The sequence below is a fragment of the Hesperophylax consimilis genome, chromosome 25 (assembly GCF_061612785.1).
Source record: "Hesperophylax consimilis isolate HC1 chromosome 25, BYU_Hcon_1.0, whole genome shotgun sequence".
NCBI classification, from domain to species: domain Eukaryota; kingdom Metazoa; phylum Arthropoda; class Insecta; order Trichoptera; family Limnephilidae; genus Hesperophylax; species Hesperophylax consimilis.
In genome coordinates this window covers 4,839,888-4,984,066 of record NC_142860.1, presented here as the reverse complement: position 1 = coordinate 4,984,066, position 144,179 = coordinate 4,839,888, and the positions used below count along the sequence as shown (strand labels likewise).

The 144,179-nt window shown below is 35.5% G+C and overlaps 4 protein-coding genes and 1 pseudogene across 5 annotated transcripts; 2 read left to right on the top strand and 3 right to left on the bottom strand.

Moving 5' to 3' along the window:
• Window positions 1-17,962: 17,962 nt before the first annotated feature.
• On the bottom strand, window positions 17,963-19,204 carry LOC149411462 (uncharacterized; annotated as a pseudogene).
• A 1,964-nt stretch (window positions 19,205-21,168) lies between these two features.
• LOC149411461 (oxaloacetate tautomerase FAHD2A, mitochondrial) lies at window positions 21,169-39,748 on the top strand. Its single transcript, XM_089646994.1, has 6 exons — window positions 21,169-21,816; window positions 25,488-25,589; window positions 29,133-29,250; window positions 34,293-34,457; window positions 35,762-35,928; window positions 39,461-39,748. The coding sequence occupies exons 1-6, from the start codon at window positions 21,503-21,505 to the stop codon at window positions 39,630-39,632; spliced, it is 1,038 nt and encodes a 345-aa protein (XP_089503120.1). The 5' UTR covers window positions 21,169-21,502; the 3' UTR covers window positions 39,633-39,748.
• Window positions 39,749-47,263: 7,515 nt separating this feature from the next.
• LOC149411460 (ATP-binding cassette sub-family F member 2) lies at window positions 47,264-50,253 on the bottom strand. Its single transcript, XM_089646941.1, has 2 exons — window positions 50,095-50,253; window positions 47,264-49,474 (listed from the first exon to the last, which is right to left on the bottom strand). Exon 2 carries the CDS (start codon window positions 49,451-49,453, stop codon window positions 47,570-47,572), a length of 1,884 nt encoding a protein of 627 aa, XP_089503067.1. The 5' UTR covers window positions 49,454-49,474; window positions 50,095-50,253; the 3' UTR covers window positions 47,264-47,569.
• Window positions 50,254-52,123: 1,870 nt separating this feature from the next.
• On the top strand, window positions 52,124-58,648 carry sturkopf (lipid droplet associated hydrolase sturkopf). The gene is made up of 2 exons (XM_089646614.1): window positions 52,124-52,499; window positions 56,001-58,648. Exons 1-2 carry the CDS (start codon window positions 52,307-52,309, stop codon window positions 56,729-56,731), a joined length of 924 nt encoding a protein of 307 aa, XP_089502740.1. The 5' UTR covers window positions 52,124-52,306; the 3' UTR covers window positions 56,732-58,648.
• A 1,183-nt stretch (window positions 58,649-59,831) lies between these two features.
• On the bottom strand, window positions 59,832-125,127 carry LOC149411458 (aminopeptidase N-like). Of its 2 annotated transcripts, none has more exons than XM_089646959.1 (17): window positions 124,912-125,127; window positions 106,143-106,331; window positions 103,337-103,611; window positions 100,638-100,793; window positions 99,142-99,304; window positions 76,474-76,686; window positions 73,032-73,241; window positions 71,813-71,946; window positions 71,264-71,462; window positions 70,185-70,380; window positions 68,948-69,110; window positions 67,996-68,212; window positions 67,161-67,270; window positions 64,584-64,751; window positions 62,948-63,091; window positions 62,220-62,301; window positions 59,832-60,701 (listed from the first exon to the last, which is right to left on the bottom strand). In XM_089646959.1, the coding sequence occupies exons 2-17, from the start codon at window positions 106,311-106,313 to the stop codon at window positions 60,552-60,554; spliced, it is 2,751 nt and encodes a 916-aa protein (XP_089503085.1). In that variant the 5' UTR covers window positions 106,314-106,331; window positions 124,912-125,127; the 3' UTR covers window positions 59,832-60,551. The 2 variants fall into 2 exon arrangements, with proteins under 2 accessions (XP_089503085.1, XP_089503086.1); XM_089646960.1 differs by having other exon boundaries at window positions 106,143-106,326.
• Window positions 125,128-144,179: the final 19,052 nt, after the last annotated feature.

The window sequence follows — 144,179 nt, the reverse complement described above, 5'->3', positions numbered from 1 at the left end:
GACTTAATTTAAACTATAGATTTTTAATTTATTAATAAACTCTTCAAATTATTCTTTTTCCTGTTAAAAACGGGACTGCAGGCCGAATGAATTTACAGAGTTCCCAATAAACTATCAGTAAAACATGAATGCGTTATGGCGATGTCGGAACAAATGTTCATAAAAATTCCAATATTTTCGCATTTTGTCATTACATAATAACAGAATAAACGCAGCTGCATGAACACGTGTTCCGACATATTATGAAAGTACTTACAGTTTATTACGAAATGGCCTGCAATCTCCTTTTTAACAGGATTTTAATAAATCAGCAGTACTCATTTTTCTCCGTGTATCGCAACGTTGCGTGAAATGGCTTTATATGTGTTTTGTGACCCCCCCCCCAAACCCTAACATTGGGATTTCCACAGTTACACTGGCTGAGGGCGGTTGGGTCGCTTGTGCGGCGCTCACTTCAATACTGAGTCTGGTCAATTTAAGAGTACCTACTGAACACACTAGGAATAAGGTCCTATTTCAATGTGACTATTCCCAAACAAATTACATGGCAAACTCGTCAATTCCTTGCCTACATAGTATAAACATCCTTTTTCAATTTATGTCAAGATATTATACTAGTTTGAGTATATAATAATTATTTTAATATATGTTAAATCAATATAGTGTAATAAATTATTTTGTTCAACCATTCTTTTTAACACTTATGTACAAAATTGTAAACATTTCATTGTACCGAATGTAAACATTTAAGCTATATCACACAATCGTTTACTTTAGCATGCTTCCATTCTTTAATTATTTCTATAAGATATTTACTTTAAGTATTTTTTCTGTGACCACACAATAAAACCTTTAATCTTTTGATACACATCCATAAAGAGGATATACCGCCGCGAACAAGGAACTTAGGATCTATTCTATTTAAGTAGGTACTCAAAATATTGCTAAAAGTTCACATTGTAGTTATATCGGATTATTCTGCTTTGGTAGCCACACTGCAAATCCCAGGTTTAAACCAGAAAAGGAACCAAGGAATATATGAATAAAATTGCAGGTAAGCACTCAAAAGATAATTCCCAGAAGTGTGATCCAACCATAAAGCTTTTTTTAAAATTTCAATTTATATTTTTTATTTAATGATTTTAATATCACATTAAATTACTGTAATGACGTATTGACCATCTCACTATGTGTGAAATGCATGTATTGTTAATTAATAATTAATTGCTAGGTTTTTGTTTACACAATATAATGATAATACAATAAGAGGCTGACCATTTAACAATTCGGGAGGCGGGTATGGATACCGCCTCCCCGAGAACAATTTATTGGACAGCCTACGTTTGGTGACTTTGCAGGGGCGCTCGGATTCATAGGGTGAGGTTTGTCTAGGTCTTTCGAACTCTTCAGCCGGACTCTCTCGATCCATCGCCTTTCACCGCAGTGGGAGGAATAGATTCATACGTTAGTCACTCCTGGACACTTTGACCACCAGATTCCTACAAACCCTTCATATTTTCCTTTCTAGACCTTCGTCTCCATGTTCACTCCTTTCTCTCCTTAAAAAACTCTCCACCCAGCATCCCCAAAAATGACAGTGAACCTGAAGAAAATAATTTTCTTCATGGCCTCCTGTGTGCAGTTTATGACAAAAAAAACTATTTTAAATCGTCTAGACTCTAGAACTAGAAATAATCATTAAAATAAATATTACATTTTATTACATTTGCCGGATTTTAAACAAAAATCAGCGCTTATACATATGTACGAATAGCTTTTATATTAAAAAAAATAAAAATAAAAGATGATTAAAATAATGCACACTAAAATAACAGTTTTTTAATCTAGAAAACCTAAAACGTCTCTCATTATTTGTCATAATGTTCAGCCGTTTTAACATTTGCAGATCAATAGAAACGAAGAGCAATAAGAATCTGCTTCACAGTATTTCAAATCAATAGACGAGCAAATCAGGAAAGGGGAAAAAACCAATTTTCCAGGAGCGCGGGAGGCGGCTTTACCGTCACACTTACGGTATTTGTCAATAAATGAATCTGACAATATACATGCAACTCGCATTGTTATATCACCATTCGATCCTGGCAAATAAAATCTGCTTACGAATTACTAGTATTTTTAACAATGGCGCGCAAATTGCAGACTGCGTAAAAAAAACTGTAACTGGGTAAACAAAAGTTTGGGCTTATTTAAAAAACAGACTACACTGTTATACTATTTAAATAGGCGATTCTTTTAAGACCGTCGTCCCGCTGGCTCGGTAACAGTACGAAATCGAAAAAACCCGAGTCGATGGAACAATGGGCTAAGAACCAATGTACAAAAAAATTCCACGATGGACAGCGCATCAAATCTTTTGCCTCACTTTTGCAAAATTTACTTTTCTGCGCGTGGTCTGGCTATTTCATTGTGCGCTCTTCAGTAGTCAATATACGACTGATGTCGTTGTATATTCAAAGCATTCTAGAACCCTCCTGGAGTCAAAAATATGGTCACGTGGTTTGCCTCCAACTCCTCGAAATGATACCCCCATTTCATGTTAAGAGGAAGCTACAAGCCAAAAATGTGTATATTCATGGTATACCTTATATTGTAGGTAATAGGCATTGAAATCGCTTGACAAACAGAGTCTAGAAAGCTTCGATTTCAAGCACAAAACTAGTTTTTTTTAAATTTATTTTGTAAATAATTTTATAAGAAAGCAAAAAAGTTAATCAAGTGGAAACTATCACAGATAATTTTAGCTATAATACTGTATTTTTTTAAAGTTGTTTCATTTACGCGTTCATACATTTCTATTGACAAATACCTATATGTTTTTTAGTAGTTTACATTTATATTTTTTTATTGAGTAATTTATTATTTTATTTGTATTCTACTCAAGCGAAACGATAGGAAAACCTTCAATTTATCTAAATCATATTTTTTAGTATTCATAATGTTCAATAATTCGCTATAAAGATTAATCAAAACAGTAATTTAGCATTAAGCTTCGCCTTGGCAAGTCTATTAATTTGAATAACTATGATCTGTTTTTTCGACACCTTTACCAAAAGCCAACAATGTGTTATATATGTATATTATACTGTATTTATGATGTGAACACGGGACAACGGTGCCATCTGTTATCGCCACGCGAAGCTTCCGGACACGTGGTCGTAAATTTGCCGATTTTTCGGGCCGCGACGGGCAACATTATTATTGCTAAAAGGGGATCCCAGACCGGAAAACATAATTGGGATAACAAATGGGAAAGTCGCGTCAACAGACAAAAATGGATTTATTCATGGATTTATTATGAATTATCATTGTGATGATTTATCCGGTCACCGATAAATTTGTATGTTTACCATTGTATAAGTGACCGGTTATCAGGATGGGTAAGCGAAATTAACTTTGTATTGTTTTATATTTGTCTACATTCTACAATATATTCATGCGTCTAGGAGTCTAGGGTCTAAATTTTTATTTAACTTTTTTTTAAATACCATTTTTCTAAATATTAATAGATAAACATAAGAAACTGTTAACTGAGATTTAAAGCCAATGAATCCACATAGATTTCACCGCTTATCCCATAAAAATGTGGGATAAGCAGTGAAATCTAGGCGGATTCATTGGCTTTTAAAAATGAAACTGTTTACTGAGATTTAAAGCCAATGAATTCACATAGATTTCACCGCTTATCCCATAAAAAATATGTGATATGCGGTGAAATCTAGGAGGATTCATTGGCTTTAAATCTCAGTAGACAGATTCATATTTAAAAGCCAATGAATCCTCATAGATTTTATCCCTTATCCCATATAAGTATTTTGAAATTACATGAAATTTTACATTTTCGTTGGTATTTGTTACTGTAAATATCTGAAAGCCTTAGGGTTAAGAGCTCGGGCAGTTTTGAAAAAAGAAAAAAAGTTGGTATCGATTCATCAGATATGCTAAGAAAAGCCATGGATGATAATGCAATTAGCATCCATTCAAAAAATTACTAATAAATACGACCAACGAACATTCACTTACGTTGTATCTTCTTCAGCGTCCTTGTGGTGATTTTTCACGAAAACGGCGCTTTATATATTATTTATATTTTTAATTTTTAAAAAATGGTTAATAGATCATGATTTTTATATATTGATATTGTTTATAAATATATTGTTATCCATTTTTTATTTGGTACAATGTTTTTTACATTTCAAAATTTTCCAGTAATGTTGGCCTCACTGGGTGGCTTGCCCGTGCTGAGGCCTTCATTTTATAATATAAAAATATAATCTACATAAAAGAGAAAATAATACATTTAGAATATAATCTTGTGTGTTTGTGAGTGATGTGTGTTTATGTTGGTTTTGTGTGTTACGTATAGGTTTTTATTTTATTTTATGCTATGACATTTTGGTAATATTGTCTTTTTTGTTCTTTAATCCATTTTGTAATTTTGTGTGTGAATTAATTTTTATCGTCCTCAATTTTAATTTCAAGTTTTACACTGTTGAATGCTTTTATAGCATGGTATTGGTAGTGTCTTTGTCCAAAGCTTGAATATACTGTCGGAGTTTTTATGTTTTCTTTGTACGCTTGTCTAACTGGTCTGTTAGTGATATTTTGTGTATGGTCTGTTAGTGATATCATTGATTGTATGCATGTAATTGTACAAATATACCTGTAAGTGTACTTACGTATGTTGTTTTCCTTTGAGTTTGTGTATATATCTGTCTATGTATGTAATGCGTTTGTATTGTTGTCACTTGAAATGTTATTCTTCTTTATCTATTTTATATATTGTGGCTTCTCGTTATTCGTGTGATTTAGTGTTATAATTAATATTGTAACATTGTCCTGCTGACAAACTGTATTGGTAATGTAGCGGTGTCGATTTTTTCTTTGCCATCGTGTACATTTAAACATGCATAACGTTGCATTTTTGTCTATCCGAGTTACGAGATTACATTAAAATTAGTATCGCTTAGTACAAATATTATTTGAATAGATATCAGGTATATTATTTAACTCTGTGATGTCTGCGGTAATGGACGATGACACTCCTATTTTGTTATTATAACACTCGATTACGGTTCATGCCCAGGGGTGTAGTAAAAAAACATTTATAAGCCTGGTACGTACTTTTTTAACATTTTTACTCCCTACTGGAGGTACTGAGGGAAATAATAAACTCCCTCAGGGCCTATGACAGCTTTAGGGATGTAGTGTGGAGGGTCTTTAACGGCAAGTTTTATGGCAAGTTTGCAAAAACGTTTTGAGCTATCGCTTGCCGTGCAATACGTATATTATACGTGCGACATCTATTGACTTTATCTGCAAGTCTAGCAACGAATATTTGAAACAGAAAATCAAAAAAAGATACTGTCCCATCTAGGACTCGAACCCAGGGTACTTGCCTTGCCGGTTTACGTATTCGTTTAGGAATCGCTAATATTGTATTCAATAATATTACAATTTGAGGTTTTAAAAAAAATAAAATATTCATCCTAGACTTGCAGATAAAGTCAATAGATGTCGCACATTAAAATAAAATAAAATAAAACATATTTATCTAAGACACTGTCTTGATTGCATTTAGTTCGAGTTGAATCTTGCGATAATACATACCAGATAGCAGCCAATAAAATGTACGGTGAGAAAAATTAAGGCAATGTCGATAGTTCTTATTCGAAGTATGATTTAGTTAAATATTACCGAAGGAGATAGGGTCCCAAGGCAAGGCAAGGGTCCTAGATGTGACCGTTTCTTTCCCGAAAAATAAAGATAATTTTTTTTATATAAATACCGCACAAGAGTCTCAACTGCTCCCAATCGTCTGGAGCCAGTGAAACTATTACATCCCAAATTGGGGTGTTGTGAGGCTGAACGTAGTTGGGGAGGGGAGGAGATTGGGGAGAGGAGTGGTGGAGTACCTGGCTATTCAGATCTGATCACCATACACGGCTAAAGCCATTTCAGCGTTTAACGTTTCAATTCTGAATGGTGATCTTACACCAGGGCGATACTGAGAGTATCTTCCACTGTGGAACGTGCCGCAAGAATACTATATATTATTTTAATAATGAATTGTGAAATAACACAAATTTAAATAAAATTTACTTGCACACGCCGGAATTTGAACCCGCGACCATCGGTGTGAAAGTGACAAAAACTTTTATTATTGTTGTTTATACGATAAAAACAATAGTTACGCAACATTAGAAACTTTATCTTTGTTTTAAACATTTTAATATTTTTAATTGCAAACGTCGGATTGTAATACAAAAATATGAAAAATTCTTTCATTTGCTTTCAAGAACAGTATTTAATTTTGAAATACATTCAAAAACAACAATTTTTTGTGAAATCGAAAATAATGTTTATCTTTGAATTGAAAACTTTAATATTTTTAATTGCAAAATTTGATTTGTAATACAGTAATCAGAAAAATTCTTTCATCTGCTTTCAAGAACAGTATTTTATTTTTAATTTTAAATTTATCTGAAATCGAGTGTAATGTGAATATATTTTCGGCGCAATTTGAATTCTAACCGATAGCGCCGTTTTTGTAAAATATCTGCTAAAGGGCGCTGTACAATTTATTATGAGTTTTTAGGCTCTAATCTATGTTTATGATATACAAACAGATACAGAAAAAATACTTACCTGGTACGTCAATTCAGATGAAAAACTTTTATTAGAAAGTTTCAGCTTGGAGAAGATAAGACTTTGCAGACAGGAGACATTATATTAAAACACACAGGACATTACATGATTTAACATTTACTGTTTCTTTGATATCTATTACTACATCTCTGAACTGTGCGTCCCGGAAAACGCTGGTCTGAGGCAGTCAACTCTTAGATCAGCAACATCAGCAGCTGTAGGCAGACTGATAGAACCTAAGCGCAAGCCAAATACTAAGTTTGGTGATCCTCTTTCGGAGCATCTGGGCCGAAGGCTTGGAATAAACTCCCTCCGGAACTAAGATCCATAACAAGTCCAACAGAATTCTGGTCTAAACTAAAAACTTACCACACAAATGAAAAAATATCTTTGTTTTAAACCACTTTATTACATTTATAGACGTCGACCGGTTTCGGTTGAACTCAACCTTCATCAGGACAGTACAAATATAAACTGAGTTTATATTGAACTTACTTTTTAAACAAAAATACACCGGTTTTTGATATAATATTTTTCGCGTCCGAAATAGAATCTTGTAGCCACCCCCCCCCCCCCCCCCCCATGGAATTCTAAAAATTGTTGTGGGGAATCACATATGATGTTTTTGGGTGCGCGGAATTTTTTCTCAGCGAAGTTCCGTAACAACCCCCCCTCCCCATGGATTTCAAATATTTTGTGGGGAGCACTCATTTTGATTTTTTTTTGTGGGGAATTATGTTTTATAGAAATTCTCTAACAAGCCCCCCCCCCCCCCATGGAAATAGGAACTGTCAGGTATTCAGTGGCCCGCCAGTGATTCAAAATCGTTAATTTCGCCCAACTGTTAAAAAGGTTGGGCAGCCTTGATATAGAGCATACGGGTGCGCGTCGGCGTGGCACACGTAAGGTCTGTTTACGCAATTTTTTTTTTAATTCATATATTTTTAAAATTAAATAATTGATTTAAACGAAACAAACGGCAAACGCACGCAAGTGATAAATAAACATGGCAAATCCATGTAGTTGCGGATTCGTCATAAACGAAGTTCTGGCTTTCGTTCAACAAAAGGTTGAAGTGATGGATGACATTAGTCTAACCCAAGTGTGTGATATGTTTACGGAACAAGATATCGACTCCGCGAGAACTCTACTTACGAGTATTCTGGGCCAACCTCCAGGCCCCTCAACGAGGAGAATCGGTGAGGGAAAAAAGAAAAGGTCAATCACTGATTTGATTAAATACATGAGAAAAACTGACGGCAAACTTCTGCCAAAATTTGTTGTTTTAGACATCAATAAACTTCCACCAGTAACGTTTGATCATGTAGATGTAACTACTTTGTTAAAAGAAATAATAATGTTGAAGAACGACATGCGTAATCTAAAACTGAATGCATTGAACGATAACTTCGCAACTTGCGAAGATGTTTCAAAAATTCTACAAGAACTGCAAGATTTTAAAACAACATATTCATTGAAAATAAACAGAGATGATACAACGACATCTGTTGACGATGATACAAAGTTAAAGCCCACCTGTAGCAAACTAAATCATCAGGCGAACATCAAGCAAACGATGCCATCTACCGATAACGTCTCAAACAATGTTAAATCAAATGAGCCAACCCAAAAAAACAATGTGTGGAATAAATCTCACAGAGGGACAAGTACACTGGATAAAACCGATCCGATGACAACAAATAAGGCACTTTTAACAGAAAAAAATAATCTGAAGAGTTAATCAAACATCAGAAACCACGAATGATTGGAGAGAAATTACCTACAAAAAAAGAAAAAACTCACGTATTTTAATAAAAGGAAAAAACGAGACCTCCGGGTTAAAAGTACTTCCAAAACAGAGGTACATAGTTGCCTCCCGATTCGATCCGGAAACAACTACCGATGAAATAAATGGTTTATTGATCTCCCACAATTTACATTGTAAAATAGATAAATTTCTGGCAAAATCAGGCGAGTTTGCAACTTTTAAAATTGGAATAAACAGCGAAAAATTTTCAGAAATTATCAAGGAGGAAATTTGGCCACCAAGTATCATAGTCCGAAACTTTATTTTTTAAAAACCGATCTCCACGCTGAACAGAGAAGATAAAACTTCTAAAAATGGATCCACATAAAAATGTAAATTTTCTACGGATCGCATCTCAGTAACTGTAGGTCGATTCGACGGACAAAGCATTTTATACAAGATTTATGCGAAACTAATGATATAATACTACTCCAGGAAACATGGGTTCTACCAACAGAAACAAACATATTTTCAAAAATTCATCCCCAATTTTCAGAATATGGAACTTCAGCCGTAAATCTAGCTGATAGCCCTTTAATTGGACGACCTTATGGTGGGGTCGCAATCCTATGGCGGGATTCTCTTTCTGTCGACATAGTGGAATGCTCTGAGCCAAGACTGGCGGCAATACAAGTAACTGTAAACAGTGGCAAAATATTAATTTTTTCAGTTTATATGCCGACAAATAAACCCGAAAATCTCGAGGAATTCACAAATTGCATGAGTAAGGTAAACGCAATAATCAATGAAAGAAATTCGACGAGTGCGATTATTTTAGGCGATTTCAATGCAGATCCCAAAAGTTTGTTTGGCCGAGAACTAGAATTTTTTTGCAAAGAGTTTTGCTACGTCTGTGCCGATATCAAGTTGATGGACTGTAATACTTTTACATGTGTGAGTGATGCCCGTAGTACCACAAGCTGGCTAGATCACTGTGTCGTCACAAAAGCTCTGGAAAACGCTATAGCTAGCGTAGATGTCCAATATGATACAGTGTGGTCTGACCACTTGCCAATGTTAATAAATCTCAACCTTCAATTTCTACCAGCCTTTGTGGAATCGTGTAGTGATAATATGATTGATCCTTCCAGATGGAATCCAAAATCGAATGTTGAAATAACAAAATATACTGAAACTATTGACAGCAAACTTCTAAACATAATTCAAGATTTCGACCAATCAGACCTTGATATAAAATCAGCGGCACAATCACATGAAAATCAAATAAATTCCTTGTATAAAAATGTTTTAGATGCATTGCGAAGTGCTGCCTCTACCACATTTAATAACACGAGTCGAAAAAATAGAAACATTCCGGGATGGAATCATTTGGTTGCAGCCAAATATGCAGCATCGAGACGCGCTTTTCTTTCATGGCTCGAGGCCGGAAAACCACTCTCAGGGCCAGTTGCCGAAAACAGGAAGAAGTACCGAACGATTTTCAAAGTAGCTCTGAAAAAATGCCAACAAAGAGAAATCCAACAGCGAATGGATGGTATTGCCACCTCACTAATAAATAAAGATTTCTATAAATGTTGGCAAAAAACCTCTTCAGAATTGAAAACCAATATTAAAACTCCTCTTTGTGTGAATGGAGTAAGAGGAAAGGAAAATATCGCCAATGAATTTCGTAACTTCCTCTCCATGGCAGGTGAAGAAGTAGCGGAAAAATCTCTGAATGTAAATTTTACTTTGAAAACCGAAGGTAATATTACCACTAACAGCATTACCCCACATATGGTAGAAAGAGCTGTAAGAGAAATGGCTACAGGAAAAGCCACAGGATATGACTCAATAGCTCTTGAGCACATCAAGTATGCTGGGCCAGCGATTCATGTTATCCTAGCAAAACTATTTTCAAATATTATGCGTTATAGGTACATCCCGAACGAAATGACAAAAACGGTAATTATACCCATAATTAAATCAACAAAACTTGATCCATCCATTATCAATAACTACCGACCGATTTTACTCTCGACCGCCCTGGCAAGAATATTTGAAAAAATTTTATCGACGGTCGTAACAGACCATCTAACGACAGAGGATAACCAGTTCGGATTTAAATCTGCACTGTCAACATCTATGGCAATATATTCCTTAAAAGAAACCATTAGCTACTATAAACAAAGAAAAACGCCAATTTATACCTGCTTTCTAGATCTAAGCAAAGCGTTTGATCGTGTTTGTCACAATAAACTCTGGGAAAAACTCAGGACAAGAGCAGTTTTAGAAGATATAATAGCGATTCTTTCAATTTGGCACACGCAGCAAGAAAATGTGGTGAAATGGTCCGGCGAGTTTTCCAACCCATTTTATTTGAAAAGTGGCGTAAGGCAAGGAGGAAGCATGTCTCCAGCACTGTTTAATATATATACTGATGAACTAATTCCAAGACTTAATAACAGTAAGATAGGTTGCCATATTCAAGGAGTATGTGTAAACAATATTAACTACGCAGATGATATGGTTCTTCTAGCATCGTCACTTAGCGCACTGATGAAACTACTCCAAATATGTGAAGATTTTGCAAATAATCATAACCTTGTATATAATACGTCCAAATCAATAGTTATGGTTTTCAAATGCAAAAACGAAAACATGCTAACACCTTCAGTATGGCTAGATGGAAGGAAAATGGATGTTAGTCGTAGCGTCAAATATCTGGGACATATTATCACAGACGACCTGAAAGACATCGAGGATATGGAAAGGCAAAGAAGAGCGATATCCGTTAGAGCAGGTATGCTGTCAAGGCCTTTTTATCTCTGCAAAAAGATACTCTTCAATGCATTTTGCACTTCGCTGTATACGTCAGAGCTGTGGGTGGATTACACTTCATCCCAATGGCATAAGATAAAAGTTGCATACAATAATGCATATCGCCAACTATTCTGCCTACCGAGATACTGCAGCGCCACGGAAATGTTCCTGGAGGGACGAGTACACTCTTTCAGAGCGCTTCTCCGCCATCACATGGGAAGCTTATGGCGCAGACTACGCCAATCTAGTAACAAAATCATCGCTGCCATGGTTGCCTGGATAGAGTCCCCTCTGATGGCCCTCTGGAGACGGGAGATGTGCAAATATCCCCCATAAACGGCTGTTCACGCTCATTTTTGTGTTTATATTTTATCTTTTTTCACTTAAATTCCGCTTTTTTGTGCCTGTCGGAATCGCTATGTTATTACCAACCTTATTATTATTTTTATTACTTATTATGTATATTATTTCAAATATGGAATGTATTGCATTGCACTACCCCTGCATACATTCGGGAATAAATTATTATTATTATTATTATTAATATCAGTATGCCAATATCATTATGAGTATTTGTATGAACACGTGTTCTGCCGTCCGCATGAAACATTCGCTTTTGACTGATACTTTTGAACTCTTTCAATTCATTCATTGCAGTCCCATTTTCAACACAAAAAAGAAAATTAGTTGACCGAATTTTTAATAAATTAACAGTTTTATTTCAAATCAGACTTTCTGAAATGGTGAGTTTTAAGATAAGCATAATTAGGGTGATTAGTCTTTCCGTTAAGTTCTCATTTTTCAGCTCCCCTTTATAAGAGAGAAAGATACATTTGAGTGACAAAGAAAACTACCAAAAAACAGTGAACAGTGTGAAAAGAACTATCTTCCCTCAAAATAGTTGAAGTAATCATAATTTGAACAAAGCAATCCAACGGAGCACTCAAATTAACCAACTGAATTAAGTGGGAGGCGAACACGACACTCGACACGCGATACAACACCCACCCCCCCACGCCACCTACATACAATATAGACACTAGACCAGTGGTTCTTAACCTTTTCGGAGTCGGAGAACTTTTTACCATAAAACGACATAATATAGGGTTTTCCAATAAGAGGTGTTATTTTGATATTCAATCGTAAAAGATCAATGGTTTCGTTGCTTTTGTGGCACGTAGCGCCGTCTTGTTGTAAGTAAACGTTGTTCAGATTAATATCATCCAATTCCGGCCATAAAAACTCATTAATCATCTCTCGATAGCGCAATTCGTTCACCGTAACTGTTGCTCCAGCCTCATTTTCAAAAAAGTAAGATCCAATGACTCCGCCGGACCATAAACCGCACCAAACACGTTTAGGATAGAGAAGCTTTTCAACAATAACTCTTGGGTTTTCCAAAACCCAGATGCGACAATTTTGCTTGTTGACGAACCACCGATGTGGAAATGGTCCTCATCACTCAAAATGATTTGTATTTGATTCACTCAAGTGAATTTTAATAATTTCAATGCGTTGTTGAAGCGTGTATCGTTCCACTTTTATTAATTGTGTAGTTTCTACTTGTCAAATGTCAAAAATGACAGCTTCAAAAGTAGCATCTACTGAAATAGCGGGCTATTCAAAATAACACCTCTTATTGGAAAAACCTGTAGTATTAAAAAAATTGAATCAAAAAATTTATAATACACGAAAAAATTAACTAATTTATTAATAATCTCTTCAAATTATTTTTAATCCAGTATAAAACGGGATACCTAGTTACAATATACACTATATCAGTAGTTCTCAACCTTTTTGACGTCGGGAAGCACTTTTCACCATAAAGTGACATAATTACAAAAAATTTTAATCAAAAAAATATATAATACACGGAAAAAAACTAGCCAATTTATTGAGAATCTCTTAAAATTATTCGTAATCCGGTTAAAAACAGAATACTTAGATACAATATAGACACTAGATCAGTGGTTCTCAACCTTTTTGAAGTCGGGAAATCAAAAAACTTTAGTCAAAAAATATATAATACACGGAAAAAAATAGCTAATTTATTGAGAATCTCTTCGATTCGGTTAAAAAAGGGATCGCAAGCCCTTAACGAATGAAATGATGAAGGTTTTCTGATAAACCTTTAATAAAATAAGTATTATCACGAAGTCGGAAAACGTGTTTATAAAAATCCTGATATTTTTGCATTTCGTCTTTATAAATTACCAAGGCAGATGCAGGTGCATGAACACGTGTTCCGATATAAAATGAATTTATTGAAAGAGGGGGACTGCGGACGGGTGTTCTAAACTAGATTTCTTTTGAAACTGTCGATACTATCGGAGTGCACAAATAAGTTAAAATGTGTCCCTATAAAATGATTTTTTTTGATGGGTAATATTTAAATGTAAAATAAACGTTTGCATACCTATCTACAATAATATTTACGTTGACTTTAAGAAATCAACTGTACGAACAATTAATTAACAACAACAATTGAACCGAACAATGTGGGGTCTTTTAAATGCATTTATTTGAATTTCAATTTCGTTTTCACGATTGAATATAAATCTTGGAAGCAGATTATTTTTAGCATACAATTTTAAAGCTACATAGCTCACGATGGAAATGACGTAATCAATAGAAATAAGTGGAGGTTAGAAAAATCAGACGAAACCCCAGCGTTTGAAAACATAAATTTTTCCTGAATTTCTCTGATTTTTTTCTTTCCCTCTTTTATCTTTTAAATTTATTGCTTACCTTTTAGATACTAATTTCTTTTCCACACAATACATCTAATAACTTATCTAGAAACCTTATGGGGGTAAGCGGGTAAGTAGCTACTCAGAAAAAGGCATTGTAGTAACATTTTACTATGGGGCCGCGCCCATAGACAAAGTGACATAAATTGAGTGTTTTTTGTTCTTCCGACACTCAATTCGCTATTGTCACAGATTAACCATAGACACAGCCGGAGCGTAGACTGTTAAGTGTATTAACTTGACGCGAGTCACGCGATCTGACGTTTTACGACCGGCAATAGTTTAAGCGGCCGACGCTAGGTGCAGTCTTATATCCAATCATTATTTTATTTTTTTATTCAACTTTTAATGCCAATAAAATACAGTTATCTACTTCAATTAGGCTTTTTTCGTGTACATTCATTAATCTGGTTTAGACATCTACAATTTGACATAGTTAGGTACCAACTAACTAATTTACTAAAAGTTTATCAAGAAGAAATTTGGAGCGATTCTTAATAAATTAGCAATACTATTTTTTTTATGTATGCTTCAGATGATTGCCAGGTTAGGTTAGGTTAGGTCTCGAGGACACGTCTGTTTGGCGAAGAGTCCGTTGGTTAATTGTTTCAGTTAGTGCGTATTTATACTATGGATAACGTTAAGGGGGGGGGGCGTGATGTCACTTACACGCAACCTCCCCCCACACAACAGCGACACTGCAAACGGCAAATTCTACAGCAGTGTAGGAATACTATATTATTGGTGTGTGGAAAGTGCTGAGTCAGCTGCAACCGGCTGGCTGCCGCCTCAACGTCTCGAGAAGTATAAAAATACAAGACTTCTGTGTGTCGAAGATTGCACAGATAAATATGTAGATCTTTAGCGATTTTAAACAGAGTATAAAATAGATTTTTTTTTAGATTAACCCCACACTGGAGGCCTTGAGAAAAATATTTTCGTACGTCACCTTTTGGGATGCTGTGTGAAGGGTATTTTTTAAGGAAAGGAAGGAGAGGAACTTCTGGTAAAGTAAATGGCATGAGGGGTGTGTTGGTGGGGAATCTAGGGATCAGTATGTCACGAGTAACGGACATATGAACATATCCCTCTCACTGCGGCGCAAGGCAATAGGTCGAGAGATCAGTTGGAGATGTCAAAGGATCTCCCCAAACCAGCCTCTCCCGATCTGGCACGCCACGCAGCTGGTGGAGGGGCGCATCCTGAACACACCTCACCCGATGAACTATGGCAGAGGTGTTATCCAATAAATGGTTCCCAGGGCGGCGGTGCCCAAATTGAATTGAATACCTACTTACCTACTAAGATTAGATTTATCTGTCGACTTTCGTAATCAAGGCTTGGTTTTAACAAATCCAAATTTAATCACCATAACAAACGCCCGAATTAAATAATCATTTTCGTAATATTTTTAATTACCAGCCAATTAAAAAAATACCGGCTGCACCCCTGAACGACCGCTCTAAATAGTTCTGGTCACGCGAAACGCAAATAAACACAAGTCTTTTACACAAATTAAATTGAGTCCCAGTGATCCGCGACTACACCACTGTTCATTACTGAACTGTATGGAGAAATTAAATTTAATTAAACGTTAATTTGTATTATTGTACTTATAACAAGTAATCATTCCTACGTTTTTTAATTTATTGTTGAGAAAACTAATTAGATTACCGACATTTAATTGTGATCATTTTAATGAGTTATTTCGTTACTTATCTTTGTTCAATCACTTCTAATAGCGAATACCAAAAATCTTTTATAATATTTTCAATGATTTTTGCTTAACCTATTTTGTGTAAAATAAGATTAATACTCACACAAAACTTGTGTGTTTGTGAGGTAATAATCCCAAATGATAATTATATATATACACGGCGTCCGGAAAGTCGTAGTACAAGCGGGGAACTGATCTAAAGGTCTTCAGGTAAAATTTAATAAAAAATCAATCCGCAAAAAACAAGGTTTTTTTACTATATAATAAATTTTGCATTGTTTTTTTTGGCTTTATTTAATCATTTTTCTCCGTGCACCAACCAAAGATAGAATCGTGGTTCCCTGATGTACTAATGATTCCTTAATGATCCTCACTTCAGATAAGGTATACGTGATGATGCAGGGATCACTCTAGGACAGTACAATACTGTCTTATCTCAACTCCGGAACCATTGTCCTAGTGTGTCAGTAGTTTTGAGGACAAAACAATTAACCAAGACACTGTCCCATAAATAGACGGGCAAGCTATATCCGCAGGATTGTGTCTTACCCGGCTGCATTGTCTGCGTGTAAACGCGTTTGGACAAGATTGTAGGTAACACATTCGTGTTTACTTGTTTATTAGAAAACCTTCTGTACTGGACACCTACGCCAGTGACATCGACTGTAAAATGCCGGTTTCCTCTCGGGGGTACCTTGGGTAAAGATTTGCAATGAAACACAACTTCGCGAATGTCGTCGGACAACTGACTTGTTGGGCCAGTTGTTTGCGTATTTATTGGGTTAAAATACAGTTTCTACACGTGTTAATGGGGAGCAATTATTCTCATATCTAAACAGAACTATTATAAGGCGTCATAGCGCCGAGAATTAATTACTAAGGTCCCACAGTTTTGTCGTGCGAGTAATTCATCCTTGAACTGGCGATATGACACGTTTACGGTGATTTAAAATCTTATAAATTGATAAGCCTAAAAGGAGTCGGAATCGTAAAATGCGTGATATCAGAATATTAATTTTCTTAATTATTTAGGTTCATCTATCTGATGTCCAGTACACCTACCAATTCATTCGTTAAATGCCTACAATTCCATATTTAACCGAATAACGAATAATTTGAAGAGTTTCTTAATAAATTATCAATGTTTTATATGAGTAGTGAACCTCTGCTCAGCTCTCAACTAAAACAATAGCTGCATGAATCGAGTTCCACTGCAGCGTTTGGCAAATATGCAAACAGTCGTCTCCGTGCAGCTAACATCATACATTTAAATCATTCACCTCTTCATGGCAAATAAAGAAGAAATTTTAAAAAATGCATTTTGTAAAATAGGGTGAATGTCCCAAAGGTCAGCCTCTTAAGATTTTTACTTGATTTATTACACTTTAAAAAGTAGTAAATAGCGTTTAAGTTTCTAACAATTACACCTTATTATAGTTCAAAGAACAGACTATTCACTTATCATTATTGGAAATGCATTTGTTTCAATGAAAATGATTTAAAGGCCTTTCAAAAATTAAATGCCAAAATCACCCAAAGTCAGCCACCATGTGCCTATCTCCAGCCTTTCGAGTTCCTAAAGTCAGCCTAGTCGACGGCTGAGGGTTTTAAATTATTACATATGACGTGAAATTAAAAAAATAGGTATTCAATAGTAGCAATTTTATTTATATCTACATAGTAAGCAGACAAATATGGCAAGTAAATTGTTTAGAAGCAACTTCCGCATAAGGTATACCCCGTTTTTGGGTACACTTGAGGTGATACCATCTTGGACAGATGTCACAACCAACAGTTTTCAGATCATCGTCTTCTACATCACTGATTAATTCTTCTTCACATCCAGTGCATGAAATTTTAGATTTTTTCAGATCATCATCTACTACAGCACTGTGTAATTCTTCTTCACATCCAGTGCTTGAAATTTTAGATTGAGTAGATGTTACATTTAATTTCTTATTGGTTTTTCCAGTCTTTCGTCCTAGGTTCTTGTATTTGTCAGTGTTTGCTTTTCGTTTCATTTGTTCTTCCCTTCTTTTCGTTCGTTCTTCTATTTTTGTAGCCTGTTCTTCTTTTCTTTTTTTTATTGCTTCTTGCCTTTCAATCCTCTTTTTTACTAGTGCCTGTTTTATATCTTCTTTTTTGGCCATGTAATTCTTCCAAGCATCAGACGAAATTGTCATCGGCATCGGTTCTCCTGGTTTCAATTTTCTTTTTCCAAGACAAGACTGAATTATAATTTTCCGAATTCCCTTGCCATTATCTAATAGTTTTTCGCCATTCGACTTTAAGAGGCCGGAAAATGCTGACGTCAGCTGGTTGCATCAAGTGAGTCGTGTTTGGGGGTAATGAATAGAGAATTATTTGATTATCATTGCAGAATTTGCTCAGCTCAAGAGTAAGGTGGGATTTATGCCCATCTACTAACAAGATTACTGGTTTTGGAACAGAGTTTTTCTCCAACCAAGAATTCACTGCATTGGCTACGTATTCAAAGAATATTTCACTCCTCATCCAACCAGTCTCCGAACGACCAAGAAACCACTCATCGGGCATACTTTGTATTACATCTCGCGGTGGTCGAACATATGGAAAGACGACCATCGGTTGTAAGGTGTCACCTGCAGCTGTGAAAACTAACAATACCGTTATAGTTTCTTTTTCATTCCCGGCTTGAATTTCGTATACATTTTTCCAGCCTTTTGGTGCGATAACTTTTCCAGTTTTAGGGCAAATACTAAAACTGGTTTCATCGCCATTAAGTACTCTTCTCGGGTCTTCCAAAAGATCTATAGCATTGATGTCACTTAAATACTTTTTGAGATCATTAAACCATTTGCGTATGTACTCTTCAGTAACAACCGCTCTACCCTTACTTATACCTTCCGGGACACGCTCATTCAAGATTGGATGTCTCTTAATAAATAGGTCGTACCATTTTCTTCCCGGTCTATCATTTGTGAAGGGGTTTGGGCGTTTGTCATCCTTCATAATTTTTTGAACTGTGTTTAAAAGATCATCCTTCTTTCTTGAAAATCCACATTTGGCCAATTCGGATAACCATTGCACAAAGACTCTTCTTCCTCTTTAGTTAATGTGGTATCTCTACCCATATTTGTTTTATCAGGAACTCTGCCGTGGAGACGATCTTGTAGAGTTCCCCTGGGAACTCCATATTTTCTGCTGGCTTCTCTGATGCTAATTTGATCTCCCCTTATTGCTCGGAGAGCATCTTCAATTTTGCTTCGGTCGTATTGTAGAAGGGGTTTTTTATATCCCTTTGGTTTGACGATCTTCTCTTTCGGCATGTTGAATTTCGTTTTTATGAATACCTACCTAGAATTCAAATACAACATTAAATCATTCACCATGCCATAAAGTGTATTAGCACGTTGATGGCTGACATTTGGATCATTAAGTTCCTAAAGTCAGCCACGTCTACCCCAAAACAAAATGAGGCGGCTGACCTTTGGTGTTTTTATTTTAATGCATTTATTTGTGTATGTAAGATCATATTGTAAAGATAGAGAACACTACTGCACACTTAGATTCCATATTTTAAATAACCTACACATGGCCTAAGGACAGCCCCCCCGGCTGACTTTAGGATGCTCTAACAAAATTTGTTCCTAAAGTCAACCACCACAACATTGCAAAAATCAAACATCATAAACATAATTTGAATGCTTGAAAACAAGGCAAAATAATCACAGAAACATAAAATAACACTTAACTCAACAATATTAGTAAAATTCAGGGTTTTTAAACTTACTTTGAAACCGTGGTCAACTGCAAATTTATTATGGCGCGCGGGAGAATGTCTGACAGGTCTTCACTTGTTTGAAAGCAACGGTCGAATATAGGGACAGAAAATAAGTTAGAGCCGCCATTTTGAAACCATGTTTGGTTCATTAGTTACTAGTGCGTGAACATTCTCATAGATGGTGATAGAGTGCACATTTTTCTTATTATTTCACGAAATTATGAAAGAGGCTGACAATAGGCACAGGCTGACTATAGGAGCGTTCACCCTATTAGCATTTTTTAATATACATGTGTAAAACTTAACTCATATATATTATAATTCCGGTTATTAACTCTAATATATCGTACTACTTACGATGTAAGTTTACAGAGCATGATATAAAAATCGCGTATTATGTGATATACACTTATTTCTGATGTTAAATGAGATTATATAATTCATGTAAGCAATCAATCGTGAAAATAAAATTGTAAATGCTATTAATTTGAATTCCGTAAACAATGTGATAATGTTTTATGATTCCTACTGTAAAATCTCCCGAACATATTATATATAAAATAGAAAAATGAAATGTTTTTTTGTTTGCATCATACGCGTTCCTATACCATTTTTTTATTTTTTTTATTAGGTACAATATATTACAATTCAAGTTTTCCAGTAATGTAGGCCTCACTGGGTGGCTTGCCCGTGCGAGTGAGGCCTTGCCAGGAGTGTTAGTTAGTGGTTTGAATGGTATAAGAAGTCGGGGACGCTCTAGAAAGACTTAACACATTGTATCTGCACTGGAATGAGATACGAAGTCGAATTATAGTTGTAACAAATCAAATCCACAATAAATAAGACAAGGAGGGGCTCACGGGAAAAAGTGGAATGAAGGAACAGCCTACCTTGAATTCCCCAGAATCCCGGCAATAGGGCTGTCGATGAACTTGCAATGTTCACGGGGTGAAATTTCCTCCGAAACGAGATAATCTTTAATATGATTTTGATATTTAGCACAAACCATGTTAATAATACAACGAGGACACTACGATTGCACCTTCTTGCTACAACGAAGAAAGGAGTGTTATTTTCACGATGAAGTGAATCATAATACCTACAAAATGCATTTTTTTAATTATTTAAAATATTATTATTTCCACCATTATTACAACCAGTTTACTAGAATTCACAACCGCAAAACTTTACTCTAAACCATTAATACACCGAGCAACACCGGATTTACTTGAGCTATTTATATAAATGAGATTGTCTGTGGCAGATGGCGTTTTTTTATTTGAATGCAAATCAATAGTTTCATTCCGAGATTGATAAAACTTTGCACACTTGACCTTTAAAATAAGAGGAACATCACTGTCTAAGTCTGATTTTTTAAAACTCTGTGTAAAGCCCGAGCAACGCCGGGGAATGCGGGTAGTATTAAATAAATAATAAAAAAATCATAAATTGTTTATCTAGCGGCCAAACGCCAAAGCTTTTGGAGATGCTAGACTTCGATAGGAATGAACTTTTAAGATTTATTTATTTTATCAACAGATGGCAGTATAAATAAGGTAAACAAACTAACGAAAAGGCGTTTTATAATACTACGTGACCTACGTGTACGTACGTCGTACATGTAAAGCAAAAGTATATTTACCACTTCTTGTTGTTTATGAATAATAGTATTTTGTATGCACTACGCCTTACTAGAGTCAAAGCAACATAAGACGTACGAAGACAAAAGTTCGTATTTGCGGGAAATTCAAATCGGAAGTTAAAATATACCTGACAATATAAAACAAAATATATAATATAATTACAAAAGGATCAGCATAATACATTATTACAAAATTACAACGTCAATGTTTTATTTACTTTTACATAACAAGCGACAAGACAAATTAAAATTAAACTACATCTGACAGTTCTACTTTGGTGTTACGAGATTGTGGCAGTCATTTCAGTTGGATAACATAGGTTATCTCGCGTTAAATCGCTATAAAAACACATTTCGTGGTTCCAATCGGATCGAAAACAACACAATTATTACAATGCTTAAATCGGGTAGCCTATTATTTAATATCTGTAAAGCAGGCCACAAGAATAAATTATTATTGACTTGTGACGTTAGGCCGGCAGCGTTTCTCCCCACTTTTGTAAATTCTCCAGCAGTCAACATTAGACTTTTATCGACGACTCTTGTGTCAAATATGCGGCTCGTTCAATTTACAATTCCCGGGTTGGAAGGACAACATATTGGCCTTTTAAATAATGATCAAGTTATCAATTTAAACACCGCCGATCCTGAATTGCCAAGGACAATTTTGGAAGTCCTGCGGAAGGGATTGCTGAAAAAATGTCAGGAGTAAGTACTAGTTTAGCCTAAAATACATCTTTTTATTATTTTTAAATTCTTACGTAAACGGGTCAAATTTTATTATTTGCGGAATGATAAAAAATTGTGAATTTATCAAAAAATGTCAAGAGTTCTGTTATTATTATGCAATGTTTTTTTTTTGTTTTCAAACTTTGACATTGACTCCCATTGACCTTGATTTAGTCACTTTCTTTCATAAATTATTCTATTTTCGAAAACATTTTATGGTTTTGCCACTTCTAAGAGCTTCATTGTAATCTTTCTTCCTGCTACATTTATTGTTTATGTGAAAGAGGGAGAGATTACAATGAAGCTTAATTGTGGTCCTGCCATTGAGAGCTACATTATAACTACCTTTCTATTGCAAGTGATAGTTATGAAATAATGGTAAATATTTCCCTAACCGCTGCACTTTCAATAGGCACATATTGTGGAAATTGCACTTCGTTTTAACATAATTACCACAAGAAACAACACATTTCCACAAGGATAGATGGTAAAAGATCATTATAATTCCATTTTTATTCAATCAAAGTTCAAAATTCAAGTTTCTTTTCAATATAAATACCCATAAATTACTCAATCAACTCAAACTAACACCCTTATAACCTATTTTGTGCATGTAAATAGTTGCTTCTTGTAATAATTGTTGAAACAAAAGTGTAATTTCCATAACCTGTGTCAAAAAGTGCACCGGTTAGGGAAATATTTAGCGAAATGGTAAATTACACATATAGCTATTAAGTTCCGACACCGAGAGCTTCATTGTAATTTCTTCTGTTATATGCATTGTTTATCAGACAGATGGACCAGTTACAATGAAGCTATATTATGGTTCTGACTCTGTTAGCTCCGTTTGAATGTTTATTTCTGTTACACTATTTCTTTTGTTTCTACTTGAAAGGTTGAGACGTTACAATAGAGCATTATGGTTCTGACACCGAGAGCTCCTTTGTAACTTATCTTTGCATGGCATAGGCATTGTTTATCAAAAAAATGGGAGAGGTTACAATGAAGCTATCAACGATATACATTCCTATCACAACATTAATAATATTAGATTGTAAAGAGGGCCGGCCCTGATCCAAACGGTGCCCGCCTCTAGTAAAACCTCACTCATTACGTGTTGCAGACTGCTCCGATTGACTCTGATTATATTGATGCTATTATCAACGTAAAGTAATTAACCAACAAGTAAACTGGAAGTTAATCTATCTTCTATTTATAAAGAGAAAAGTTACTCAGCGGGCAGCGTGGTTTTGATTTTCATACAAATCTACAGTTTTATTCCGAGATTGATACAATTTTGCACACTTGAAATTCAAAACAAAAGGAAGGTCACCACTGTTTAAATGATATTTCGAAAAACCACCCCATCCTTAAAGAAGAATGTTTATACTTGATGAAATTTTGCACACCTGACATTCAAAATAAGAGGAAAATTGCTGTCTAGGTCTGATTTCGAAAACTCTTTTTTAAGCCTGGGCTACGCCGGGTACTTCAGCTAGTAACCAATGATATAACGATTGTTTTTCACTCAAAACAAACATTATATCTTTCCAAGATAAAGTATTTTTAACTTTTTTTGGTTTCTTATCTTCATTGTTATTTGCTATATCATAACATGTTAATATGGTTAAAACTTTTAATTTTTAATCTGCACCATTATCCTCAATTCCCTTTCAGGAATTTTAATATGTAGAATTTTTTTAAAGTTTTTATTCGAGTTTATTTATTTTATTTAACGCCCAGAGGGCTTTTACATGGTTGGTAGTATAATTTTAATTTGACAGATACTTTGAAACATAAAAAATAAGAATAAAATTAAATTTGATAAAAGCTATGCAACAAGTCATACAAACACAAGAAACAAAAACAGAAAATTACAGCTATTTGTTGGTTTACATGATGTGTTTAGGAGTATTGTTGAAATAAATGTTTTAAATGATCCACAAAACTTGCCAAGTTGGTATTGAATATGTCAACATCACCCAAGTAATGATTTCCCATGGTGTGAAGTCATTGTATCGGAGAGTGGGCAATGTAGTTACGCTTATGTGTGCTGCTGTAGAATATTGTATTTTGTCGTGTTGTTACTGTGGGTGTATGTATGTTTATAAGTTGCAGGAGTTCACAACAGTCGAATTTAGAGTTAAGTATTTTGAATAAGAACGTTAAATCGTTTATTTTACGTCTATCTTCCAATGTATGTATTTTTAGAGTATTTAATAAGAATTTTTTTTTGTATTCGCTCAATGTTGTTAATGTGAGTTAGTTTTTATATTTTTTATTTTATTTTATTTTATTTGGAAAACCAACAGTTATAATAATTACAAAGTATGGTGTATTAAGTGTTAATTATTTAACCAATAATAGGTTTTCACTTAAGTATTATATATATATATATTTATGTATTATATGTATTATCAAAGCTAGCAGTCCAAAGTTTTCAACAAGCAACCTAAAATTACAAGTAAAAAACCTTTTGTATGTACAGACTTTTTAAATCTCGTCAAAAAGTGTTATGTATTTGTTATAAGTGGGATATTGGGTTGTGTGCTGATGATGCGGTTCTGATTTCTAACAGAATGGAAGATCTACAGTCCCTCTTATCTAGGATGAACCAAGTATGTATGAAGAATGAGTTAATGATGAATGTAAGTCTTTTGGGAGCTGGGTATGGGTACCACCACTGCCCCGGGAACCATTTATTGGATAACCAACACCCTGCTTTACGTCACCCTAAGTGGTTTGCTATGTTTGATTACTTAGCACGGGTGTCTGTGTTCATGGGGTGAGGTTTGTCCAGATCAAGTGAACCATATACTTGAGTCGGGCGATGTTAAGAGTCAGAATAATAGAAAAGTATGTATAAATGTGAATGATGCAAGGAGGGTGTTCGAAGACTGAGTTGTTTTGCAGTCGTCCTCTCTACCTACCCCTACGGAACAGCATGATGGTTAGTTAGTTAGTTATATTGGGTATTGTAAAATTTTCTTAAGAAGGGTGTGTTTTAATCGACTATTAAAGTTTTCGAATCTGGTTCCAACCTCCGTCTAATGGCAGATCATTCGAAGAATCTGGACCAAGCATATTAAATGCTCTATCTCCAAACTTTGTTACAAAACCATTCATACGAGAGGGTTTAACCAATATGTTTGACGCTACAGACTTAAGCGTGAGTTGCCACTGAGTAAGATTGTCCCACACGCAGAGATTGGAGAAGATAAATAATTCCTGAAATTACTAATATTTAATTTGATGACTGCATATTAAATAGAAATACATTTTTACTTAATTAATAATATTCGTTTTAACCACTTCATCACCTCTTCGGGGCTTACTTAAAACTAAAGTACAAATATAGACATGACTCGACAACCAAAGGATTGAAATAAAATCGAGCCGGGTCTACTCTTCGACACATTTTAAAAGACATTAAAAACAGCCGAACCCCCTAACAACCGATTGTTTTTCAAATTCACTTAAAAATTGCAGTTTCCCACTTGTGTACGAGTTTACGGATGCCGTGTATATTATAATAGATTCTCCTTTACACGGTCTAAATCTAATATTTATGTTGTTGAATTTGGGTTTTTTATGATGTGTCCATTATCAAACAAATTGTCATTATTTCATATCTTGTATCAATTTTTTAGAGCTGGCGCCAAAAGTACCGTCTCACTGCCGCGGACCGGAGTAAAGTTACTGGCTCCTGTTACCGGCGGCGATAAAGTCATTGGAGTTGGACTCAACTACAGGTAATTTATTTTTTTACACACACCGGAGATCTGCTTCTTAGAGCCTGTGGCACTTAAAGAATGTTTTGAGTCTGAATGAAGTAGGTAAGGGATAGAATATAAGTTTCTGAATATTAGATTCAACCTCCAGTAAGAAAAGACAACTTTTTATTTATTTTTAATATGAATGCTACACAATTCTTACTATGTACTATGAGGCTAAATGAAATGGCAGGAGGTAATAGATGGGAAAGAGGAATGTTTGGAAAAGAGTGAATCTATCACTCTGAAATGTGCCGGAAATATATTTTTTTTATCGTAATATAAAAAATATGGGTTACGTTTATTTATATTTATTTATTGTCCTATTGGGCTTTTACAAATGAAATTGACAATTTACGTATGTAAGTGTAACATAATACATGGATAATAGCATAAATTTATACAAAAAAAAAATCAAATGCTTATACTAAGATTAACATCAAATCCAAATAATAACACCTGAAATTGTAAATAAAGCAAAGTTTCAAATATAAAGTAAGTATGTACATTGTACATTCGTATATGAATACAATTATTCATGTTTGTTGCAAACCAGTAAGACTGAAAACAGGAAAATAATTTACTCGTAAGGTATATAAAAAATTGTATGTATTATAAAACAGTTTAAAAAAAAAAGAAGAAAAGGTGTGATGTATGTTAATAAAGTTTAGTATTTAAGCGATAGATGGCGTTAGTCATAAAGCTTACTCCAAAGTCCGACAGATGTCGCTAGAGTGTAACAATTACTTGTGAGAAGAGATTGACAGGGAACAAGCTTCTCGAACCAGAGAATTACCAACCCTCAGGAAATGAACAGTGAAGCTAAATCCAGACCTATTTATTGTAATGTAAATAAACGCAATTATAAGTAGAACCTTTTAATTTTTACAAAGACTTCCCAACACTTAAATCTGCAAAGTAAGGCAGATATAATAAAAATAATGTCTGTTGTATCTATAGAAAAAAGAAAAGCAATAAGGAATGGCAAAATACCAACGCTGTAATTAATATAATATTTTACAAAATGTTATATTTTAGGTTTTTATTGGTCATTTATACATTATCAGAAAAGACACTCTTGTGGTCAGGCTACGATTCTTACTTTGGTTGTATATATATATATTTTTTTTAATTTTATTTATTTGTTCTTATTGGTTGATAATACATCCAAATTCAGAAGAGAGATTATTGTAATTTTTTATGCTTGGTAAATATTATGTTTTTGCATTTTCGTACATATGTAAAAATAGGTGTTAAAAATCTATTGATTATCATTTAATTTGTTATTTTTTTCAAATTTTTATGGTTAGGTGAGATTACTACCACAAAAATCAACATCACTGTTTTCATGCATGTTTTACCTAGAGAAAACTTTACCACAATGATAAACATCAATAATGTTATCTTTAATTATATTTATCAAGTGCCTTATCTTAATTGCAATAAAAAATCAAATAAAGTATGTGAGTGTATCTTTATCTAATATGTGTGTAATTTCACAATCTGATAAGATAAATTGTTCTTCAGATCATATTTGATTCAATAGCTTGATAGCACACTTCAGACCTAAGTACTCAATATTATAAAAGTGCATGAAATATTGTATATTTATCTTTTTGATCGACGTAAATGGTTTTTCAAATGTCAATTACAATTTATGACTTTTTAAAAATGTAATGATCCAACAAAAATAATTTAAACCAATGACTTCACAATACATAAAGACTTCTTATTGTCTGGCAACATTACAAAATGTGGCAAATATCAAAGTCAATTTTCAAGTTCAAGTTTTGTTATTATGTATATCATTATTTGCCAGTTGTTTCACATAACTGAAATTTGATGAATTGTTAAAATTATGTGAAATAACCCGTCCTAACAGAATGGAAACAAAAAAAAACTAAACATATATTTAACCTAAAAATGTAACACGTCTTTTGCTCAACATAGTCCAACAAATATAATTTAAACTAATGACATCACAATACATAAAGACTTCTTATTGTCTAGCAACAATAAGAAGAATAATTAAAATAAATAATTAAGAATAATTACGGCAAATTTCAAAGTCAATTTTCAAGTTCAAGTTTTGTTATTATGTATATCATTATTTGCCAGTTGTTTCACATAACTGAAATTTGATGAATTGTTAAAATTCTGTGAAATAACCCGTCCTAACAGAATGGAAACAATAAAAAACTAAACATATATTTCCAACCTAAAAATGTAACACGTCTTTTGCTCAACATAATCCAACAAATATAATTTAAACTAATGATTTCACAATACATAAAGACTTCTTATTGTCTAGCAACATTAATACAAAAATGTGGCAAATTTCAAAGTCAATTTTCAAGTTCAAGTTTTGTTATTATGTATATCATTATTTGCCAGTTGTTTCACATAACTGAAATTTGATGAATTGTTAAAATTCTGTGAAATAACCCGTCCTAACAGAATGGAAACAAAAAAAAACTAAACATATATTTCCAACCTAAAAATGTAACACGTCTTTTGCTCAACATAATCCAACAAATATAATTTAAACTAATGATTTCACAATACATAAAGACTTCTTATTGTCTAGCAACATTAATACAAAATGTAGCAAATTTCAAAGTCAATTTTCAAGTTCAGGTTTTTTTATTATGTACATCATTATTTGCCAGTTGTTTCACATAACTGAAATTTGATGAATTGTTAAAATTCTATGAAATAACCCGTCCAATCAGAATAGAAACAAAAAAAAACAAACATATATTTCCAACACAAAAATGTAACACGTCTTTTGCTCAACATCATTACATATATGTATATGTAGGGAAAAAATACTTCAACAGCCTACCCGAAAACATCAGAACAATCGAAAGCGATAAACACCTACTAAAAGCGATTAAAGAGAAATTCATTGTAAAAATACCAAAATTATGAAACTATCATCTTAATTAATTATAAATTTTATTTTTTTTAAATATTCATATTTCCTTAAATCATAACTACCTACAAACACTAAATATTCTTCATCTTGATGCTCACAACTCTTCTAATGAACTCTTAGGACGGGTTGTTTCGGAGAATTTGAACAATTCATCAAATTTCAACGTTCATTTTCGCGTTCTGTGAAAGTCCTATTCAAATTCTGTTATTATATCATTGTAGGCTAGTTGCTTGAAAAAACTGAAATAAAAACAGAACTTGAAAAAATCTTTCACAGAACTTGAAAATGAACGTTGAAATTTGATGAATTGTTCAAATTCTCCGAAACAACCCGTCCTTAATGTTTCTCTTCTATAGAAGAGAAACATTAAAAAATCAAAAGCCGTGAAAACTAATTTTATGAATTATTTTAGCTAACATAAATGATTATACTCTGTAAATTGATTAATTATTTAATAAAGAAAGAAAAAATGGAAATGTATGAAAATAATAGAATGCATGAGACAATTTATGAATGTAAATGAAGTAAGGTCTTATTAATTAGTTTAATTATCGTTGTTTGATCAAATTTTTTAACCTTTTCAGTGGTCACTGCAAGGAACAGAACCTGTCGATACCTACTGAGCCAATCTTCTTTAGCAAGTTCCCATCTTGCATCATCGGCCCAAATGATACCATCGAACTGAGGGAGAACATCACTCAGGTACAGGAGAATCATTTTAAAGAGTTTTAACCCTTCCAGCTTTTGATGGTCATATATGACCGGGAGTTCATATTTTATAAAAGTTTTTTTATCTTTTTCCTATCATGCGGAAATACATCATTTTTTTTAACGTTGGAAAGAAAAATAATAATTCTTTCTAGTTTACCTCAAATCTTTATACTGGATTCCATTAATAAAATCTTAAAAATAGCCAAAATGAATAAATCATATTTTGTGCCGCCATCGTAATAATCGGTTTAACTTAAAAATATATTTTTTTTATTTTATGAACGAGAAAAAAGTGAAATTACAGTTTTCTCACAAATTCCCCAAACAAAAAGAATGTGTTTTTGAAATATCGAGTTCTCTTAATTTTTTTATGATTGTAGTAAAAAATTTTATCACGTTTGTTATTAAAGTTTTATTATATAGAAATAGTAATGTATATTTTACATACATAGTTTCTAAAACAGTATGTGTTTTTACAGAAAATTAAAAAATAAGATGTATATTGCACATTTGAAATACTCAAACTATTTATTGCAAACTGAATAAAATCGTTGACAGTACTGAAGGGTTTATTTTTTTTTTGTACTCCAATTGTTTCATTTTAAAATATCTGTACAAATAATTGTCGTAAAAAGGGTTCGAAGCTATGATATCAAGATCTAACTATGCTAACTAATAATGCAACTAATTGTCAAAATATGTCTCTGTTGTTACTTTGATTTATCAATAGAGCGATACTAGTAACTTCCTGTTTTACCATTGGAACCATTTCCATTATGTGAATCCTATAATTTCTATACCCGCTATATCCGATTTTTTGACAAAATGATCTGAGTATGACATCTTGTTCACATTTTTGCGAGCAACAAGAGGAGCCTAAAATTGAGTTTCAAAACCCTCCTTATCATGACCAAAAACCATGTTAAAACTGCGAGTGAGAAACCAAATCCGCTATATCATACAGAAAGTCACTATCAAAACCCGCTATATCGGATTCAACGAATCACAAGCAGTTATTTTGCCAAAATACAATATGGCCGCCGCTCTGACGCCACGCTCGTATGTCAAAATGATCTACGCGTGAGTTTCTAAACCCGCCATGTCGCCTCAGTTAACTTTAAAAAAACGAAGTGAGTATCAAAATCCGCTATATCCATTTTATTTATCGAAATTACTTAATTATTGCTAGACATATATAGAAAAATAAATGCTTTTCGAAATTTTATTACTCCAATTCATTATATAAAAAATTTTAATGCATTTACTTATGTACGCTAGAGATGTGACAGTTTTTTGCGGTTTTCTCCAAATCAATGAAAGTTGATATAGCGGGTATAGAAATTACACGACTCATGTGTTGTCTTTAATGTTTCTTTATTTTATTATTAAAACACTTATTTAGCTTTGTGGAAAATATAATAAGTCTTTAAGAATATTTTCATATTTCTATAAAATATATTTTTTTATAACATCAGAGATAAAAAAAAACATTTGTATAAATTATATTCAGAAAAATAATTAGCACTTCTGGGGAACAACTTATAGTAGATTGTATACGATTTTTATAAATATACTAGCTATATCCCGCCACGCGTTGCTGGGGCTCAGTCTGTCTCTGCAGATAGAAAAATAATTGCTTTAACGTCCAACAGATGGCACTTGTTTTTGAAAAAAACATGTTTTTACCTATCACAGGTGACATCTATATAATATACAGGGTTTTCCAATAAGAGGTGTTATTTTGATATTCAATCGTAAAAGATCAATGGTTTCGTTGCTTGTGTGGCACGTAGCGCCCTCTTGTTGAAAATAAACGTTGTCCAGATCAATACCATCCAATTCCGGCCATAAAAAGTCATTAATCATCTCTCTATAGCGATCCATTCACCGTAACTGTTGCTCCAGCCTCATTTTCGAAAAAGTAAGGTCCAATGACTCCGCCGGACCATAAACCGCACCAAACAGTCAAACGTTGAGGATAGAGAGTCTTTTCAACAATAACTCTTGGGTTTTCCGAGCCCCAGATGCGACAATTTTGATTGTTGACGAAGTCACCGAGGTGGAAATGGGCCTCATCACTCAAAATGCTTTGCATTTGATTCACTCAAGTGAATTTTAATAATTTCAATGCGTTGTTGAAGCGTGTATCGTTCCATTTTTATTAATGGCGTAGTTTTTACTTGTCAAATGTCAAAAAATGACAGCTTCAAAAGTAACATCTACCGAAATAGCGGGCTATTCAAAATAACTCCTCTTATTGGAAAACCCTGTAGTTATGTAAAAACAAACACACGCGTATTCGAATGCAACGTTGTGTCAAAATTTTAAAGCAATCAGAGAAGAATTTTCGTAGATGTATTTTGAACAAACGAACATTGACATTTTTATTTATATAGATAAAAATATTAGGTATCTAATACGAAGGTACAATTTACATTAACATAATTTTGCAAAAAATCAAGTAATTTATTATGAAAATAGATTCAGCTTACGCACGGAAAACTGCACTAAAATTATGTTTCAACACATGACTGAGATATTAGGTTGCAGGAACTCGGGGTTCCAAAGGATAAGTATGTAGGTGCATCACATTTGTAAATGCTCACGCAGCTAAATGGCAGGATACTGGTGTACTTCCTGAGTGGGACCCCCTTTAAACAAACAGAAGATTAAAGCTAAATGGGGAATCAAATTTTATTGTTGCCCTATTCCTTTCATCCTGACAAAAAAGGGTTTGTATAGTAAAAAATGTTATGGCCACTTTGCTATTTGGTAACGTTTTTTTTTTAATAAAAAAATTATTATTCATATTTTCACCACATGTCACCACTGTTTTATCCTTTGTCAAAGTTTGAAAACCCATCTGGCAATATTTTATTCGAGTTTCGTTGAATAGTGTACGTATGTACCTACATTGGCGCGCTTTTACAATCACAACGAAATGGCACGGCACCATTCGTCTCATTTTTAACTATTATTTAAAAAATTGTGTGTACGAAAGAGCGAAGACGCTTTTCGACATACTTGCTAACAACAGCTGTTGAACACGAGAAGCAATGCCAATGACAGTGAGGGAGTGTGGAAATTTTTTAGTTTTTTGTTTTTAATTGAAAAAAAAATGTTACCGGTCAGCAAAGTGCCCATAACATTTTTACTCCAAATGTGCTAAGAAATAGCTAGTTAAAGTTTGTCGGGTACGTGCCGATACACCCCGTATACCTATATTACATAGATGTCACCTGTGACAGGAAAATACATGCTTTTTTGACAAACAGCACCATCTGTTGAAGGTAAAACTAAAACGGGCTATATTTTCTCTGTCTGTACAGATAAATTGTGCCACAGCGACATGTGGCGGGGTACAGCTAGTATATAATAAAATGTTTAGGCGGTGGCAACTTTGAGATGGTTATTTTTAAAATATGATCTGAGATTTTTAGGTCTTAATTAATTATTAGATAAATTAAACTGGGTACTTATCATGTGGGTATTTGAAACAATCTCTCGAAATTTAACATTTTCATAAATGACAATTTTTCCACGTGTAAATATATAATATTTGGGTTTGACGGAGTTTAATTTGGTCTATGGTAGAGGTTCCCAAACTTTTTTGCCCCGTAGACCACTTGCCAAATTATTTTTTTTCCACAGACTGCCTGCCGCCGAATGTCTGCCGAATATTGAATTTTTCTAAAACTATTAACGTCCCATGTGATGATCATTTATTTTTTTAGTAAATATATTCCCTTCCCTTGCCTGCCCAACAACCGGGTGGCGGTATAGTTGCTCTGTCTTTACATTGTGCAGACAGGGGCACCCTTATGAGGTATTACACCAAATGAAAATAAAGCAGGATAAGCAACGGGAATTTCTTTCTGTAGCTTGCCCTACAGAACTGCCCCTTTAGTTCTTTGTCAGTGCTTATTCCGGTCAGTTCTTCTTGTCACATGATATCCGATTCTTCAACATTGCATTTCCATAGTCAAAATGTCCTCAAACTTAGTTTTGAAGTCTGTGTAAAGTGCATTTAAATGTTGAACGTCATCATTACCCTGGATGTTTTTCAAAAACATATTGGGGAACTAGGAAAATTCGAAGCTTCCAATGTGCAATGTTTTGCTTGAATATATTAATTCTGACGAGAAAAAGAACGTAGACTCTATTTATATACCTCAATTAACAACTTTACGAAATATAAAAATACAAATATCAAATAAGTAATTTCTCAGTCTATTAAATTTGTGTTAGATCTATTGTGTCATTTACGGAACTCCTAAATGTCGACTTGAGGTAAATGGGGGTCCGCTCGTATGTACCCCCATTTGAATCTCGTGGACCCCCAAATTTTCTTTTCGCTGACATAAACCCCCAGCATGCCGATATCGACCCCTGGGGGTCCATATAGACCACTTTGGGAACCTCTGATCTATAGTCTTATTTAGAATACGATTACTCAGCATAAAAGGAATCTTGTTCTGATTATGTCGTTCAGCATACATTACGGCGTGATGTAAGCCCCCGCATTCCAAATTTCTCCCCATTTATAACATATTTCTCTAAACGCAAGTTTTTAAGTTCCTAAAAAAATATATCTTATTTTTTAAGATAATATCTATACATTTGTAAAGCCGTTACGGTATTTCTATGCAATTCCTACGATAGAAAAAAATCACAAAGTAAGCTCCGAAAATTATTAAAAACACGTTTTGTACTGTTATTTCATATGTTATAGGCATGAAAAAATTCACAGTGTATCTTAAAATGCAACTTAAGCATTTGTCGATAGATTTTTGCTCTATTTCAAATGAGTCGTGTTTTATTAAATATTTTCACCATTTTCGCTTAATTTTTATCGTTTTTTAACATTAGCGCGCTCCCTCTAACATTTGTATTTACATTTCGTTCTTTCAAAGCATCTTTGAACGCTTACTACGGAGCCTTAATGAATTTTCTTTTTTATGTTCATCCACAGAATGCCGAATATTTGTATTTTTACAAAAATGTGAATAAAACAACTTAAATTTAATTTTCAGAGTGTCGACTGGGAGGTAGAGCTGGCCGTGGTGATCGGTAAGGAGGCGCGCGATGTACCCAAGGACAAGGCCCTGGAGTACGTGGCAGGATACTGCGTGGCGCAGGACATCAGTGCCAGGGATTGGCAGAAACAGCGCAATGGGGGACAGTTCCTTATTGGAAAGGTAACAAACATATAGCTCAATGTTTGCTTCTTACATGACAGGTTCAAGAGTTATAACTGCTCCCAACCTGAAGCCAGTGAGACAATGGATTCACTAATTGAGATATGTTGTGAGGTTGGAGGTAGTGGGACGGGAAGAAGATGGGAATGAGGAAGGTGAGGAAGTACAGCTGTAGGTATAATTTTAAGAACATGACCACCAACACTAAATTACTATTTCTGAGTTTGTTATAGTAAAGCGCACTTGAAGTGAAATGACATAAAACAAAATGTCCTTTGGGAATATGATTCTAGTATCTGTTGATAGCCTCCATGGTCGAGGGGTAAGTAACTTGGCTACATCAACGCTTTTTTAATGGATTCTTTCCACTTTGACAATTTTTAATCTTTCTTGAAGAGTATGTATGCAGTTTTTCAACTTGGTTGATATACAAAAAAATCGAGAGTATAAAGGTAATCGCATGTAAAGGTTTGAATGTCTAATTACAACTTATAAACTCATATAAAACTCTCAAATTCTACTGATAATCAAATAAAAGAATGTGGATAATACGGTCTACAAAGTTTATTAATAGAAATGAAGTTAACAGTTCCAATGTTTGTTCTCTATGTGTAGAATTGAGTTATGGACTCTTAATTATTCTTATCAGTCAGTTAGTGGACAAAACTCAGAGATTTTGTTAATTAATTAACGAAAGTAAGTCACTTAAATGTCACAACAACCAATTGAATATCACATAATAATTATTGATTTTATAAGGCGCCATATCATTTAGACTTAATGATGAAGTAAAGAATGATTAAAATGGTAAAACCAAGTGTGAAGTTACTATTAATTATATAAATGCTCTTTTACGTGTTTCACTGGCGTCGTTGGTTCCATTCCCGGCAAATTCGTTGTTCTGTTCTCCTGGCTGTCGTGAACTAAAAGCTTGAGATCTTGTACAGCGCTCAGCCATGCTGACAGCTAATCTATCGCTATCTTGTGCGATTGATATATTTTTGTAGCGGGAACTGGGTTTTGAAGTTCTAAATCATAACAAACTAATGTCAAAAGCGGCCACCAGCACTGATCGTTCATGTAGGGTCGTACAAAAACTGCGTGCTTTAAACAATTAATGCGATAAAATGATGCACAGAGAAATGAACGATGCAATCTTTTTTGCAAGTTTTGTATGAAATTAATTCGGGAATGAAAGAATTTGATTATCTATCGAGATTTTATTGCAGTGTCAAAAATTTGCTTGAACAGTGGTGAAGAATTTAGATAGCTCAACCAATTAACCGATAACTTCTTCCCTTTAGTCCATGGACTGCTTCCTGCCCCTTGGCCCCGCCCTGGTGACTGCCGATGAAGTACCAGACCCGCATGCACTCGCAGTACAGTGCTCCGTCAACGGGGAACTGAAACAGAGTGGCTCGTCCAGTGAGCTGATCTGCAGGATCGATGATGTCATCAATAAGCTAAGCTCGTGAGTTCATTTTAATGCCTTTAACAAACATGAAATCACGACCACCATCCTACAAATTATCCAAAATCAATCCACAATAACATCAAGCTACTTTACAATCAAGACATCCACAACCACAATATTCGGAATAACAATAAAATCTGCAATTCTCTAACACACACTATAACTGCGACAATTGGGCTAATAATAATTTAGACTCGATTGTTCGCCAGTGTAATGCAATAATCTCACGTACAAATTCAACCACTCTAGGGGCATTGTAACATGATTAGTAAAAGACAATGAGGATTGCTTTGTTATTAAATAAAAGAGGTTCGATGATTCATTTTATATTTATTCATAACAAATAGAGCTAGAGACTCTCAAATAACAAGATTAGCATGATCTCAAGGGGTGTGCGACAATTCGAAGAATTGATCGCACGGAAGGAATTTTACAGTAGCAATAATAGTTAAAAGTGTGACAATGTGTGTAACATGAATATCTGACCTGATTCACCGAAATGGGCGCCATACAACTCTTAGGAAAGAATTGTAAATAAGTGAGAGATTGACATGATGACCAGCGATTAAATATATCTAGCTATGTCCGCCATCAGCGTCTCCCGTGAAACATGTCGACTGGAGCAGTTGCCCGTATCACATCTGTTGGCGCGACCTCACCGCAAGGCTGTCCGATTGGTACTGGCTTTAGGAAATTATCTCTAGCGCTTCCTTCTAGAAATGCCCATAGAGCACGAGTCCCATAGATGAAGGCGGTCTTGGATGAAGTTTGTTAAAACGGTAGCGAGGCAAAAGTGAACTGCTACAACACTACGAAATATGGAATAAAATCTCTTAACTATATTACCTGCATACTCTATAAGTCTCTTCCAGATATGTATAAAAAGAGCCAGCATAATCCAAAAATTCAAAATAAGGCTTTAAAATAATATTTTTTAAAAACATACGTAATTCTTGTCGTGTTGTACTTTGTTTTTTTCTCTCTCTCTCTCTCCTTTTCTATCCCTTGTATTTGTAATCGATTTTACCAATGTGTTAGTATAATCTATTTTTACCAATTTATTAGTGGTTAAGTACCTTCTTTTAAATTCCTACCTTGGCTCTGTGCTTATGTGTATATCCCTGTCTGTTTCCTTTTCTGTTTCTTCTCGTTTGTTCTCCTCCTCCCTCCCTTTTTCTATTTATGTACTATTTTGCATGTAAAACTTATAATTATTAATTATGATATTTTTTTTATTTTTGTACTGTTTCGTGAAACTTATAATTTTGAATTATGAAAGCTCCCAATCTATCCAACCATGCGACATGTTTTGACACAATATATAATACATATACGTTTAAATTTTATAAAGCACGTTATATGTGATCCCATCGTGTACGGGGCTATCTGCCGATGGATCACGTATCCGTCAACCGCATATACACGGTGTCCAGTAACTAGTGATCAAGTGGGAAACTGATGAATCTATATCACATTTTTGGTGTCGATTCTTTGGGATAACTTTTTTAGTTTGAGCTTTCGTTTTCGAGTAAATTGAATCCAAGTTAGACTCGTTTACGTCAAATTTGAAAAACTCAGTCACTTGGAGGTTACTATCTACTGTTTATTGTCTAAAAAACACCTAAAAGTAGAGCTGGAACCTTAAAATGCTCAGTTATTTGGGGTTCTCTATATATTGTGATAAAATAAAGAAAAAAAATTTATGATATGAAATAATTTGTATAATTTATGAATGTATTTTTATCTTACTTTTGATAATTAGATTTTTTTTCTATTTTGTTTAAAATATCTTTTTATCAATCAGTTTTATTTTTATTTCTAACTATCTGTCCCCAGTCTGTCTGTGCAGATAGAGAAACAATAGCGTGTGTTGCTTTTACATTCAACAGAGTACGCTGTTTAAAAAAAAAAACAAGTTTGTCCAACAAATAGCACAGTTTAAAAAAAATGCTGTTTTTACCTGTCACAGGTGAAGTCTATACAGGGTGTCCTGAAACTCGTAGTACAAGCGGGAAACTGGTGAATCTACATCACATTTGGAGTCGATTTTGTAGTATATATTTTTTTTATTTGAGCTTTCGTTATCGAGTAAATCGAGTTTGAAGTTGATTTTTTTTTTTTTTTTTTAATCAAATTCTTATAAATTATTACTGAAGATCAAAGTACCCAACTAATTAAAACTATTTGAAAGTAAAACAAATGAAGAAACTCGGATTTGAAGCATTATTTTGAAATCACCCTTCATTTAACCCGGTGTAATCATAAAATATTTCTGCTCTGCAGGGTTAAAACATCTGTTATTCAACCCTAAACACCAGAAAAAACTTTAACCCTAAAATAGCCTAAAAATATTTTTTTTTGGTTTTTTTTTTTTTTTGAAAATGCTCAAATCAAAAAACTTTATGTTTTTTTGGGTTCCCCATGTGGTGTAGATTCTCCAGTTTCCCGCTTGTACTACGAGTTTCCGGACACCGTGTATAATGTATATAAAAACACACGCATATTCAAATGCAACGTTGTGTCAAAATTTCAAAGCAATCGATGAAGAACTTCTGAAGATTTAAGATTTTGAACAAACGAACATTCGTATGTGCCCGCCACTATTCGACAGTGAAATAATTTTTTCATAAACATTAATTAAAAATTTGAATTATTTTTTATTTATTTGTTAAAGTTTAAATTTTTTGAGTGCCTAGGTTTATTAAATACGTTCGTATGTTTGCGATATTGTATGTATGAGTGGTTCCTTGGCTGACAGTACTTGTCGCAACCTGTCTAGCGGCGAGCCAGACTGCACTCTTCACGCTAGCCTGGAACAAAGAGTTCTATTTGCACATCACTCCTTGTTCACGCAGAAAACCCGAAGTGAAAGAACGCCACGAACTGAGCCGATAAACGCCGAAGGCGCCAAAACACATGGCACATGACTCTGCCAGCTCTGTCTGTCAGTGAAAGCAATAAGCATGGCCCCGACAGCCAAACTGACAGCAGTCACGTGCTTGTACCGTCCCGATCGGTTCAGCGATCATCGGCCCACTTCGGGTTTTCAGCGTGTACAAGGAGTGATGTGCAAATAGCATTCCCCACCTCGAACTGCGTTGTTGTCATTTTGATTGCGATTGCTGCCCCGAGTTTGTCGATTAAAAATAGGTGGTGCCCACCACCCTACCGATATTTTAGAATGTGCTCTAGAGTACAAAACGGTTGGGAACCCCTGCTATAACCATAAGCAAAAAAAATATCTTGCTACGCGTAGAAGTGCGTGATTTATTGGTATTTCTCACGCTTCATTATTCATAATTTATAAAATAAAATTATCACATTCGCAGCATTGTATGCCCAATGACAATATGTAAAAAAACACCTATACTTTAACCCAACCATAAACCAAAAAAAATCTTGCTACATGTAGAAAGGGCGTGAGTTTTTGGTATTTTTCACGCCTCATTGGGGAACAACACTAGGGAATTTTCTTTTGTTTTTGGTCGAACTATATACTAAAATTCATTATTACGATACATTTTTCCAGATACTTCACCCTCCTTCCCGGAGACTTGATCCTCACTGGTACCCCCAGCGGAGTTGGAATGCATCGCAAGCCCCCGCAGTACCTCCGCCCCGGCTACCAGGTCCACAGCCTGATTGAGGGTATCGGAGAGCTCAACAATCCTGTGGCCGCATACAAACCTTTGTCTTCCTAGGTAACTTCCTCGCAATGGCCCCTACTTACTGGTCCTCATTGTCTGCATCATTTAGTTATATGTAAATATATATTATAAAAACAAAAGTGCTGTCTTTTTTGTGAAAAACAAACAACCTTAAGGACACCTTTCCACAATTTTTAAAAATGTTTTATTTAATCCTTTGAATACCAAGAATTTTGTGGCATCAAAAGTATGGAATATTTCTAAATGTATCCGAAAACTATAAACTGTTTATCAAAAGCGATGAATTACGCTTTCAAACTGTATTATTAGAAATAAATATGTAACTTTTGAAGTGTAAAATTTTTAATGCAAAGATAAAAAAAGTTTAAAAAAGGGCTCATCTTAATGTTTTTTCATCTTTATTTACAAACATTTTATTAGACGAATATATACGTATTATAAACATTATTTCTCCTTACTTTTTTTTCGTTTCATATAAAAATAACTAATAAAAACTTTACAAAGTTTCATAGATTTTTCCCAAATTGCGGTCGGAACCTTTGGAATTCATAGAGGTGTACATTTGAATCATTCTGTGGTTAACTTCTAGATTTGAATATAAAGTGTGGTGTTTTCTCTTTCTAATACTGTTTAGATCAAATTTCTCACCATGACGGTAAGGGAGGCAATGATTAATATGAGACTTACGAGTTGTTCCCAAAAGTGAACAAATTGTCTCTATGGGTAATAGCTGTTGTTTGCAAAACTGAACAAATTAGCTAGATGAGTTAATAAACGTTTACACTGTGTTTAACAGTCAAGTATTTGCCTCATTTCTGCGAATCGTAACACCAACTCCATTTGCCTTGACGAACAAGGATCCTTGAGCCTTCACGGTCCTACGCTGCACGGAGAGCCAAGGACACTGACGCCTGTGACACACTTGATTAGTCCAATGCTTCCTCTGCTTCTCCTTCTTGCCTTCCACGTTGCCACTGACCATGGCCTTTTCAACACGTCCAAAGTATCTCAAAATTATTATTAGGTACATTTGGGAAGTATGTTTACTAGAGATGGAAAGGATGATGGAGAAATTAAAAGAAGGGTGAATGCATGAAACTCCATTAATGGAGGACTGAACGCAGTTGGTACTAACAAAAAATTGTCCAAAGAAACGAAGCTAGCAGTCCACAATGGATTGCTGATACCTACCCTGATGTATGGCAGTGAGGCATGGAACTGGCAGAGGAACAATGAAAGTGACTGAATGCTATGGAAATGAGATCCCTGAGGCATACATGGTAAAACCATTTATGTTCGTGTGAGGATTGCAGAGATTCGCAAAGAATTCAAGGCTGATGTAAGCGTAATAAGTAAGGCTTGTAGAGCAAATGAACGAAGAAAGGAGTGTAAGTAGAATATATGACGCAAATGTGAATGGTAGCATAAGCCGGGGACACCCAAGGAAGACATGGCACAATTAAGTGGACCAAATACTTGAGTCAGGCCATCTAAAGAGTTAGAATAACAATACAGTATGTATGGATGTAAATGGGGCCAGGAGCTAGTTAACAGTAAGGTTTACACATGTTTTTACTGTGCCTGTCTCACTAGGGATATCCTGTGTCGAAACAGGTTAGTTTACAAATATTTTATTTAAACAATAAATTTTTCGCCAAGCTCAATTTCGATACATAGATCTTGCTTGGAAGTCCGCAAGATGGCAGCTAGTAGCCAGTAGTCGCCAGGACCAGTTAGAATGCATCCAGACAAACTTGGTATTTTCAGATCTCATTTAGCTAGCTCCTAGTTAGGTCGACTATCGAGTCACCATTGTAATACGCGAAGTATTAATAAATCCCTGATTTATCACAAAGAACCTATTATTTAAAATCTCCTTCCACAACGAGTTGGAGAACTGTTTGTGGGAACACAACAGTAATGGTTACAATAATGGGATTAGAGAACTGATGATTTAGATTTAGGTTAACTATTGCACAACCTTTGTTGATGATGCATTGTTTAGTTAAGATTTATTTTGTTTACACTTCTGTCAGGTAGGTTATTGTAGGTATTGTAATTTTTTGTGTATAACTGTCTGTGTTTCCATTTATAGTACACATGTAACATAAACTACATATTTTAAGATACATTCTTTAAAAAAGAATAACGGACAATGTGTGACATTTACATGCTCCTTGAATCCTTCGAGACTACTGTTAAATATGTCAACAGTGATTGAAATGTTATTTAACAGCACAATTAAACGTTATTTGTCATGCTATGCCAAGCCAGTACGTCTGTTCTGATATGTGGGATACATAGCAGATCATGGTACCGTCCCTGGCTGTAGTTGTTCGGTACAAACATGGGCTGTCTATTAAATTATTAATAATTAGCTGTACCTTGCCACGCGTTGTTATGGCTCAGTCTATCTGTTCAGATAGAGAAGCAATAACGCATTTTGCTTTTAGGTCCAACAAATGTCACTGTTTTTTTTAAAATAAAGCATGTTTTTACCTGTCACAGGAGACATCTACAGGGTTTTCCAATAAGAGGTGTTATTTTGAATAACCCGCTATTTCGGTAGATGTTACTTTGAAGCTGTCATTTTTTGACATTTGACAAGTAGAAACTACGCCATTAATAAAAATGGAAAGATACACGCTTCAACAATGCATTGAAATTATAAAATTCACTTGAGTGAATCAAATGCAAATCGTCTTGAGTGATGAGGCCCATTTCCACCTCGGTGGCTTCGTCATCAAGCAAAATTGTTGCATCTGGGGCTCGGAAAACTCAAGAGTTATTGTTGAAAAGCCTCTCTATCCTCAACGTGTGACTGTTTGGTGCCGTTTATGGTCCGGCGGAGTCATTGGACCTTACTTTTTCGAAAATGAGGCTGGAGCAACAGTTACGGTGAATGGATTGCGCTATCGAGAGATGATTAATGATTTTTTATGGCCGGAATTGGATGGTATTGATCTGGACAGCATTTACTTTCAACAAGACGGTGCTACGTGCCACACAAGCAATGAAACCATTGATCTTTTACGATTGAATATCAAAATAACACCTCTTATTGGAAAACCCTATATATAAAAACACATGTTTCGAATGCAACGTTGTGTCAAAATTTCAAAGCAATGAACTTGAAGTATTTTACCAAAGTCTCTTGAAGAAGAATTATAACAATAGATGGAGATCTTTGGACAAACTTTTTTCTCTTTGCCATCCAAAGATTCTGTAATTCATCTGTTAAAGATTGCATTTTGGATGCCTGGCACTTCCAGAATGTATAGATTAATATTCTAATCTTTTATTCCAGTGTTTTGTCTAGCTCTCATTGCAAAAAAAAACATTTCCAGAGTTATTAAGATGTACAATACCGTAGTACATTATTTTGATGTATCTCATAAGGTTTAGCCAGCGTTAGCAATGTAAGCGCCCGAAAATATTTATTTTACGTCGTGATTACAAAACATCAACTTTTCGCTACTTTCTATAATTTTTTTATATTCACAAACCTTCCGGAAGAAATTCTCTAAATGATAGTGAAAACCCTACCAAAATCCGTTGCGTATTTTAGAAGAACTACGCACAAACAGACAGACGCGGATAGCGACTCTGTTTTATACTATTAGAGATGCAGAGATCAATGAATGAGTCAAAACGTGATTCAGAATAATTGGAAAGTGAATCTGATGATACATTAACAAACAAACTTTCCCATTTCCTTTCCCTCTCCGTTTTATTCAGCCTTACAATGTACAATGCCATCTTGATGATGCCAAAGACCCACTGTGACTGGGATTCTTCTAGTATGCAAGAACATTAAAATTAAAATAAATTCTTACAGGTGAAAGAATATAAATAGTAAAATTGATTTTTATTGCTTTATGTTAGTTTTATGACTATAAAACAAATTATGATTGTAATTTAAAAACTGTTACCCGTGATAAATCACAGAATGTTACCTCTTGACTTATAGAAACCTATAGAAAGTAGAGAAAAGTTGACTTGACTTGCAAAGATGAAAACTGAGAAATTGTGTTTCTACAAAATTAAAAAAATATGACACATTTAATTCATTTCAAATACAAAACTTTTCTTTTAAAATATTACATTGCAGGATGGTAAATTATCACTTCACTGAATTTAAAATATTACAATGCAGGATGGTAAATTATCACTTCACTGAATTTAGAATATTACATTACAGGACGGTAAATTATCACTTCACTGAATTTGAAAAGCATGTTTTTATAATTTGATGAATTTCATACAACACATTTTCAAAATTTTAAGGTATACACTTTATTTATTTTTTTAATGTAAAACCGCACAAGAGTCCCAACTGTCTGGAGCTAGTGAGACTATGGCATCCTCAATTGGGGTATGTTATGAGGCTGAGGGTAGTGGGGCGGGGAAGAGGCAGGTCGGTAAGTGCCTGGCTATTCAGATCTGGTCACCAAACACGGTCAAAGCCATTTCAAGCAACGTTTCAATTCTGAATGGTGGTCTTATGTTTCAAATTGCACTTAACACATGTGTGCGCTAGGCCATCGATATTATAATTAACTCTGTATGAAGATTAAGATGAAGGTTAAAGATTATTAAATAAATATCATCTCTTTGATGTAGGTACATACTTACTTAAACTATTTTTATTGATTAAAAAATCAAAACTATTATTAAATAATCTTATCTTGTAATATAAGGATTAAGATAAGCCACTATGTCACTGATGTCAATGTCATTGGGGAGCAAAATGATATCTATCTTTGTTACTCTGAATAAGCCTAGGAAACGCTGGTTTTTATTATTTTTACGTTAGTTCCACACAGGAGACCTTGAGGAAAATAATTTCCCTTAGGGCCTGTGCCACCTTAGAGGATGCTGTGTGGAGGGTCTTTTTCAAGAAGGAAGGAGAGTAAGTTCTGGGAAGGAACTGGATTTAAGGAATGGGTAGGAATCTGGGAGTCAGTGCGTCCAGGAGTAATGGATGTATTAATCCATCCTTCCAACTGAGTTGCAATGCGATGGTTTGTTTGAATTCTTCTAATCAGCAATACATGGTGTCTGGAAACTGATAGTAAAAGCGAGAAACTAGTAAATCAAATCAACATCTCATTGTGAGTTTGAATTTGTTACTTTTTAGGTGATATAGTCGCTATATAATTGCTACAGATGTTTATCGTCTTTGTGTCGAAACGTAAACCTGGCCTCGGAACTCTTCAGTTGTCAAAAAAATTAATTGTAATGCTTCAATAGATTCACCAGTTTCCCCTTGTATACTAGTTCTCAGACACCCTGTATAACTACCAGATAAAATTATAATTCATACTTTCAATATACATTAGAACATAAAACAATGAAATGACATTTATCAAATTATCATTTGGAATGAAACCACAAAATAAATTGTTTAGAAAAGAGGAAAAACCAAGCCACATAAATATGCAGTATTCACCTTGGAAATCACATAAGCAGCGTAATGACTCAATTAGGTGAGCGATTGCATCAATTGGTAATGTAAAATTGAACTGTGTGGAGCTATATTGTTTTTTTATTTAATAATGTTATTATTAAGTTCTTCAAGTATTTCAGTTTTTTATTGAAGTGAAACTTCTTTAGGCGCGTAATGGATTTTCGGGGACGGAGTAAAACCGAGTCAGGATCGACACGAAAATGCGGGTACCCCCACCACCGCTCACCGTTCACTGTCCCTCTCTCACCATATGCGCTTGTTGAGGTGGGGGAGCTGCTCACGAACGTTTTGCTTTGAGTTACGAGCGAGATACGAGTTCGGTTTAGCAGGTCGGCCGGTAGCGCACTTGCGCGGCCACGCCCACCACGGCCAGTGAATCAGTTAGCAGCGTGCTCCCGCTGTGATAAGTTGTGTTCGCGTTTTGTGTTGCGTTTACATTTACATTTATAGTTGTAGTTCATTTAATTAATTCATTTAATTTTTGATGAAATGAAAATAGAGAGAGAGGAATACTAGAAGTTTCACTTCTGTCTTGCGTAGGCTTGACACACCCACTTTTTATTGTAACAGCCGTTTTGGCATTCAAGGCCATTTTCAAACTGTGGTTAGGCCACATTGAGACAACTTATTTGTATGATTCTATTTACCCCCACCCAATTTCAATTTTTATCTTGTCTAAAATGATTTCTCACTGGTTGAACGGATTTACTGAGAAGGTAATTGTGACAGGAGAATATATGACACAATTGTGAATGGCAGCAGAAGTCGGGGACGCCCGAGAAGACATGGCACGATCAAGTGAATCAGATGAGTCAGGCCATGTCAAGAGTCAGAATAATAGAAGAGTATGTGCCAAGACCGAGTTCTTTGGCGGTGTGTCTTCTCTGCTTACCCCTGCGGAACGGCGTGATGGTTAGTTAGATTCTCTATTCTGTGGGCTACTATGAAATCTGTTTTCCCAACATTAAATGATAATTTTTCTTAGTTGTTTAATAATGATGCGACTGCTATTAGCTTATTTAAATGTGTTATATTGTTTAGGTCTCGTTACTAATATACTTGATATGTTCACATGATAGAAAATGATAATGAATAGAATATTATTTATCTGACAAACCCGTCAAAAGTGGTTCCCTTTGAAATATTCATCAAATATTACAAAAATTGTATAAAAAGGGAAAGAATACCCCCCCCACTGATATTTATTTTTTTTAACTGGTTCCACATCGGTAACCAGTAACTGGAACAGCAGTGACAATCCATTCACCTCTAAAGTATTGCATGCCAAATGACAATCTCTAAATAGTATAAAACAGAGTCGATATCTACGTCTGTCTGTTTGTGAGCTTAGTTCTTCTAAACTACGAAACGAATTTTGATAAGATTTTCACTAACATTTAGAGAATTTCTTCCGGAAGTTTTGCGTATATAATGGTTTCATGATATTTCATCTAAATGACAATTAAACACCTTTAAAAAGTGATGAAACGAAAACTAGGTTAAATAGTTACCTATGTAACCTATTTTTTGTTTTATCACTTTTCATGCCTTTTTGTAGGTGTGTTGAAATGTTATTTTGATGAGATACCCGGTCACCGTTATAATACATGCACATTATATTTATAGAAAGTAGAGAAAAGTCAATGTATGTTTGTAAGCAAGTCGTAAAAAAAATATTTTCAGGTGCTTGCATTGCTAACTGGCTAAACCTTATGAGATACATCAAAATAATGTACAATGGAATTGTATATCTTAAAAAAGCCTACAGAAAAGTCCGCGATGCTATATGTCTATCTCTCCTAAGGATAGCGTCCTTGTGGTGATTTTTCACAAAAATGACGCTATGCAAGTTTTCCAATTATTATTGTAACACCCAGCAACAGGTACACGTCAGTATTATCTAAGTTTGACAAATTTTAAGGCCGACTAGCTGCAGGAGTGTGATATTAAAATTTGTAAAATAAATCAAATAAGTACAATAGAAACTTGAAATGATCTTCTGGTAAAGATGGCATCTATTTTTTTATTTATAATTATTAATTATAGTATTAAAATAACATCTGATAAGGGGAAACATTTTAAAGGAAGGAACTCTGAAGTGCATCTCAGGGGTCAGGGGAAAAGAGAAGAATTTAAATAAATAGGATTCGCTTATCCTAAAAAACTTAGTGATATGGTGGTTTAAAAAAAACTATTATTGTGGATTATTATTCTGTGTAATTCTAACAATATGTGAACAGAGTATTACATAAATATGTATATTTTTGCTGGCAGAATTAGCATAATATAATGATATATAAATATCCACAACATACCGGTCGTATTATAATAATAATACAATAATATGGAAAGTGATCGGTTTAAATAATACATACAATAATTAATTCTTTTCTAAAGTAACAAAATGATATTTTGTAACTTGTAAATAAATTAAACAAAAACACAATCAATTTTGATACAAGTTTTTATTTATGATGTAAAAAATTGTAACCTATATTTTTTACTTGCGTAGTTTGGCCGCTTCAACGGCGTTATCCTTGAGAATCTTGTTCTTCAGGTGGTCCTTGTACTTGAGGATACCTCCTTCCCACTTTGTACACTTTCCGTGTTCACACACCCAGATCACCTCGGCCACCTGATTGATCAATCGGAAGTCGTGGCTAACCAGCACCATGCCACCCTCGAAATCGTTGATGGCATCGGCCAGAGCGTCAATGGTCTCCATGTCGAGATGGTTAGTAGGTTCGTCCAGCAGTAGCAGGTGAGGAACTTGCCACGACAACCATGCGAACACCACACGGCAACGTTGGCCGTCGGATAACTGTCGGATGGGGCAAGTCTGCTGTCTTCCCGTCAAGCCGTAGCGTCCGATGATCTTCCTCATGTCCTCTCTCTCCTTCACGTCGGGGAATGCCTTCATCATGTACTCCAGGGGAGACAGATCCAGGTCCAACAGCTCATGCAGATGCTGGTGGTAACGCGCTATCCTCAAATGGGAGTTTTTACGGATCATACCAGAGGACGGGAACAGCTCTCCGTAGAGCAGCTTCAGCAGGGTGGACTTACCGGCTCCGTTGGGTCCGACCAGAGCCACCCTGGTGTCCAAGTCGATTCCGAACTCTAAGTTCTTGTAGATCCAAGGCCCAGTGTCGGTGTAGCGGAATGATACGTTCTGGACCATGATGACCGGGGGCGGGATGGTTCCGCAGGACGGGAAGTAGAAGTTCAAGGTCTTGTCGTCGGCTACCTTCTCCGTCAGCCCCTGTGCCACCATCTTGGCCAGGGTCTTCTCCTTGGACTGGGCCTGTCGCGCCAACTTGGCGGACCCGTGACCAAACCGGGCGATGTAGTTTTTCATGTGCGATATCTGGTCCTGTTCCCAGTTGTATTGTTTGGTCTGGTTCTCCAGAAGTTCCATCTTGGTCCTGACGAATGCCTCGTAGTTTCCGGTGTAGTACTTTAGTCTCTTCTTGGTCATGTGCACAATATTGGTGCACACTCCGTTGAGGAAATCTTGCGAGTGGGAGATCAGGACCAAGATCCTCTTGTAGTTCTTGAGTTCCTCCTCCAGCCACACGCAGCAATCCAGATCAAGATGGTTGGTGGGCTCGTCGAGCAGTAGCAAGTGGGGTTTAACATATAGTGCACGAGCTAACGCGATCCTCATTCGCCAACCTCCGGAGAAGTCCTTGGTGGGTTTGAGCTGCATGTCGGTTGTGAAGCCCAGACCGTTGAGAATGTGGGCGGCGCGTGCCTCAGCCGTGTCAGCGCTCATATCGTCCAGGCGCTCATAGACGTCCAAGAGCTGCTCCTGTGCCGCGTCATCCTCGCAGTGTGCCAGAGACTCGGCCAGCTTCTCCAGCTTGACCCTTTCCTCGTCCACTTCCATGACGCACTGCAGCGCCGTCTTGTCGGAGGCCGGCATCTCTCGAGTGAGGTGAAAGATGTCGATGTGCTCGGGAATGGGCACCTCCCGGTTACCGAGCACGCTCAGCAGTGAGGATTTTCCGCTTCCGTTGAGACCGAGAAGCCCGTAGCGTCGCCCGCAATTGAGTTCTAGTAGTGTGTCTTGTAGAAGTTCATTGCCGTAGAAGGTGACGGAGAAGTTGTCTAATTTGATGTCCCTGGAGCGCGGGTGGACCGCTAAACTTCCGGTGCAGGAGCGGGCTTCTGAGTTCATTCTGGCTTCGGCCTCCAACTTCAAGCACAGCTCCTCTTCTGCGGTAATTTCTTTCTGGTGGCCATTGGTGATTTCAGCTGTCCCGTTGACGGGGGAAGATTCTTTTACATTCTCCTCTCCACCCTTCCCGCCCTTCTTCCCCCCCTTGGCCTTGAGCGCCTCTTTCTTCTTCTGCTGCTCACGTTTCTTGGAGTCGGACGGCATTTTGGAAGATGTTTGTGCAGTCTAAATTAAGAAAGAAAAAACAAGTGTTAGGACATATTGCAGTAGCAATCCACATGTTTTAATGCTAATATTACAATTAGGTGGAGACATTGATAATTAACATTTAAAATGCATTTGTTATAATCTAATTTAATCACAACTTGACCTTTGAAAGTGCATTAATATTATAAGCAACAATTATTTAATGTACCTATCTCAAATGCTTTTCATTTCGCCATTACATCATAACCTTAAACAATGGTGGATGAGACAATGAAATAAACAAGAATCTTCAAAAGCTATTCGATAAATAAAATGCAACGAAAAAAATAATTTTCCATTTCCTTTCAGATCGTCACAAAGGTTCATACCAATGAGGCCGATGGATGTGACCCTGAGTAAACCCTATTTTTTATAACAAATGCTGAAAACCAAAACCAAACATATTTTTATCGAACGACCTACCCGTTACTTTTCACGTTAATTTAAATGTTTTTAATCGTGTTTAATGCGGGAATTAAGAATGGTTTTATTGCTGACATCGAACAATGTGTCATAGATAACTGTTGTAAATTCGCGGAATATAAAAATAGTTTTAACAGTAAATATCTTAGATTCTTTCGACAAAATGCAATACTTACTCAAATTTGATGTTATATTGTTGAGAAACTTCAATTTTTTCTCCACTGAAAGTAATTAGAGACAAAGTATTGTCTCGTTAAATTCCAAAATGAAACATGTGCACATGGACAAAAAATTGCAAGCAACCAATGTGCCAAATTGTTAAAATGACAGTTCAAACCACAGACAAAGTAAAAGTCGATTGGAATGTATGGAACGATATCTGCTGTGCAGTCGGGGGCGACGCTACTGCCAACATTATGGGTACAAACAAATCTTAGAATTTGAAAATCATTTGCATCTTTCGTTAGTTCTTCTTTTGGCCGCATGTATTCATAAGTATGTCAATCGTTATGCCTTTGCACAGAGGGGCTAGTTGTTCTTCATCTAGTTTTTCATGTCGTTCTAGAAGTTTCGGTTACCAAGTTACATCTTCCCTTCGGATGTAAATATAAATATACGGTGCATAGGTATTTTATTGGATTTTCGAGCTGATGAAGACATATTGACCGCCTATTTTTAATTTTATTAAAATATTTTTTTTCACCGATTTCAACACTAAAAAAGGTACCCGGACCTATTCTAAGGTGAACAATATCACACTAATTATTATTGATTTCTTCGAAATATGCAAAAAACTAATACAAAAAAAGAAAAAAAAAGCTACAGAAATAATATTTTAGTAACATGTCTAAAGTCTGGACGTTAAATTAGTTACATTTTGTTTATTTTTAAGAGTTTTTATAGTATGGATCTCACTTGTAATCTATTTATAAATAACTCAGAATCTGAAAGGAGAATATAAAAACTTATTTCATAAGCTTCAACTGCCACGTAAGTGAAAGTACTCACCGTACTCACTGCACCGGAACACTCATTGATTTTTATTTGTTTTGTACTTGGCAACATCACTATTCCACGGAACTAGGTTTTTTTTTCAATTTTTAGTGATGTACGTTATCTAAATTTTGATTGTTGGATGACGTTTCGAATACATTAATCGACAATTATTTTTATATTTTTTGTAATTAAAAACAATTGTTTTAACTCGGTGGGCATAAATTAACTCAATCAGTGCCTGTTACACTAGAAATATTTCAGATTGGATGAATAGTTGGTAAATGCACATTAAAATGGGATAAAAGGCACATTTTATTTTAACATTTTGTATCAGTTAAATACAATGACAAACAATTATTTCAGTAATAGAAAATTATGCATTTTTAGATCTATTTCGTTCAAAAACTTTTGATTTTACGTCTTTTCTTCACGCCATATCTTGACATAATATATTTTTTGGTAAGTATTCGGTATTTTTTTTGTTTTTTCTAGATTATTATTTTCCATGATGTGGTGAATCATTTAAATTTACTGAATTTAAAGTCAATGTTCTTTATAAAAATAGAAAGGTGTCATTTGCAACTCACAATTTTTACCTCAAATGGGTGTTTTAAATGTTACCTGGCTATTATAGACATAGAGGCCTTGTGTTTTCTTGGTAGGGAAAAAAAATGTTTACCAAAAAACCTAGGTAATTTGGGTTTGCTGGCCACCCTTAATACGATTTTTTTGCAAATAATAAAACCCTTTGATTTAAAATGAAAATTCGACTGCGTTGTGTGGGATGACTGCCAAAATAATTTCTGTTGGTGGTGTTTTCTTACGTTGGTATTCCTTATACCATACGAGTGGCTAGAGTTACCATTTACTACAAATTAGGTAAATACAATATTGGGCAAACTCTGACAGTAAAATAAATGTATTTAGACATGTTTTATAAATAAAGAAACATAAAAAAGTTAGGATAGGTTATATTAGGTTAGGTTAAGATAGATCAGTTTAGGTAAGGATAGGTTAGGGTTAAATAAAATAATAATACCTAAATAATTTTGTTGGCACTATTTTGCCGGAATATTAAATTATAAATTGTATTTACATATATATTCCATATTAATTTGTAGTATTTTACAAAGTAAGATAAAAGTTCTTCAGAAATTTCGAAGAATTATTTCGATTTTGCACATCATTACTTTTGACAGCGATGGTAAATTGAAGTTTCGCAGCAATCGCAGGCGATGATAATTTGAAAAAAATTCATAGTTCCGCCTTTTTAGACCGTTTCAAATTAAACAGCAATAAAAAAGCATTGATTAGTTCAAGCTCAGTGAATTACACTACTATGGTGCATGGAAACTAGTTTTAATTAAAAAAGAATTATATTATCGATTTAAAATGAACTGTGATATATTTCTCGAGCTTAACAATGTCATCGCTCATCTTGCTTGCTGGACCGACCCGGAAACTCATTCCAAATCTCACAAAGAGATTATATTATTCATTCCTGGAAATCCAGGACTAATTGGATTCTACACCAAATACCTGGAACATCTCCACAAAGCCACAAACCTTCCAGTTTGGATAATTGGTAAAGATTTTCATTAATGTTTCATTACATTTTTATTTATTTCTGCAAATCCAGCACTTATTGGATTTTGCACCAAATACCTTGAACATCTTCACAAAGCCACAAACCTTCCAGTTTGGATAATTGGTAAAGATTTTCATTACATTTTTATTTATTCCTGGAAATCCAGAAAAATACCTGGAACAAATCCAAAGTCGCATTGTAAAATTTTTAATTGATGTTTTATTATGTTGACCTTAGATAAAACTAATTAATATTTTACCTATCTTATCAGGTTTGCACTACTATTTTTGTATTAATATATGTGGCTACATAAATCTTATATAATGTTTATGATTATTTATAATTAATTGCCATTTTTATCTGTCCACTCAAGAGTTTCAACTATCCAAAGCCAGTAGGACTTTACCAATTGGGGTATGTGGTGGGACTGACGGGAGGGGGGGTAGAAGGAGACGGGTAAGTGGAAGATTGGGAAATATCTGGCTATTCAGATTTGGTTGCTAAACATGGCTAAAGCCATTTCAAGCAACATTTGGATTCTGAATAGTGGTCTCTTACCAGGGAGATAGAGAGAGTATCTACCACTCCGGAATCAAGTTTACCTCTACCTGATGCATTATAAGGGACTCCTGGTGCCTTTAAGGAATATGGAGGTGAATTATTAACACTTCGGACGGGAAAGGTATTTCTACCCGTTCGATCGATTGTTGCTTAACTCTTTGCACGCAGCCGTATCAACTGTTGTTACGGCAAAAAGTCTATACTCATGCGGCTGTATCAACAGTTGATACGGAAACTTTGACGGCCGATATTCCAGCGCTCTTTCGTCATAAATGTATTTCTTGCTCACTTGGACATTCGTAGAACTATCACGATGCTGACATCTACAAGAATTTCTCAAAAATAAAATTGTATTTCATAAAAAAAGATCGATAATCAAGTGCACCTCTTCGCGCCTTTTAGTCCTTTAGTTTACATTTTTGTCAACGGATGGCGTTAGTACTAGTATGTCATTCACAATTTTTCATAACTAAAAATGATAAGTGATCATGGTGTCCCACTTGTGTCTATCAACGCAGTGGCCTAAGTACACACACACCGAGAGTGGTTTATTTATGACGCCGAGTGAATGGCGGGGACCACATTCAAAAGATACGGTACGTCTTTGTATGACATTTTATGTTTTTGTTTTTATAAACATCTAAGAGTGTCGACACACGAGGATTTGTTTTCATATTGTGGAGAATAATCTGTTCTATCTATATAGTCCAATAAATCATGCCAGAATGCTATAATTTGACATTTAATTGCGTTCATAGGTGTTTGAAAATATGTACCGCGTACGGGTATAGATAAAACGGAGCAAATTAACGCGTTCAAAAGGTTAAGGACGGGAAGGGTATTTTTACCTTTTGCGCCGGCCTCATTTCAATGGCAGAAAAGATGGAATTATTCAATATATTTACATGAATATTATATACCAATCTCTTTGTAAAGGTCCCAATTATATGTACATAATTATCGAATCGTAATGTTAGTCTTTTTTAAAATTTATTTTCGTGCCTTTCGTTTAGATCGGTATTTCAACAAAAGGATAGTATATTATTTGTTAGTGAAATAATTCAACTCCTGGGATGAGGGTTTTTATGACCGTGAAACCTGATTGAATCTCTTTCTCCGTTCCGCACCCACTCAACTCCTATGTGCAAGCGAGCGAGAGATGTCGGGCGTATTTAAAGAAAGCAGGTATGAGAAAATACCGATAAGCGGATCGTAATAAACATATTACAAGGTTAATTGAGTTGCATTTCAAATAATATTCAATTTTCATTTAGTACTTTTATAGCTTGGGTATGCTGAGTTACTATGTAGAAATTTTTATTAAAATATTAAAATTTTTTTTGAAGATATAGCGATTTAAAACAAATTAAAGAAATTCGCACGGGACCTTTATTTTCGCCCGGACTCAGCCATATATAACCCGGATAGCGCCAGCGCAAAAAATACTCGGCCGAAATGTGTTAATAAATGCAACGTTTTTTTTCAACTGAGATTTGATTCAACTGTCTTTTCAAATGGATCTATTTGAATTTAACTTTTGTTTTCTTGAATGAATGCAAATCTTGAAAGTGGTAACTAACCCACTTCACGACATCCAATCGAGCTGAAACTCGGCAATTGGTGCGTGTGCATGGTGGTCATGCATGCACACGCATATATACAAATTTCTTTGAAATTATAGCAGTTAATACACAGTTTTCCAATAAGAGGTGTTATTTTGATATTCAAAGAAACTTTTCCCGTAAAAGATCAATGGTTTTGTTGCTTGTGTGGCTCGTAGCGCCGTCTTGTTGAAAGTAAACGTTGTCCAGATCAATACCATCCAATTCCGGCCATGAAAAATCATTAATCATCTCTCGATAGCGCAATCCATTCACCGTAACTGTTGCTCCAGCCTCATTTTCGAAAAAGTAAAGTCCAATGACTCCGCCGGACCATAAACCGCACCAAACAGTCACATGTTGAGGATAGAGAGGCTTTTCAACAATAACTCTTGGGTTTTCCGAGCCCCAGATTCGACAATTTTGCTTGTTGACGAAGCCACCGAGGTGGAAATGGGCCTCATCACTCAAAATGATTTGCATTTGATTCACTCAAGTGAATTTTAATAATTTCAATGCGTTGTTGAAGCGTGTATCGTTCCATTTTTATTAATGGCGTAGTTTCTACTTGTCAAATGTCAAAAAATGACAGCTTCAAAAGTAACATCTACCGAAATAGCGGGCTATTCAAAATTACACCTCTTATTGGAAAACCCTATATATGAAAATAAATATCCAATCTAGATTTGGCTAGATTGGTAGAGTTGTTGACTCCAGTAGGAAGGTTCAATCCTTCCCTGTAGGCTTTCATGTTCGAGGAGTAATGCTGTCGACTAGCAATCTGGAGGTCGCCGGTTCAAATCCCGGCATGCGCAAGTAAATTTTATTTGATCATCTAATATATTTGCGGCACGTTCCACAGTGGAAGATACTTTCAGTATCGCTCTGGTGTAAGACCATCATTCAGAATTAAATCGTTGCTTGAAAAGGCTTTGGCCGTGTTTGGCGACCAGATTTGAATAGCCAGGTACTTCCCCACCTTCCTCTTCCCCATCTCCTTCCCCTCCCTCCTACCTTTAGCCTCACAACATACCCCAATGGGGATGCCATAGTCTCACTGGCTCCAGATCTTTGGGAGCAGTTGAGACTCTTGTGTGGTATTCACATTGTCAAATCATCAGTCAAACCAAAAAATATTTTTTTGTTTGTTTTTTAAGTTAAAAGACATTTGATAATAGATGTGTTATAGTAAATTATTAAAAAAATTACAGGTTGACAAATCTAAATATTTTTTCAGCTGGTAACATCTACAAATACCAGTTTAGAACCTGTTGTCTCTGGGTTTAGAGTAGAGCGGCCGCGGCCTTCCACTGATTTAATTGTATTGTTTTTATAGGACACGGTGGTCACGAGGAACCCAACAATGAAGACATCACCGATGAACACGGAGTTGGCTCCGTCCGAGGACGGGAGCGTGAATTCGCCCTGTGCGGCCAGCTGCAGCAGAAGATCGACTTCCTCACCGACATGATCGACCAGCCGACCAAGATCCACCTTGTAGGCCACTCCATCGGCGGCTGGATGGCCATGGAACTCCTCAAACACCCGGAGATCAGCAAGAAGATTGTTTCAGTCTCACTTTTATACCCGACCCTCGAATTTATAGCTGACACACCAAACGGATTCTGGCTGAACAAAATCTTACGAAGAATCACGCCGATTTTATATATTTTAATATACATCTTCAGCTATCTACCGCAAGTTATTCGTTCTTGTCTTATAACCGCATTTTTCTTTTTAAACGGCATACCGTCTGAGCATTTAAATACGGTTTTAAAATATCTTCGTCCGACGGTAATTGAAAAAGTCTTACATCTTGCTTTCAACGAGATGGATTTAGTGCGAAATCTAGATTTTGAAAACTTAAATGATAATAAAAATAAAATTAATATAATCTACACGGAAAAGGATGGCTGGGCTCCGGGATATAGGTTTAAAGCTTTACAAGAGTCGGTTCCTGATTTGCGTATTGAAGAGGTACCATACCCGCACGCGTTTGTTTTGAACAACGCAATCGAAGTTGCCACGATTACAGAGAGATTTATTTTAATGAAGAAGGAGAATTAACGCAGTTATTGTCAGGTGAATCAATTGATTGAAACCATCGAATGTGTCGCTTCCACTGGAGCACCCATCTTGTGCATATCCATGCATTCTTTCCACGTGTTCAGTCCATCGCAATCATTAGATCCCATGAAATCTTACAATGGTCTCGAGCTTAATTAGATTCTTGAGTTTACAGTTCATTTTAAGAGAGATTCTATACGATCCATTTCCTTTTTTTTAAATGCTCTAGTAATATTTTAATATATTTTTTAATGTAAACACTGCACAAGCAGGGCCGGCCCTGTGCAGTTGGAGCAGTCCACTCCATGCGCATAGGAGCCAAGGCACTGATTGTACCGTTCATCTAACATAGCGCCCTTGAGGTTTTTACTGGTGCCATGTGACTTTTTTCTCAGAGCCAGCTCTGCGCCTAATTGTTTTGAGACTGTTGTCCCCAATTGAAGTATTTGTAAGACCGAATGAATGGGGATTGGGAAAGAGACGGGGAAGAGGAAGGTGGAATCGTAGGTACCTGGCCGTTCAGATCTGGTCACTAAACACAGCTAAATCCATTTCAAGTAGCATTTCGATACTGAATCGTGGTCTTTCACTAGGGAGATAATGAGAGTATCCTTTTATCATACTCTTTTTATAACTAAAGTACCAGATGCTTTATGAAATTGCAGAGAAAGGTTTATTTCTTGCCCAAACCTTGTGAATGTATTTTAAAATATTTTTTAACCTTTACAACGCCATCCTTCTTAGCGCAGTCAATCCCATCACGCTGCCATTGATGTATTATATTTAGATGAGACATGAAGCGAAGAAATAGGTCTACTTTTATCTCCAACGCTCTTAACTAAAACTACCGAATTCGGTATATGCGCGCCGCTCTTCGCATACTAACAGTGGAACATGTTTAAACGAGATACGGAAAAGCTACGTGTTTCAGTAAAACCTCTTTGATCATAGATAAAGTTAATAATTTGATATGACGTCTAATGTTTTTTAGCACTTGCAATACTATGATTAGCTGTCGGGTTGTTTTCGGACTTAGCTAACATGGCAACCTTAGAGTTACAGCAACTAATCAATGTCTTTTTCAGTTGGCTGACAACAACTGCATTTTTTTTTTATCATTACACGATTATTCCTATACTTGTAAAACCCAAATCGTACTATTATATTATTTATTTATGTCTGTAGTGATTTAATTACAATGTTATTCCATATTTTTTATTGATATGTACATTAATATTTTTATCAATCAATAAATTGTTATTATTTATTTAAGCTGTTGAGTAACTCTCTCAATAATCTGCAACCCGATTGTCTGACAACTACTATATTCTGCCATTATTTTTACTAGTGGAAAGCACAAAATCAAGCTCTGTAATTTACCGGTTTTCGTACGCCAAGCTTTGTACACCAACACGTTGGGTTATCTTTCTCACGCACACCGAGTTACTATACTGCCGTCTAGCTGACCATTTTCCATTCAGGGTATATTAATATAGTTTTAAGAACGTTTCGGTTAGTATGCTGTGTAATTTAGCAACTGTTGCATGTGTTTCTGTTTGTTTCGTTACGCCACGTTTTTGTTTTACTAAGTGGAGTCTTCTTGCAAGCTTAACACGACACCACTTCAAACCAATGAATGGATATTTCACAAAAGATCGATAATTGTGTTTGTTTGTTTTTACGAAATACCAATTTAATTTTTTTGCATATTTTGTATGTATGCACTTTAACCTGTCGCTTCCACTAATTTGACACTTGCCCGCACTTGCCTTGTTTTCGGGTTGGCGAATTAATGAGAGAGTATTATTTATTATTTTAAAATGTATTTAGGTACATATTCTTGACTGTATTATTTATAATAAATATTTTTTTACTGACTTTAAAATTTTTTGTATTGTCTTCCTAATTGAGAATAAATGATTAATTTTGGTATTAGTTTTTTTAATTATATTAAGTAAATGTAGGTAGCAGTTACAGCTTTATATAATTATCTCTGCAGGTGACCAATGGGGGATAGGAGATGAGGAAGAGAAAGATTGGCAAGTACCTGGTTATTTAGATCTGCTTACCAAACTCGGCTAAAACCATTTCAGCACGAAAGTAACTATGTATTACTCTGGAACGTTCTGCAAATAATATACTATGCAATATTTTATATTAAAACACTGCCGGCGGGAAGAGTAGTTCTACCTTTTACCAGTGTCCTACTTGAATGGCTGTATAGGTATTGCTGTCCGATAATTCTATTTGAATATTGTATATTTTTGTGTAAGTCCCAACTATAAATATAGTGTACAAAAAATGTGATACAAGTCTACCATTTTCATTTCTTCTTGTCTCTTGTGTGAAAGATTATTTAATAAAAGGAAACTATACTAAACCTGCAGAATGGGTAGTAAATCTTCAAATTTATGGCACTGGAGATGCGGAAATCGTTATTTTTTTTTGTAATATTCGTGCGAAGGGGAAAACCAAATTTTTTGTATTGTAATAAAATACATACATTTTTTACAAATAAAACTTCGCTAAATGGCTCACAATTGATGAGTGAACTGAAATTTAATTACACACTTCAAGTGTGTAAAAAAAATAACACAAATTAAGTACATAATCAAATTTCCATACCAAGGATATAAACCCGCTACTTCTGGATTCTTATTTGAAGATTTTAACCGTACAATCACAGAGTGGAAGGAAACGTGAAAGAGGAAGGTAGAGAACTACATAGCTGTTTATTAGTAGAAATATCAAACACACCGTGTGCTGAGTTGGCATCACATCTGGATCCCCACCCAGGCTTCATGAGGTCAATTCCTCGGCTGGCTAAGTCCTCCATCACAAGACAAGCAAGATTTTCCGCTCACTGAAGTAGGTGGTTTTTAAATTGATAATATTTGGCTAATTTATATAGCACCGTTTTCGTGAGAACTCACCTCAAGGGCGCTCACCTGATGTCGGGGTTTTCATAACTCGGGAATGTTAGTGTCGTTAAAAAAATATAAATTTATATGTGCTATCCGTAAATAGCAAATAATGTAACACGGTTGTCTTTAAAAAGTTCAACATAATTTATTTATTTATAAAATAGATAATTCTTCTTTTATTTAATAAATAGTCAATATTCTTCCACATAAGTTTGATGACTGGTAAATATCGAGTAGCATTTCTTTCCGTTTACATAAATTTTACAATTTGTGTTTCTGGTAACATCGAAATTTTATTTTATTTATATCTTCGACAATAAATGCTATAAAATCATCTTTCTGTATTATATTTTTGCACTTAATAATTTATTCACTGTTCAAATAAAAATTTGCAAATGAAATTTTTATCTTTTAATAAGCAATATAGTAAAATAAACCTCTCCAAAGTGTTGTTTGGAATTTTAAACGAATTGATGTTTCACTTATATAAAAAGACATAATATTGAGGTTTTGTCTTACAGCAATAACATTTATTGTTTGTATTTCATTTCAAAACAATGCAAGTCTAAATTATAGATACTTTTATTTTTATTTTCACTCAAAAGCGATGTATTGACTTTCCCTTTAAAGCGATTGATTGATTTTCAATACGAAGCGATAGATTGATTTTCAATATGAAGCGATAGATTGATTCTAACTCAAAGCGATTGATTGATTTTCAATACGAAGCGATAGATTGATTAATCATTTCGAAGCAATAGATCGATGTATTAAACAGCATTAGTAATAAAAATTTACACAATATTTACCAGTCATTAGTATAATAAATTAAGTACAAATTTGCTTTGGGTGCGTTCACACACCAAGTGTTGTCTATGTGATAATGATGATCTCTATCACGCAGATAGTTTCTTTAATACTTCAATAACAGATGGTTCGTTGCGTTCCTTCCAATCCAGGTTGAGCGAGAGAGCCTCCAGGGTTTGTTTTACTGCCAAACTGGATTTTTGTAGTATGTGCTTGTTATCTATGGTCCAACGAACAAGCTGTAAAACAAATTAAGGTTTAGTCCAGTTATTTCAAAATTAGGTGAAATGTTCTGAATTATCATGATATTTATATAAATATTGGATATACACCAAAAGTTTATTTTCTCATGGGACGTAGATGATTAAAATACAGTTTAAATTTATTGACCGTAATATTTCTTAACCCATTGGCCTCAAACGACGCCGTCCCGGCGGGTCTGGTGTCGTCGGCTTAAAAACGAAAAAGGGATACATTATTGACATCTGTGTTTAAAATTTTAAATGCCAATCGCTCTGTAGATAATTAAGCATTCATTTCGTAGTAATTGGCAGGACTCTGTTGGTACAGTTTTTTCCTGATATTTACGATTGAAATTTTGTTATATTTCAGCGTCATTGAATTTTTTTTTAAATAGCGTGTGGTTCGGGAATTGACAAGCTTGTTCGTAAAATGCGTGGTGGGCGGCTAACATCAGCCCAAATTGAAATAAAATATATTATGGTCATAAGTATGATTAATGTAAAACTTTTCTTAATCCAATTATAAAAAAAAGAAAAAAATATGGTTTTTATAAAAAAATTATTTTTATATCCTCGTTTAATCATATTATTATTATTTTTTTAAAAACTGCATTTATTTTTTGGATACCTTAATTCAATGAACGAGTAAATTTAAAAAAATTGTTTCGTTTGCATGTTTAGTTTAAAAGTTATGTAAGATTTAGTACACCACTGCAGATTCAAAACTTCGGTACAAAACAATTCGGAGGCCAATGGGTTAAAGGCGCTGTCAGAAGTTCATAGATTTTGTGTGTATTTCCGCTTTGCAATAAAATCCAAACAAATCGAATATTTCTGAACTTATATAGAAATGTTTAAAAATCGTTTCTCAGAATATAAATAGCTTTCTGGCGAAAATAGATAATGGTAGATCATGTACTATTTTTATAAACAATAAAAAAGCATAATAATAATAATTGGATTATTTGTATGGCGCCATTTTCATAAGAAAATCAACTCAAGGGCGCTTAACAACTTAATTTATGCATTTAATCTATTCCTATCACTTAGACATATAATTTATTCCTAGTGGCTTGCTTATAACTAAGTTTGATAGTTAGTAACTTATATTATGGTAAGAAAGAACAATTTACTAAAACATATTTTGCAAAAAATAAGTAACTTAAGACGAAAATAGAATCAGATGGCGCAAGCCAAAAATTGTGCGGCGGCACACCAACAGTTAAAAAGTAACGTTATTATGTGCTCACGTCCGTTCATGTTCAATGGTTTTACGCTCATTCGAACATGTCTCAACGTGTTCTGTTTCGCTCAATGTTCTTTGTTTCATGCGAAAAAGATTCAAGGGTCGTAATTCTTGCATAATGTTCGATAGAAAATTTGTTTCAAACTGCTTGAGCATGTAAATGCAACTATGAACATGCTTCCAAGTCAACATGTTCGATCAAACAAAAAACATTGATCGAAATGTTAATACTGAATCTTATATGCAAAAAAAATAAAAGAAGTTCTTGCCTGATCCTGGCCGTGCCGTGTGGTAATCTGCGTTGCTATTGTGTTCACATAGCGCCCAAGTATGTCCAAATGGTCCTTGTGACTGTAATTTAATTAATTCGCATATATTAAAAAAATTCACAACATTACATAACATATTAATATCAGTCTGTACTTCTAATTTATTTCAATATTCAGTCAATTTCTTTCTAATACTTTCAAATCGGTACTAATATTCACCAATTTACTCTAAAAACACGATTAGAGTTATGGTAAAACATTTCATGTTGTATTAATATCACATTAATAAGAAAGTTCTTGTCACTAAATAAGGTTGGGTTGTTAATTTGAACAATTCATCAAATTTGAACATTCATTTTCAGGTTCTGTGAAAGTCCTATTCAAGTTCTGTTATTATATCATTATAGGCTAGTTGCTTGACAGAACTGAAATAAAAACAGAACTTGAAAAAATCTATCACAGAACTTGAAAATTAACTTTGAAATTTGAAGAATTGTACAAATTCTCCGAAACAACCCATCCTAAGGTTGGTATTTGAAAGATCTCCGTTAAAGATTTTGGGCCCGTTTCAGCTTTTGAACATTGAAAGCACAACTGCCATGTTATTAGGCTTGTCAGCTGATAACAATTTGACTTTTTGAATATCAAAAAACAAAATGGCGCTGATTAGCTATTTGAATTTCTGCAAAACACCCCAACCTGAGTGGTTATATGTTAGAAATACTCACTATGCGACTATGTCATTAATCCTAGAAAACAAGAAGTCTCTGGCCACGAAGAAGCCCACACTTCCGTAGCCCACCGTGTAGAAGGCCGCGTGGGAATCCTGCTTCCTAATCTCTCCATCCTTGTTAATAGACTCTTCCAAGAATCTAAACATAAAATAAAACAATGGATTGATTAAAGTTCGGACCAAAAGAAGCTTGACGATTAGATGGATGGCCTTAGCATCCAAGCCCTGCTATTCCTCAGAGAAAAGTCGCAAGATCAGAGATAATAATGATTGGATATTTCTATAGCGCCTTATTTTTAGGCTACGTTCAAATGTATGGATGATGTAAACTACGCGAGGCACATTTTTTCATCCCGTCTCGGCGACCAATAATATTTTTTACCCTCAGACCTCTGTCAAATTGACTGTTATACAGGGTTTTCCAATAAGAGGTGTTATTTTGAATAGCGGTAGATGTTACTTTTGAAGCTGTCATTTTTTGACATTTGACAAGTAGAAACTACGCCATTAATAAAAATGGAACGATACACGCTTTAACAACGCATTGAAATTATTAAAATTCACTTGATTGAATCAAATGCAAATCATCTTGAGTGATGAGGCCCATTTCCACCTCGGTGGCTTCGTCAACAAGCAAAATTGTCGCATCTGGGGCTCGGAAAACCCAAGAGTTATTGTTGAAAAGCCTCTCTATCCTCAACGTGTGACTGTTTGGTGCGGTTTATGGTCCAGCGGAGTCATTGGACCTTACTTTTTCGAAAATGAGGCTGGAGCAACAGTTACGGTGAATGGATTGCGCTATCGAGAGATGATTAATGATTTTTTATGGCCGGAATTGGATGGTATTGATCTGGACAACGTTTACTTTCAACAAGACGACGCTACATGCCACACAAGCAACGAAACCATTGATCTTTTACGATTGAATATCAAAAAAACAACTCTTATTGGAAAACCCTGTATTTCTTAAAGATGCTATCAGAAAGTCGGAGAATTTGTTTGTATTTCCGCTTCTCAACAAAATAAATGGGATATTTCTAAACATATCCGAAAACTAAAAACTGTTTTTGAAAGGTGATGAAAAACACATAATTTTTTAAATTTTGAAATCAAACCTAAAAATTTTATACTTGTTACTTAGTTCGGCTTTTAAATTTGTTACTTAGTCCTGCCTTTCATATTTTAGTCTACATTCACCAAATACTTACTTGTCCTAGTTATTACCTATTCAACCATCTGTGAACATTTATAATTGATGTGTATGTTCCTTAAAATAAATTACTGCCACCTCACTCATTTCATTCTTTGTTGTTTCATATAAAAATAATTTATAAATAATTAACAAACTTTCATAAATTTTTCTCAAATTGCGGTCCAAACCTTTGGTTTCATAAAGATTATATTCTAAGGATAACTTCAATATATAAAGCTTGATGTTTTCTCTTTATAACACTGTTTAGTTCATATTTCTAACTACATATTACGGTAAGGGAGATACAACGATTTCCACAAGACCTTATAAGGCGTTCTGAAAAGTGAAAAAATTGACAAGGGATACTTAAGTTGAGCATGACTGCTTTGCAGTACTCTGTGCTGGTGAGGACATTTGACAACACTGATTAAGTACTCACTTGGCCAGCAGCCAAACTTCTTTGGTGCAGCCCAGGGCACTGAGCAAGATGGTCTTCTCGCTGGCAACATTGGCCCGGATGTATCTCTCCCATATGAAGTTCCACTGGTCCTTCCCTCCCTTGGAGACTCCTTTGCAGTACACTATGCTGCGGAAGTCGTTGGGAATCCTGCAATACAAAATATATATCCACGTTAACTTCAAGGCTAACCTTTGAAAAGAAAACATAAATATTGTATTCAATTTATTGGAATAACTTTTGAAGGACACATCAATGCAGTATTTATTTTTATCATTGATGAAAAAGATTATATATTTAAACGAAACTTGAGACAGAATAAGACACGCTTCTTCGATGAATAAATATCATAGTTTAGGTCAGCTTGATTTTAATTTTTTCTTTCTTTAAAAAGAGACACATTACCGGGTTAAAAATAACCTGACAATACTTATTTGAATTCCTTCTACTTTCATTATTATAGTGGGAAAATGTTGCTTGTGCAATGATGGAGGACTTAGCTAGCAGAGGATTGAACCCACGATACCTGGGTGAGATACAGACACACTTATCAAGTTAATCACAAAGGTATAAGTATTGTAATTTAGGTTAGGTTAATATTAATTTGTGCATATATTTTCTTTCTTATTCTCACTTTGAAATGAGGCACATATTCCTGGGTTACAAGTAATCTGACAATATTATTTGAATTCCTTCTACTTCCATAATTATAAGTGGAAAATCTTGCTTGTGCAATAATAGAGGACTTAGTTAGTGCTAGTTTATGCTAGTGCTTAAATGGGGATTAACAGACTCTGAATTGTGTGAATGTGAACATACAAACTGCAGAACACACAGTAGAAGAATGTACCCTCTACCGGTTTCCCAGAGGTATGTCTGTGCTAAATCAAGTGACTAACAATGCCATCGACTACATTAATAACCTCAGCATCCACCTTAACCTCCACCATGTGAAAAAGAAGGAAACGTTAACCATTGTGAACAAAACTTGTTATTAAACTTTGTTTTCTCTTTCTTTCGAGGTATTTTCGCCTTCTGCATATAACTCCAATTCGACTTTTATGAGAACTGAACCCAGAAGACAGCGAGGCCCTCCTTTCGCAAGGATTCGCAACGATCTTCCATGACGATTCGTACGAGGTTGTCACCGCTCACATCATCGAAGACTTTAAAAAGGCATCGCTTACATCAGGAACAAAACAGGCAACAAACAATGACAGAATATAAAAATGACAGCTTAAGTAACTGCTTGGTTGTGAGTCTTAGATGAATTTATAGAGTAAACCTACATTGCTGAGACAATGCACATGGTTTCACTTAACTAGGTCCAGAGGACACACTTTAGCGGTCCTATTTCTTTCATACACACATATTCTTTGAATGGCTATCCTTTTCATAAGTGGTGCTACAGTTTTTGTTCAATTAATGTGAATACAACGCGTTTTGTATTGTTTATAATATCATTGTTGTGATTGAGATTATGAAAGCAATCTAGTTTTGAACTTTCAAGAATTCAACAAAGAGTGGTGGTGACATGGGCCTTGTGATTTCATACTGATGTGTATAGAACATAGGTTCCCAAACTTTTTTGCCCCATAGACCACTTGCCAAATATTTTTTTTTTCCGTAAACCCCGAATATTGAATTTTCCTAAAATTATTAACATCCCATGTGATAATCATTTATTTTTTTCGTAAAAAGATTCCCTTCCCTTGCCTGCCCTACAACCGGGTGGCGATATAGTTCCTCTGTTTTTGCATTGTGCAGACAGGGGCGCCCTTGTGAGGTATTACACCAAATGAAAATGGAGCAGGATAAGCAACTGGAATTTATTTCTGTAGCTGGCCCTACAGAACTGCCCCTTAAGTTCTTTGTTAGCGCTTATTCCGATCAGTTCTTCTTGTCATATGATATCCGATTTTTCAACATTTCATTTCGATAGTCAAAATTTCCTCAAACTTAGTTTTGAAGTCTGTGTGAAGTACATCTAAATGTTGAACGTCATTATTACCCTGGACGTTTTTCAAAAACAAGTTGGGGAACTAGGAAAATTTGAGGCTTCCAATGTGCAATGTTTTGGTTCAATATATTAATTCTGACGAGAAAAGGAACGTAGACTCTATTTATATACCTCAATAAACAACTTTACGAAATATAAACATACAAATATCAAATAAGTAATTTCTCAGTCTATTATGTACATATTAGTATTACGTAAACTGTGGTATTTGTGTTAGGTGTATTGTGTCATTTAAGGAACTCCTAAATATTGAGTTGTGGACCCAAAATTTTTTTCTCGCTGACAAAGACCCCCAGCAAGCCGATATATACAGCAAGCCTATAAGGGGTCCATATAGACCACTTTGGGAACCTCTGGTATAAACTGCTTGCAATGTGAGTACACAATAGATATTTGCACATCCCTTTAGAAGAAAGGCCTTATGAAAAGTTCTGTTCCAAGCTGCAGTCATCAGTGTAAAGATGGCCCTGATGATAACCAACCTCCGATAAGCGAACGCACCGGAGAAGAAGAAGAATACTGTATAAAGGTGGACTTACGGGTTATCAAAATCAGGTTCTTCCTTCACAAACCATTGCTGGAAATAGTCAAGAGCGTTCTGCTCGCAGTTCTCCACGTTCATCTTACAAGCCCAGGAGCTGATAAGAACCTAAAAAATAAAAAATAAATTAAAACTATCTTGGGATCTCTTTGCCACAATATAGTATAATAAAACACACGCACATATAATTTTCACACTTGTGGATTTTTGTTCTTTTAGCTCCCTAGAAAACTGGAATTAAAAATGACTTAATTTGGGACCCACATATATAATACATATGTATAAAGTTTCCAACATCTTTTATGCGTGAACTTCCACTAGTTTATGCAACCCAGTAGAAATGTAATACTATATAACTACTCAAGTGATTGTGGTTCGATTTGCAATTTGGCCATTTGATTTGATTAATGTCACTACTCAAAATATTAATATGGACACATATAAAGTGCTTACGCTGTTAGCCAATGAATCCACCTAGATTTCATTTTTTATCCCATATTTTATAAGTCCTACAAATTCAGCACATTATGGCGAGTGATCGCTCTAGACGTTTTTCAAACTTGCCATAATATGCAAAACATCGCTCGAGTGGTAATATTGTATAAAACTGTTTGTTACCCAAATAAAGTAATATAAATAAATGTAAAAATATTATTTAATTATTTATGAAAGACGTGATTGATACAAATGGATGGAAGTGTAGATATTTCAACCAGAGGTAGTGAACACACAGATGTATTGCTTGCATAGATCATGTTTAAAACTTGTTATGTGTGTTTCAATATTGCTTTATGCCCAAAATCAATATTTTCTTTATGCAATATAATTCATACCTGGTGCTTGACAGCATCCAGTTTCCCGGGAGTAGCGATCATGTTATTATGCAGCCCCCCAATCTTTTTGAAGACGGGAGTCAGCAGCTTATTCATGTACGCCCTAAAGACCTCGTAGTCAGCCGAACGCAGCAGGTTACCGTTGAACTTGCTCAGGCTCGAGAGGGCCGCCTTCCACGGAAGGTATTCCTCCTCGCTCTTCAGGTAGTCTAAGAAACTGAAATATAAATAATCTCATTGAAAAAAGTGGTCAAAGAAGCGAAGCTAGCAGTCCACCATAGAGTGCTCAAACCAACCCTAATCTAAGGCAGTAAAGAATGGAACTTGCAATGGCAGAGGAAGGATGAAAGTAGAAATGATATCTCTGTGGTTAAATTATTTTATGATTGTGTTAAAAATGTGGAGATCCGATAAGAATGAAAGACTGATGGATACATAATGATTAAGGTTAGCAAAGGGAGGGCTTAGATGATTTGGGCGTGATGTGGTTGAACAACGAAAGGAGTGAAATAAAATAAAACAAAATGCAGAAAATGGTAGAAATGGTTGGGGACATCCAAGGAAGACATGGCAGGATCGAGTGAATCAAATATTTGAGTCGGGCCATGTCAAGAGTCAGAATAACAATATGTACGAGACGGTATACGAATGTGAATGAAGCAAGGAGTGTTTGCCGGTGTATCCTCACTGTCTCCCCCTTCGAAGAAAATGCCTGATGATTTTTATTTATTTATTTACTAACGGACCAGGTTCAATTAACACATTACACATTACACAAAGTTAATACAAGGGGAAAAGTTACAATGAGGTTACAAATTAATGTTATAAAATCAACATGTGTGTCCCTTTGTAACACCAAGGATATCGGCGTTGCTCTTTTTTCGAATTGTCGTCAAAGCAATATGAACCTTAACCTTTTAACATAACCTCAAAACGAATGTTGATAACTCACCGAAAAGCCTGGCTATAGCTGAGCTGGTTGGAGGCAGCCAGTGCCATGGAGTCGGTGATCAGCTGGAAGCGGTTGAGGACCGATATGCCGCTGTGTTCAGGGGCCTCCAGGGCTGACTGCAGCAGCTCCCAGTTCTCGGGGTCGTAGTTCACTCGGTATACTCCTGGGAAGATCAGATAGACCAATATTAGGGTTTAATAATCATACAGATCAGTGAAGAAAACAAACAACAAACTTCAGGTTAGGTTAACAAACTTTTAGGTTAGGTTGTTGTTAGGTTAGGTTACCTATTACCTATCCTTACCTAACTCAACCAAACCTAATATTTTATCATGTTCTGTTTTATCTGGGTCGTTTTTTTTAAATTTAGAAATGGGTTAAATAGGTACCTACTGATGACATTTAATAATTGACCGTTCTTGGTTATATTACGCCCAGGGCCGGCCTTGAGCCAAACGGCGCCTGGCAATGGTAAAAATCTAAAGGCCGCTGAGTTAGGTTTTATGTTATGAGCTCCATGGCTTCTTGGCGCCTTGGCAAGTCGGCACCCGGAGCGGATTGCTCAGAACACCCTGCACAGAACCAGCCCTGACTACGCAAATTTCTGTGAAACCCTTCCAACCTTACTGTCTTTTCAAAACATTAGTCGCACAAGTTATGTTTAGTGAAAAAGTCTGAACCATTTAAACATTGAGTTAATAGCTTCCTTAGGTGTGTACCATTTAAACTTTGAATTAATAGCTTGCTTAAGTCTGTACCATTTAAACTTTGAATTAATAGCTTCCTTAGGTCTGTACGATTTAAACATTGAATTAATAGCTTCCTTAATCTGTACCATTTAAACTTTGAATTAATAGCTTCCTTAGGTATGTACCATTTAAACATTGAATTAATAGCTTCCTTAAGTCTGTACCATTTAAACTTTGAATTCGTAGCTTCCTTAGGTCTGTACCATTTATACATTGAAGTAATAGCTTTCTTAGGTCTGTACCATTTAAACTTTGAATTAATAGCTTCCTTAGGTCTGTACCATTTAAACTTTGAATTAATAACTTCCTTAGGTCTGTACCATTTAAACTTTGAATTAATAGCTTCCTTAGGTCTGTACCATTTAAACTTTGAATTAATAGCTTCCTTAGGTCTGTACCATTTAAACTTTGAATTAATAGCTTCCTTAGGTCTGTACCATTTAAACTTTGGATTTATAGCTTCTTTTAAATTAAAGAAAAGAACTCACCCGCCATATCAATATTAAGCAGCAACCACTTATCCTTGTTGGGTGCATCCTTCAGTGTGTTGGTGTGTTCTGCGGCAAGCCAAGCGCTGGGCATTTGGTCCTTGGGCTTTGGGTTGCCACCTTTCCAAAGGCTGAGCGGCACCCACCAGAGCGGCGCAGCAGAGCGTGCCGTCACATTCTTCTCCTGATATTGGTTCTGGAAATAGACGATTGAAAATGAATTAGCCACTGGAGCTTATTTGGACACATTTTGGCCAATTTGCAAAAACACCGAGCTTACGCTGGCCAAAATGTAGCTATTTTGAAGAGATATATTAAGTTTGAGGAGTGGAAGGAGATACAATATGGGGTCCAATAAGACGTTCGACGAAACATCAAACCCCTGCGGCTTTTCACTGAAAATTTGCAATTGAGGTGGCTTAATCGTCTACTAAAAATGGTAAACGATCGAATTCTGCTGAAAAATCTGGGTTAGCACCTAGAGGCTATAAAACACAAAGACTGGAAATATTTCATAACAGAGGCGTGAGGTGTATATTATGCTGTAGCAGATATACTAGGAAAAACAATGCAACACCAATCCAATATGTCAAGTGTGTGACAATGTTTAGTCTATAATACCCTAGAATTAGTGTGTAAGTTAAAGAATAAAATGTTACAAGGTGACAGTATAGCAACGATCCCCTGCTTTCAGAGGACAGACACCACCCAGCCCTGGAAATCGATATATCCTCAAATAACAATGTAACAAAAAAACAACAAAGAACGCAGGCGCAATTTCAGGAAAGCTGATTATATTCAAATTAATATTGACATTAATTGTACTGATAGGATATCCGACACCGCAAATTTATCAGCTGAAGAAGCAGTAATAATAATACACTTCTCTGTAGTAATAAATAATTTAATGGAGGACTTAGCCAGCCGAGGATTTCAACTCACAACGCCTAGTAGTATCCAAACGCGATGCCAACTAAGCCACTGACCAGTCAAATGTTTTATAATATTGTCTTGTGCCTGTCTTTTCTTCTTTAAAAAAATGGGGAACTATGATAGGCACCTAATAATAAATATCATACCTGTGTAATGACAACCGTGTTATCATCGTAGTTCCTGTTGACAGTGATGAGGGGGTACCCCGCCTGCTTGGTCCAGCTGTCCATGATGGTCTTGACGCTATACTCCTTGGGAAAGGAGCCGGCTTTGTGGGCTGCGTCAGTCAGGGAGTTCCACAGGTGGTCCTGTGCTGCATTCTTGTACTTGTACTTCTTCAGGTAGCTGGGGAATTAATTTCATTTATACTTAGAACAATGTTTTCAGTGAAAAAAAAAATTGTACCACTTAATTCGTAAAATTATATAAGTACTTACAAAAGTAAGTACATACTTCATTCTGTATAAAAACGTTAACTAAACGTAAACGGTATTACCATCACGTTTTCTTGACCATGTCGAAATCGTGTAAAAACAGAACTAAATGTTTGTGCATTTACAGAACACAAAAATTACTATCGTTTAAAAAAATTTAATACTACTTTTATAATTTTACTGTGTAAATCTGTTTGTGAACTTTCGATCAATGGATTCTTGGGCCAGAGAAGTTGTGCAGGTAATAGTTGGTATAATTACTTGTTGACTCCTTCGCGGAAAACTTGTTCGCCAAGGAAGAGGTTCATCATTCTAATGATGGCGGAGCCCTTCTTATAGGAGATGGCGTCAAATATCTGGGCTATTTCAGCGGGGTCACCAATTGGCACAGATACCTGAAAAAATACAACCGTAAAATATAAATATATATACATAATATACATACATGATTCTTAGTATATTATTGGTACATCATTTATTACACATTAAAATACTAAGTTTGTGTGTTGGTCCGTGATTGCGTAATATGAAATTGTTTTCCTGCATACAATTATTAAAGTTCAATGAACTTTTAATTTTCAAAATTGGAATTAATAAGTTTAAGGCTAGCTTTAGACTTGTAAGTTTTTTCGTAAATTTACGACTTCTAGCCAATGGGCGTATTGGATTTTCAAAATTGGCTAGAAGTCGTAAATTTACGAAAAAACTTACAAGTCTAAAGCTAGCCTAACTCTTTCATCTTCACAAATCCTACAATAAATTATAATGTCAATATCCTACAAATAAATATCTTGTCGCTGTGATTAAAAAGTGGTAAGGATGGAGAAGAATAGAATGAAATTGAATGGAATGAAGCATATACTTATACACCCAGAGAAAATCAAATGGCCAATATACTATTCATGTTCAAAATTGTAAATGGTAGTGATTTAATTAACCTCATTGAATTTCATATACCCATAAGAGCTACTCTTTCTAAAACCCTGTTTAAATGTAACAATTCCAGGACTGAGCATTTCAAACACTCGCTTGTACCTAGATTACATGAAGTTAGTAATAGGTACGCAGATGTAGCGGATCTGTTTAACTGCACAGAAGCTAGGTACAAAAAGGCTATATGTACTATCATATCTTCTAAATCGTTATTAATTAAACCTAAATCTACCCATACTTGTTTATAATATTTTGTATGCACTTATATCTCCTTCTAGAGCCTGTATTAATTTTATATTTTCTGTCGTCATTTTATGATCAAATGCCACAGATATTGTTGTTATTTTTGTTTAAATTATTACTAGTGTTTGATTATGCTTGTATTCTGTGACATGTAATTATTGTGTATGGTATATTTATACCGTGGATATTAAATAAATAAATATTTGATCAGCATTTGAGAAAGCAGCAAAGGAAATACAGCTCGTTCCAGTGACGATTTATTTTTTCACACAGACATCCCAAAGATCAAGAATGGCAGACTTACGGGATGGGAACTGTCCAGCGAGTCCAGCCGGAAGACATCCACCATGTTATCTGCCGACTCTTCGAGCAGCACGTTCCAGTCGGGATGTACATGGTTCACACCCAGGGTGGCCATGTAGGTGGCGAAGCCCTCGTTAAGCCACAGGTCCGTCCACCACTCCATGGTCACCAGGTTGCCGAACCACTGGTGGGCCAGCTCGTGGGCAATCACCTGGAAAACGGCGTTTTAATGGTTGTGGTTTTTTTTAGTCGTAGATAATGGTCTAAACAAAATAATAATTTTAATATAAATATTTGCTCTATAACAATAGATGTCTCTTTAATTTAGCAATAGAATAATAATAGTAGATTTCTCTTTTGCCATAATAACTAGTTTCTTTTATTTGTCACCAGAGCGACCTTAGTAGATTACTCCTTTTGGTAAAGATTAGTTATTATTATTATTTTTTATTTTACTATGGTTAGTAACCAACATTCTTTTGTTTTTCATATATATTTTTCTCTTTTCAAAATAAACGAGTGATAGCTTATAACCATCAATAAACCACTCACTAGATCGATATCTTCAGGCTTTTTATATGAAACAAATTGGTCCTAAAAAACCATAGATATGCCAATATATAGACAGTAAAATTCTCATTTGGAACCTACTTATTATATTATACACCAATGAAAAACTCTGAAAGTTTATTCCATAGACTTTCAGAGTTTTTCATTGGTGGAAATAGTTAGGCAATCACATGACATCACAATATTTCGGTTCCAATTTTCAATCGGAGTTATACCTCCTGCTTATGACCTAAGCGTCTTTGTTTTTTTTATTATAATACAAGGAAAGGAAGTGAATATTAAATGGGATTGACATTAAAAACAGTGCCTTTATTCAACACATAATATACATATCGTCGCATTAATTCGTAGACTGCGTAACTCGAAATTTTTCGAAAATACGTTTTTAATGCCATCTGGTTAAAATTAGACCCGCATCGACTAGTAAAACTCGAAAATTTAAAAAAAAATTAACCTTTTAGATAAACACAAATTAGGAAACTGCGTAAAATTATGGTGCCATTTTTACTCGCGAATACTTCGTAACTCCTTAATTCAGTATTGGCCGGTGAGCCGTGCACGCTTGTTGTGTTTTTGACTGAGGAAATTTATTTACGGTGTAATAGTTTTACCGTGAAATTAACTGAGATAAGTTGATTAATCAATTTTGAACATTTTATAACCTTAATTTTAATTGTGAAGTCACGAATAGTGTTTTGTATCTGTAGTCTAAACTGACGTCTTCTGCACCGTGTGACGCTCTGCCGTAGCTCTCTTGTTTTATGTGCCTCTGCGGTTTCGTAAATACCTAATAGGTCCTTGTTCTGTGATTATCTCTTCTTCAAGGTCACCATCTCTTTGCAAGTGGATCTCCTCCTGATGCATATCCGGATCCGGTTCTTCACTGTCCTCTTCAAACAAACCCAAAATATTTACGGTGGAACGTGCGGCAATTCCATCTCGTCTCTCCTCAGACACAGTCCGTTCTCTGTCAGGCATCTTCCGCGGGTCAAGAACATGTCTTGGTATGCCATCTACTTCGATGTTGTTGACTGAAGTAAGTCCTGTCACCCTTCCATGCACGATGTGCATCTCCCATCTACTGGTTTAACCGCAAGAAGATCGCCCACTTAGAGCTCAGTCAATACTTCCTCTTCTATATTCACTTGCGCAGAAGGGTGTCTCCACGAGTGTGAAGTGTGAACTATACTAGACAGCGCAATACCTCGATCATCCTGACTTTTTGCAGCCAAAGATTGTACCGAAACACTGCCTGCAGGGGATCGCTTCCACTTCTGGCTGCAGTTCTCTTTATTGTTTGATGATGTCGTTCAACTATACCGTTTCCAGCTGGTCGGTATGCCGCGCAAAATCTTTGACGAACATTCCATCTCTTACACTTATCTGTAACACTGTAGGAACAAATGCAGTACCATTGTCCATGAGAACTACTTTGGGCGGGCCTCTTTCCCGAAACACTTCTTCCAAATGTCTGATAATCGAAGCTGCATTATCTGACTCGATTTCCCGCCACACGGCAAATCTACTTGGACCGCAATCGATAAATGTGAGTAAACATTTCCTACCGAAATGAGTAACATCAACTGCCAAGCGACTCCAGGTTGTCACAACATTAAGATTACCCGCTTCATGGGATGATGGTGGAGGGTCAATTGTCCTGCATTGTACGCAGGAACGCACGCATCTATCAACGTCCTTTCTTCTCGCCTCGGGATCGACCAGCCGGGCAAAATGAAGCGTTCACTTTACTCCAAAGTGATGCTGAGCATGAAGAGTTTCTACGCTTAAAGCACATGTTTGCTCACCAGTTCCACTTTCAAGTCTCTCCCACCTATCTTCACACTCTGAGGAGTCTCTTTCACAACGTTTCCTGTCATGGCTACTCTTTGCCCGTGTCTTGCAAACCCTAGTAAGTACATCAGTTTTATTTCTACAGGACAACAAGGGTGATCGACAATGTCAGATCAAATTCTTCTACAATCTCCTTCATCAACTTCAAGCGTCACTTAACGATCATCTCTGACACGACTACTCCCGGTCAGTGTAGATCTCACCCAGCACAAAACCGTCGCCGAATCTGTAATGATCTCCAGAGTTTGAAGATTTCACTTGAGAGTCAGATTTAATCCCTTAAGGAAGGAAAAGTACCAGCATTTACAAGACTTAAAACAGACATTAGAAAAGGATTACCACTCCTTTAACGATAACCTTCCGCATCATTAAAATCATTAAAATGCATCTAAATAGACTGCCTCGACATACACATACATTGTTGTGTTTTATTTTGTAAATGTAAAATTCCTATCTCCCAAATTTTCCGCTAGGTTGTTCATAAAACTGTTCGCAGAAAAGTATGTATCTTTTGTAAAATGCGTATCTCCATTCTCGGTTTTTACGTAAACTTCCTAACTCCGATTTGAAATAGAAAGCCTTAACTTACAAAAGTTTAATGATTGAAAATAAATTTCCAAATATATTATATGTTCGAAACATAAATAAAAAGAATAAGCCGTCTTTAATTTTTTTTCACTACGAGGTTTTTTGTGCCTCCTGTAAAATTTTACATTTGGGAGTTACGCATTCTACGAATTAATGCGACGATATACAGTCTGTGAAGAAAGTGTAGAAAAAATCGAGGGCGCTGTTATAGTTTTAATAGCTATTATATATTATAAAAATATCATTGGAGAGCAAATGACATTGAACAATGATCTAGATTTTTAACTACAAATATGTTCTGGAATCGCTAGTGAAAATCGTTCAAGTACGACCTGCTATACCCCGCATTTGATTTATACTTATTATTTTTGAATTGCATACAAAAAAGGTAAAATACCAACCCCACTGAGAGTATTTCACGAATTTTAACTTACGGAAGCAACCCTGGCCTTGCTGGTAGTGGAAGAAGTCTCCTTGGAGTAGAGCAGCGCGGTTTCCCGGTAAGTGATGATGCCCCAGTTCTCCATGGCGCCAGCGTTGAAGTCGGGGATGGCCACCATGTCCTGCTTGGGCAGCGGGTACGGCACATCGTAGTATTCCTCAAAGTACGCCAGCACCTTGGGCCCCACTTCCGAGGCATATTGCGTCTGGAATGATGGATAAAATGATATGGACAATGGATGTAAAACCAGACAGGGCTCCAATAAAAGCCGTCTAACATACCGACACATATTCTAAACACAACTATTGGAATTTTTGTTTTCTAAAATTAATGAATAAATATATGAATTAATGGAATTAATGAATAAATAATGCGAAATCTTGGAAATGAAAATTTACCTTATTCACGACGTTTGATTGACGAAAATTGTAAAATTTTAAATACGTTTATTAATAAAAAATAGAAGTATTACAGTTAAAAAAATGTACGTGAATGCTGCACATAAGTCCCAACTGCTCACCTCACCACGGAAGTTAGCATCGATCTATCTATGAATTTTTTTGTTATGATCAACCCAGGTCGTGTAAAATTATTGATCAACCCAGGACTAAATCAGATCTGCTCATCAAACAGGACATTTTTGCAAGCAGAGTTTCATTCCTGAACGGTGGATTTTCACCAGGTTGACACTGAGAGTATATAACTCTACAACATGCCGCAAAGATACTGCATATTATTTTATATAAAATAAATGTGAGATAACACAAAATATTAATTACTTAAATAAAATTTATTTGCGCATGATGAGATTTGAACTCACGACCTCTGGATTCGTAGACGAGGCTCTGAATCGTATTTTTTAAAGAAATTTCAGTAATTATTAATGATGATTAATTTATCTATAAAAACGTGCTTGTAATTAAAAAAGGTCAGATCGTAAATATTCATTGCGATAAAAATTTACGCAATTTCATCAGACCTGGAAAAACCCCAGGGGGCCTCAAATAATATAACTTATTTATTAAACTGAGCGACCTTTTTCCGTAAGAGAATATTATTTTAGACTGATAATTTGTTCTAAAACATTGAATGCTGTATTCACTCGAGCGATTGGTTTGTATATATCTATATAAATAAAAATGTTAATTTTAAATAATAATAAACAATATGTAATTAGTTGCCTGAAAAACTAATACAAATTAAAAATATTTCCGAAGTAAAAATAAATGCCGCCAACGGGAATTGAACCCGTGCCTTCTGATGTCCGGTCAGGTGCTCTGTATCCACTGAGCTATGTCGGCTAATTTCCAACCCGCCAAATGATTCAATATGTACTAGTACCTCAATCAACAATTACTGCTTATTATATGTTTTTCCACCTGTAAACAACCAACTTTATTTTTGTAGGAAAGGCTTTGTAAGTGCTAAATTTCTCACTAGATGGCGTCGAGACATATTATATCTTCATTTATTGGTGAAATATTATGATATTTGACTTGTCCAATATTATAATTATTTTTTAATGATAAACTAATGCTTATAAGACAAGGTTTTATGCATAGCATAAAGGATAACAAATAATTATAAGCAATAATCAGTCGCCTGAAATCCTTTATGCTATGCATAAAACCTTGTCTTATAAACATTAGATTAAAAATAATGTAAATGTTAGTTAGTTCAAAAACTTAAATCTCCGAAAGTTTTTCACCCATTGCTTTGCAATTTTGACAAAACGTTGCATTTGAATACGCGTTTGTTTTTGTATAACTATATTATAGTATAGATGTCAAATATGTCGCTGTCAAAACAGCGCCATCTGTTGTAAGTAAAAGTAGCACGCGCCATTGTTTCTCTATCTGCACAAACAGACTGAGCCAAAGAAACACGTGGCAGGGTACAGCTAGTATGTATATATGGATAAAAATTTACTATATTATTTAATTAATACCATTCCTCAAAATATGAATATGGAAAGATAACTTCTTACTGCGGTTTAAAGCCAATGAATCCACCTAGATTTCTCTGTGTCTAATATATTTTTAGGTTCTATATATTTAGCACATTATGACAAGTGATTGATCAAAACTTTTTTGAAAATTTTCCATAATATGCCAAAAATTGCTCGACTGGGTAAATTATTGCCTTGGTAAGTAAAAACACAGTGTTTTCCTTATCAACCAGTAAAGCCAACAAATGTATTGCAACAGTTGGCTTGATAGAAATCTCCTCAGTCTAAATTATGATAAAACTATCTTTTATAATTCCTTAAAGTCATCCCCTAAAAATAATCTTAAGGGGCCATTCAAGTATTACGTAAGCAGATTTATTACAATTATTTACCCCCTCTTCCCCCTTGTCACCAAAAGTAAGCAAAGCTCTTACCCCCCCCCCTCCCATGCTTACGTAAAAATTGGTACATGTATGCATTTTTCTGTTAATGTATTCTGTTTTTTAAGCGAGTACCTAAACGTATTAATTATTTATGGGAATCCCCGAATATGTATTCGGTTTTCAAACATAGACAATGTGTGGGTTGCCATTGTGTAAAAAAAAAATAACTACTGCTGAGCAGTGCTGACGTAATCACTATCTCGACCCCCCCACCCCCCCATGTCATCAAAAATAAGCAAAGCAAAGACCCCCCTGCCCCCCTATTTTTTTTTTTTTTTTTTTTTTTATAGTCGGAGGCGGTTTACTTACGTTCCCCGCGAGCACTTAGGCCATAGGCCCATTGTACTATCTCCCATTTTACCTCATTCCCTTGCCAGTAACCCGGTCCCTTTTATGAAGTTCACCAGGGCTGTCATTGGATATGTGGCGATGTCTTCTGGTTCCACACTGTGTCTTCCCAGGTATCTGAGCCTTATTCCCAGCAGAGCGGGGCATTGGCACCATAGGTGAATTGGAGTCTCTTCCTCCTCTTCACATTTCCTACAGATGTTGGTGTTTTCCACTCCCAACAGTTGCATGTGTCTCCTGAGATGGCAGTGTCCCGTTAATAGTCCTACCAGTTCCCTCAGTGAGTTTCTGTCCATATCGAGTAGTTGCCTGGTTCGGTTAGGGTCCGGTCCGTTTATGAGTACTTTAGATTGCCTCATTCCGGGTGCCTTCTTCCATTCCTTCCAGTGTTGGGATTTGACCCACCTCTTGATATGTAGTTTGGTGTGGCAAGCTGCTACTCCTACGGCCGGTTCAGATCCCACAAGTGGTGCTTTCGCCCCTTTCCTTGCTAGTTCGTCAGCCCGCTCGTTGCCCTCAATACCTTTATGTCCTGGTACCCAGAGCAGGGTTACTTTATTGATGGTCGCCAGTTCTATTAGGATAGTCCTGCATTCCATCACCAGTCTGGAGTCGCATCGGTTACTTTCCAGTGCCATTAAGGCCGCCTGGCTATCAGAACATATGTTTATGTTCTTATTTCTGTACCCGATACTCATATTCTCCTGTGCGCAGACTAAGATGGCTTTCATCTCAGCTTGAAACACAGTGCAGTGCATTCCTAGAGGTATACTGAGTTCCCTCTTAGATCCCTGTAGACAGACCCCGGCCCCTGTTCCTTCCTCCATCTTGGACCCGTCTGTGAACCAGATTAGTTCCTGTTTGGAGTTTGGACCTGGGACCGTGTCCCATTCCTCCCTTGTGGGGTACGTCACTTTAAACAGCTGTCCGAAGAAGTATTCGGCTTGTTTGCCGTCCTGCTTCATCCCAGCCGTCGGACTAATTGCCCTCAGTCTTATTCCTATCTCCGTGTGACTGTTTCTGGGCAACTCTCCTCTCCATTGGCCATTGCAATGTAACCTGTAGGCTGCCGCCATCGCCGCCCCCTCTATTTCTATGTTTAGTGGGGGTAGGTTCAGCAGCACTCCCATGGCTAGTATTGGAGTGGTTCTCATGGCTCCTGTGATGCTTCTGCATGCAAGTCCCTGTATGTGATTGAGTGTGACCATCACTGTTTTCAGTGTTGTTCTCCTCCACCAGACCAGGGCTGCGTGCATGATCCTTGGTTTTACAACGGCTGTGTAAAGCCATTGCATCATTTTAGGTTTGAGACCCCACGTTCTGCCGCAGATTCGCCTAGTTGCCCACATCAGAGCACAGGCCTTTCTGCCTACAGTTTCCACCTGGTTTTTCCAGCTCAGTTTGGCATCTATGATGACTCCGAGGTACTTAACCGTGTCAGAGGGTTCTAATTCCTTTCCATAGAAGGTTGGATTGCTCCATCCTTCTAGTTTCCTTTTACGCGTAAAGATTACTAGTTCTGTCTTGTCTGGGTTGACTGACAGTCCTGTTTCTTCACACCATTCTTCCACTGTTGCCAGTGTTGACTGTATAAGGCCTCGGGTTGTGTCTGCATCCCAACACCTTATTATGGTTGCAATGTCATCCGCATACCCTTGCGTATATAGGCCCCTGTTGTTGAGTTTCCGGATGAGGTTGTCCACCACCAGGCTCCACAGCAAGGGTGATAAGACCCCTCCCTGTGGACACCCTCGTGTCACCAGCACTTTGATGCTTACCTCACCCCTTGTCACCGTAAGTATCCGGCCTGAGAGCATGTTCCTCAGCCACCTTCTGGTGGTTTTGTCGAGTCCATGTCTTTCTGCCGCTTCATCAATGGATTTAATAGTGGTGCAGTTAAATGCTCCCTCTATATCCAGGAATAGCCCTACCGCCAGTTCCCCAGTCGCTTGTGCCTGCTCCAGTTTGTACACCAACCTGTGCAGTGCCGCGTCGACTGACTTACCTGCTTGGTAAGCAAACTGTAACTCGTGGAGGGGCTTCTCTTTCAGTGCCCCGTCCCTTATGTGCCTGTCCATTAGCCTCTCCATTGTCTTCAGAAGAAATGAGGTGAGGCTAATTGGGCGGAATGCACCTGGTTGGTCGTAGTCAGCTCTCCCCGGTTTGGGTATGAACACTACCCTTGTCTTCCGCCATGGTATGGGGATGTATCCGAGGGCACAGCATGCCCTCAGGATCTTCGTCACCGGAAGTAGGATTGTATCTAGGCCCCTCTGTAGAAGTGCCGGAAAGATTCCATCCTCTCCTGCGCTTTTAAAAGGGTCAAACCCTCTGATTGCCCATTTAACTCTGGAGGGAGTAACTATTTTAGCCGCAGTGTCCCAGTCCTTACCTTCCCGTGTAACTCGGGCTGGTGGTGGACTGGTATCATCTGCTTCTAACTTTTTGTAGCCGGGAAAATGTTTCCCCAGCAGTACCTCCAACTCCTCCTCCCAACTGTTGGTATATCCTCCATCAGCTTTTTTGAATGGGCCTTTTGCTGCCCCTGGGTCTTTTGCAAGAATTTTTTGGATTCTTGCAGTCTGTGGGATGGTTTCCACCTCCCCACAGTATTTCTCCCAGGAGCATGTTTTGGCTTTCTGGATTGCCACCTTGTACTCTTTCTGGTATTGCTTGTGGGCATCCCAGTTTCCTGACTTTTTGGCCTTGTTGAAAGCTTGCCTTACTATTTTCCGTAGCTCCTGCAGTCTTCTGCTCCACCACGGTGTTTTGTCCCTGGTACTTGTCTTCAGAGGGCAGCTATTTTCGTATGCCCTTATCATTGAGTCCCTCAGTACTTCTACTGCGTCCTCAATTTCTTCGGGGCAGCCGTATTTAGCTGGGAATCTTGTCATTCCTATATTTAGTTCCTCCGAGTATCTAGTCCAGTCAGTTGCTTTTGGGTTCCTATATGTATCGGTCCCCGTTTTGCTTGTTTCTCCCTCTAGTTTAAATTCTATGTGTCGGTGGTCCGACAGGGATGGTTCGTCCGATACTCTCCATCCTGAGACTCTTAATGTTCCTAGGGTCAGGTCTATCACCTCCTGTCTGTTACTTATAACGAAGGTGGGTTCCCTACCTCTATTAAGAATCTCAAGGTTCACTGTCATCAGGTATTCCAGGAGGTCCTGTCCTCGTTTGTTGATGTCCGTACTCCCCCACACAGTGTGGTGCGAGTTAGCATCTGCTCCGAGTATCAGTTCCCTACCCTTCTCCCTGCAGTCTTGGACGAGTCTCGTTATTTCCCTTGAGGGTGGTGGTTCCACAGAGTCATAGGGCATGTATGCTGATGCCACAACTACTTCCCTGCTTCTTTGGTCCAGCGTGACCTGTAGCTTCACAGCCACTAAGTCCCTACTGCAGTGTTCGGGTAGCAGTGTGCCAGGTATCCCTCTGATGAGAATACAGGCCCTGGGTCTGTCCCCCGACTCGTTATAATAGATTAGACCTTGGTTCATGTTTAGTCCTCTGACCTTCCCCCTATAAGTCCAGGGTTCTTGGATCAGCGCGACGTCCACACTGTCCCGAGTGACTCTACTGCTAAGCACTGCAGTCGCTGCCGGACTGCGGTGCAAGTTTATTTGAATGAACTGTAAGTTTTTAGCCATTACTGCCTAATCCTTAAGTCATTCCTCCTATTTACGCTCCTCGGTGTTAGGAGAGCGCACCGTGAAAGTGGCCTTCCTTATCCCGACATGCGCCGTCATCCCCATCTCCCTCAGCACCTTCACACTTTCCTCGTCCACACTCATGATCAGGCGATACATGTTCTTATCCCTGATAGAGTCGTGGACGATCCATTTTTTTGTGTGTAGCCGGGGAGTCTGGTTCTCCAGCAGTTGTAGCAACCTCTCGGTGCTTACTGCTCCATTTTCGGGGATTACTGCCATAACCTTTACGTACTTTGGCAGTTCCTGCAACCCCACCACCTCCAGGTCGCAGCCCTGCCATTTCCGTATGGTCGGCACCATCTCCCTCAGCCATGTCTCTGACTCCTTGTCGGAGCAGGTCATTTTCAGGACGCCCCTCTGAGTGAAGCATTCGTCGAATCTGGGTTTGAACTGCCCCTTTGGGATGCTCAAAATCAGATCCGCGGCCGCCTCACTCACGAGGGCCTCCTGCTCTTTTGTAAATTCTTCCTCTCTGTTCCTATGTACTACAGCCACTCGAATTTTATTTCCAGCGGCTTCCGCATAGGTAGCAGAGGTGAGAATTCCTCGGGGCTTTTTCCTGGAATTTCCCGGTGAAAGCCCCAAGGGTTTAGGTTCTGGTGAGGTTCTTCTCCTCTTCCCAGCCTTCTTTTCCCCGGGCGTTCCAGGTTGCTCCCGGTTACCTTCTGCGGTCCCCGTTAGCTTCCGGTCTGTCCCTGATTTGCCTTGCCTGGTTCCGGCCTTCGAGGTCCCTGGTTGTCCCCAGCGGACTTTTACAGTCCCTGGTTGTTCCCGGTTTCCTTCCTGCCGCCCCTGCTTCTCTCTTTTGAGTTTTCTCCTCGCAGCCCCACTGAGTTTCTTCCCACTGATGTGAATTTTTTTCCCATCGTCTGACAGGGACTTTACCTTGTCTTCCTCAGCGGTGGTTGTTGGAGTGAGTCTCTTCTTTAAGTCCCCCCCTCTCCGCTGGTTCCCCAAGGGCCCCAGTTGGAGTCGGGGGTTCTTAAAGAAGTTATTTTCCAGGTCCCCTGATGGTCCCTGCATTTCCACGTCTGGATCCCCTGGGGGATCCCGCCGTGTTGCGTCCGTCGGAGGTCCTTCTTTATGGTTCCCAGAGGGCCCCTCAAGGGAAGAGTCCACCAGGGTGGTCCCATCTCTCCTCTCCACTTCCTCTTGGTTCCTCAAAGGCCCCAAGAGGGATGAGTCCACCGAAGCGGCCTCAACTCCTCCTTCCACTCCCCCTAGGTTCCTTAAAGGTCCCTCGTCAGTGTTGTTTTGGTTTTTGTTTTTACAGTCCATATTTGGTCCCACGAGTATCTAGGGAAATAAAAGGTCCACCCCAGCAGAGCCCCGAATGCTGGGGTAAGGTCTGTATACTCCGAGATGCGACCTTGTGTCTCGGAGGAACCGTTCGTGACACTGTTCCCCAGTGTCATTCAGCCCTGAGCACGGTATCTCACACCTTAGCTTGGGATGGCTATTGCAGGTCGTGTTTCCACTCCCTGAGCGATGGGTTCGCCACACTCCCTACGCTTATTCTGCCCCCCTATAGTTATTACGTAATACTTGAACGGCCCCTAATCTGAATTTCCACAACCCTAATTATAACTTTGCGACATGCTCAAATTTCGAAGACGTGAAATTCGGACAATATATCAAGTAGGGGAAAGTGGTCACCATTCGTACGCGGGGCACATTCGTACAGTTAGTATAACAGAAAAACTAAACGGCACACAAACACGCCTTTGCTTGTGTGCATAGGCATACCGGCCGCCATGTTGCTAGCGGAGTCTCGCGTCAGTCGCACTACGGTGTATCAGCTGACAAGACGTAATGTGTTTTTGCACGCCGTGAGTACATTTTTTACCTAAGTTTAGTTCGTAATTGTAAGTAGGATTGTTATGTTTTTGACAAAATGGTGATGATTGATTAATGTTAACATTGTTTATTTTGAGATTTAATTGTTAAATTTCTCAAACTAAATTAGAATTTGTATAAAGTTGTATTTTAATTTTGTGCAAAGGCATGGGGTGCATTCGGACACCCAGAAAGGGGGCACATTCGTACGCGTACGAATGCTCCCCTTTACATTTTATTAACCACCAGTATATCGAAATTCAATTTTTATGATATAAAATATAGTATTATCTTTTAAAATTATTGTGCAGATAGCACAATAACATATGTTTCCTTTTATGACGTATTTTACTTCTAACAAAATGAAATATTTTTATTAAGTCAACCTTATAATTAATATTTTATTGCAGAATCATGATGCGAAAATATAAAAAAAAGGGTACGCGTACTCAAGAAGTGGATGAAGAGTCCATGAATTTAGCAATTAATGATGTAATACAAGGAAGGTTATCGTATAGGAAAGCCGCGTTAAACAAAACTTGAGTTGATTTCAAACGTTGAGGTGATTTCTCACGAAAACGGCGCTATATAAATTAGCCAAATATTATTTCGAACCTTTTACTGCAAAAAATATTACAAGTGTATTTGAAAAGCCAGGTATATGTCCGTTCAATGAAATGGCCTTCAGCAATGAAGATTTCGCTCCCATTGACGTGTACGCTAGGGCGGAGTGAAAAAACTTTTTTTCAAATTTCGTGTTTCCTATATTACCAATGGGTGCCTTGGTAGTACCCTATAAAGTACACAAAATATCATCAAATTCCAACTTCATCTTCAGGTGGCGCACTGACCCTAAAGTTCTACAAAAAATGGTGTTTTTTCAGATTTTGTTAGTAAACAAGCACATCATCTAATCCAGCTTAAACGACACAAAATGTATTTTAGTTTTAGCCATCTAACTTACCCCTCTTCCCCCCACCCTTTGACACTATTTTGCGTAACAACAGCTGCAGTCAATCAGTAATTAACAGACATTAGCGCGGAGTACACGTTCGTTGGAACAGCTGCGAAAACTTGATTGTGATTTCTCTGTAATATGTCTAAAACAAGAAAAAAATTCAATATGTTCTATGTTTGGTGGCCCAGAAAAATTAAAAGACGATGTGTTGCCAACTTATTCGGATGTAATAAAGTATTATTTGTGGATTAGAAATGACTTGGAGTGGTTATCAAATGGAAAAGATCCTTCTGTGGAAGATATATGTGAAATAATTGCAATTGATCTAATTACGTTGTGAAATAAAGCGTCTATTCCTATTGTAACTGAACGTCAAATTATAACTAAACTAACCCGGTATTATCACAAGTACAAATGCTTAAAGAAATGTCGAGTACCTAAAAAGAAAACCTAATTTTATGAAGATGCAACAAAAAAACTCTTTGATATTGCTGTTTGCAAGTGCATTTGTGTCGATTTTTGTAAATGTTTAGTGAAAATATCCAAGAAGGAGCTAGAATTCCTGCAAGATCAGAGAAGTAGCCGCAAAATGTATATCGGCTCAAAAGATATAGTGGCAACCAAGGCTTTGGAGCGTAGGCAATTACGACTGATGAGGCAAAATAAATTACTTCAAAAACAGACTGTTGACTTTTATCTGAGCCCCTCACCAGAGACTTCAGAGACCTCGGATGATAGTGTAAGATTATCAGACAGCAACCAAAATCCAGACTTTTATACACTTTTTCCGGCATACTCCACGCCATCCACATCGAAATCACAAACAAATCAGATGAGGCATCGATTAAAAAATCTTGCCACTGCCTGTGACAGGACTGGTGTCTCCAAAAGATCAGCATCAACCATCGCCAATGCAGGTCTTCAAGATATTGGTTTTATTTCTAAACAAGATTTCTCAAAAGTAATAGATAGAAGTAAATTACGACGCGAGCGCCGAAAAGTTCGAGAAGAGTTGCAAAGAAGGCAGATTTCGAGCTTCGGGAGTTCTGACGGTAAAATAAGTGGGTTCTATTTTGATGGTCGGAAAGACAAGACCATTGTGCAGGAAAAACATGATAACAAGTACCACAGGAGAACCATTACTGAAGAACATATTGTTTTGCTCTCCGAGCCAGATTCTCAGTACATTGGCCACGTCGCCCCTCCTTCTGGAACCGCTAATTCTATTAAGGATTCAATTGTAGAATTATTAAATTTGTACTTCGGAGATTTATCAACCATTGTAGCCATTGGATGCGATGGAACGGCTGTAAACACGGGCTTCAAAAATGGAGCAATCGCATTGATTGAAAAACATTTAAATAGATCATTACACTGGTTTATATGTTTGTTGCATACCAACGAATTACCACTGCGTCATCTTTGTAATACTTTGGATGGCAGTACTTCAGGTCCCAATACGTTCGCAGGAGTCATTGGCAAGATGTTACAGCACTTTGAAGACCTCCCTGTGGTGAAATTTGATAAAATTACGACAGTTTTACCCGATATCGACGTGAAAATTCTAAGCAATGATCAAAAATATCTATATGAAATTTGTCAAGCTGTAACATAAGGCAGCGTAAAAACTGATTTGGCTAATAAGCAACCAGGAAAGCTGGCACACTCTCGTTGGCTAACCTGTGCAAATAGAATATTGAGACTATATGTAGCAACAAAGTTTCCAACTCATAGTCTGGTTGAGATTGCTACGTTTGTGATAAAAGTGTATGCGCCAATATGGTTCACCATAAAAACAAAACCTTCATGTAAAGATGGTCCGAAACATGTCCGTAGTATGATAAAAAGATGCTCCTATTTAAAATATGAGCTGAAAACAATTGTTTTTCGAATAATCGAGCGGAAATCTTTCTTCGCTCATTCTGAAAATATTTTATTAGCGATGCTACAAGACGAAAGACAGCATATAAAAGAATTAGCAGTAAGAAGAATTCTTAAAGCCCGACAAAATGCAAAGGAGAAAAAAGTAAGGACATTCTTGACTCCAAAACTAAACTTCGAAGCCTACAATCATTATGATGTGATAAACTGGAAGACAGAAAAAATATTCGAGCCACCAATCACAAAAAATACGGTCACAGTGAATTATGGGACAAAATTATGAGCGAAGATATAAATATCCGGATTGAAAATTTTCCCTGTCACACACAAGCTGTGGAGAGAGGTGTGAAGCTGGTCACTGAAGCTAGCTTGGCTGTTTGTGGAAGTACAGCACGCGATGGATATATTCGAGCAAGAATAAAATCGAGAAAAGAAATGCCGAAATTCGAAACAAAATTCCACTTTTCCTCTGGAATTCAGGGAGCTACCCCATACGCATAGGACACGACTGAAGGCTGAAATGATTAAAAAAAAATATATATTCTTAATGTTCCTTATATTTTAATGCAAATAATAAAGTTAAATATGATAATAATTTTGTTTTAAATTTTTAAAAAATTTCTAGAATCGATCATTTTTTCAAAATTTCAGGTCCTCTGCGCCACCTGAAGATCATATATGTCAAAAAAAAATAAAAAATATTTTTCAACAGCTATTTGTCTACAGCAACATTAAATGATATAGGGTTTTTGAAATTCGAAGAAAATTTTTTTTCGACCTCTTTCACTCCGGGCTAGTGTACGCTTCAAATAATTCTGTAAATGTGTCACATAATCTGGAAACAATTACTGTCGCTTTAGAACTACAACCTTCCACCAGCGTGTCATCGACTGATAGGAATGAGTCAGATATTCGTGCCTTCTTCAGCCTTCTTTGCTCCAAAATCCTCAAGACATTGTTACCGGAACTGGCGAACCTTCCACCTCTGCGGCTGAGGCACAATCTGAACCGAGTTCTTATCTTCCCATAACACCAGAAGTCATAAGACCTTATCCTACAGCCGTTAGAAATAGAAAAACCAATTAAGGAAGAAAACCGGGTAAATCCCGTATATATACAGACACACCTTAAAAAACTGAACAAAAAGAGAGACATAGACGGAAAGAATTGAAAAATAGAACAGGTAAGGAAAGCCAGAGCCAAAGCAGTGAAACGTAGTTTGAAGGAACTTAATTTAAGACAGAAGAAAATAGAAAGCGATGAAGATTCAGAGAAATCTGAAGGATCACAATTTAGCTTGCGGAAGAGTTCAACATCTTCAGTTGATTTAGAAATAGACGAAGAGACTGATGATCGTGGTATTAATAATAATTTAAATGTAACACCAGCGAAAATCAAAGACAATTGTAATGTTTTGGTAAAGTTTAAAAAAAAGACCTCTGTTGTGTATTACTTCGAAAAAGTTCTGTCATTATTCGGGTACAGAGATGAAAATATCTTATCTTCGGAAGCAACCGGGATTATCATGGTCATTTTTTTCCCTGATATAGAAGACATACACACTCTGTATATCAGCGATGGCGCCATGATCCTCCCTGATCCTCAACCACGAACGGGCTGATTTATTTCATTTAGACTGATTGTAAAGCTTAGAATTATCAATAAGTAAACTACTGTAAAAATAACAGAAATACTTGCAGAACTTAATAAATATTATAACATTATTAAATTTCATTTATTTAAAATTTATTTAAAAAAAAAAAGTAAACTAAGGATGAACGAATTTATTTTTTGTTATTTTTCTAAAGAAAGATTTATCGTCTATGAGTCAAGTCACATATTATTAAATTAGTTCTTTGATAAATAAATATTTCTATAATAATTAATAAAAATTTAACGACTTTAATTGGCTTTTTAATTACCCTGTATGAATCTACCCCATGGCGTACGATAGTACCCCACCTACTGTACGAATGTACCCCGTACGTGGGGTACGTTCGTACAAATATCTTATCGTAGAAAAATGGCTATAACCCTTTTACCTTTTGACATAATAGTTTGGGACTTTTTTGTAACAAACTACAATATATTTGTTACACTTGGGTACATAAATTAGATAAATTCGACAATTAATCACAAAGTAAAAAAATAAAATCTAAAAAGTGTACGAAGGGTGACCACTTTCCCCTACTTAGGTGTAACTACAGACTGCCTACTCAAATGGACTTACCATATAGAAAAGACGGTCAATAAACTGAGATACCTAAGTTACATATTCAAACGAATGAGCAACATTGTCAATATAAGAACCACGAAACTTGTTTATGACGCGTTAGTGCTTTCATCTATTTCCTATGGAATAATTGCCTGGGGAGGAACTTACAATAACCACGTAAAACCCTTAGAAATCGCTCAGAAGTCCATCATTAAAATAATGTACCAAAGGACCAAGACATATCCCACCAACCAGTTACTTCAAGAAACAGAAATCATGGAACTAAGACGGATCTATTGTATTCAATGTCTCAAATTTATATTTACACGTCCTATCAATTTCACCAAAAACACAAATCGCTCGAGCCAGAGACATACCACATGCGTGTTCACAGTCCCTCACTGCAAAACTATGCTGGGCCAAAGGCACATCAACTATATTGCCCCAAAATTGTTCAATTCTTTACCCAATTCCATCAACATGTGTCAAAACCTGAACTTATATAGGAAAAATGTTAAAAGTTGGATAAGAAATAATTTCAAACTTAAATTAGTAATTTTTTTCTATAATTTAAGCTATCTGTTTCTATATAACTAAAATACCACATGTCTTTCTGTAAATTAAAGATTAATTTCTGTTAATCAAAGAAATATACAAGCATTTATGTTTTATGAGTGTGTGTGTGTGTTTGTGTGTGTATATTTGTAAATTTAAAAAAAAAAAGAAACTTCTGTAAAAAAAACCAATCACATTGATCTCTATAGATGATAAGTTTTAAAAAAATATATTTTAAACACCACTGTTTTATCCTTACACTATAATACCCACGCTCAGGTTTCACCTTTGTGGGATTTTTTTGTTACTCTTTCATTCTATATTACTATGTAGGTATGTACCTGAATTGTATATGTATCAAAAATTTGTTAATAAAAAAAAATCACGACAGTATATAAAACACATGATATTAGATATGTAAAATAAGTTTCAAGTTTATGGCAACAACTGATGCCCTTTGACATTGTATTGATTAAATTATATTATTTGGGTTTTTAAATTATGTAAACAGATATGAATTGCGATTGCGACTATTTGTCTGGGTTCATTAATCTGAATATTAATTATATTCTAAATATTATCATTATTGTAATTTTAATTAATACTTAATATAACTAAATTACTTAGAGCAGCATTTTACATAAAATGAAATGCCGCATTGCCTAAAAAATATCTCAAAAACCTAGAGTTCTGTTTTCGTTGTTCGTGTTTAATTATCATCTTTTTCTCTACAAAGGAAGTCTTGAGGGAAATAATTTCTCAAACTAGCTGTTATCTTGGGGATGTTGTATGGAGGGTCTTTTTGCGAAAAGGAAGGACTGAACCTTCCTCTTGAAGAGACACATTTTGTAGGGCGGAGGAAACACAGAAGCCGGCAAGTTATTTCATCACAGAGCTGTTGGAACACAGGAACGAGTTGTGCAAGCGACCTGTACTTGTGTGGAAAATATCAACCAGAATCAATGAACATCTTTCATTGACACACCGGGAGAACAAGGACAGAATTCCCACCTGTGTCTGTGCTCCAAAGACTGAAATCTGTTTGTTAAGATAGGGTAATCAATCGAATGGAATAGCTGAACTTTATGAGAATTTTTTTTTTGTAATATCCAAGAAGAGTCGGTAAGAAGTAAGAAGATTCAAGAACGGCCAAAAAGTGACAATATGAGCCAAGAAGAGGCGAGAAGACGCAAGAAAATGCAAGAAGAGTCAATTAGGAGTTAAATAGGGGTGATAAGAAGTAAGAACATCCAAGAGGAGCCAAGAAGAGACAAGGGGAGCCAAAAAGGGGCGAGAATATGCAAGAAGTTGCAAGAAAAGCCAACACGAACCAAGAAGAGGCAAGAAGAGACCAAAAGAAACAAGATGAGACAAGAAGAAACAGAAGGCATCAGAACTGATAGACGTAGAAGCAACATGCGCTACTCTTTCTCTAACTGCACTGCAGACTGAGCCACAGCAATGCGTGACGGGCTACAGATAGTATAAAAAAAGAGAAATATAAGAATAATCGTGACAGAAAAAAGTTTGGGGAACACTGTTTTAGAGAATAAAATTAATTTTTGTCTATGTAAAATAAGTTTATTATTATTATTATTACATATTATTATTATTAAGATACGTCTTCCAAATATTATTTTGTAAGCATATTTTAATGAATGTAAATACTGTAGTATCTTCTGATAGTAAATCTCGCTGAATGAATTAATTACAATATCGTGTACCTAAATAGGATTAAATTAATTACATTAAATCACTTTGTGTAAAATAATAATACATGTGTAATATAAACGAATTCTTCTCGGCTCATTTCCACAATCAATAAAAATAGTGTATTTAATAACATACTGCGCAGCTTTTAATCACATTGAAATAATTGCTATTTGTCATGCACGTGTAATCTTTTAACCCATTGGCATCCGAATTGTTTGGCTAAAAAATTGGCTTTCACATCCGAATTAATTTTGTACTAAAAGTTTTAAGTGCAGTGGTGTACTAAATCTTACATAACTTTTAAACGAAACATGCAAACGAAACAATCTTTTTTAATTTACTTGTGCATTGAATCAAGGTATGTAAAAAATATATGCACTGTTTAAAAAAAATAATAATATGATTAAACGAGGATATGAAATATTTTTTTTTTCAAAATCATGTTTTTTTCTTAATTTTTTTATAATTGGATTAAGAAAAGTTGTACATTATTCATACTTATTACCATAATATATATTTTTTGTCATTTGGGCTCTTGATAGCCGCCCACCATGCGTTTTACGAACAAGCTCGTCAATTCCCGAACCACACGCCATTTTGAAAAAATTCAATGAAGCTGAAATATAACAAAATTTCAATCGTAAATATCAGGAAAAAAATGTACCAACGGAGTCCTGCCAATTACTACGAAATAAATGCTTAATTATCTACAGAGCGATTGGCATTTAAAATTTTTACACAGAAGATGTCAATAATGTATCCTTTTTTCGTTTTTAAGCCGACAGACATCAGACCCGCCGGGACGGCGTCGTTTGATTTTAAGACACATCGCCGTACACCCGCCGGGACGGCGTCGTTTGAGGCCAATGGGTTAATTAAATAAAATATTACCATATAATAAAATTATTCCTTTAAACAAGAAAGTAAGAAAGTATTACCTTAATATATTTATTTTTAATATTTCTAATTTTGAAACTGAAAATTCATGGTGAAATTTCATTATAATATATTATAATAAAACAAATATAAAACGTTTTTCCACTTTAATTTTATTGACCGTAACGGGTTTCAGCTCGTCTGAAGATGGCTTTAACGAGCTGAAACCGGTTACGGTCAATGAAATTAAAGTGGAAAAACGTTTTATATTTGTTTTATTATAATACATTATATTTATTTTTATTAATAGACGTATTTAAAAAAAAATATACAGTCAAACTTGGTTTTAACGAGCACGAAGGGACGTCAATCGTCATATCCATAGTTTTTTGAAAGTTGTATGTACCGACTATCGTACTCTACTATCAATATATTCGCAAAAGTACAGCATATTTTCGAGTAGATTTTACGACAATTTTACATTGTGCCTGATGGATAGCAATGATTCACACAGCCGTCAATCTTACACAGATGGTGTCATAAAAATATGAATATGTCCCTAACGGTATAGGTAATTCTTGAATAATCCAACCCAATGACCCAACGACCCATTCATGTATTCAGAAAATGTGTCGACAAAATTATTTGTTCGATATATCAGTGAATCGACCTCGCTATAACAGTCAACAATAATATAAAGATAAGGCTGAACTAAAAAAAAAAAAAAACTAACTAACCATCACGCCGTTTCCCCGCAGGGGTAGACAGAGAGGACGGACCGCCAAACAACTCGGTCTTGGCACACACTCCTTGCCTCATTCACATTCATACATCGTCTCATACATACTCTTCTATTGTTCTGACTCTTGACATGGCCCAACTCAAGTATCTGTTTCACTTGGTCGTGCCATGTCTTCCTCGGGCGTCCCCGACTTCTGCTACCATTCACATTTGCATCGTATATTCTCCTTACACTCCTTTCTTTGCTCATTCGCTCTACATGCCCAAACCATCTAAGCGTCCCTTTCTTGATCTTACTCATTACGCTTACATCAGCCTTGCACTCTTTGCGGATCTCCACATTCCTCACACGATCATACATGGTTTTACCACACATACACCTCAGGGATCTCATTTCAACAGCATTCAATCTATTTTCATCCTTTCTTTGCCAGTTCCATGCCTCACTTCCATACATAAAGGCTGAACTAAAATAACGTTTTGTAATTGCCCATTACAGCTGTGAACTCCATGGGCGCCGGCGGGGGGGGGGGCAAGGGGGGGCACTTGCCCCCCCCCTGGATTGATTGATTATGAATATTTTTTGTTGTATACATAATATATTGTGTTAATAAAAAAATTGTTGCTACAGTATTCCCTTCATTACTACAGTGTCCTGTCCGTTCATTCACCATACAAATACGCTGCAGTAAATTAAAACTACATTAAAACATTACTACAAATATTTTGCCCCCCCCTAGAAAATTTTCTGCAGGCGCCGTGATTGTTACAACCAAGTTCGACTGTGTATATATATACTTTGGTTTGACTGAGGATTGAACCCTCTTCACCAGAGACTGGCTCTAAACTGCCGTGAACTTTTAAAACGTCTTTTAAACCATAAAAAAATATTTGACTGAGGATAGAACCTTCCTCTGAGCCAAATCCCGAAAGGGTAGGACTGACATTTATTTCGTATATTAACTGCTGTAATATCATTCAATTTAAGAGAAATGCGTTTATGTCGCGTGTGTTTGCGAGATAGACACCAAAAGTTGAAAGAATGCATTGTCATCGACAGCGAGTATATCTACCGAGTTTCAGCTCGATCGGATGTCGGAAAGTGGTTAATTTCCACTTCCAAGATTTACTTTCATTCATGCATGAAATAAAGTGATATTCTCAAAAATGTATTTAAAAAGAAATTAGAAGGTATGTTAGAAACAAGAAACACTCCCCGGTTACAAATAACCTCACAATATTTTTAACATCTAGAGGGGAATTGAACCCACAACACCTAGCTGGATACTAATCAAACTAACTTTTGATAGATGCATGCTGACTTGGCTATTTTCTTATTAATCATATAACTAGTTCAAAAGAAAAATAAATGTATTTTTTTTATTATTTCTTGTAAACAGCAAAAAACATACTCGTAGCGACTGTGATAATATGATAACCTACTGTTAACCTGGTTTGCAAGTAGTGTTATTACAAAAATAAATGTACGAAGTCTTAAAGAAATGTGTTTATTTGATGAACTCAATGCGATTTCATACAAAAAATGTGGAAAATATGGTTAACTTGACGAAAAAATTACCTAAAATTATGTCTGAACAAATCTAAATTGAAAAGCTATAAAACATTTTTGAAGGTATGTATACGGTTTTCCAATAAGAGGTGTTATTTTGATATTCAATCGTAAAAGATCAATGGTTTCGTTGCTTGTGTGGCACGTAGCACCGTCTTGTTGAAAGTAAACATTGTCCAGATCAATACCATCCAATTCCGGCCACAAAAAATTATTAATCATCTCTCAATAGCGCAATTCATTCACCGTAACTGTTGCTCCAGCCTAATTTTCGAAAAAGTAAGGTCCAATGACACCGCCAGACCATAAACCGCACCAAACAGTCACACGTTGAGGATAAAGAGGCTTTTCAAGAATAATTCTTGGGTTTTCCGAGCCCCAGATGCGACAATTTTGCCTTTTGACGAAGCCACCGAGGTGGAAATGGGCCTCATCACTCAAAATGATTTGCATTTGATTCACTCAAGTGAATTTCAATAATTTCAATGGGTTGTTGAAGCGTATATCGTTCCATTTTTATAAATGGCGTAGTTTCTACTTGTCAAATGTCAAAAAATGACAACTTCAAAAGTAACATCTACCGAAATAGCGGGCTATTCAAAATTACACCTCTTATTGGAAAACCCTGTACATAGGATTGAGGTATATGTACTAATTTATATCACAAAGGCTTGTATTATTTTACGAGATCTAAAGCTCAATTGAAGATACATTGCAAAGTAACAAATTTCATAAAAAACTTCTTGCTATGAATTTGGTGATTGTGAATATTAATTAGTGTGTTTAGTGATACAAGATATAAATATTGGGAGGTTCAGTTCATAGGGGGTTTCAAAGTTTGACTTACACCTTTTATAAACTGCACGCCCCTTTTTTTTAATTTTTTATATTAACTTCACACAGGAGGCCCTGAAGAAAATAATTTCCCTCAGGGCCTATCTCATCTTTGGGGATGCTGTGTGGAGGGTCTTTTTGTGGAGAGGAAGGAGTGAACATGGGTCTTGAAGAGTCCCATGTTGTAGGAGGGAGGAAAAACAGAGGCCGGCAGTTCGTTCCACAGCCGAGCTGTTGAACTTAAGAACGAATCGTAGAAGCGACCCGTTCTCATGTGACAAATGTCAACCGTGTACAAATGTTGGGCGCGCGTTTGGCGTGTATCCCGGCTACCCACCGGTGCCGAAGGGATCAATGACGCTAGTTCCTCAGAGCATCTTCCATTGTAATACCGATAGAACAAGGACAGCATACCTACCTGACGCCTGTGCTCTAAAGATTGCAGTCCGTTTGTTAAGATTAACTGCTGATTAGCCAGGGTATTTACCACGGTCGATCAATAAAACCTTTTTATATACGATATTATACTAAATCCATCATCTGTGGTCAGTTGGCGATATTTGCGAGTACCGTCAGCATATGATTCTGACAGTCGGTAGATAAAGGACGCCACTTTTAGCGCGTCCTCCTGAGTGTCAAATAAGCTTCGATTAACTGTCAACATAAACAACCTTTTGAATAATGTCATCTATCATACGCATATACGCAATCAATTGAATCCGTTCGAGCTTACAGAACGTAACGTTTGAGCTCAAGAAACTAATATAACAAGTTATGGTCATAGACCTCTTTAACTAATTAATTACCACTACATGGGGCCGTTCAAGTATTACGTAAGCAGATTTATTACAATTATTTACCCCCTCTTCCCCCTTGTCACCAAAAGTAAGCAAAGCTCTTACCCCCCCCCCCCCTCCCATGCTTACGTAAAAATTGGTACCTTTATGCATTTTTCTGTTAATGTATTCTGTTTTATAAACAATTCAACTTTGGCGAAAGAGGATCAACAGTAACACAAATATTAACTTGCTTTGATTTGCTTACAACACGTCAAATCGTCAATCGTACTGAAACGAAACAATAGATTGATGGAAGAAATTTTGACAAGTGAGTAGCGCGCGGTAATTCCCCCATTCGCTTCTAAGCGAGTACCTAAACGTATTAATTATTTGTGGGAATCCCCGAATATGTATTCGGTTTTCAAACATAGACAATGTGTGGCTTGCCAATGTGTAAAAAAAAAAAATAACTACTGCTGAGCAGTGCTGACGTAATCACTATCTCGACCCCCCCACCCCCCCATGTCATCAAAAATAAGCAAAGCAAAGACCCCCTGCCCCCCTATAGTGCTTACATAATACTTGAACGGCCCCCATTCAGTATCACAACATACCCCAATTGGGACACAATTTAAATCATCTAAAGGTTGGGGCAAACACTTTCATCTAAGGGTTGGGGATGTCTTAGTTTCACTTGCTCCAGATGGTTGGAAGTACTTGGTACTCCTGTGCGGTGAAAGAAAACTATGTTTACTTCAAAGCCTGAAATATGTCATGAAAAACCAAAACAAATTTCAAAAATATGAACCCAAAATCAACTTTAGAAGAAATCATGTATTTTATACCCCACAAACCAATACCAAACTAATGCAAACTCACAGTAGCTTTATTGGACCTCGCACTTTTAATCTATTACCAAAAAAAATTCAAGTAACAACTAAACTAGCGCAATACCAAAAAGAATTAAAGTTGTGGCTGTACAGTGCAAATGTTGAAGCATTATTCATTTAATTTTTACTTTTTTCTATTTTGTTTCTGTATAGTTATTATTATTTTATTATGTGTTCTTTTAATTCATATATATTATCTTACAATCTTTATTTTACTTTGATTTATTTTTAATATGCACCTCTTGCACAATCTTTTACGGCCGTTCTTCCCAATCCTACTGATCAACTGCTGAGCCGAAATTTTGGCTCAACACTGCTCAAACGCACAACTATGCTCTTTCCAACGGAAAAGTTACAACTGAGTGATCAACCAAATTAAGGAAGCCAAACTACTGGATTAAGCTTGCTTCAGTAAATGACTACTTATAAAAAGTGTCAACAGAGTGAAACATACTTGCGAGCCCAAGGCACGGTGGCATTAAAGTCAAGCTAATACTTTATTTTTAACATACTTCATACGCTTAAATATAAAATATTTTTTTATGTATTACAGTACTTAAAAAAAATATATGCATTAATAATAAATACAATAATTAATTCGTCAATGTTAATTTAGCGTTGAAAGTTTTAACTTTGATGTCATTTTATTGTCTATGAAAGTGGGCATGGCCACTTATGATAATCAACAGTAAAGATGTTTGGAAACAGGCGAATCGAACGTTACTGAATAAATCACTTGGCTGATCGGACCCTGAGATTGATCGTTCGAAATGTTGGGAACTACGGCCGTTAGACTAACTTTAATTATAATCCTACCATTTTTTTTTATATGCTTACTGCTTACTGTTATTTTTAGGTACAAAAATATAATGTACACACTTATATTACCCACCCACAGGCTGCGCCTTAGTGGGTTCCCTTTCCTATTATTATAATACTGTAATGTCAAATATATAAATTGGGAAAAAATAAAGGAAATAAAAAAAATAAAAAAAACTCTCTTTTAAGTGTCAAAAGGTACATGCGGACTGCCAATGTGGAAGATAGTATTTCAATTAAATATTGTCAATTTATTTGTATCATTAGGTAGCGGTTTGATGTTTAGGAATGTCAATCCATTGCCATCGTAAAACGATATCTTATTTAATAAATTAAAAATATCTCTTAAGATAAAATAAATGCCTCCGACTTCTTATTTATTTTGTGTCAATATTGGTTTGGCTATTGACAGCGCAGCCATGCTCGTCAGAAGTTAAGCCTATCGATCTGATATTGTTAACTTATTGAATTACACTACTTTCTATCACCTTTCCTTCCCAAATCGACAGTGCCATAGACACAAGAATAAAGAAGATATGCTAACCTGGTTGATGGCTTCCTTTCTGGCCCAGATTTTGAAGACTACGTTGTTCTTGTAGAGGGGGGACTCCACGTAGTGGAAGTCGGAAATGATGAAAGCCAGCAGGTACGTGGACATAGGCACCGACTTCTGGAACCTGTCCCAGTGCCAGCCCTTCATGCCGTCGCTGAAACACAAACGGTTAAAACAACTAATTAATGTTAATTCTTACGAGAGTATCTAAACATTTTTTCAATTATCAATTTCATTAGCCTGTTGTCACCTAGATACGTAAATCAAATTTCTAAGGATTACCTGTTCAGCCGGTGAATATAATCTAGGTTCCATCAATCCTTCTATCTTAAAATGGTGTTTGAGGGTTTGTGTTTGTGGGTCTCACCTAAGCCGTTGTGAATTCAATTCCTCGGCTGGTTAAATCCTACATCACGACGCAAGCAACAGTCAGGTTTTTCGGAACCTGGGAATGTTTGTCTTTCTTTAAATAAAATTAAATAACTGTTTCTTACAAAGTGAGTGTTTTAATATTAAATACAATTAAGATTAGAATATAATAATATTATTGGACGATTGTGTTCGAGGCATTCCGAAGACAGATAAAAAGAATGGTTCGTTAGAAAATGACCTGAGATTATGAATGGCGATTTATCTAGCACGTTTATACAATAATAATAACATCTTTAATTTTTATACATAAAAAATGTAATTAGTTTTTAATGTTTCGTATAAATCAGTGATTCTTCAACAACCACGAATAAATATATTCTTGCAAGAAAAGATATTTTGTCAATCGAAACAATTAATTTAATTTATTTGGGATTGTGATCCACTGATGGACCACGTTCGTCCAGTCCTTACCTGTGTTCAACCTGTGTTCAGGACGCTTTTGATACTTGATCAGTCCAGCTTAACAAACGAATTACAGTCTTTAGAGAGTACAGTCGGAATTCTGTCTGTGTTCTACTGGCATTTCAATGGAAGATGCTCCAAGGAATTAGCGCTTTCGATCCCTTCAGCACCAGTGCAGTCGGGAAATAGGAGGCCAACATTTGTACCTGTTGACATTTGTCACCTGAGAACGGATTATTTCTACGACTCGTCCTTATGTTCATCAGCTCAACTGTGGAATGGTTTCCACTCCCAACGTGAGACATCAGTCTCTTTAAGACCAAGTTTTACTGCTTCCTTTCCTGAAAAAGGCCCTCTCTAGAAAGAACTCCTATGTGGAGTCAACAATAGTACATAGTGATCTTTCTCTGTTTCTCGTTCCTTCCAATTAAGGTCTCCAGGTTTGAGTTCTAGTAAATGCTGCTAGTTCCAGTTTTTTTCTTCTTCTTCGTACGGTGGAGGAAAGATGATATAGATCGTAATGAGAAGCTGAATTTTTCAGCCATTCGACGGCATCGAGAGTCACTTGATGAAAGGGACATTCCTCCACAGTTTGTTAGTTACGCTTGTTCCATTTAAATCAGTTGAAGAATAATAAATAAAGCAGTACTCACATGGGTTTGGAGTCTTCAATAGGCATATTGCTGATGGCGGTCAATCCTTCTTTCCTGCCGAGGGTGACAATGTAGGTGGCTTTCATGGCGGGTTCGTCAAAGCAGGGGAAGGCTCTACGAGCATCCGTGGACTCAAACTGGGTGGTGGCCAGCCATCTGTGGAGGAAAATCGGAATTTTTAAATAATTACATTTTTGTAGCGAGAACCCTTAACAATAGCTTTCAAACAAAAATTTTCCAATACAACTGTAGCTAGATTAATGTGAGTTAGATGAATGATACTGTCGTATACAGAGGTACTTCTAAGCGACTCTAGTTTTATACACACAGCACAAGTGTCGTTTGTGTGAGTATCCACGTACGCTACTGACAGTGCTGGTCACACGCTACGCTAGTTCCATACGTATCTACTACTCGTTTGACAGAGATGGCATCCTAACATGATTTGAATGTTGAATTTGTTCTGGTGGGTTCCAGAGTGGAAGAAGCTGTCAGTATTGCTCTGGTAAAGGACATTTAGAATAGAATTCTTGCTTGAAATGGCTTTAGCCTTCTTTGGTGACCAGATCTGAATAGCCAAGTACTTCCCACCTTCCTCTTCACATCTCCTTCCCCTCCCCACTAAATTCAGTATCACAACATACCCTGATTGGGGCACAAATTTAAATACTTCATCTAAGGGTTTGGAATGCCTTCGTCTCAGGATGGTTGGAAGTAGTTGGGACTATTGTGCGGTGAAAGAATAATAAAAGATAAGCATTTTAGTCCAACTTGAAAAAGTTCATGTCAGGATTCTAAATATGAGAAGTGCATTTATAATTGTGGATTAAGCAAGCAATGTGACAATTATTAGGAGTAGGTGTAAGATACAGTAGTTTATTTATGTCAAATTAAATAAACATTTAAAGTTTCTGTGTTATTAGATTCATTATAAAACTAAGTAATCTTTTATAAAACCATCACCAAAAATTTAACAATACAACTATTATTATAATTCAACTGAATTATCATTATTCAAATGACATCATAATAACCCTACAATAATGTCCCCACAAAACATAAACTTTATTAATCTAGTTTAACTTGTTTTTGACAACTTGTTGATGTTACATTGTTAAAGGAATAGGTAAGCACTTACCAATAAGGAATAAATTATGCAATGAGATACTTGCATTTATGTTTAATTGGTTTAGATAAAAATTATTTTAGATTTTTATATAAAGAATATGATAGTGCGACGTTTTTGATAAAATATACATAACGGTTTTTTTGGCTTGCGTTGCTGCATAAAAGAGCATTTTTTGGGGTGATTTGTTTCTTTTAAAAAAATCTCGACTGAATGTTTCTTTTTTGATGTAGCAACTCTAGATCGACCTATGAAATTTGACGCGCAACACGGCATAAAACCCCAAAATTAAGTCACAATAATTCTTTTGACTGTGAAAATCTCAAACCATTCTTGAGATTTGTTTCACTTACAATAATTGTAATATATTCTATTGTAGAGAGTTATGGATACCTAAATCAGAGGATTATCACTTCATTCTTATTCCTCCATGTTATTCGCACACTTTAGGTACCTGCATACATAGAGCTGTACAATTAGAGATGCCATTGCGATAAGTGGTGCGCGTAAACCGCATTCGGTAGTTATAGTTGAAGTGTTGGAGGTCAATTGGGGTGAAAATATTGATGGTCCATTTTCTACGAGGTAAGCACATTGACAATTGACACTGATCGTCCCTGGACCCATTCACATCAAATAAATACCGAATCAAACATTTCTGCAGTTTCGTAATATAAATCTTTCCTACACTGAAAAAAAAACATCATGTAAGTGGCTCATTTTTATGGATTTAGACTGTGTCATGTGGTGTGCTAATCTCTAGTTGTGACAACACTAAATTAGCATCTCACTATAAAGATATCTTTTGCAACGTTAGCGAAAAGGAACACAAGGTAGTAGGTAGGTACTAATTTAAATATTTATTTGCATATTAGTATGCACCGAACACCAAATTTATTAATGAATTCTTTTTCACTTAACTGTCAGAAAACAATTTGTTTTCAATTACCTACTTACATAACTATTGAACAATATAATTTCATGATGATGAACATTCTAAATTCAAGAATACATAATTCTTATTTTCAGTACCTACCTACTCATAATACAGGCGGGAAACTGATGAAACATCACATACATAACCCAAAAAACTTTTGTAGCCAGTTGTAACTTCAACGCATTTAAAAAGACCAAACAGCTGATATTAAACCACTAGACCAGTGTGCCGCAAGAAGATTCCGGTGTGCCGCAAAGGAAAAAGCCTCAAAATTATTAATTTTAATTAATTCCTTTTCATTCAAAATTTCATCTTCGAAAGTGATTTTCTTTCCGACTACAATCGGTGACTGGAAGTTACATTTCTTAACGATCTTTTTGAGAAGTTAAACGTTTTAAATTTAAGCTTGCAAAGAGCGAACGAAAATATCATAACAGTTACAGGAAAATAAAAATTTTTCGCTGTAGACAATTTTGCCAGAAGTGCAGAGAACATTAGAACTCCTTTCTGCATAATTTTTGAATTTTCTGAAAATTTACTCAAATTCCTTATTCTGTTAGGGTTTGAGCACCTTACTCACGTGAACCATCACAAAGTTGACATTATTATACATTATCATAAATGAATAATACTTACGTGTCCCCCCCAGTGATGGAGTCCTTATAACTGCTGCGATAGAATCCAACCAGGTTTTCCTTCAAGAACCCGGTGAACGAGATAGACAGGTCATAATTCTGACCGGGTTTGAGCACCTCTCCAACGTGAACCGTCATGAAGTTAACGGATTCGTCGTAGGTTATGTTTGTCACGGGGATGGACCTCTTATCGTTGAGGACCTTGATGGAGTTCTCGTGGATCATGAGCTCTTGCTGGTGAAGAACGATGGCCTTGGTCTCTTTTATGACCTCCATCTGAAGGGAAAATATAATTTCAAAAACCATTGAATCAAATGTTGTTGTAAAACACAAAGAAAATAAGGTATACCAGGAACCGAATTCGGGGCCTTTCGCATTCTGAACACCTGCTCTAACCACTGAGCTATACTGATTTATGAGCTTGCCAATCAAGTGGAAATCTAACAGATACCAGACAAAAACTTCATTTCGTCAAAGTGTGGAAAGACTTTGTTTATTCATACCGCACAAGCGTCCCAACCATTCCTAACCATCTGGAGCCAGTGAGATTATGTCATCCCCAAATGGGGTATGTTGTGAATGCTGAAGGCAATGGGGAGGAAACGGAGATGGGGAAGTGGAAGGTGAGAACTACCTGGCTATTTAAATCTGATCAACAAACACGGCAAAAGTCATTCAAGTAACTTTCATTATTGGTAAGTCAGTACTTAAGAGTAGGTACCTATCTACTATTCATGTTAAGCTTTAGGCTTCAATTCAAACAGAAATATATTTGCTTAATCTGTAATTGTCCTGAATAGTGAGCTGTGGCATCTTGAAATTTGCGCATTTATTTTATTAAGAATTTCTAGTTAAATAGACTATTTTGTTCGTAAACATATTTCAATCATAGATTTGAAAAATGAACTGCTAAGTTCACACCTGCTTGTAGAAAAAATGCTTTTTGTATGACACTTCCATGTGTGACTAACACAATTAAATTTAATGAAGTGTTTTTTTTTAAATAAATGAACAAATCAAACTTATTCATGTTGTTTACTTGTTGACAAACTAAATAATATTGCTGTGGTTTCGCTTAGTACTTATCAATTTAGTACTTAACCCTTCAAGCTTACTTGTTCGCTTTTAGGAACAACTCATATGGTCAAACAGAAATCGTTGTCTTGCTTTCTGTCGTGATGAGAAATATGATCTAATCAGTGTTAGAAAGAAAAAAATATCACGCTTTATATTCGAATTCAGAAGTTGACCACAGACAAAAAAATGTGTCCCTCTGAAACCAAACGTTTTCGACCGCAATTTTAGAAAAACATATGACACATTTTTATTAATTATTTTTAAATGAGACAAAAGTAGAGTGAGCCATTTTTAAAACATTTTAGTGTTTGCATTAAAAAAAAATTTAATATTTAAAGAAATATGTTTATCTTTAAATTTTATAAAATAAAGTCGCTATCCGCGTCTGTCTGTTTGTGCGCTTAGTTCTTCTATACTACGCAACGGATTTTGATAAGGTTTTCACTATCATTTAGAGAATTTCTTCCGGGAGGTTTATATATATAATACATGCATATTATATTTATAGAAAGTAGAGAAAAGTCCGTGTTTTGTAATCAAGTCGTAAAAGTTATATTTTCGGGCGCTTACATAGCTAACGCTGGCTAAACCTTATGAGATACTTCCAAACAATGTACAGCGGAATTGTATGTCTTAAAAAGGTCTACTGAAAAGTCCGCAATGGCAAATATAATATTCCTAATATTATTTACGAAAACTTATCAAAGTATAAATAGTTTGGGATATTCTTAGGCCCCCCTCTCACCAACCTTAGCCTCCCCCCTTCACTAACAAATACTTTATAATAACTAAGTAGGTACCTACTTAATCACCGGTTACTGGGCTAGTTAAAAACTTATGTCCGGCAGATTTAACGCACCGGAACGGCTAGCATTATTTAAATAATAGGCCTATATGCTTTATAGAAAACATTTTTCATAATAGCTTCGCATCTATTGTGTCATAAAGTACGGAAATTGATGTCAATTTATATATTAGTAGAGGTATGATGTAGTGTACAATTTAGTAGTTAATACCAGGCTTCATCCAAAATCAACATATTTTGATCGGACAAATTGAAAAAATAATAATTTAGAACTTGTTTATTTTTTATTGTAATCGTGAAATAAATAAATTATTAATATGATAAATGTGCAAATTTCGGGACGCTGGAACTCACTGGATAACTGCAGCTTTAGAAAATACATTCCTACTTTATAATTAACCCATTGATGCCTAACGCTTAACATGATTAGTAGGTTACCTATTGAATTGGTAGTAATAAAAACATATTATTGTAATAACAATTACAATAATATGTCATAAAAAATTCATATTTCTGGCCTTGAAGAAAATGTAAAGCCTCTAGTACACGTTGGCTGAACGCCGTGGTCCAACGTTGGCGCCAACGTGTGAACGCTGTTGGCGACAAGATCCATTGATATGTGCAAGGAAACTGACAATAATCGGGTTGGCCGGCCAGCGTTGGCGGCCAACGCCGCTTACGGTTGCTTCGTTTTTTTTTCGATGTAGGTATACGCAGCAAAATATACGCCAAGTAGTCCTGTACACGTTAGGCCAGGGCATTGGCCATAATAACAGCGACAGCAATAATAGTAAAATTTCGCATACTTATCTAAGCGGATGGCAAAACGGGAAGCTAATAAAAAAAATCCATAGATTTTTGTTTCCAAGTGACGACGCTTTTAACCGCATAGATACGTAAGTTCATCTGATCTGATTGTATTTACCTGAATCCTGACAGTTCCGATGAAGGTGAAGTTGCTGGCTTGATCAAGATGAGTGAGGATCTTCAGGTCATAGTGCTTGGGGACTATGTCTCCGGGAAGGCGGTAATTGGCAAGACCATTAACTGTCACTGCCATTGCCGCCAAAATCAGCAGCCATCTTATAGCCGCCATCTTTGTTTGGGGTCTTTACTGAAAAAAAAATCATTATTAAATTTTATTTGTACATGTGTTAACACTACTTTCTAACTTTCTGCAACTTGAGGTAAGCCACCGCCATCTTTATAAATACATGCCGCGCTGTGGAAAATTAACTGAGAGTTAGAGGCCTGTTTTCGGACTTTTGCGCTGGGTTAGTGTGTATAGTAGCATAGTTAATGTAGGTTAGTTGCAGGAATTAGTACCGAACCCTGCTAAACCCATTGCAAAAGTCCGAAAACAGGTCTCTGTAAGATGGTGGTGGTTAAGCATGTGAACGGATGACTTATTAGTGTATTTTTTCCGGAATTGTTTTCACTTAACTTCTGTAATAATCAAAATTTCGTGAAAGTAGCGCAAATTCGTTAAGAATATCAATCTATACAGGGTGTAACGGCACGTACCCGACAAACTTTAACCAGCTATTCCTTAGCATATTTGGAGTAAAAAATCTTATGTGCACTTTGCTGTCCGGTAACGTTTTTTTTTAATAAAAAAATTATTATTCATATTTTCACCACATGTCACCACTGTTTTATCCTTTGTCAAAGTTTGAAAACCCATCTAGCAAATATTTTATTCAAATTCCGTTGAATAATGCACGTGTGTACCTATATTGGCGCACTTTTACAATCACAACGAAATGGCACGGCACCATTCGTTTCATTTTTAACTATTATCATTTAGTGTGTGCGAAAGAGCGAAGACGCTTTTTGACATACTTGCTTATAACAGCTATTGAACACGAAACGCAATGCCAATGACAGTGATGTAGTGTGGAAATTTTAAATTTTTTTGTTTTTAATTGAAAAAAAATGCTACCGGACAGCAAAGTGCCCATAACATTTTTTACTCCAAATGTGCTAAGGAATAGCTGGTTAAAGTTTGTCGGGTCGGTGCCGATACACCCTGTATGTTAAAATATCTTTTTATATTGAAGTTTCTTGTCGTTTAGATGTAGCTAAACTAATCATACTGATGTTAGTTGTTGTCGGGTTAGTGCCGATACGCCCTATATAACTGTACCTATTGTTGATGTCTAGGGCCCGTTCCCACTTCCGTTTTCAAATCGGAGGCGGGTCCCGTTTTAAAAACGGATGCCCTAGTGGCTGTAGTGGATGTATGGAGCTGTTCACACTTGTCCGACACGATTTGAAAACGGATCCGACATTTTTTGTCGGATGGCTCGCCTACGCAGCGCGTCCGTTTTCAAATCGTGTCGGAACACGCTCGCTCATAGTGTTGTATGGAGCTGTTCACACTTGTCGTCCAGTCGTTCCGGCAGAGTCCCCGCCAAACCCCGACCCTTCCCCGCCCGCTCCCTGTCGCAAGGAAGCAGGCACGCTGCGTGCTTGTATTTGGTTATCAAAACTACAATAATGGATAAGGAAATAAATCCCGAAAATTTAATACCACTGGTCGAAGAAAGAGTATGGTAATATTTTATCTTTAACCAAATAAAAACAAAACACTTGGTGTACACAACTTTTGTACATCAAAATTTTTATTTTTATTTTTTTAAGTTTACTTTTTTTAAATTTTAAAGCTTTAATGAGATGCACGGAAGAGCTTATTATTTTAATAAACACATAATAAAAAATATTTGAGTTCTTATTGTTTTCTTACTTTAAAATATCGATAGCCTTTCTTCAGGACAAATGCACTTTCTCAATTTTGTATTTTGATATGTTAAGTTCTCTGAAACTCATTCCAGTAGATGGTTAAAGGAAGTGATAGACATTCTCTTAAGCCATTAAGCGCCCTTGAGGTGATTTTTCATGGTGAAAACGGCGCTATATAAATAATCCAATCATTATTATTCTAAAATAATTAAAGAACTTTAGTACATCACTTCTCAACTCACCAATTAACACTTGGAAAATTCCTACAGAAAATCATTCGGCTATGATTGGGTGTACCCAAAATTTTCTTTTCACTTTTTTCCTTCTTTTTAATAAGTACAACATGACAACAAGAGCTTCATCGTCGTTCATTGCGCACCATTACTGAAGAATGAGCAAATAACATGTTTTTGTTGAATCGACAATTATTTTTTTTCGTAGAGTATGGTCCGTTTTTAAAACGGTAGTGTGAACAGGGCCATTGGCCATCCGTTTTTAAAACGGGACACGCCTCCGATTTGAAAACGGAAGTGGGAACGGGCCCTTAGGGTTATCTTGTGAAAACATGACTAGCCCATCAGGCAGGGCCGGCCCTGTGAAGGCTGGGGAAAGATGAACAAACCAAGCTGCGAGGAGCGGGGAGGTGACGTAACCATATCTCTTTCTGTGATTTGTCAGTAAATGAATCTGAGAGTATCCAGGAAACGTAAATGACCGGTAAATTAGATACTTTTACGAGTGTGTAATAATTTACCCACCTCATTGGTTCACTCTCACCAGATTCAGATCTTGCGCAGAATGACCCACAATGGACTGCAAACTATAAACCGTTGCCTTATTTTAGCTAACTTTACTTTTCTGCGTTGGGTCTAGTTATTTCAGTGTGCGCTCTTCGGCGGCCGAAGGTGAAGTAGTAGAAAAGTTAGCCGAAGAGAGAGGTCCATGAAATTCATTTTCATTGTCAGCATCGGACATATCCCCAGTTACCGATTGCGTATGCGTTTTTGGTACAATGGTTAATATATCGCAGCTCGTCCTTATGTCATAAGGTCCATTTGACAAAAATTAAATAAAAAATAAACTAAGCACCACAATGTACCCCATTAGGCAATGTTGACCTCAGTGAACATATCAAGTGGAAGGTCTAAGGTCTAAGGATTTGACAATGTTCACTGTAATGAACAAACAACTTTATAAGTGTTATGAAACTTGAAAATCACATAAAGATATGTTAAATTAGTTTTACAATCATTAAACAAACATTATTTAGCAAATCAAAACCAACATTCGAAACAAAAAATCATTTTAAAGACAAAAAATAACAGATAAAATGCGGTGAGCCAACTTTTTGCTTTCGGCATGTTTGTTAAAAGAGTTGTTACCAACAAGATTTTTTTATTCACCTAATTTCTTAAGGATATATAAACATTATTGGAAAAAAAATCCCTCAAAAATATTCGAATATCTCGTACATTTTTTTTAACGTTCACCACAGTGAATAATATGAAATAAAGGGTTAACAATATAATTATTTATCACTATTATGATTTATGGAGATACAATGTTTTAACTCAAGTAAACAATCTCTGTTTCATGGACGCTGCATAAATTCATCATAACGAATTGTTCTGCGGAAGTTTAGATTCAGATTAATAAAATCAAAAATAATATTCGTTTCAAGCTGCCCACATTAAGATTAACAACAGGACCTAAACATTAAGAGGGAAGCTACAAGCCAAAAATGTGTATATTCTTGGTATACCTTATATTGTAGGTAATAGGCATTAAAATCGCTTGACAAACATAGTCTAGAATCGTTCGATTTCAAGCACAAAACTGGTTTTTATTTAATTTTGTAAATAATTTTATAAGAAAGCAAAAAGTTAGTCAATAGAAACTGTCACAGATAATCTTGGCTATAATACTGTATTTTTTTAAAGTTGTTTCCTTTACGCATTCATACATTTCTATTGAAAAAAAAAATTGTATGTATTTATATTTTTTTGAGTAATTTCTTTTTTTATTTGTATTCTACTGAAGCGAAACGATAGGAAAACATTCATTTTATCTAAAGCATATTTTTTGGTATTCATAATGTACACCAATTCGTTATAAAGATTAATTAAAATAGTGATTTAGCATTAAGCTTCGCTTTAAAATGATTTGCCCGTTATTTGTGTAGTATTTATATTTTTGAAGTGAAACTTCTTTACGCGCGTCATGCAATTTCGAGGACCGGAGTAAAACCGACTCATGACCGAAACGAAAATGCGGGTACCCCCACCACCGATTAAAGTTCATTTGATCTAGTCAAAGTTTTGAAGTAACATATAAATGCTTCTTAGCTCATCCCGACAACTGGCGTTGGTGGTGTAATGGTCAGCATAGTTGCCTTCCAAGCAGTTGATCCGAGTTCGATTCTCGGCCATCGCACATTATTTTTTTGTTTTTAACGCCTTTTTCATTCAATATCTTATTTTTTAGTAGGTCAGAACATTTTTTAAAAGAAAATAATATTGCAAAATAATAAAAACACTTATCTCACTGTGATAAAACATTACTCCGCTAGAGCGCGCTTTGCGTTATTGTGTTGGATTAAAATTATTATCTAATCCGTATATTATGATAATTGTATTACATTTATTTAATTAATTTATTTATTTTGATAATATGTAATAATTTACAGAAAAAAAAAATTAAAACTATCTCCCTCTGATAAAATATCCGTTCGCTAGAGCGCACTACGCGATCTTGTGTGGGATTCTATTTCTGTACATTGTACATTATTTTTAAAAATATATTATATTTTGGGTGTGATGTAGGTAACATTATAAAACATAACAAGCTCTCATATTTTCAGAACCTACATAATATAATCAATTTATGCGGCTTTGCTTACAGTTGGTGCTCAGCGTGGTTGGCTTTCAATCAGTTAAGCGAGGTTCGATTCTCGGCTGTGGCATTTTTGAAGTGAAACCTTGTTGAGGTGGGGGAGCCGCTCACGAACGTTCTCTCTCTTCTCTTCTTTCCTCTCTCTCAGACACCAGCGAACTGCGCCACGCCAAGCATCAGCTGAAACTAGAAGTTTCACTTCTGTCTTGCGTAGGCTTGACACACCCACTTTTTTTTATTTATAGTTGTTTCCTTTACTAGAGTAATTTCTTTTTTATTTGTATTCTACTCAGGCGAAACGATATGGAAACCTTCAATTTATCTAAAGCATATTATTTGGTATTCATAATGTACACCAATTCGTTAAGATTAATCAAAATAGTGATTTAGCATTAAGCTTCTCCTTAAATGCATTTCCATTGTGTGATTTCGCTTTAAATTGTACGGTTAGTACACAAGTAATGGAACAGAATTATTATTACAGAATTTCTCTATGCATTGTCTGTTGTAACGGTAATTAATTGGCAGAATGATATGAATGCGTGGCCATTCAATTGTGCGAAAAACAAGCTTGTTATTAATTTCGTATGTCACGAGATGACCTGATATTGAACCATTGTGTGAGGTACAATAGATTTTAGTAGATATATTATAATAGAATTGTGGTGTGTTATGCATTTTGCGTGTGGTGTTTTATGCTCGGTTTGATCCCGCACGATTATTTGCACAACTTTCTCTCTACAAGGCAGGATAGATATTTTATTAATGCCAATTAATGTTCAGTTATATGGCCTCCGTGGTTGAGTGATTACACTGATTATGATTCTTAGCTACGATCCGGAAGTCGCGGGTTCAAATCCAGGCGTACGAAAGTAAACATTATTTGATTAATTTGTGTAACATCACATTTGAATATAGACGGTATTTGCAAATTACAGCGTCAGATGAACATGAAAGTGGACTGAAAATAATTTAAACGAAATCAATTGGTGCTTGTTAGGAATGTAGGAATGAACAAGGTATGGAAGAAAAGAAATTGGGATGACCAATCACTTACCACTGTTTCTCTGCGAAGGAGAACATAACACAATCACAATATAGTGAGTTCCACCGCGATTCATCGAGGTAATTATCGCCACAAAAAACGATATTATGCACTTACAAGATAGTCAACATCATTCTGTTTACTTTTCAGTAGGATTGTGTACACTAAAAACACCAACAACTTGCTTCCAATGTAGACCCAATTTTTTAAAGTCCGAAAAGGTTCTTGGGTGAGAAATATGCCTACGTATTCTTTCTGTTTAACCTCCTAAGGTAAGGTTAGGTTAGATTTGATTAGGTTATGTAAGGTGAAGTTATGTTGGGTCAGATTAGGTAAACTTACGTAAAAAAACTAAGTTTTTTTAGTATAATCTATTAACCATCTAAGTATTTTAATCTGTCTTTTATAACTTCAAAAAATATTTATTTTGGTTTGATTTTTGAGGATTAAACCTTCCTACCCGGGAGTTAGTGTTGACAACTCTATCATCTTCGCCAAATACCGATCCGATTTCTTATGCCACCAAAAGTTATTGATTGCATTGTCATCGACAACGAGTTTGTCTGCCGAGTTTCAGCTCGATCGAAAGTGTGTTAATTTCAGCTTAATGTATTTGGTTTCAATCCAATTTATTTGTGTGTCACAACGGAGCTATCAAAGGTAAGTGGGTACACCGTACGATAATAACAGTATAAGTTCATAAAATCGTAAAAAAAAAATATATTTAATTTAAACTTTTACAACGATGGAAAATTGATTTGACATAATAAATAATTTTTCATATTTAATGTGGTATTGATATTTTTATTACCTTTGTGAAGTTGTTGTAATTTAAAAATCCTAATAAAGACCATTTTGATTTATATTTAAGTACCTGCCTACCTATCTAAAACCATTAGATATGCTAATGTGGCTTTCGCTCTGACAATAAATTGACTTATTTATTTTTATTACATTTCATTTAGGCTTTGATTAATTAGTTGGTTCAGCGATCCAAAACGTCGAGTTCCTACCCGGACGTCGCATGTTAAATCCTCTGCTCGCTAAGTCCTCCATCATAGCACAAGCAACATGTTCCACTTATTCGTAAACAGGGGGTGTAAGTAAGGTGTTTATCTATTCTAGTTTTCAAACACGAAAAAGTTAGTCTAAAAATACTAACGACCCTCTACGTAGGTACTAGCGGCAAAATTCATCTTTACATTCAAGTAAACATTTAAGTAAATATTCAAGTAAACATTCAAGTAAGCATTCAAGTAAACATTCAAGTAAACATTCAAGTAAACATTCAAGTAATCATTCCAGTAAACATTAAAATAAACATTCAAGTAAACATTCAAGTTAACACTCGAGTAAACATTTTAGTAAGCCAATATAATCGATTCTTAAACTAAAATCTGAAACAGAAAAAGATGCGATCACATCTAGGACTTGAACCCAGGACTCTCGCCTTGCCGAAGCGCTGCTTTACCAACTGAGCTAATGGGACCATATCTCCTTTGGTCATATTTAACTGTAACATACTTCGAATAAGAACTACCAACATTATCTTCATTTTCTCACAGCACATTTTTACTTGCCGCTATCTTTATGTATGCAAGGTCTGATTTATCTGTTTCTGTTTTTCGTTTAAAAATCGCTAACATTGTCTTAAATAATTTAATATTTTACTCATTAAGTTATTCAAAAAATAAATATACAAGTAAGCACTCAACTAAACATTCGAGTAAACATTTAAGTATACATTCAAGTAAACATTCGAGTAAACATTCAAGTATACAATCAAGTAAACATTCGAATAAACATTCAAGTAAACATTCAAGAAAACATTCAAGGAATCACTTGAGTAAAAATTTCAGTAAACCTTCAAGTAAACATTCAAGTAAACATTCAAGTAAACATACAAGTAAATATTATTGAATTACAATTTTCGCTGAAATGCGAAAATATTCGATTTTTTCATGAACACGTGGTCCGACATTATGTTATAATATTCGTAATTTACTAAAAGATCAGGAAACCTGTTAATTCATTTCTAAGGACTGCAATCCAATTTTCAGATGAATTACCAACATTTTGAAGAGATTGTTAATAAATAAGCCATTCTCATTTTTCTCCGCGTAAAGACACAAAAAAATGATCTCCAAGATATGTTCTAGTCGCAGTATTTTTGAAATAAAAGCTAATATTTCTATAAATTTTCAAAACAACAACACGTGAATTTGGCCTTATTTACCTATGTGATTATTTTGGCAGCATCTAGTGGCTGAAGTGCGAATAATCACATGTCATGTTTTCAATGTAAGTAGACATGATACGTTAGAAAGTCCCCTAAGGGGATAGGCATACGATTTCAATAGGCATTATATAATTAAGTACACACTATAAATCACTCCAACGTTTCGACTTTCTATCGAAAAAGTAACTCTCTCCCGTATCCGTACCTTCAATTATGATATGATCGTGTATTATAAAGCAACTCGTAACAAGCTCCCAAGGGGATAAAAGAGTGTGGAAAACCAGATGTTTTATATTTAACCTAACGTGATGAAACCTAATGTAACCTAATTTCTTAATCTTGAAACCACTCTTAAAAACTTCCTTAAGCTAAATAATTAATTATTTAATAATTTAAGACAATATTAGCGATTCTCAAACGAGCATTTGAAATATCGTACACACAGTAGGGGGGGATAGTAATTAATAATTTGATTTATTTTTCTCCAATATGGATTTAGTAAACCGAACTAAGGACAGATGGAAAATATCGGCGTCTGAAAAGATATAATTGTATTTTGTACATGTCCTTCTGAAAAATGAATATTGTGTGTAGTTAGTTTTAGAGTGTGGGATAGTTTGTTTGACTGTGTGATTTGATACCCGGCGCGGCGTGTAAAAATACAATTGTTGATTAATGTGTCATTTCACATATATATACAATCCAGAATGGTGGATAGTTAGAAAGAACACAATTCAGAATAGAAAGGTAGCATTTATGGTTTCAACCGTGTTTAGTAACCAGATCTGAATAGTCAGGTAGGTTCTTCTATCTGCTCTCCCATCCAATTCCCCCATCGCAATGAATAACTACTAATACAATTACTAGTAGTTCTGTGAACAGTTAGTAGACTTCACGTAGTGTTGATTATTCCGATTTGATACGATTAAGAGACGAACAAATTTGCAGACAGACGAAATGCAGAGTGGTCGAGTTGAAACAGGATTCCGCTACGGTTAGTCAATTAGGTACTTGTAATAAATTAATTCAGAGGAAGTCACAGCTAGCCAAATTGGATTTCCCGTAGCAATAAAATTACATTTGACTTTTGACAGTTCCATGAATGAGATCTTGACGCCTTTTCATGGCGGTCCTTCATTTGTATTCAAGTGACAGTACAATTTGACATTCAACAACTTGGTCGTGTGTGGCTTCTTTGCTATTGTGTTCTTCGTCTTCAGGGCCGGGCCGATAGCAGCTTTATTGTTACGTTGTGCCAAAGCAAGGAGTTAAACTAACCTAGAAAGTCTAGGTTAAAGATATTATAACGATGGATGCAGATTTTCACGGTCGTTTTGTTACAGACGTTGGGACAATGCCAGTTCTGATAATGTAAACTGCATGCTAAGTGAAGTGTTACTAATGAACTCAATATGATTTCAATAAGACCAACTTCTGCATAAAATACTGACGATATTTCCTGGGAAAAGACGTCCTTTAAGCGATCTTAGGTTAGGGAAAGAAAGTACAGAAACTGTGCGAGCAGAGGTTGGGCCTGCGATGGACGTTGAAGTAGCCTAGGACAGGGACGCCTGGAGGCGCTTTGTCGATGCGATGAGCCCGTGACCCAAACAAGAGGAAGGTGAAAAGATTTAAATAATTTGTATATAATATCTAAGTCATTTGAATAATAATTTTCAGGAGTTCCCCAGGGATGCACGTTGATACCATGTTTGTATAACCACCAATGAGGCTCCTCTATTATAAGCCTGCAGGATTGACCGAGACCATAGTGGCTGGACGGTGTGAAGGTAAAAACCATGGTCTTAGGAATTAGGTAAGAAACTAGAGGGAAATAACAGGAGACAAGCAGGAGCAGAGCAGTTTCCTAAAGGCGGATACGACTTTCCAAGGTTTTAGAGCCGACGCGACGTGTTGATGATGTGGGACCGTACACGAGGAATGTAAGACGAATATAAGCGTAATGATTCATCAAAGCATTACAGACGAACGCAATATTAAAACATAAGCTTAGATAGTAGGAACAGATCGCACAGACTGCTTGGAAGAAAAATAGAAAATAATGGGAAGGCCTGAAGGTCGTCATCAAATCATTACTAATAACCAAAATATAGACAACGGGACGCTATACATATGGCATGAAAACGTACCGACCATTGCCGATCTAAGACCAAACTGTACAGACTGTTAAAGCGGCGGAACCAATGAAAAGAGTATTTTAGAAGTATTTATTTATTCATGTACTCCAAAAATGGTTACGCACCAATATATAGATCAGGTACAGGTCCAAAGATAGTTGCTGAACTATCTGTAAGTGAGGTTGAAAATGTCGATGGTGAAGGAAGAATCAGAGTATAAAAAAGTGCATGAGATCCCACAAACATACTTGTTAAGCACATATAAGTTAACATCTTTCAATTTAAGTATAGTTCCAGAGATTAGTTAAAAAAATGTTTGCCTAAAAATCTTTTTCGGCGTGCTTCAAGGTAATGAAATCGAGGTACAAGGATGGACATAATAATGAATAGTATATTCTCGCATAAACCTATTTTGTCTTTTTTCTATTTCTAGGATATGGTTTTGTTCGAAAGGGACCCAAATAATGGATTTATATTTCAGGGTATGCGCATGGTTTCATACCAATAATGTTATGTGATCCATCTTCCTCGTTTCTATTATTTATGGTTGGGACAGACCGAAGACTGGGTGGACTAACCAAGAGGAAGAAAACTGAAGCAGGATGGGAAGGCCTAAGTACATGAAACTGATGCTGGTGGAAAAAAAATGTTGGGAAGGCCAGATAACGCCTTGGAGTGATTCGCTGATAATGATTTCGATTATCTAGCAATTTTTCAGTATACCTAACCTAACTGTGGTTGTGCTAAGACTGCAAGCCTAAGTTGTTGATATCTATATAAATATTTAAATAATATAAAATAAAAATAAAAGTAGCATTCCGCGTCTGTCTGTTTGTGCGCTTAGTTCTTTTAAACTACGCAACGGATATTGATACTGTTTTCACTATAATTTAGATAATTTCTTCCGAAAGGTTTATATATAATACATGCATATTATATTTATAGAAAGTAGAGAAAAGTCGATGTTTTATAATCACGACGTAAAAATATGTTTTCGGGCACTACATTGTTAACGCTGGCTAAAAAATTATGAGATACATCAAAATAATGTATTACGAATTGTATGTCTTAAAAAGGCCTACAGAAAAGTCCGCCATGGTATATGTCTATCTCCTCAGGATAACCCCTAGCAACGCCGGGTATACGTCAGCTAGTATGTTTATAAAAATGAATGTTTCTCTGTGCCCCATATACTCCAAAACTACTGAACCGATTTTGCTGAAATTTCCAAAGTTAGTTCTATTAGTGCCAGGAGTGTTTAGAAGGTTTGAATTGTAGAAGATATCGGGGACACCCGAGGAAGACTTAACACTTATTTCTGCACTGGAATAAGATATGAAGTCGAGTTATAATCGATATAATATAGTTTTTTAACAATAAAAATATGAATTTCATGATGTTACACGAAGCGAAAGGTAAAAAGACACGAATGAAAAAATATTAGCGATAAAATGAGGTGTACGTGATGAAAGAAGAAAGAGGTGTAAGGACAATGTATGACTTGGAAATAATTTTTTTTTAAATACCTGAATACATGAAATCTATTGTCACAATTATGTCATAAGTAAATCGGTTAAACCGGTAATAAATCATTTTTAATTGGTAGGGGGTAAAATAGAATCATATAAATAAGTCGTCTAAACGTGGTTATAACCACGAAAATGGCCTTGAAAGCCGAAACAGCTGTAACAATAACATACGGAAATAAATGTTTGAAGAATGGTTGAAGGAAGACATGGCACGATCAAGAGAAACAAAAATGCACCCAGTTGACGGGTACACTAGAATTCATAATCTCAAAACATTACCCCAAACCATTCACAAGTCCCCGAGCAATGCCGGGTAAACGTCAGCTAGTCTTGATATAAATATGTCGAAATGTTTATGTTACGATATAGAACCTAATATAAACAGATTTTTGTATATTGTGTTCTTATGTCTTCAGTTTGTGAGCAATCACAAAACTTGTCGTTTTGTATTTTTTGCAATGGTACGAGGTGGCACGACTCCTATTTCTTAGGAAATTGTAATTTGCTTTTCCTGAATGATGTTTTGTTGCATTTGCTATTGTCGATAAGTAGATGGTATTATGTGGCAATTGAATGAATCAGTGATGGGAATAATTATGCACAGTAATTATATAACATCTAATATTTAATAAGAATCGTTCTGCTTTAGTTTAAAGTTGTCACAAAAACGCTAACAGATATTGATTGATTTATTAGAAATTTAGAGGCAATAATGATAACCATTGATTGTATGAAGTAGCAAAAACTTTCAAACCGTGAGGTCTGGCGTCATGAAATTTGCACAGATTTATCAGCATGAAATTTCTAGATCGATGCATCTGTTTTCAGACAGTTTAAACGTTATTTCCATCGTGAGGTATTGCGCTTCGAAATAGGTACTCTTTTAGCTGTCAAATTTTAATCAGCTTTTTTTTCTTAAATAATTTAACTTCGATGGCGGAAAGTGTTGATAACTCTCCTTAATTATTTGATTTTTTAATGAAATTAAAAATCTTGTAAAACTGAGTATTCCTTTTAATTGTGAAAAATCTCTAGAGAAAACTTTTTTGGAATAGTATTATGCATTATTGCAATTGATTTCACTTCGTGTTCCTTATAGAGTCACGCGAACTAAAAATATATTTCTCTGCATCAATAATGTCAATACCAATTCGTTAACAAACTCCCTTATACCACGCATAGCTAAAGGTAACCAAAATGCAAAAGTAGCAGATATGTTTAAAATCACTGAAAGAAAAAATCAAATCGTAAAAAACAAAGTTTTTTTGCTACAATAATATATCTATTTTAAAATGAATTTTAAAAAATAATAATTTTTTTGACATATATATTTGAATATAAAATTTAGTCGACAACTCTACCTACCGCGTCAAATGCCGATCGGGTAGGAGCGACATTTATTCCGTACAATATACTGTCACTTCACAGCTCATACTTATGTGAACTGACATTCTCTTCAATGGTGGATATTAAAACTAAAAGTAGAAACAGACTTAACTTAGAAAATGATTTGATTATTAACCCATTAAAAATAGCACAACGATTTGTAATATTTTTGAATAATAAACAAGCCCATCCTTCTCACTGACATAGTGTTTTTATTGTAGTTAGAACCTCGCCTTTTTCCTATTGCCGGCGACCTACAGATTGAAAAAACACTGCATCTGATTTCAGAGAAATGAGTTTACATCTGCGTGTTTGTACGTGATTGCTACGAAAAGTTATTTTCATTGTCATGGGTAACGAGATTATTTGCTGAGTTTCAGCTGGATCGGACGTCGGGAAGTGGGTTAATTATAAATAATATTAATCATACAAAACTAAACCGATTTTTAAGATTATTTTCCCCAAAGAAAATATTCTAAATAAGTGTGTTTTGCTTTTTTAAAAATACAGGGTTTTCCAATAAGAGGTGTTATTTTGAATAGCCCGCTATTTCGGTAGATGTTAATTTTGAAGCTGTCATTTTTTGACATTTGACAAGTAAAAATTACGCCATTAATAAAAATGGAACGATACACACTTCAACAACGCATAGAAATTATTTAAATTCACTTGAGTGAATCAAATGCAAATCATCTTGAGTGAAGAGGCCCATTTCCACCTCGGTGGCTTCGTCAACAAGCAAAATTGTCGAATCTGGGGCTCGGAAAACCCAAGAGTTATTGTTGAAAAGCCTCTCTATCCTTAACGTGTGACTGTTTGGTGCGGTTTATGGTCCGGTGGAGTCATTGGACCTTACTTTTTCGAAAATCAGGCTGGAGCAACAGTTACGGAGAATGGATTGCGCTATCGAGAGATGATTAATATTTTTTATGACCGAAATTGGATGGTATTGATCTGGACAACGTTTATTTTCAACAAGACGGCGCTACGTGCCACACAATCAACGAAACCATTGATCTTTTACGATTGAATATCAAAATAACACCTCTTATTGGAAAACCCTGTACATTGTCAAATTTGTTTGCAAACATCTGTTGATAACGTTCAAATTTGGCAAATTAAATCATTTTTTAAGGGTTCTAATAAAAAGTAACTTATCAAAAAAATCAAAACGTTGAATATGCCAGTGAAAGTATTTGTATTATATGTATAAAAAATAATAATTACACTCGTGTCAAAATCCAGAGGGGAAATAGGGGCAAAATGCCGCACGCGTTTCCTCTTTATAGTTTTATGTCAACTAACGTTTGATTTAAACCTGTAATAAAATAATAATTAACCGGTTACAGAGTAGGTAGGTACTAAGGCAGCCTTTTGCTCTAAATAGGGGCAACTCTTTGCGCAGTTAGGTAGCATCATCTATGCAACATTTTGAAAGCTGTGCTTTTAAACGTCACATAATAATTTATAGTTTTTTCAATGCCTGTATTGCACTAGACACGTCCTCCATAGTTGAGTGATTAAGATATTTAATTATAAATCCGGAGGTCGCGGGTTTAAATCCAGACGTGAGCAAGTAAATTTCATTAAAATAAATATAGTATATTTTCGGCTCGTTTCAGAGGGATAGATACTTTCAGTATTATCCTTGTGAAAGACTACCATTCAGAATTGGAATGTAATGGCTTTATCTGTGTTTCTAGGCTAGGTAATAGCTAGGTACTTCCACATCTTCCACTTTCCCAGTTCCATTCTTTCCCCAATACTTTCAGCCTCACAATATACCCCAGTTGGTGATGTCAGTCATATGATGTTAGACTCTTCCTCTTCCCATCTCCTTCCTCTCCCCGCTAGATTCAGTATCACAACATTCCCCTATTGGGGCACAGATTTAAATAAATTCATCTAAGGCATACTTAAATAAATGGGATTGGGGATGCCTTAGTCTCACTTGCTCCAGACGGTTGGGAGAAGTTGGGACTCTTGTACTCACATAAAAAATTTAAAAAATATTCCTAAAGACAGGGGAAGGAGATTGAGAAGAGTAAGGTTGGGAAGAACTACTTATCATCTTGTACGTAGTCTCACGTCTCGATTACTGCAACGGCATTTATGCCAGCCTTCCAAAATATCAAATTGACAAACTTCAATCAGCGTTTAATGCAGCAGCACGGCTCATAAACGGGGTTTAAAATATTCGCACATTTCAGAATACCTTCGTAACCTTCACTGGCTCAAGTGCCCTGAAAGAATCCAGTACAAACTGTGCTGGATGGTGTTTAAATCCATCAATGAAATGGCCCCACCCTACATCTCTGAACTATGCGTCCCGGAAAACACTGGTCTGAGGCAGTCAACTCTTAGATCAGCAACATCATCAGCTGTAGGCAGACTGATAGAACCTAAGCGCAAGCCAAATACTAAGTTTGGTGATCGTGCTTTCGGAGTATCTGGGCCGAAGGCTTGGAATAAACTTCCTCCGGTACTATGATCCATAACAAATCCAACAGAATTCAGGTCTAAACTAAAAACTTACATTTTTAAGCTGTCGTAGCCTTAAATTAAATATACCATTCCTAAGAGAGAGAAGTCCAGTTATATTTAATTTTCTAATTATGTCCTAAATCCTGAATCTACATTTCACTAATAAACAATTAGATAATGTTAATTAAGTGTTAATCTCAAGTGACCTATCAGGTATAAGTATTGAACTGTATGTTATCTCCATAAATAGTTAGTTATAACATAGATCACTGTAGAAATGTATTATAAATTTATACAGCGCCCTTAGGGTGATTTTGCACAAAAACGGCGCTACACAAGTCATCCAATTATTATTATTATTTATTATTACCTGGCTATTCAATATAGTATCTTAGCAGACACATCTCAGAAGACAGATTTGATAACCTAACTGGACCTCAACTACTTCCCTTGCCCCACTTCCGTCATGAGATTCCCCAATTAGGAGGTGCGATAGAACCACTGGTTCCGGGCAGATAGGACTAGTAATCACAATCACATAAAAATAATAATATTCACTATTAAAATAAAATAAAACATAATAAAAGTACAATATTTTCTATCAAATGAATTGATAGTGACAGGAGAGCGTGTCACTGATATCCAATAAGATCATGAAAAAATAGGCTAGGTTATTAGGTTGAGTTATAATAAAAATGAAGACAAATACATTATTTCTCGTAGAATATGAATTATTTTCACGATAATAATAATTTCTTTATTTATTTTAATATCAACGATATAAAATATACCATATACAGTAAATTATAAACAGTGACATCAGAAAATATACAATTAAAAGAAACTCTAGATGGATGTAAAAAGTTTGAGATACAAGTACATGCAAAACTTATAGGTAGACTAGGTTAGATTAGTATTGATTGAAATATATGATAGTATAGATACATGATATAATATAATACAATAGCTAAAATGTATGCATTTATTTTCAGGTTTTGGTTGAAAGTAGGTAAGTGCTAATCAAGCTGTTGGTTCACCGTATTGACTATTATTACTGACCCAAGTTTCCTCAGTTGCCCCAGGCAGTTCATTTTATTTACATATTTATTTGACTATATTTAGTTACAACAACGTTGCAGAACATTGTACATTATTGTTTATTTGTTGTTAGTTAGTTGCGGTTTTTAATAATAATTCAGTTCGAGTTATTCATAAGGTCCCAGATACATACGCGAGCTGAACTGCCGAGCTGAACCCCAACTTATGAGAAAGAAACGAAACAGCCGCAAATGGCACGAAATGCCGTTTGCAGTAGTTCTGTTCGTGAAATATGAATTATCATTTTGGCTATTTTTGGGATTTTATTAATGGCATCTAGTAGACAAACTGGAAAGAATGATTATTTCTCTTTCTAACGTTAAAAATTACGTTTTTCCGCATTATAGAAAAAATAAATAAAAATACTTTTTTTAAATATGGACGTCCGGTCATAAATGACCCTAAAACGCTGGATGGGTTAAAAATGTTATTTTATCTCCACTGGTTTCTGAAATACCTTTCCTTCATCAAGAGAATATTAAAGTTTTTATGTATTTATTGTAACAAATATTGGCAAGCAAAGTAAATGACTTTTACGTACACAAATATATTTTTAGTAAATATACAGAAACGTGGGACACGGTTAAATAGGCACATTTTATTTTTAAAACTCTTTATCGGTTAGATAAAAAAGAGAAACGACTATTTTAGCGACCAAAAATAGAAAATAATGTATTTTAAGTGCTATTTCGTTGAAAAAACGGATAATTTGACGTATTTTCTTCAAGCCATGTTTGACATAATTACATAAGAATAGTTTGATAAAGTTGCAAAAAAAATAGTACTTGGTTTCAACATAATTACTACAAGAAACAATTATTTATGTCTGGGATGACGGTAGAAGATGATTTATAGTTGCATTTTTAAATATATTGTATGAATTTCGTTTTCGGGAATGTGTGACGCAAATCTTGGAAGCGAAAACTAACCCACTTCCCGCCATTAGATCAAGCTGAAACTCGACAGATAGACTCGTTATCGAAAACAATGCATTCTATCAAATTTTGGTGGCAATCACAAACACACACGCGGACTTGTCGGCAATTTTCTGAAATCGGATGACATTACAGCAGTTAATGTACAAAATAAATATCGGCCCTACCCGACCTGCATTAGGCAAGTTTGATTGAGTTGCCGATAGTAAAAAAAAATTGTAAAAACCTAAAAACCTTCATATTTTCCCTCAGTGTGAGTGTGCCAAGATCGAATAGTTTTTGGCAACTTTACCAAAGTTTGTTTAGGCTAGGTTTTTTTATTTATTTATTTTTCAATAAACCCAAATTAAGAACATAAGAACCTTCTTTTCTAATAACGTTTTTTGGTTTATATTTTGGATTAGCGTATTATCCAAGATTGATATTTTCAGTTGCGAACTTACCAAATACAAGAGGTCCATAAAAGAATATTTTTCTGATGGTTTGTGAATAATGTTTTTGTCTCTATTGTTTAGATCTCTATATTGATTTAATGTATACCTACGACCTCTGTCCATGGCTATAAATGTATTGTTTTGTAAATTTTTCGTTTTATATAATCTTTTGTTTTGTATAAATTTTTTAATTCATATTCCTTTCTCACAAATTTAAATAAGTTATTCCATATTATGGTGTCTCAGTTAAAGTCACAAGAAGGAAATCCATAATTGGTTTTATTTTACTACATAATACTTATGAACAAACTGATTAAATGTAAACAATTAAATAAATAAATTAAATTAAATAAGAAAATACAAGTAACCTTAATCACATCAATAATAATGGCAACCAAATGAACAGTTGACTTTAATTTTAACGAAATAACGATTAAAATGAATGTTTTACATTTTCGATTACTGAAATATAAAGCGTTATTAAAATAAAATTGTCCCGCCTTTTCTGTAAATTAACGAAAAACTGAAAATATATACAAATTTTGATATAAGTTCACAAAAGCGACTTTTTCTTGGATTTCTGATTCAAAACAAAGAAAAATATTATAAATACGTGACAACTTTGTGAATTTTAAATCGATGTACCTATATACAATGTAACAGTGCTTTAATAAGCAATTCATTAATGACTTATTGCTATTAGTTTGTATATTATATTGGATAACGCAGAAAGGTAATATTATACAATAATAAATAATAACATTCGGCTTACCGAGATAAATAATTCCTTCCTGCCCATAGAGTTCGTCGTGCATGTACTTCCTCGCGGCCGGAGGAACGATCTGAATTAGTAATTGACCACCGACAACTACAATATACTACAAATACTAATCAATTAACGTAGGTAACTCTTATTTGCGGTCACGAATAGTACACGACTAAATCAAACATCAAAACACAGAACGAGCTCGTCCAGCGAGAGTCAATCCGCGACTGAAAGTTTGTTGGGCGAGCGAGACGAACTGGACGATTGAGTTAGAAAAAAGATTGGCGGGGGGCGATTTCACCGACGTGTCAAGCTAGCTATTATAGCTACTACGCGTTTATTTTTTTGTTTTTTTTCAGTGTTTATATTATAAAAGTTTAATATTAAAAGTTGAATGTTTTAATGTGTTACTTTTTTTAAACTATCACAATTCAAACAGGAAAAAAATCAAATTTGCATGTTTCTTTATTAAGTGAATACCGCACACTAGTCCCACTTGCCCACAACCGTCTGGAGCCAGTGAGACTATGGCATCCCAATCGGGGAGAAGGATGTGGAGAAGAGGAATGTAGGATTCAGATTTGGTCACCAAACACGATTAAAGCCAATTAGATCAATTTTTCAATTCTGAATGATGGTCTTACATCAGATCGATACTGAGTGTATTTTACACTCTATAATGTGCCATGATTTTATTTGATGATGGGATTTATACCCGCGACATTCGAATTACTAGTCAAGAATTAAGGCGATGCCATACGTAGTAATGCAAAATCATGTGTTTTTGGTTTGATAATTTGGTCGCCTAGAAATGTTTCAGATGCTTTAATTAAATACTGCGAGTAGAATAAATCTTGGCCTTTGAAATAATCGAGTATTTTTTAGATAAGTCTTTTTATTAGCCCAGAAAAAAAATGGTGTAAAGGCCTATGAAAACTGCTTTAAAGTTCAAAATCTCCTACTTACGAACCCATTATCGGTTATGATTTTATTGGATAATGTGGCAAATTAAGTAATTTATAAAATGATCGAAAAAAAAAATGAAATATTTACGCCTGAACATCCACAAAATAAAATAAAAGGCACTTTTTGGCCATGTTTTTTTTCATGCATAAATCAAAACAAAGAAAAATAAATAAAATAGCGTACAAAGAAAACATAAAAACTCCGACAGTAAATTCAAGCTTTGGACAAAGACACTACCAATACCATGCAATAAAAGCTTTCAACAGTTTAAAACTTCAAAATTAAAATTGAGGAAAATAAAAATAAATTCACACACAAAATTACAAAATGGATTAAAGAACAAAAAAGACAATATTACCAAAATTACATAGCATAAAATACAAATAAAATCTTCACGTAACACACAAAACCAATATAAACACACATCACTCACAAACACACAAGATTATTTCAATGTACTATTTTTTTAAATTTTAAATATATTATTATGTATTTTTAATTTTAAATGTATAATTTTTCTCACTAAATTTATTATGTAGTTTATATTTCATATTATAAAATGAAGGCCTCAGCACGGGCAAGCCACCCAGTGAGGCCTACATTACTGGAAAATCTGAATTGTAAAAAATATTGTACCTAATAAAAATAAAAAAAAACAGGCGGATGGTGTTAAGCGGGCATTTAAACCTTATCGCTATTTACGTACGGGTTGTTATTGATAGCGGCTAAATTTAAAATATTACACGACGTAGTGCATCGCCTTAAATACTATTACTTAAACTTGTCATTTATGAGAAGTGCACACCATTTAACACATTCGCTCGGAGAGTTGAATGTTTGGTGTGTTACTTTGCTTTTAAACTACCTAGGACAGGTAAAATAGTAAAAAATTGCAATTTTTAAGTTTATTTACTAAAAACGTCTTATTTCACGACAAGTATTGATTCTATCGACTTGGGAGTGGTCTCGTTCGTAGGCCGGCCCTGAACCAAACGTGCGGCCTGGTGCCCCTTGTAAAAACCAATAGACGCCTAGGTAGGTGATCAATAATATTCGGATGATTTGAATTTTTGTGTAGCGCCGTTTTCATGAAAAATAATCACTGTTAAACTTTAGGTATTATCAGCGCCTTGGCGCCTTAAAAAGTCGGTGCCCTAGGGCCGGCCCTGCTCATTCGTCTCATCACGAATGAAAACATGATAAACGATACCTCACTCGACCTAGTTTGTAAACGTGTATATTTAAAACAAAACCTCCCCTCCCTCAAGAGGGGTGTTCCATCACTTTGTTGATGGCAGATTACGCTACACGTTCAAATCGTTTTATAAAACTGAATATTGCTTGCCATACAATCCCATACAGACCTGTCATACCTAAAGAAATGATGTTTTGATCGTTATATTCGCTCTGATCTCCTAGCCAGGCGTAATTTGAACATTATGCGACCTGTCGCATATTATGCGGCTGTCATCTTTCAAAGTGACAGATCCCATACAAAGAAATGATATTCCGCGGCAGTCCCCCAATTGGTCTAACCCCCTCTCCTGAGGAAGATTATAGCGTAGTGTGTCATCCCAGCACATAATACGTATATGCCACGCCCAAGTTATGCGCGCATAATAAAGCGTAATGGGTCTAAGGCTTTATACACAAATATAGGGTTTTCCAATAAGAGGTGTTATTTTGAATAGCCCGCTATTTCGGTAGATGTTACTTTTGAAGCTTTCATTTTTTAACATTTGACAAGTGGATTAATAAAAATGGAACGATACACGCTTCAACAACGCATTGAAATTATTAAAATTCACTTGAGTGAATCAAATGCAAATCATATTGAGTGATGAGGCACATTTCCACCTCGGTGGCTTCGTCAACAAGCAAAATTGTCGCATCTGGGGCTCGGAAAACCTAAGAGTTATTGTTGAAAAGCCTCTCTATCCTCAACGTGTGACTGTTTGGTGCGGTTTATGATCCGGCGGAGTCATTAAACCTTACTTTTTCTAAAATGAGGCTGGAGCAACAGTTACGGTGAATGTATCGCTATCGAGAGATGATTAATGATTTTTTATGGCCGGAATTGGATGGTATTGATCTGGACAACGTTTACTTTCAACGAGACGGCGCTACGTGCCACACAATCAACGAAACCATTGATCTTTTACGAATGAATATAAAAATAACACCTTTTATTGGAAAACCCTGTAGTTTATTTCCAGAATAGCTATTACAAGAGAAATATTTTTTTGAAAATATTCTTAATTGTGCTAGAACACAAAAGGTCAATAAATCAAAACCAAAATTTCCTCTAGAATCATAAGATTTATAAGTAGGTAGGTACTTAAATACCTTACATTTTTTATTCCAAATAAGGAATTAGTTACATTTTATTACAATTTTTCCAAAGAAACATCACTATCTCAACGACAATTAATTTTTCAAACTTTCTTCTGGCAGGCAGGTACCTACCATAATATTGAAAAATGCGAATAAGAAAGTCTAAATAAACACGAATATTTCCAAAAACTCTTAACTTAATTATTTAAAGCGGAAACGGAACGTACAAACAATTTCACAGAAGACGAAAAGACGAAATGGAGTCGAGTTAAAACAAGACTCCGCTCAATCAATCCATTATTATTTATGCCAAACTCTTTTTATATATTATTGTTTTTTATTACTTTCTGTAGCAATTTTTATGTATGTTGTAAATATAAAGTATAATAAATAATGTTTTCTTCACAATGCTTGCAAACCGATTACCACTCTGTTCCATAAGACATATTTTTACTTTAGTTTTAAATATATATTTATTTTTATTTAAGTACATAAAACAGGCATGGTGCCAAAAAATTTACATACATGGATGTTTAAATACATAATAATAACAAAATGATAATAACAAAAATAGTAACAAAATGAATAAGCTAAATGTGCAGAAGTAAATGACAAATAAGAATGGGTAAAAGTTAAATACAAATATGTTCATAAACGATTTGTTATTGTCACACCTGTACTGGTGAGACACTGATTAGGTAGGTACAATGTTGCTTCTCTTTAAATAAAGAGCTTCATCACAATATCAGCTTAATATGATTAGAGGTAATACGTTTTTTTTAAGTGTTTAAATTGGTCATTAAAAATGTCTATTTCATTATAAGAGCCATGTATAATGTTATAATTTCTTAATGTTCGCGGTAGAGGGGAAAATATCCTGTATTTGTGTGGTAGGCTTTAATATAGAAAATGTCTTTCATCCTCCTAGTTGATTTTCTTGATGGTATATTGATGTTAATTTGGGATAAAATGTTTGGTGTATCAACTGATATCAATGAGTGTAATATATAGTGCAAAATTCGGTCATTATATGTTCCAAATTGACCAGATAAACCTTCACATATATTTATTTCGATTTTTTTTCTTTTGATTTGATGATAGTTTCACGCTATGAAATTTAATATTTGTCTGTTTAAAGGAAGAGATGTATCCAAATTGGGAATAACCAATATATTTTGGCTTATTATAGAATTTATGTTTTGCTTATCATAGTATTTATGTTCGACAGTGGAGTATTCAGTTTTTTTTTACATTGAAAACTTGAGTCTTAAATTATTTTGCATAAACTTGCGCAAACAAAGGGTTATGAATTTGAATTTGAATCAAAAATGCTGTCGCAATGGCAAACAATCTCTTCGAAGCGAGCTAACGGGATGGGGTCAACTTACCGGTTACTGGTTATTATGAGCTAATTGGCACAACAAGTCAAACAGAATTCAGGTCTAAACTAAAAACTTACCTTTTTAAGCTGTCGTACCCTTAAATTAAATATACCATTCCTAAGAGAAAGTCCAGTTATATTCAATTTTTCAATTAAGTCCTAAATCCTGTATCTAAATTTCGCCAAAAAACAATTAGAAAATGTTAATTAAGTGTTAATCTCAAGTGACCTACCAGGTAAGTATTGTACTGTATATTTTCTCCATAAATAGTTAAGTAATAACATAGATCACTGTAGAAATGTATTATAAGTTTGTACAGCGCCCTTGAGGTGTTTTTGCACAAAAACGGCGCTATACAAGTCATCCAAGTATTATTATTATTAAGTTTAATGAATGGCACGAATATCTGTGAGTACGGTTATAATCTGCACAGAGGAGACAGTTTTTTGTAGAATCGGCCCCAGTCCTGAGGCAACCGGTTGTACATAGATTGATCTTGTTCGGATGGTGTTAATTTCTGACAGGGACACTCAACTAAATAAAATTAAAACATGTTATTTTATTCTGAACTAGCTGGGCGTTGCTGGAAAATACATAATAACCTTTTCTGTAGACCTTTTTAAGATATACAATTCCGTAGTACTTTATTTTGATGCATCTCATAAGGTTTAGCCATCGTTAGCAATGTAAGCGTCTGAAAATATTTTTTTACAACTTGTTACAAAACCTCGACTTTTCTCTACTTTCTAAAATTATAATAAACATATATTATATATATATATAAACTTTTCGAAAGAAATTCTCTAAACTCTAACGAAATCCGTTTCGTAGTTCAGAAGAACTAAGAGCACAAACAGACAGTCATGGATAGCGACTTTATTTTTATACTATTTAGAGATAATTAAACTGCAATATTAGTTGACTAAGCGTAGCGAAGTCCTGTTTATCAATATGGTAGCCGTGTTTTATAGTACATATTTTTTCCACCAAAGCGCATAAGGGTAAAAATTCGCGTTATAGCAGTTACGAGATTTCGATTCTCTAGTCATTATTTGGATGTAAAATATATCAATATATTATGGGGTATTTTTTAAAAATTAACACCACACAGGAGGACTTTGTGTGAAGAGCCTTTTTTAAGGAAATGAAGGAGAGGAAGCTCTGGGAAAGTAAAGGGTATGAGGGTTTGGTGGGAATCTAGGGATTAGTGAGTCCAGGAGTGACGGACAAATGAATATATCTCTCTCACTGCGGCGCAAGGCGATGGGACCATTTGGATACCAGTTAGAGCTACCAAACCGGCCTCTCCCGATCTGCTGAACACACCTCACCTGATGAACCTGGACACCCCTGCTAAATCACCAAACGAAGCGAACCACTCAGGGTGACCTATGGCAGAGGTATTGGTTATCCAATAAATGGTTTCAAATTTAAATTAGTTTATTTGATTTTTTTGAATAAAACAGTACTAAAATTGTATGTAAATGAGTTTAAGGCGATGCACTACGTTGTGTAATATTTTGAATCGAGCCGCTATCAATATCGCACCTTACGTAGATGGCGATAAGGCTTAAATTACCGCTTAACACCATCCACCTGTTTTGATTTATGCAAGAAAAAAACATGGCCAAAAAGTGCCTTTTATTTTATTTTGTGGATGTTCATGCACAAATATTTAAATGTTTTTCGATCGTTTTATAAATAACTTAATTTGCCACATTATACAATAAAACCATAACCGAAAATGGGTTCGTAAGTAGGAGATTTTGAACTTTAAAGCAGTTTTCATAGGCCTTATACATTATTTTTTTCTGGGCTTATAAAAATACTGATCTAAAAATACTCGATTATTTCAAAGGCCAGGATGTATAAACGATATGGACGACCAAATTTTCAAACCAAAAACACATGATTTTGCATTGCTACGTAGTGCATCGCCTTAATAGACAAAAAATATTGAAAAATGATCGCCTTAATTGACAAATTTATATCGCACCTGCATAAAGTTGACAACACCTGGAATATAATACCGTTATTTTGGATGGGTTCATAAAACGGTCAACATACGACTTAGTTAATAAATTATTAGACAGTATTTAGCGAATGGGTCTATTTGTATGCGTTTTTTTTGCATAGAGAAATAATACTTTATCGACCGAAGGAAGAATAATAATAGAAACTGGGAACATTAAACGGTAATATATTTTATTTTTATTGTTAAAATAACGTTTATATTTTTTAATTTAAAAAATCAACAATGCTATTGATAAACAGATATAATTTCAAACGTCCGAACTGTTTCTTGAGCAGAGCAAAAAAAAAAAAAAAGATAGTAGGTAGGTACTTACTATAATTCTTAAGATTGTCAGTTGTCTGGGAATCAGAATTATGTAAATTGGAACTGATGATTGTGTGAATTCAGACAAGCAATTAAGTAGGTACCTAACTTTGATAAAATTATTTAATTGTAATTCTATAAATTAAATGTATATTTCTTTTGTTGAAATTTTTGACAGATGATTTTTTAAGTGTACGCACAGTTCTTATTCGAAATGTAAATTGTCTATCTAATTTGTCATCAAAAAATATTATTATGTGTATTAAAAATGATGCTACAATACACCTAGACTTGCTATCGCCTAACTAACTCAAAATAATATGTGGAAACTAAGAAACAATCCTATGTTTCCAGTAAATTCTTAATTCGACATTCAAAAAATGTGTGCGTAAGAATTAGAAAAGTACCTACTTTGTTTTTGAGCTCCGGTTACAAAACACGGCTAAAGTTATTTCAAGCAACGCTTAGATTCTGAATGGTTGTCTTTTACCAGGGCAATACCGATTAAAAACGGTATCGCAGGCCGTTTCCTAATAAACTTTTAGTACATTCCCGATATATCGAAACACGTGATCATGTCTTGATAATATAATTACGAAATGCGAAAATATTACGATTGTGAACGCATGTTGCGACATCGTGATAATAAATTTCACTTTTACTAAAAGTTTAACAGGAAAACCCATCAATTCATTCGTTAAGGGCCTGAAATCCCGTACTGTTTCCTCGCAGGGACAGGCAGAGAGGACGGACCGCCAAACAACTCGGTCTTGGCACACACTCCTTGCCTCATTCACATTCATACATCGTCTCACACATACTCTTCTATTGTGCTGACTCTTGACATGGCCCGACTCAAGTATCTGATTCACTTGGTCGTGCCATGTCTTCCTCGGGCGTCCCCGATTTCTGCTACCATTCACATTTGCATCGTATATTCTCCTTACACTCCTTTCTTCGCTCATTCGCTCTTCATGCCCAAACCATCTAAGCGTCCCCTTCTTGATCTTACTCATTACGCTTACATCAGCCTTGCACTCTTTGCGGATCTCCACATTTCTCTCACGATCATACATGGTTTTACCACACATCCGCCTCAGGGATCTCATTTCTTCAGCATTCAGTCTACTTTCATCCTTTCTCTGTCAGTTCCATGCCTCCGTACATTAAGGTAAGTACCAGCACACCATTGTGGACTGCTAGTTTCGCTTCTTTGGATAATTTCTTGTTAGCGCCAACTGCGTTCAGTCCTCCATTAATGGGAGTTATCAACATTTACCATTATATTATTTACCATTTACCATATTTCTACATTTTTTAAAACCTGATTACGAATAATGTGAAGAGTTTTTTTATATCGGTAGGTTTTATATAGTGCAATTTATCATTTAATAACAATTTTATATGTACCGTGTACAAAAATTGTAATTTTTGCAATTGAAATTACGTTGCGTAATTTTCACGAGAAACTGAATCCAATCTCGTTTTATGTCCTTTTATTTCATCGTTCGAATTCTACCCGTGCCTAAATAATAATCACACAAAGTAAGTGCATTGAATTATAAAAAATCGAGTAAAAACAATAAATAAATATCAGAAAGCTAAAAGTTTACACCAATATTCATGTTTTTGCTCGATTCACGGACAATAAAGTTTTTGTGTTTACGCTTTTCATAAACGTTATATTATTTCAACTACAGGGTTGTCCAATAATAGGTGTTATTTTGATATTCAATCGTAAAAGATCAATGGTTTGGTTGCTTGTGTGGCACGTAACGCCTTCTTTTTTAAAGTAAACGTTGTCCAGATCAATACCATCCAATTTCGGCCATAAAAAATCATTAATCATCTCTCGATAGCGCAATCCATTTACCGTAACTGCTCCAGACTCATTATCGAAAAAGTAAGGTCCAATGACTCCGCCGGACCATAAATCGCAACAAACAGTCACACGTTGAGTATAGAGAGGCTTTTAAATAATAACTCTTGGGTTTTCCGAGCCCCAGATGCTACAATTTTGCATGTTGACGAAGCCACCGAGGTGGAAATGGGCCTCATTACTAAAGATGATTTGCATTTGATTTGATCTCAAGTGAATTTTAATAATTTCAATGCGTTGTTGAAGCGTGTATCGTTCCATTTTTATTAATGTCGTAGTTTCTACTTGTCAAATGTCAAAAATGACAGCTTCAAAAGTGACATCTACCGAAATAGCGGTCTATTCAAAATAACACCTCTTATTGGAAAATCATGTATTTTTAAAAAAGCAAAACATACTTATGTAGAATATTTTCTTTGGCGAAATTAATCTTATAAATCAGTTTAGTTTTGTATGAGATAACAGGCGATTTCAAAACTGCGTTTTTGGCAATTTAGTTTACGTATAATCCACCTTAGGTGCAGTTGATAACTGTTTAAAAAAAAATTGATTTCAATTTTTATTAATGGCGTAGTTTCTATATAAGTCAATACTGTCACAGAGTAAACTTCAAATAGTTTAATTAATATGCTTGCTGTAAAGCAACACACAAGTCAGCAGTAACAATGATTATCAACAACATTTACAAACTGTTACTGATCGATGACACTGACTTAATCACGTGACACTTCAAAATCAGTCGCGCGCCCAGGCTTCTTTCTAGTCCGTCTTGGTTTTTTTTTTCTTTTACGCCCAGCTGGTCTTTTGCATGGATTATAAGAACAGAATATACCTTGTGAGCTCTGAAACTGATGTAACAGTAAGGGCCCGTTCCCACTTCCGTTTTCAAATCGGAGGCGGGTCCCGTTTTAAAAACGGGTGGCCAATGGCCCTGTTCACACCACCGTTTTAAAAACGGATCCGTTTTAAAAACGGACCATACTCTACGAAAAAAAAAAATTGTCGATTCAACAAAAACATGTTATTTGCTCATTCTTCAGTAATGGTGCGCAATGGACGACGATGAAGCGAGCGTGTTCCGACACGATTTGAAAACGCGTAGGCGAGCCATCCGACAAAAAATGTCGGATCCGTTTTCAAATCGTGTCGGACAAGTGTGAACAGCTCCATACATCCACTACAGCCACTAGGGCATCCGTTTTTAAAACGGGACCCGCCTCCGAATTGAAAACGCTAAGGGCCCTAAGGGCCCGTTCCCACTTCCGATTTTTTGTCGGATGGCTCGCCTACGCAGCGCGTCCGTTTTCAAATCGTGTCGGAACACGCTCGCTCATAGTGTTGTATGGAGCTGTTCACACTTGTCGTCCAGTCGTTCCGGCAGAGTCCCCGCCAAACCCCGACCCCTCCCCGCCCGCTCCCTGTCGCAAGGAAGCAGGCACGCTGCGTGCTTGTATTTGGTTATTTTAAAGTAAATAAATCAAAACTACAATAATGGATAAGGAAATAAATCCCGAAAATTTAATACCACTGGTCGAAGAAAGAGTATGGTAATATTTTATCTTTAACTAAATAAAAACAAAACACTTGGTGTACACAACTTTTGTACATCAAAATTTTTATTTTTATTTTTTTAAGTTTACTTTTTTTAAATTTTAAAGCTTTAATGAGATGCACGGAAGAGCGTATTAGCTAAATAAACACATAATAAAAAATATTTGAGTTGTTATTGTTTTCTTACTTTAAAATATCGATAGCCTTTCTTCAGGACAAATGCACTTTCTCAATTTTGTATTTTGATATGTTAAGCTCTCTGAAACTCATTCCAGTAGATGGTTAAAGGAAGTGATAGACATTCTCTTAAGCCATTAAGCGCCCTTGAGGTGATTTTTTATGGTGAAAACGGCGTTATATAAATAATCCAATCATTATTATTCTAAAATAATTAAAGAACTTTAGTTCATCACTTCTCAACTCACCAATTAACACTTGGAAAATTCCTACAGAAAATCATTCGGCTATGATTGGGTGTACCCAAAATTTTCTTTTCACTTTTTTCCTTCTTTTTAATAAGTACAACATGACAACAAGAGCTTCATCGTCGTCCATTGCGCACCATTACTGAAGAATGAGCTAATAACATGTTTTTGTTGAATCGACAATTATTTTTTTTCGTAGAGTATGGTCCGTTTTTAAAACGGTAGTGTGAACAGGGCCATTGGCCATCCGTTTTTAAAACGGGACCCGCCTCCGATTTGAAAACGGAAGTGGGAACGGGCCCTTACATGAAATAATATGAAACTTGAAAAATACTACATTTAAGATATATCACTAAAACTACACTACCAACGTCACTATAATTTGTAGGATTCAAGAAAGTACTGATATAGATTACGCTTGTTTTCTATAAATGGTGTCAGTAAATATATCAATAGTTAAGCGCCCCTGAGGTGATAACTCACAAAAGCGGCGCTATAAAAATTGTCCAATATTTATTTATTTATTATTAACCCCAAACTTGTTGCCTAGATCATGCATCCTATTGGTTATATTACTGTCTGATGGTTGGTTGTGTATGTATTGCAGAAGAATGTTACATTTTGTTTTATGTTCCTGGTCGGTACATGGAATTTAACAGTGGCGACGATGGCAGGGCTATCAAATAAAACACGGAAAAAATAGTTTCCATGACATTTCATCAAAATGAAAATTCAACACACCTTTAAAAAGTGGAGTCATTAAAAGTGATGAAACGAAACTAGGTTTAATAGTTACCTGTGTAACCTATTTAACCTGGTTTTTGTTTCATCACTTTTCATGACTTTATACCACTTTTTGTAGGTGTGTTGTATTGTAATTTTGATGATATACCCTGCCACCAGCTGATGAGTACCCGGCGTGGCTTGGAGTTATCCTTAGGAGATAGACATATTACCATCGCGTTTTTCTGTAGACCTTTTTAAGACATACAATTCTATAGTAAGTTATTTTGATGCATCTCACAAGGTTTTGCCAGCGTTGGCAATGAAATATTTTTTCTATTATATAAAATGGATTTATCAAAACATGGACTTTTTTCTATCTTCTATAAATGTTATAAGCGTGTATTATATCTATAAACCTTTCGAAAGAAATTCTCTAATTTATACCTGTCAAAATCCGTCGCGTAGTTTAGAAGAACTAAGCGCACAAACAGACATTCTCTCTGTGGATTATGTGGTGCAACATCTGTTTTAGTAAACTTGTTTTTTTACAGATTTTTTCCAAATTCTTCCACTTTTTCTCTTACACTTGCCTGACAACATATATCGCCATCCCATATTAATTTCATAAAAATGAAAATATTATGAAAAAACACAGTTTTGTTTTTAGAAAATTAAGGCCGGATTGGGCAATCTTTTTGATCACTGAATACGCCCACAATGAATTTCTTGTGTTTTTCTTAATTCTATTGTAAGTAGAAATTTCCATTCCCAATGGCCCAGGGTCGTGTTCATTTTAAATTGTGCAATCAGGCATGCAAAATAACATTGAGAATAACATTAAATTAATGCTTTTTATCAAGTAACTACTAACCGACAAACTTAAATTTGCAGGTGGTGGCGTGGCAAAACATGCATTCAAAAAATAAAACACAAACAACTGCCAAAGCATAAGCGTAAAACGAGAAGCCACAATCAAATAGATACAGAAGAATAACATTTTAAGAGGAAGCTACAAGCCAACAATGTGTATATTCTAGGTATGCCTTATATCATCACAAATAAATTTATTTATTTATTGGATGATTTGTATAACGCCGCTTTTGTGAGATATCACCTCAGGGGCGCTTTACAGTTAATGCAGGTATTACAAAAAATTAATAAATTGAAATTAAGTTAAATAAAATGAAGTACAGAAACAGGTGACACGAAGATGGAGAATCTGCAGCAAGAATCCTAGGTGGTGAGGAAACTGGACCAGCTGCTGCAGCGAGAGAGTGCACCGCGTCCACCAACAGTGCCAGCACGAGGTTCGTCATCCGTCCAGGTATGTGTCTGCTGCTAATTAAGCGCTGTCACAGTATCCTCACATATATAACAAACCTTGGCAGCACCGCTGTGACGTTCGGCAAGTCCATCTCCATGTAATCTTGTTGCTGGAGATTGTATTAGTGTTGCGATGTGCCCGCAATAAAAGGCGACGGACGGGATAATAAATTACCCTGGGCACTTGTTAGGGCTTTCAGAGTTTCCAAGAATGCCATTGAGAACATCTGGCGTACCTACAGTTACCGATTCTCGTCCCAAGTTCAACTTCAGCGAATTTCGAATATTTTTTAGCACAATTTTCGATTATTCATTTTTAACACACTGCACTCGAATCACATTACTATAAAGTTCTGATTACTAATTGGTAAGTTAATTTAAAATGTTGATTCACGGATTTTTTAAATAATTTCAAAGGGATGTTGCCTCATTTCCCTTGAAAATACTAAAAAAACACAAAGCGGTTGGAAGACGGCATGACGCGTCCGGCTGCCACGAAGGGCGCTAAATATAGGTAATAGGCATTAAAATCGCTTGACAAACGGAGCCTAGAAACGCTCGATTTCAAGCACAAAAGTGGTTTTTATTTATTTTGTAAACAATTTTATAAGAAAGCAAAAAAGTTAATGAAGGGAAACTGTCACAGATAATCTTAACTATAATATTTTATTTTTTAATGGGTTTCTTTTGTGGGTTCATAAATTTCTATTGAATTACTTTTTTTTTTGTGTACACTAATATTTTTTATTGAATAATAACATTTTTATTCGTATAAACGAAAAGGGAAAGGGAAACGATAGGAAAACCTTCATTTTATCTAAATCATATTTTTTTATTCATAATGTAAACATTAGATTATAAAGATTAATCGAAAAAAGTGATTTAGCATAAGACAGTTAACATACTGATAAGCAAACACACACTCAAAGGCACATAGCGTACTTAAAACAAACCTATGGACAAACATCACAAAAGAAAAAAATAGAATCAAAATATTACACCAAAACATTAGGTCGATTAATAAAAATTTTGATGAATTTACGATATACCTACAACAGCTTGATAATAATTTTGACATAATTGTGCTGACAGAATGCTGGTTGAATGACAAATATGTACCAAAAACAATCGAAAACAATAACACAAATCACACAAAAAATCACTAAAATCAAAATAATGGTATGGTTATATACATCAATGATAAAATAAACACAATCGTCCAAGAAATACACGACATAGACTCCAACTGCATTCAAATAACATATGAAAAAGAAACGTGTATTCTTGCGATGTACAGATCTCCATCCAAAAACAACATTGCAAATTTCCTAACTATACTTTAAAAGATCTCAACAAAAATAAAAATATCATCATCATTGGAGACCTAAACATAAACATCTTACAAAACGTAGAATACCTAACACTACTAGCACAGCATGGACTGGAGCCAACGATAAATGTTCCAACACGAGTCACACAAAACACAAAAAGTTGTAAAGATCATATAATGATCAAACACTCTCATAGGCCTATTTATACAATCATGTTCATACAATCAATGGATACTAATGCATTTAAAGACAATATCAATATAGAAAACCTTTACCTTTAACCATTTTCTTAGCTTTTTTAGTTAGGTTATTCAGGTTGATATGCTTTTTACATCCATTGGCAATTTACTAAATACAGGGTTTTCCAATAAGAGGTGTTATTTTGATATTCAATCGTAAAATATCAATGGTTTCGTTGCTTGTGTAGCACGTAGCGCCGTCTTGTTGAAAGTAAACGTTGTCCAGATCAATACCATCCAATTCCGGCCATAAAAAATCATTAATCATCTCTCGATAGCGCAATCCATTCACCGTAACTGTTGCTCCAGCCTCATTTTCACAAAAGTAAGGTCCAATGACTCAGCCGGACCATAAACCTCACAAAACAGTCACACGTTGAGGATAGAGAGGCTTTTCAACAATAACTCTTGGATTTTCCGAGCCCCAGATGCGACAATTTTGCTTGTTGACGAAGCCACCGAGGTGGAAATGGGCCTCATCACTCAAGATGATTTGCATTTGATTCACTCAAGTGAATTTTAATAATTTCAATGCGTTGTTGAAGCGTGTATCGTTCCATTTGTATTAATGGCTTAGTTTCTACTTGTCAAATGTTAAAAAATGACAGCTTTAAAAGTAACATCTACCGAAATAGCGGGCTATTCAAAATAACACCTCTTATTGGAAAACCCTGAAACCCTGTACTAGTTGATGTGCACCCGGTGTTGCTGGGGGTTATCCTTAAGAGATAGATGTGTACTGTGGTAGACTTTTCTGTAGGCCTTTTTAAGATGTACAATTCCGTCATACATTATTTTGATGTATCTCATAAGGTTTAGACAGCGTTAGCAATGTAAGCGTCCGATAATATTTTGTACGACTTGATTTCAAAACATGGACTTTTCTCTACCTTCTATAAGTATAATATGCTTGGATTATATTAATATAATTTAAAAAACCTTCCGGAAAAAAATCTCGAAATGAGATTGAAAGCTATATCAAAATCTGTTGCGTGGTTTAGAAGAACTAAGCGCACAAACAGACAGACGCGGAATGCGACTTTATTTTATGCTATTTAAAGACAGAAGACAGAAGGTAAGTAAATGTTCGCTGGCCATATTTATTAGTAATTTTTGGAATGGACATAGCAATAGATATATGAATATGAATGAAGCAAGGAGTGGGTGGCCTCTTCTCTCTGCCTACCTCTGCGTGAAACGGTGTGATGTTGGTTAGTTATAGGTTCTTATGTGAATACGCCACAAGTATCCTATTTTCCCGGAGCCATTGGAACTTAGGAAATAATTATTGGCATTAAAAACGTTCTAAAACCGCACTTTCCGAAACGGTTCCAACTGGCTACAACGCCATTGTGACATTGAATCGCGAATGTCTGGACGACTGTCACCAACGTCGCCCGGCACGACGTCAATGCCACCGAATTCATAAATAAAAGCTCTTGAGGTGGTTTTACACAAAAAACGGCGCTATACAAATCATCCAAATATTATTATTATTAAAAACGAACATAATATCGCTTTTAAAATTTATTCTTCAACATAAAAATAAAATAATAACACCTTCACTATCGTTCTACAATAAAAAAATAGTGAAAAATGCATAAGTTGGGCGGCTTAAGGCGAAGCTTAGTGCTAAATCACTATTTTAATTAATCTTTATAACAAATTGGTGTACATAATGATTACCAAAAAATATGCTTTAGATAAATTGAAGGTTTTCCTATCGTTTCGCTTGAGTAGAGTACAAATAAAATAATAAATTACTCTAGTAAAGGAAACAACATTTAGAAAATACAGTGTTAAAGCTAACAGTGTCATATCTGTGTATAGCTTTAGATAACGTAGCTTTGAAGATATTTTTTGATACTCGTTTCTCAGACCTTGATATCATTGCGAATCAAATAAAGATTTTTCAAAAAAATCCTCTTGATATATTCGCGCGATACTTGTGGACGCAATGTATTGGTGCCAAGTACCTCGCCAACGAGCATATTTATTTATTCGCACCATAGACATATGAATATTAGTAGACCTGCCCTAAGTGATTAAAAGCGTATTATTCCCCACTCCCCATACCGGTTCCATTGGAGCCGGCTGGGCTCGCGTATGGCTTCCCGTGAATCTTGAGAATGTGACGTCATCATTCTTGTTCGAACTAGCGTCGAGCTATGGTCGAGGCATTTTATGAAATAACACGGCAAAATAGTGGCTTGTGATATGAAAACTTGTAAAAATAGATGTGAAAAAGAGAATAAACCCAATTGTCGTATTACATTCCATATGTAAGCATCATTTTAAGCTTATTCACGTCGTATAATGTGAATCAGTTGTAGAAACATATACTATCACATCGAGCCAACATTGGTCGAATGTAGCGATTCTCAAGTGTGCGCATCGTTGTTACTGGGAAGTAAATTATGAACACTTATAAAAGTGTCTTAACTAAATACGTAAACAAAATATTCGACTCTGAAAATAGAAGAATTTTTTTTGACGAATTTGGACTTCGCAAATTTATTCATAATGTGGCGAGTAATTTGCGCTCCCATGTAAAAATGACTATTCATTCAAAAGCAGATTTTACTTTTAAGAACTAAATGGTGATATTATAATGCGAGATGCCTATATACTGTCAGATTTATTTATTGACGAATCACAGTCAGCTTTACCCCCTTCGGTCTTCAACAGTTGATTTTACCCCTCACCTTTAATTTCTAGTCTATATATTCATATGTCTGTGATTCGCACGAAAAAATTCGCGGAGTTTTCGCCCCTTCTGAGCAAGGTCTTAGCCATTAGCTGTCACGGGTCCTTGATGACACTGGTCATTAAATGTCGCGGGCCGGATGGAAGACACTGGCGGGCCGGATACGGCCCGCGGGCCGTAGTTTGGAGACCCCTGACCTAGAGTATAAGGTATACCAAGAATATACACATTTTTGGCTTGCAGCATCATCTTAAGAGAGTAGAGAGGATAAGGAGACGGGGTAGAGGAAGGTTGGTAAGTAACTGGCTTTTCAAACACTGCTAAAGCCATTTCAAACGTTTCGATACTGAGAATTTATAATATTATTTTGTCCGTCTGCAAAGTTAACTGTGTCAAGTTGTAGTGTTTTTATCAAGTGAGCACGGTAGTGGTATATTTATGGCACGGTACTTACAGACGATATAAAATCGTAAATGTGAAAACATTTGTTGTTCACGGCGGGAGATTTTCAGTCTTGACACTATTTCGACGTGTTATATATTTTATACGGTGTCTAAATAATTAATTGTTTCGCTTTTATTCTTGTCACGCATGGACAATTTTTGGTATACACGTTCGTTGTACATAGGTAGGGTCGGTATATAAGTTATTTTCCTCGCTTGGTTCTTATGATGAGCTTAGCTTAATCCTTTTACAAGTTAACATAATATTGGATTCAGACGTTTAAAATTTAGTTGATCAACTCGACATTTATACAGGGTGTATCGGCACGTACCCGACAAACTTTAACCAGCTATTCCTTAGCATATTTGGAGTAAAAAATCTTATGTGCACTTTGCTGTCCGGTAATGTTTTTTTTAATAAAAAATTTATTATTCATATTTTCACCACATGTCACCACTGTTTTATCCTTTGTCAAAGTTTGAAAACCATCTGGCAAATATTTTATTCGAATTCCGTTGAATAATGCACGTGTGTACCTATATTGGCGCACTTTACAATCACAACGAAATGGCACGGCACCATTCGTCTCATTTTTAACTATTATTATTTAGTGTGTGCGAAAGAGCGAAGACGCTTTTTGACATACTTGCTTATAACAGCCGTTGGACACGAAACGCAATGCCAATGACAGTGATGTAGTGTGGAATTTTTTTTTTTTTTTTTAATTGAAAAAAAAAATGCTACCGGACAGCAAAGTGCCCATAACATTTTTTATTCCAAATGTGCTAAGGAATAGCTGGTTAAATTTTGTCGGGTTAGTGCCGATACACCCTGTATATTAAAGGGAGGGAGCATATTGACAAGTGTGTACCTTTTTTTAACAAATTTGATCAAGTTTTTGGTAAGAAATTTGTCGTTCAATAAAAATTGAACTACTAAAATTTTAATTTTAACGCTTTCAATGGCAAATTAATTAAGCCATTTTTTAAATTAAGTAACGAGAAGTAATAATTTATGCATATTACGCTTAAGTATTCACAACATATTTTTTTATTAACCGTATATAAATTTCAAGGGTTCTAGTTAGTGTTATAATATCAAGTACATTTATTCAAACAATTTAAGGTCAGAAAATTAATTGCATTATACTTCTACCACGCAACATTACAAATTTATAAAAAAATATTCAAAATAAAGTAACACCTTTTAAAAATAACATAAATCTTAGACAAACGTCAATACTTCCTACTCCTAAATGTAAAAAAACAATAGGACAGTTCAACCATGAATATCTCGGAGTTAAATTTTTTAACTCATTACCAGAAAAAATTAAAATCATGAATGTAACTATAAAAGAATTCAAAAGCCACCTTAAAAAGTATTCCTAACACTTGAACTGAATCATATCAAATTTAAACCAATATATCAACACCCCCCATACACACAAGCACTGCTTATTTATGGGGGTACATCAAATACTTATATTATATTATGTAATTAATAACTGTATTATATTGTGTAATAAATGTAATTCATGTATCTTTTTTATTAAAACACGTATTTTATACTCTATTTTTTTAGTGTTGTACTGTTATTTATAATCGTTATGTAAAAGCCCAATAGGGCGTT

What these genes read in the sequence shown, in the direction of transcription:
- LOC149411461 (XM_089646994.1), top strand. Translation starts at nt 21,503, where the DNA reads ATGCTTAAATCGGGTAGCCTATTATTTAATATCTGTAAAGCAGGCCAC. An exon ending in GACAGTTCCTTATTGGAAAG is followed by an intron (nt 34,458 to 35,761) that starts GTAACAAACATA and finishes TCTTCCCTTTAG; the next exon opens with TCCATGGACTGCTTCCTGCC. An exon ending in GTCATCAATAAGCTAAGCTC is followed by an intron (nt 35,929 to 39,460) that starts GTGAGTTCATTT and finishes ACATTTTTCCAG; the next exon opens with ATACTTCACCCTCCTTCCCG.
- LOC149411460 (XM_089646941.1), bottom strand. Translation starts at nt 49,453, where the DNA reads ATGCCGTCCGACTCCAAGAAACGTGAGCAGCAGAAGAAGAAAGAGGCG.
- sturkopf (XM_089646614.1), top strand. Translation starts at nt 52,307, where the DNA reads ATGAACTGTGATATATTTCTCGAGCTTAACAATGTCATCGCTCATCTT. An exon ending in CCTTCCAGTTTGGATAATTG is followed by an intron (nt 52,500 to 56,000) that starts GTAAAGATTTTC and finishes TTGTTTTTATAG; the next exon opens with GACACGGTGGTCACGAGGAA.
- LOC149411458 (XM_089646959.1), bottom strand. Translation starts at nt 106,313, where the DNA reads ATGGCGGCTATAAGATGGCTGCTGATTTTGGCGGCAATGGCAGTGACA. An exon ending in TCCATCACTGGGGGGGACAC is followed by an intron (nt 100,794 to 103,336) that starts GTAAGTATTATT and finishes TTTCCTCCACAG; the next exon opens with ATGGCTGGCCACCACCCAGT. An exon ending in GCTTAATATTGATATGGCGG is followed by an intron (nt 69,111 to 70,184) that starts GTGAGTTCTTTT and finishes TGATCTTCCCAG; the next exon opens with GAGTATACCGAGTGAACTAC.